This window comes from Macrobrachium nipponense, chromosome 5 (assembly GCF_015104395.2).
Source record: "Macrobrachium nipponense isolate FS-2020 chromosome 5, ASM1510439v2, whole genome shotgun sequence".
NCBI lineage: Eukaryota > Metazoa > Arthropoda > Malacostraca > Decapoda > Palaemonidae > Macrobrachium > Macrobrachium nipponense.
In genome coordinates this window covers 110,702,970-110,847,148 of record NC_061107.1, presented here as the reverse complement: position 1 = coordinate 110,847,148, position 144,179 = coordinate 110,702,970, and the positions used below count along the sequence as shown (strand labels likewise).

At 40.6% G+C, this 144,179-nt stretch overlaps 1 protein-coding gene across 1 annotated transcript; it reads right to left on the bottom strand.

Annotated features, from left to right (window-relative positions):
* Positions 1–36,277: 36,277 nt before the first annotated feature.
* LOC135215592 (uncharacterized) lies at positions 36,278–142,294 on the bottom strand. Its single transcript, XM_064250469.1, has 2 exons — positions 142,116–142,294; positions 36,278–37,347 (listed from the first exon to the last, which is right to left on the bottom strand). The coding sequence occupies exons 1-2, from the start codon at positions 142,267–142,269 to the stop codon at positions 36,752–36,754; spliced, it is 750 nt and encodes a 249-aa protein (XP_064106539.1). The 5' UTR covers positions 142,270–142,294; the 3' UTR covers positions 36,278–36,751.
* Positions 142,295–144,179: the final 1,885 nt, after the last annotated feature.

Here is a 144,179-nt window from a genome sequence, read left to right as displayed (position 1 = left end):
ATCGGGATCGGTGTTGCGCTCCTTCATAAGGTGTATTGTCATATAAGTGGATCAGCACCCATTGACAAAGTCCTTTCAGGCTCTGCCGAGTAAGTGGATAAGACCCCTTCGGCAGACCCACAAGAACTCTTGGCCATAGATCACATATCTCGCTAAAGTTTCTTGAGGTGATGCAGACTACTGGGCAAACACCCACGAAGTCTACCACCTATCAGGTAGGAACCAAGGTTTTATTTATACCTACAACATATGTTGTTTACCTGTCTATTCCATATAGTAGCTGTCTCTTACCCTCCACCGAAGGGTGCCAATCAGCTATGTATATATCTGACAGGTAAGTTGATTGTATGAAAATGATATTGTTATGATACAATAAAGTTTCATACATACTTACCTGGCAGATATATACATAGCTAAGACTCCGTCGTCCCCGACAGAAATTCAAATTTCGCGGCACACGCTGCAGGTAGGTCAGGTGATCTACCGTCCTGCCCTGGGTGGCAGGATTAGGAACCATTCCTGTTTTCTATCATATTTTTTCTCTTCCACCTGTCTCCTTGCGGGGAGGCTGGGTGGGCCCTAATCGTATATATCTGCCAGGTAAGTATGTATGAAACTTTATTGTATCATAACAATATCATTTTTACGCTATCATATATCGCATTATTTATATATGATAATGATAATTTTTTTCATTTCTGATGGTTGCATACTACACTTCAGGCAATGACAAAAAAAGGAGCCAAAAATGAACTCTTAATCTTGAAAACTAAGTGCGCTGTGATTTTCTGAAAAAAATATTTTTTCCGCTTCCGCGCTCACTCTGAAACGTCTCCGGCACACGGGAGACATTTTTTTTTTTACCGCTTCGGCGTTTAAGGGTTAACCATGTATATAAGATAAAAACAAAGGAAGCTCGTTTAGTGAAAAGCTTTTATGGGGGAATCCCTCAAGTTAACCATAGTTGTAGCACAAAATTTAAAACTAGAGTTCGTCATCTACCTGAACACAAATTGCCGTTGTACTTAACGAATAAAAATGAGACGCAATAGAGTAAAGTGTCAAACGTTCTGGAATTGTTACACCATGACGTTAGAAAGTTGTGCTCAAGGGCAACGTCACCCACCGCAGGCATTCACTTCCCAGCAAAAGGTAAGATGGATCGTCTTCTCTTCTCCACACAGCCAGAGTCGTTACTTTGTTTCTTAATTAACATGCTGTAGTGTAAGTTTATCGCGGGGTCTCCCATGCATATCCAGTAGTCTCCAACGCATCCTATGAATAATGAAGCCTAATTAGAGTCTGTATTAACAACCATAAAGTGAGCAATCCAATTATGTGGGTTTTGTGTAAAATTTCTTGATAATTTTTATCTCTTGGTCTGCCTCACGGACATAGAATTGCAACAGCCACGTGCCACTTTAATTCATTTGAATGTTCCCTGCGACCTTCTGCGTATAATCAACTTGTGCATAATATATGGGGAAATGTTTTGAATGTAATCATAGATTATTTTTGTAATAAAAGCGTGTAAAATTGTGAACCTTGCTTCCTCAATCCCTCCACCAGGTTGTAGAGTCTAGCCCTTCAGACCTGTTATCGCCCAGAGCATCGGGCTAGAACCTAAGTAAATAAAGGGTGAATAATTCACGACAGCAGCTTTTGTAACTGCCCTCCACATTATCAAAGGATGTTTTTTCATGTTCGTTCTCGTCCACCGCTGTTCCGAAAAATGCATTTACAAAGACTTCGCAAGGTTATATTTTATTAATTGGGGAGCTAATTATAATTCATTCTGTTACTGAAACTTCAGCTTTTTATATAAGTTTTCATGCGTTTATGTTTAAAATGTGTATGAAAAATGTACTAAAGGCATTTTTTTTGTACATAAATATGATACAGTGGCAGTACGCACAGTACGCATGTCCATTTGAATTCTTTGTAACAACCCTTAACATTATGAAGAGAATAGGTTGTTCAGTCACTCCTGGACAATAAAATTTTATATATCAATGAACCACATTTTTAAAACTAATTATATTTACAATTGTTGCATAAATTGATTTTAAAAGACAAAACTTGCATATACATTTGATTCTGCAACACTGCAATTTTTGTTTTTTCCCATGGGATAGAAGTATAAAATATAACCGTGCAACTCGGTCGATTTTTTGCTTTGTTTCACGAGCAAAAAATTGAGGTACAACTGTACGAGCTGGAGATGCCGCTGCTACGTAGGTGGCATAGTGACAAAAATTAAGATAAGCAAAGAAGAAAGGGAAATACCGTATATACTCGCGTATCATGCGACTTTTGAAACCCTAATTTTGGAGCTAATTTTAAGGGGGTCGCATCTCACATGAGATACAAAATTCGAGTTTGTAATATGATAAAATATAAACATAATAGATATGCATCTTTTCCATGGATACTTTAAAGTTTTGGTTTACCTCACTGCATCCAATACTATTTGTTTGTATTATAAAATGGAATCATAGCAATCACTTTTGTTTGTTTTGGATATCAGCTGAGGGCGATTGCGAACTAAGTTTGTTTTGCTGTGTTGAACTCAAATCAGAGCGACTTTCTTGCTTCTAGTTAGCGCAAACGAATCTCAAGATACTCTTATTTATATGAGACATGGTTATTTAACGTTATACAAAGTGTTTTCAAGTGGAAATATCACGTTAAAACGCATCGTTTGTGAACGAAATTGTAATTTTTTCGTTAGTAGATGGCGTTGAAGGCATGTTTATTGCGTAAACAAAAATCAACATTCCGTTCTATATTTTCACTTTATCACATCAGAATACTTACGTATTTATCTTTTATTGGAGTGAAAACAGTAAAATGTGTTCTTTCATCCCCAATAGTTTTGATTAATTAAAACACGTTTCTCTCAAATTTTGTTAAAGGTCAAGTTTGATGGTACTACGTATACCGAAGTTTGCGAAAGTTTCATCCACGTTGCCGATGAACAATAATAATCTTTAGCGTATCAACATTCTTTCCTCAACTTCAGCTAAAACTTACAGATTAAATTTAGCAGTATATGCCCTTGTGATCTTTTATCCATATCAAAACTTCAGGTCTTGAAAGAACATTTTACTGTTGTTTTCACGCCGATAAAAGATAAGTAACGTAACGGTAACGTTCGTACTACGATGAAATGAAGTAAAATAACGAACGGAATCACGTATTATCTTTACACAATAAACATGCCCATAACGCAATCTGTTAACGAAAAAAAAATACTTTAGTTCACTAGACGTATTAAATTCATATTTCGACTTAAAAACACGTCATATAATGACAAATTACCTTGTCTCATATAAGTAGAGTATCTAGATATTTTACGCTAACTAGAAGAAAGGCAATTCGCTCCGAATTTAGGTAAATACGGAGAAATAAACTCGTATTCGCCATCAGCTGATTTCCAAACAAAACACTGACCGCTTTGTTAGTAATTTATATAATAATATGAGAATACATACAATATTATTGGATAATGTAATGTATAACTTTTTAAAATAATCAGAAAAGATGCACATTCATTGTGTACTCATTTCGTAAATATACGTAGCCGTCAGCAGCCTGACATCATATTCAATTAGGTATGCCGATGTCGTTCCGACTGATTCCTGTTTAGTGTCCATTTTTTTTTTTTTACTGATATGTCAGAGTCAGAATGCATTGAAACTCCAAAATTGGCTTTTATTAATAAATTACTAAATTATATCGTATATGTAGTATACTGAAGGCTAGGCTACTGTATTCGTATACGCAATATATGTACCACGATATCATCATCGGTATAGGCGAGGCTAACTTGTTAAATAATATTCAATTTCTCTTTGTACTGAATGACCATAAGCCAATGTGCATTGAACATGAGAATAAGCTGAAATTAATAATTAGTATGCCATATATGTTTAAAGCATGCTGTGTAGTGTAGGCTAGGCTACCCTATTTATAAATATGGTACTGATTACCCTAGTGTAGGCCACGCTAATATAATATTCTTACACGTGCCGACCTACGTCCAAATCGATTTATGACTGGTTGTTCGTAACCAATTCCAATTGCGGTAGTAAGTCGACTACTACCTGTAATGTAAAAATATCTATCAGTCCTATTCTCATTAACGTCATTTGTAACATAATTATGACAATTTTTTACTATCGAACGATGGTTGAAATGCAAGCAAAACTGTTGTTTTTATCGGATTGGTTGTTCATGGCAAATCAGCTGTTTCTTGCTGTATGCGTTTTCCAAACAAGTATATCATTACTACAGATACTTTTTTGCATTCTCTATTACCTTTTTAAACTCAACTAGAAGACAGGATAGATTAAGAGATGGGGGAAAAGGGGTTAGCCTAACTAAAACATGGAATAGGTAGAGGAAAAAGGGTTAGCCTATTGTTAAATTTTGTTCTCGTAGATTTAACTCGCTTGATACGTGAATACGTGATAAAATAATTTTTTTAGGGTGAAAATTTGGGGGTCGCATGATATGCGAGATCGCGTGTTATGCGAGTATATTACGGTATACATCTTTTCTATAAATCTTTTAAAAAGTCATACATTATTTCACTGTATCCAATAATAATGCATGTATTCTCATATTACTGTTATTATATCATAAAATACCACTAACATAGCGGTCAATGTTTTGGTTTGGAAATCAGCTGATGGCTAATTCGAGTTCGTTTCGCATTATTTAGCACGATTCTCTGCAAAATTTCTTGCTTCTAGTAGGCATATCTAGATACCTGACTTATATGAGAAGGGGATTTTTCCTTATACGTGGTTTAAGGTGGAAATATGACTTGAATGTCTCGTGATTGTGAACTAAGTTTTTTTGTTTTGTTTTGTTAACAGATTACGTTGGCAGCATGTTTATTGAGTAAAAACAATTACGAGATTCCGTTCGCACTTTTCCGTTATATCACTGTATTACGAACAGTAGTTTTGATTAAAATGATTTTATCAACGGTTGTGTTTGATGGCATACAGTTCCTGGAGTTTTTTTTACCCTTGTTGCCGATGCACGATAATGGTCATTAGCAGCTTGAACAACTTTTCTCAGCTTCAGCTACAACTAGGTTTAAATTTAACAGTATATTTCCCTATTCATCTTTGATCTATAGCAAATAAAGTTATTACATCAAGATATCTCAGTCCTATTCTACATACCGTCACTTATAACAACTACGGTAATTGTTTACTTCAGTACGATGGTTGAAATACAAGCCAAAGGATGTTGTTGTTATCCAATTCGGTTGTACTTAGATAAAAAGTAGTTTCTTGTTCTATTGTTTATGGGTGTACATGTTTATGCAACGAGTGTAATGTTAAAACCAAACTTTCATCATTCTCTTTTGCTGTTTTTGAACTTATTTAACTAGAGGATGGGTTAAAGTTAGGCTATTTGTAATTCGATCTCTAGTAAAATCGGATTATCGTAAGACTAATTATCATAACTTGACAATTATAGCTACCTGTACATTGTATAAAACCTTATTATATCTTTACTTACTTTAGACACCCAAAGGATTAAAGGTAGGCTTTTTTCACTTGACAGTATTTATAATACTATAATGTACTGTACAGTACGTGCTACTGTACAGTAAATTCTATAGTACTATACTGCATAAATATAATTTTACTTATTGTGGGATTACAGCTTTGTTTGACTGGTTTAGGGCGCTGTTAACTGGTCTAGTACTCTGAAAGATGGTGTGGGGCGGCAGTAGACTTTAAAATCGCTTAGCATCGAAAATCGTTCAGCGTTGGTGTCCAGGAAAGGAACTCCTGCCTCTAACTGAGTGCCGCCTGTACGTGGTTTGGGCCGAGATCATGTGCAGGTTTTGTCACAAGGTCGAGTTCTAGACCCCTCTGTTTCAGGATCTTCGTAGTTAGGGACTAGTACACTCCAATCAGTGGGGGGCATGATGCCCGGCTTCCTAAGGATGCCTCTCCAGTGCTGTTGGGGAAGGATGAGGATTCTTCAAAGCTGCCTTCTTGGCGTCATTGGTCTCCTTTTCTGGAACCAGAGGAGGGAGAGAGCAGGAGTTTCTGTCTTCTTTCTCAGAGGTTGTTGATCTCATTCGTGAGTTCAATAATCTTGGGAATACATCGCAGACTCAATCTTCTATGATCCCTATGGGTATAGAGGCATTGCTAGGTCCAAGACAAGATACGAAGGCTTCGTTTGAGCTTCCCTTGTTGGGTCATGCTCAGTCTATCTTGCAGCATGTTAATGCCTTGGTTTCAGACTGAGATGGCTCTCTGCGATCCAATAGGTCCTGAAGTTCCTTCCCCCCCCTCTCATGCAGTGTATGAAGTATTATTTCACCAGTGTGGTTCAGCTGATGTCCCTCTGCAGAAAGTTCTTCTGTCAGAAAAGAGAAGGAAAGTCTTTGTTGATGGTTGGACGATCAGAATCTCACTGTGGGAGTCCCTCTACATTCACCCCCTCCAGACTTTCTCCTGTTTTTGGATGCCTCCATCAATGGAAGATCTCCTTGCCTAAGGTGTTGCTCATACGCGAACAAACCTTCAGTCTTAACAATAGGATCATTTCTAGCGCCAAGCTGGATCCGGTAAAAAAGCATATGAAAGCAAGGAATCTTGTGATATCTGGCAATGCATGCGTAGCTCGGGTTGGGAGTGGTCAAGGACCACGCCGCTACGCCAGTCTTCCTTTTGACCGCCTGGGCGAGAGTTGTGTTAACCTCTATTGGCTTTTTCCTGGTTCATTGCCCGTTTCGTTTCTTTTAGTGTGTGTGTGTGTGTGTTTGCCTGGTATTATGGCTTCTTCTGTTCCTTCTTGGCATTAGCCTATGTGCCCCGGAGTTCTTGGTTTTCCGTGTTATCATTTTTTGGCTTCGGCAGCGACCGACCCTCACATCACATGCAGTAGGTGTCGTTCTAATTTTCGTACTATTATGAATCCTTGCACGGAATGCCGGGCATGGCCTAAGGAGCAGTGGAGGTCGTTTTATGGCAAGAGAGAACATCGGAGGGTTCTGACTCTTCCTACTTGGGAAGGTTTTGCGTCTATTCCCGATGTTTTGTCTCCCGCAGTAGTCAACCCTTCCTTTTCTTCCATTGATGCATCGATGGAAGTATTGGGAGGCTGCCAGGGTAATGTTTGTAATGTAGCCCTTCTTCCTCAGGAGTTTATTTGGTTTCCGAGAAGGGTGAGGCTTTTTCATCAATCTCTTCTCTTCCAGAGTAGAAGGCGTCCAAAATGGCGGCGATTTGGAAGACGCTTGGGCTAGGGGGTACCCCGTCATTGGAGGGGTTGCTAGCACATTTTGTGGAGGCTCGCACCCCCTCTTCCCGGTCTGGCCAGGCCATCCCCGCTCCTCCCGCCCTCATCTTCGTGGGTAGCAGCAGTTGGCCATCTTGTATTGCTCCGCCTGTGTCTGTCGCAGCTTCAAGTCTGAGTGACAGCGTCAGCCCTGTTGATGACGTCACGGGGTCCATCTTTGTGTATTCCTCCGCCAGTGGTCTCTTTCCCCCTCGCACCGAGGGGAAGCCGTGACATCACCGCCGCTTGTGACGTCACCCTCATTGATGACGTCTCTCCCAGTTGTCTCCTCTGATCCGCCTTGCTCAGCCATGATGTTATCACTGCCGCCCAGTTCGCTACATCTCCCTTCCTTGTCTTCGGAGCCTTCTCTGGCACATCAGTCTGAGGTCATATGCCAGGCAGTGCTTCAGAGGTTGGACTCTGTATTGGATGTGAAGTTGGCTGCCTTATCAGTTGGGAGGACTGGTAGGAAACGTGTTGCTTCGTCCCTGCCTCCCAAGAAGAGTGTGCATAAGAAGCTAGTGCTGTCTTCCTCTTCCTCTTCCCCCTCTACGCCTCGTCGGCGTATCAAGCATTGGGAGGCTAGGGACTTTGCCCTTCCTTCACCTTCGAGGGAGGAACAACGCGGACATACTCCTGAGAGTGCTGTTGTTTCGGGCAGTGTTAGTGGTTTGTGTTCTGCAAGAGATGCTTCGTCCTCTGCCTCAAATCTCGAGCGTGTGACCCCCCCTCCCGCCTATCCATGCACATCGCGAGCGTGTTACAACCTCCCCTGCCCATGCTCCTTCTTCTCCAAGGCCTATTCGTCGCCGTAAAGATCTCAAGGCTCCTGTCAAGAGGTCGAAGGTAGTGAGCACAGAGTTGGTGAAGCTGGAGTGTTTGCCTGCCTCTCTCACTGGTGCTTCTAAAAGTTCGACTCTAACGGATTCTCCTTCGATCTCGAGTGTTCGGGTTTCCCCCCATCTCATGTAAGTACATCCACCACGCCCGTGACCATTCATGGACATGTGGAGTCATTTGTTGAGGTAAGTGATGTTCCTAGTGTTAAAGTGGGTTCGTCTCGGAGGCCGACGCTTGGACCCAGCCCAGACAGTTTAGTAGGGGTTGCAGACTGTTTGGCTACTAACCCTTCCGTTAATTTTGGTGGAGAAGACACCTTAGAAGAGCCTACACACCCTTCTCGTCGTCGGTCTCCATTGCCAGAGCAGGAAGAGGGAGACACGCAAGAGTTTCTGCCTTCCTTTTCTGAAGTTGTTGATCTTATTCATGGGTTTAACAATTTGGAAAGTAGGACTCAGGCTCGGTCGTCTTACACTCCTTCTTGCTTGGAAGCCTTGATGGGAGCTACTCAGGACCCCAAATCATCTCTGCAGCTTCCTTTGTTGGGGGCATGTTCAGTCGGTCTTGCAGATGGTTAACGCCTCTATTTCGGACCGGGATGGGTTGCTTCGCTCTAGGGGCTCTACCAAACTACTACTCCCGCCTCTCACGAGACATAGGAAGTACTATGCTACAAGCTCTGCTATCTTAACCCAGACGTCATTCGCCTGAAGCCGGGTTTGACTTTGGAACAGGTGGGGTCAGTGGCTCCGTCCTTGTCTCCGCAAGATGCGTCAGTATTGGAATCTACAGCAGACGGTTTCTTGGCTGGACCTCTGGTCTGTGGTTATTGCCAAGATAGCTTCTGACAGGTCCTCGGAAGGGCTGGCGAGTGCATCCTCACTTGCCAGCCTGTTGCAGTCCGTGGGCAAGGAGTTTCCATTTGGCTCACCTCAGTGCTAATTTATGGGCTAATCTTTTTCTGATTAGGAGGGACGCAGCTTTGTCTAGGATGGAAAGATCGCTCGACACTGAGTCCTTGCTGGCACTGAGGAACGGAGATGTTTTGGAGTCCCAATTTTGGTTTCCTCAGACAGATCTTGAAAATGCAATAGACCGGTGCCGGGTGTCGGGCTGACACCAAAGACCGACTGGTGCACCAGGCCGTGTCTAAGTCGGAGTTTCGTCCTCGGAGACGTCCGGCTCCTGCTCCTCCCCCTGTCCAGCAGCAGTCGAGAATCGTTGCCTGGTAGGCCATCGAGGACCTCGAGTTCAGCAGGGCCTTCCTGTTCGACACAGCTCAAGTCAGAAGATCAACGTCCCTTTCACTCTCGTTTCTTTAAGCCAAGAAGTGGCCCAAGAGGCAGAGGTAAAGGGGACCGTCGGTAGGTTAAGCGTCTCTCCCTCTCCTGCGCCACGGGTGGGGGGGGGGGGGGGGTGCCTGGCTGGCCATTGGGCCAAGTGGCAGAGTTATGGGGCAAAGTGGGTGGTAGATGTCCTTCAGGTGGGATACCTACTACCATTCGACATCTCTCCTCCTCTGTCGGACAAGCCGCAGCTCAGGAAGGCATATCCTCCAGATTCTCTGAAGTTCTTGGCTCTTCGGGAGGAAGTGCAGAAAATGCTGGACAAGGATGCAATAGAGGAAGTAGTGCGTCTGTCCCCGCAGTTTTACAGTCACATCTTGGTGCCCAAGGCGTCGGGAGGATGGAGGCCTGTGATCGACTTATCCACCTAGGATCACTTCGTCAGGAAGACACAGTTCAAGATGGAGACCCCGCACTCAGTGTTGGCAGCCGTGAGGGAAGGCGACTTCATCCTGTCAATAGACTTAAGGGATGCAGGACAGGGATCGTCTGCTTCGGTTCTGTCTGGACCTGGGCATATTAGACAACCAGGAAAAGTCAAACCTCATACCCATCGGATCACAGATTGGAGAAGTTGCGGGCAGTAGCGCGCAGCTTCCTGTCAAAGTCACATCAGTCAGCTCATCAGTGGCAGGTTCTTCTGGGAGTGTTATTTTCCCTGGAGAAGCTGGTCCCTCATGGGCATCTTCATCTTTGGTCTCTGCAATGGAGACTGGGAGAATTCCGATCTCCGGCGGGGGACTCTCCCCTGTTTATGGTTCCTATGTCTCTGGAAGCGAGAGAAGACCTTCGTTAATGGTTGGATGACCAGAATCTGTTGAAGGGTGTCCCTCTGCATTCTCTCCTACTGGACTTCCTTCTATTTTCGGACGCCTCCCTCACAGGTTGAGGTGCTCATTTAGGTGGCCTCATCGCTTCAGGCGTTTGGAGTTTGGAGGATAAGCAGCAACATATCAATGTCTTGGAGTCGAAGGCGGCTTTCCTGGGTCTAAAGGAGTTTCCAGGGAAGGTAGAGGGTCATTCTGTTGTTCTCATGTTGGACAACACCACGGTGGTAGCCTATGAAAACAAACAGGGAGGCCTGGTTTCACATCAACTTCACGCCTTGACCGTAGAGCTTCACCAGTGGGCGGTAAGCAATTCGGTAGAGCTCTCAGCCGGGTATATCCCAGGGAAACGGAATGTGGTCGCAGACAAACTCAGTCACCGGGATCAGATCCTAGGCACAGAGTGGTCCCTTCATCAAGTGGTGGCAGACAAGCTTTTCCAGATTTTGGGGAGACCCATGCTGGACCTTTTTGCGACTCACTTCAACAGGAAGCTGGACATATTCTGTTGAGTGGTTCCAGATCCTTTAGCATTGGCAGAGGATGCATTCCAACATCCCTGGGACAACCTGGAGTCAGGTTCTGAACAGGCTTGAGTTCACAGGGTCTCAGGATCTCTTTGGTAGCCCCTCTGTGGCCTCAGGCGGAATGACTGCTGTCGTTGTTGTCAGAGGTTCCGAGGGAGATTCCCCCTTGGTAACATCTTCTGTGTCAGCCCCATGCGGAAAGGTTCCACCAGTCAGTAGAATCCGTCTCTTCACGGTTGGAGGCTATCAAGTATCTCCTATGAGCAAGAGGCTTTTCTCAGAGAACAGCTGGGCACATGTCCAGCATTCTTAGAAAGTCGACCTCTGCAGTTTCCCAAGGCAAACGGGCGATCTACTGTGATTGGTGTCGTAAACGGGGTTTTTCTCCACTCGTGACCTCTATTCAGTGAATAGCAGAATTTTTAAGCTTCCTCAGAGACAAGAAACGTTTGTCCGTTTCTGCTATTAGAGGCTACAGGGCGGCACTGAGTTTGGTGTTACCCCTTAAGGGTATCGACATCTCTTCCTGGGAACTTTCCCTGCTAGTTAAGGGGTTTGAGCAGTCGAGTTCTCCTAGAGAGCTCAAGCCTCCAACGTGGGATGTTTCCTTGGTTCTTAAGAGCTTCACTAAGAGTCCATATGAGCCCTTGCGTCGCTCATCTGACAGAAACCTAATGCTCAAGACGGTTTTTCTTTGGCATCTTCCAAGAAGGTAGGAGAGCTCCACGGTTTGAGCTATGAGGTGAAGCACACCAGGGGTTGGGGTCAATATCCTTTGTTGTGCCCTGTCTGGGCCCTGTGTTGCTATCTTAAAAGGACTCGGCACCTTAGACCAGGCTGCTGTAGACTTTTTGTTAGAACAAGCCATACAAAGAAACAGGTGTCTAAGAATACTCTCTCTCTTTGGATATGGGGAAGCCATCAGACAGGCATACTTGACTCTTGATGATTCCACCACCACATCTGTGCAGGCTAGAGTGCATGACGTTAGAGGTACAGATTTTCTCCTACTTACGACGGGGTTAGGATCCGAAAAACCCATCAAAATTTAAGAAAATCGTATCTCGAATATTGCCTAGCCTACACTAAGTTAATCAGTACCATATAGGCTATATACATATATGGAGGATTAGCCTACACTACACAGTATACCTATACATATATGGTATAGTAATTATTAATATCAGCTAATTCAGGTGGTTCAATGCAGATTGACTTATGATAATTAAGTATAAACAGAAATTTAATAATAAGAACAAGAATCAGACTAGTGTAAAGGGTACTCACCAAGATTCGGTCTGTTGTCAGCATACATGATCGGTGTCAAGCTGTTCATAGCTATGTATAATTAAAGATCGGAAGAGGAGGAGGATGATAAATTAGCAGGATCATCAATTCGCTCCTCTTTAGATAGAATTTCTTCTTCTGTTAGTTCAGGCGTTTCGAGGAAACAACTGTTCCAAGATGTACAGGATCGAGTCTCATGTGAGGGGGTAGGGCGGGGGGAAGGTGAAGGCACTGGAGTCGTTCTCTTGAAGAAATAATCCATTGTAGGTTGCACAGTGCGTTTTTTTCCCTCTTCATAAATTAATCGGTAACATGCAACATTGTCTTGATGAGCTCTCTGAACTTTGGCAAACCGTTCCTCGTCCCCATCCACCTCACTTAAAAGTTTCAGTCCTTGATCAAATAAAGCAAAGGCATCTGCCAGTTTTTTATTCGTAAATGTTCGCTCCGGCTCTTCTTTTATTTCTTCCTCCTCTTCTGCTTTTTATTCTCTTCTGCAAGTGCAATTAAATCCTCTGCCGTTAGCTCTACATCTTGCACATCTATAAGTTCTTGGATATCTTCCTCATCAATTTCTAAATCTAAACTTTTCCCAAGTATCAAGATCTTTTTATTTATTTCCACTTCTTCTTCATTCTGATCAAAACCTTTAAACGAGTTCATATACACTTTTAGCAGATTTTTCCAGACCCCATTCATACACTCTTTCTTTCCCTCCTTCCACGCCCTTCCAATGTTCATAGTGGAGTTAAGAACACTAAATTCTTTCCAGAAAGTTCTGAGATCTTTCTCCTCATTATCCGTAGCCTGAACAGCCTGCGCAAACGTGTTCCTAAGATAATACGCCTTGGACGTAGCCACAGCACCCTGATCCATGGGTTGTATGAGAGAAGTTGTGTTTGGTGGCAGAAACACAACTTTTACATTCTCGTTAATATCTCCGATGTGGTGAGGGTGGCCAGGAGCATTGTCGAGAATCAGAAGAATTTTGAAGGGGATGTTATTTTTCCTACAATAATCTTTCACTTCCGGAATGAAGCAATGAACGAACCAGACTTCGAACAGCTTTGTAGTCATCCACGCTTTTTTATTATGACAGTAATGCACAGGAAGTGTATGCTTGTCTGTCTTTTTTAATGCCCTCAGATTTTCTGAGTGATAATCATAAAGGGCTTAAGTTTATACCCAACCACATTTTCCCCAAGCAGAAGAGTCAATCGATCCTTTTATGCCTTAAGCCCGGGTATCGCTGTTGCTTCTTTGTGGATGCAAGACCGTTGTGGCATACGCTTCCAATAAAGCCCGGGTTCGTCAATATTAAAGATTTGCTCTGGCAAGTACCCTTCATTGATGACGATCTCGTGTAAAGCATCCTGTAAACTTAGCCGCTCCATCGGCATCAGCGCTTGCTGCTTCACCGCTAATTTTCACACTGTAAAAATTATGGCGGTTCTTGAAACGAAGAAACCATCCAGCACTTGCTGCAAAACTTTTGTTGTGGTTATCATCATACTTCTTCAGTTCTTCAAAAAGCATGCATGCCTTTGTCTGAATGGTCAAGAGGGTGAGTGGCATACGCTTTTGTATTTGGTCCTCCATCCATTTCTTCCAAAGGCCCTATCCTCTTCTTTGATATAACCGTCGTATGAACAGAAGCAGATGCCTTTACAGGATCCTTTACACATTTCTTGTCCTTTAGGATGGTGGATACCGTCGATTGCAATAAATGTTTGTCACATGCGATAACCATGACTGCCTTTCCACTTGCAAGCTGGTTAATTATCTTCAATTTCTGCTCTAAAGATGGATTGCCTCTTCTTTTTGGCACTACCAGCAGGAGACCTATTTGGTTGTTTAGCAGGCATAGTTTTTTGTTTTAGTTTACTTAAAAAACATTCACAAAAAGCACAAACAAACACTGACCTAATCTTACTTGGTTCAGAGCGAGAGCAAGAGAGGTCGGTTCGTTAGCTGCCGCTGTACCTATGCCAGCCTCTCGCTCTCGGGCCAACATATCATACAACGTAGTACGCTGCTGCCTGCACTCATTGTGCGAAAAATTTAAAAATACGTATTTTCAACTTTTTTTTTTTTTTTTTTTTTTTTTTTTTAGTATTAATTGCTAACCCCATCATAACATCGGATTATCGTAAGACGAATTATCATAACTCGAACACTACCTGTATCGGTCTCTCTCTGGCTTTCAAAAATAACTTGGTTGTACATAGCGTGCTGAGCGCTGGTACTTGGTTACGCCAGTCCACGTTCACCTCCTTCTATCTTACGGATGTTGCCCACAGATCTACGGACACATTTTCCCTGGGTCCTGTGGTGGCTGCCCAATAGGTTGTGTAACTCATAGTTGCCCTTAACAGAGCACCTTTGTATCTTACCTAAGATGATTGCGTGGATGAGAGAATGAGTGAGTTGGCTGGTCTCCTTTCTCTTGTACCTTTCCTTCTTCCTTCGGGCAGTTTAAGGAATAGACACATCATTTGCTGTACTGGTCTGATACAGGTGAGTAAGGTAGTCATACTGGTAGTGTGGTCGTGCAATATACAAATATCTTACCCACTATTTGGTAGCATATGCTCCACTCCTTAGCAAGGAGGAGTTGGGAGTAATACAAACCCTGGTGTCTTGGTTTGTTATTGGACAGTCAAGTTTCTCTTTGGTTCCCTATACAATGGTTATCCCATGTATAATTGTACGTCACTCAGGTTCTGAATGGTTAGATATCAATTTATCTAGCTTCTCAACGGGCTTCAGTCCCTCTCTAAGAACCATTTCTTTTGAGAGCTGGACTGGTGGGTAGGCCCCCAGCAGTCTAGGATATCTTATACCTCCCTTCAAGTATGAGTCTATCCTATTGTTAAGACCAAAGGTTTGTTTGTGTATGAACAAATGACAAATTTTCTATGACAATTTGTATTTTTCATAGCTACAAACCTGAGGTCTTAACATTATACTGCCTGCCTCTAGCCACCCCTCTGTTTGTTAAGTCATCCTGAGTTGGGAAAGATTGGCGTAGTGGCCTGGTTCTTGACCACTCCTCACTCGAGCTAGGCGCTAGAAATGATCCTATTGTTAAGGCCTCAGGTTTGCAGCTTGCAACAATGGATTCTACATCCCTTCACACTTGTATATACACTTCCAAGCATCATTAACATTCCTTACCCTCCCCATTCTCATCTCGCTGCTCGTCTACAAACCCAACTAGAAACAGGTCCAAGCAATGACTGGCTAACCTTTGGTTTGTCATGAGGATTGCTGGTTTCATTTGAGTGCTCTTCTCCTACTGTCTATCTGAGTCATAAAGCCACTTCTGCTCCCTAACTGATGTAGGCAGGGTTGTAAACTCCTCAAACATCTGCTGAAGAAGTAGCTACCCCCTCCCCCTACAATAGAGGGCGATAACCTTATTATATTCAGTACATATACAGGCAGTCCCCAGTTAACTGCCATTAACCGAAACTCTGCAATTTATGGCACCAATAACTGGTTAATGGTGCCTCTGTTAGGTATGTTATGATGCCATAACTATTATCAGCACCTTAGGGCGCTGATAACCGAAACTCAGCCGGCTGTGATGCCATAAATTGCTGATTTTATGGTGCTAGACAAGCGCCATAAAATCAGATCACCATTAACTGAGTCTGCTGAGAACAAGGGACTGCCTCTATACTATACAAATGTTAACTGCAGACACATTAAGAAAAGTGATAATACTGTATTTTCAACTCAAAAGTTTTCAAAATTTAATTTGTACACTAACCTGATTCACGAGATTTCGTCATGATTTGTTATAGGGTTGGTTTGGAGACAAAGACTAAAAATTGGGAAGTGTTCGGGGTAGGCTAGCATAGGGTAAAATTGGTGTACAGTACTTTATTCCATTATATATTATCATTTTACCATGCTAAAAAAAAAATGACAAATTTTCTAAGACAATTTGTATTTTTCATAGCTACAAACATGAGGTCTTAACAATAGGATAATTTCTAGCGCCTAGCTGGATCCGGTTAAAAAGCAAATGAAAGCAAGGAATCTTGTGATATCTGGCAACACATGCATAGATCGGGTGAAGAGTGGTCAAATGCCGATCATCTATGCCAGTCTTTCCCAACTCAGGATGACTGAACAAAAAGAGGGGTGGCTAGAGGTGGGCAGTATAGCATTAAGACCTCAGGTTTGTAGCTATGAAAAATATAAATTGTCTTAGAAAATTTGTCATTTTTTCATACGCGAACAAACCCTCGGTCTTAACAATAGGATAGACTCATACGTGGAGGGAGGTATAAAACATCCTAGACCGGCTGGGGGCCTACCTGCCAGTCCAGCTCTCAAAAGAATAGTTCTTGGAGAGGGACTGAAGCCCGTTGAGAAGCTAGATACACTAATATCTAACCACTCAGAATCTGAGTGACGTACAGTGATATAGGAACCAAAAAGAAACTTGACTGTCCAATAACAAACCAAGGCACTAGGGTTTGTAGTACTCCCGACTCCTCCTTGCCCAGGAGCAGAGCCTATGCTACTAAATAGTGGGTAAGATATTGTATATTGCACGACCACACTACCAGTATGACAACCTCACTCACCTGTATCAGACCAGCCCAGCAAATGATGTGTCAATTCCTTAAACCGCCCGAAGGAAGAAGGAAAGGTACAAGAGAAAGAAGGAGACCAGCCAACTCACTCATTCTCTCATCCACACAATCATCTTAGGTAAGATATAAAGGTGCCCTGTTAAGGACAACTATGAGTTACACAACCTGTTGGGCAGCTACCACAGGACCCAGGGAAAATGTGTCCGTAGATCTGTGGGCAACATCCGTAAGATAGAAGGAGGTGAACGTGGACTGGCGTAACCAAGTACCAGCGCTCAGCACCACTCTATGTACATACAGCCAAGTTCTTTTTGAAAGCCAGAGAGGGACCAATACCCCTAACGTCATGAGCTCTAGCCTGCACAGATGTGGTGATGGAATCATCAAGAGTCAAGTATGCCTGTCTGATGGCTTCCTGTATCCAAAAAGAGATAGTATTCTTGGACACCTCTTTCTTTGCACGGCCTGTACTAACAGAAAGTCTGCAGCAGCCTGGTCTAAGGTGCAGTCTTTTTAAGATAGCAACGCAGGACCCGGACAGGGCACAACAAAAGCTCTTGAGCATCACCATCCACAAAGTCAGTCAGTGATGGAATGGAAAACGAAGTGAACCTGTCATCATGCACCAAGGGATTTTGGGTCTTGGCCACAAATTCCAGGACAAACTCGAAGAACACTGACTTCCAACCCCTGGTGAGCTTCACCTCATAACTCAGACAGTGGAGCTCTCCTACCCTTTTGGAAAATGCCAAAGCCAAAAGGAAAACTGTCTTGAGCATCAGGTTCCTGTCAGATGAGCGATGCAAGGGCTCATATGGACTCTTAGTTAAGCTCTTAAGCACCAAGGAAACATCCCACGTTGGAGGCTTGAGCTCTCTAGGAGAACTCTACTGCTCAAACCCCTTAACTAGCAGGGAAAGTTCCCAGGAAGAGATGTCAATACCCTTCAGGCGTAACACCAAACTCAGTGCTGCTCTGTAGCCTCTAATAGCAGACACGGATAAAAGTTTCTCGTCTCTGAGGAAGGTTAAAAAGTCTGCTATTCGCTGAATAGAGGTCACGAGTGGAGAAAAACCCTGTTTGCGACACCAATCACAGTAGATTGCCCATTTGCCTTGGTAAACTGTGGAGGTTGACTTCCTAAGACTGCTGGACATGTGCCCAGCTGATTATGAGAAAAGCCTCTCTCTCGGAGGAGATAGTTGATAGCCTCCAACCGTGAAGAGACAGGGATTCTACTGACTGGTGGAACCTTTCTGCATGGGGTTGACACAGGAGATGCCGCCAAGGGGGAATCTTCCTCGGAATCTCCGACAACAACGACATCAGATCTGGAAACCATTCTGCCTGAGGCCACAGAGCTGCTACCAAAGTCATTCTGAGACCCTGTGAACTCATCAGCCTGTTCAGAACCTGATGGATCAAAAAAAACGGAGGGAAGGCAAACACCTCCAAGTTGTCCCTAGGATGTTGGAATGCGTCTTCTGCCAATGCTAAGGGATCTGGGACCACTGAACAGAACACCTCCAGCTTCCTGTTGTAGCATGTTGCGAAAAGGTCCAGCATGGGTCTCCCCCAAATCTGGAAAAGCTTGTCTGCCACCACTTATGAAGGGACCACTCTGTGCCTAGGATCTAATTCCGGCGACTGAGTTTGTCTGCGACCACGTTCCGTTTCTCTGGGATATACCTGGCTGAGAGCTCTACCGAATTGCTGATTGCCCACTGGTGAAGCTCGACGGTCAAGGCATGAAGTTGCTGAGAAACCAGGCCTCCCTGTTTGTTCACGTAGGCTACCACCGTGGTGTTGTCCGACATGAGAACAACAGAGTGACCCTCTATCATCCCCCGAAACTCCTTCAGACCCAGGAAAGCCGCCTTCAACTCCAAGACGTTGATATGCTGCTGCTTGTCTCCCAAACTCCAAACGCCTGAAGAGATGAGGCCGTCTAAGTGCGCGCCCCAACCTGCTAGGGAGGCGTCCGAGAACAGAAAGAAAACGCGCCCCAACCTGCAAGGGAGGCGTCCGAGAACAGAAAGAAGTCCAGAGGGAGAGAACGCAGAGGGACGTCCTTCAATAAATTCTGGTCGTCCAACCACCAACAAAATTCTTCTCTCACTTCCAAAGACAGTGGGACCATAAACAGGGGAGAGTCCCCCGCTGAAGACCAGAATTCCCCCAGTCTCCATTTCAGAGAACGAAGATGAAGACGCCCATGAGGGAGCAGCTTCTTCAGGGAAGATAGCACTCCCAGAAGAACCTGCCACTGATGAGCCGACTGATGCGACTTTGACAGGAAGTTGCGAGCCACAGCCCGCAACTTCTCCAATCTCTGATCTGACGGGAAAACTCTTGCCACTGTCGTATTGATGACCATGCCCAGGTAGAGAATCCTTTGATTGGGTACGAGGTTTGACTTTTCCTGGTTGATTAATATGCCCAGGTCCAGACAGAACCGAAGACGACGATCCCTGTCTTGCAGCAGCTTCTCCTTTGAAACTGCCAAGAACAACCAATCGTCGAGGTACCTCAGCAAACGGATCCCCTGAACATGGGCCCAACTTGACACGAGAGAGAAGACCCTTGTGAACACTTGAGGCGCTGTTGTCAGCCCGAAGCACAAGACTTTGAACTCGAAGATCTTGTCCGCCAGAGAGAAGCGAAAGAACTTCCTGGATGTGGGATAAACAGGGATTTGGAAGTATGCGTCCTTCAAGTCTATCGACAGCATGAAGTTGCCTTCCCTCACGGCTGCCAACACCGAGCGCGGGGTCTCCATCTTGAACCATGTCTTCCTGATGAAGCGATTCAAGGTGGATAAGTCGATCACAGGCCTCCATCTTCCCGACGTCTTGGGCACCAAGAAGATGTGACTGTAAAACCCCAGGGACGGACGCACTACTTCCTCTATCGCATCCTTGTCCAGCATTTTCTGCACTTCCTCCTGAAGAGCCAAGAACTTCAGAGAATCTGGGGGATACGTCTTCCTGAGCTGCGGCTTGTCCGACAGAGGAGGAGAGAAGTCGAATGGCAACAGGTATCCCACCCGAAGGACATCTACCACCCACTTCTCCGCCCCGTAACTCTTCCACTTGGCCCAATAGCCAGCCAGGTATGCCCCCACCCGTGGCGCAAGAGAGGGAGAGGCACCCAACCTACCGACGGCCACCTTGACCTCTGCCCCTGGGGCCTCTTCTTGGTTTAAAGGAACGAGAGCGAAAGGGGCGTTGATCTTGAGGCTTGGGCTGTTTCAAATGGGAAGGCCCTGCCAAATTCGAGGTCCTTGATGGCCTACCAGGCGACGATCTCCTCGACTGCTGCTGGACAGGGGGAGGAGGAGGGGCCGGACGTCTCCGAGGGCAGGACTCTGATTGGTGCACCAGTCGGTCCTTGGTGTCAGCCCGGCATCGGTCTATCGCATTTTTTAGTTCTCTCCGTGGAAACAAGAATTGTGACTCCAACAGATAACCATTCCTCAAGGTCAGCAAAGACTTGGTGTCGAGCGACCTCACCATCCTAGACAAAGCTGCGTCCCTCCTAACCAGAAGGTTAGCCCATAAATTGGCACTGAGGTGAGCCAAATAAGAAAATGCCTTGCCCCCGGACTGCAAGACTGGGAAGCGAAGTGGCACTCACCAACCCTTCAGGGGACCTGTCAGAAACTATCTTGGTAATCACCACAGACCCTCTAGAGGTCCAGCCAAGAAACTGTCTGCAACATGGAGGCCGCTGTAGATTCCAAAGCTAAGGCGTCTTGCGGAGACAAGGATGGAGCCACTGACCTCACCTGTTCCAAAGTCAAACCTGGCTTCAGGCAAATGACGTCTGGGTTAAGATGGCGTGACAACAAAAGTGCAGACCTCATAGCATAGTACTTCTTATGTCTTGTGAGAGGTGGGGGTAGTAGTTTGGTAGAGCCTCTAGAGCGAAGTGAACCATCCTGGTCAGAAACAGAGGCGTTAACCGTCTGCAAGACTGACTGAACGTGCCCCCCGACAACAGCAACTGAAGAGATGATTTGGGGTCCTGAGTAGCTCCCCCCAAGGCTTGCAAGCAAGGAGTGTAAGACGACCGAGCCTGAGTCCTACTTTCCAAATTGTTGAACCCACAAATGAGATCAACAACTTCCGAAAAGGAAGACAGAAACTCCTGCGTGTCCCCCTCCTCCTACTCTGGCACCGGTGACCGATGACGAGAAGGATGTGTAGGCTCTTCTAACGCTCCTTCTTCACCCAATTCACAGAAGGGTTAGCAGCCAAACAGTCTGAAACCCCTACTAACCTACCTGGGCTGGGTCCAAGCGTCAGCCTCCAAGATGGACCCACTGTAACACTAGGCACATCACTTACCTAAACAGGTGACTCCAGACGTCCATGAACGGACATGGGCGTGGCAGCCGTATGTACGTGAGATGGGGGGAAACTCGAGCACTCGAGATTGACGGAGAATCCCTTATAGTCGAAGTCTTGGGAGCACCAGTTAGAGAGGCAGGCAAACACTCTGGCTGCACCACCTCCGTGCTCACTACCTTCGACCTCTTGACAGGTGCCTTCAGATCTTTACGGCGACGAATAGGCCTTGGAGAAGAAGGAGCACTAACATCACATGCATGGGCAGGGGAGGTTGCAACACGCTTGCGATGTGCAAGGATGGTAGGGGGGGTGGGGTGGTTACACGTGCAAGATTCGGCGGCGAAGCAACCCCTGCAGAACACAAATCACTAACACTGCCTGAAACCACAGCACTCTCGGGAACACGTCATCATTGTTCCTCCCTCGAAGGGGAAGGAAGGGCAAAGTCCTTAGCCTTCCAATGCTTAATACGCCAACGAGGCATAGAGGGGGAAGAGGGAGAGGAAGACAGCACTAGCTTCTTATGCGCACTCTTCTTGGAAGGTGGGGACGAAGCAACGCGTTTCCTACCAGTCCTCCCAACCGATAAGGCAGCCAACTTCACATCCAATACAGAGTCCAGCCTCTGAAGCACTGCCTGGCCTATGACTTCAGACTGATGTGCCATAGAAGGCTCCGAAGACAAGAAAGGGAGATGTTGCGACCTGGCCGTCAGTGATGATGTTGCGGCTAAGTGAGGCGGATCGGAGGAGGCGACTGGGAGATACGTCATCAATGAGAGTGACGTCACAAGAGGTGGTGACGTTACGGCTTCCCCTCTGTGCGAAGGGGAAAGAGACGCCACTGGCGGAGGAACACACAAAGATGGACCCCGTGATGCCATCAACGGGGCTGATGCCGCAGCGTCACCCGATAAAAAGCGACGGCTGACACTGGCGGAGCAATACAAGATGGCCAACTGCTCCCACCCGTGGAGACGAGGCCAGGGGGAGGGGGGATGGCCTGGCTGGACTGGGAATGTGCTAGCAACCCCCCCAAGGATGGGGTACCCCCTAGCCCAAGCATCTTCCAAATTGCCGCCATTTGGACGCCTCAGATTCTGGAAGAGAAGAGAATGATGAAAAAACCTCACCCTTCTCGGGAACCGAAAAAGCTCCCGAGGAAGAGGGGGCTATATTACAAAAAATACCCTGGCGACCTCCCGATACTTCCATCGACGAATCGATGGAAGAAAAGGAAGGAGATGCAAGGACAACGCTACTATGGGGGTTGACTACTGCGGAAGACGAAACATCGGGAATAGGAGCAAAGCCCTCCCAAGTAGGAAGAGTGGAGACTCCGATGTTCCCTCTTACTATAAAACTTCCTCCACTGCTCCTTAGGCCATGCCCGGCATTCCGTACAAGGATTCGTAATCGTACAAAAATTCGAACGACACCTACTGCATGTGATGTGATGGTCTGTCTCTGACGAAAGCAAAAAACGAGAACACGGGAACCCAGGAACTCCGGGGCACATACGCTGACGCCAAGAAGGAGCAGAAGAAGCCATAATACCAGGTAAAAACACACACACTAAGGGAAACGAAATGGGCAATGAACCAGGAAAAGGCCAAGAGAGGAAAAAACACAACTCTCGCCAAGGCAGTTAAGAAAAGACTGGCGTTGATGATCGGCCTTTGACCACTCTTCACCCGATCTATGCACGCATATCCAGATATCACGAGATTCCTTGCTTTCATCTGCTTTTTACCCGGATTCAGCTAGGCGCTAGAAATTATCCTATTGTGAAGACCGGAGGTTTGTTCGCGTATGAGCAATTGTGTTATATCAGTTTACAATAATCATATAAAGTTTTAGTTCCTCAAACACTGATTTATATGAGCCTGATTTATAAAAGCAAGAGCCCGAGACCTATTACTGTACTTGAAAATGACATTTTTATAAACACAGTTTTACTTAGTATGCTTATCCAGTAATTACATAGCAATTAGTTTCAGTTATTCACAGCAATTTAGATTCAAATTTCGTGGTAGCAACACCGATATTTTGTAAACGATACCAGCCTCACCCCCTAGCAAAAGGGTTAGGAACGACACAGGAAACTAGCTCATTCCATTTATGCTTATGTGCATCAACAAGGAGGGAGGGAGGGAGGGCTCTGATCATGTAATTACTGGGTAAGTATAATTAAAACTATTTTATTATAAAAATGACAAATTTTTAATCAATTTGTATTTTTCTTAGCTAACAAACCTGAGGTCTTAACAATAAGATAAATCTTCTAGTGCCAGCTGGAAACCAGTTAAAAACAATAAAAAATTGTAAATGCAAGGATTCTGTGGCATTTGGCATCCGATGCATAGCTGAGGTGGAAGCATCAGTTTTTTTTCCAACCCAGGATGAAAAGTAAGGGGGGGGGGGGGGGGGGGGGGGGACTAGAAGTGGGCAGTCAACATTAAAACCTCAGGTTTGTTAGCTATGAAAAATACAAGTTGATTAAAAATTTGTCATTTCTTCATATGGGGAACAAACCTTCGGTCTTAACACTAGGATAGACTCATACTTGGAGGGAGGTATGAGAATCCTGAATCAACTGGGGGTTCTGCACACCCGACCATTCTTCTTGGAAATAAGATTGCTTAAGAAGACCTAAGCCTTTGAGATGTTAGATATTTGGATATCTAACACTTGGTCCACTGGTTTAAATACAATGAAACATGACCAGATTCATTGCATTTATGGAAGTCCAAAAGAATTATATCTGTTCAGGCAGCAAACCACAAGAAATGGGTTTGCCACCACTCCTCACTTCCCTTGCTGGGGAGAGGAGTTTAGCTACTGAGAAGCATATTTGCATGTTGCATCGAACATGAAAAGTGCTGTAACAGTATGGATGCAACACTCTCCTGCATCAACCCAGTTCCAGCGTATGATGTGTATATTTTTCAAACCACCTGCAGGAATGAAAAAAAGAGAAAAGGGAAAGAAGAGAGGCCAGTCAACTCCCTTATTCTCCACTCCACACAATTATTTTAGGCATGATAAAAACTGTCCTACCAGGGGCACTGGATGAATCACACTTGTTGGACAGCCAAAACTGGACCCTAGGAAAATGTGTCCAAGGACCAGTGGGCAACGTTCTTCATACAGAAGAAAGTGAAAGTGGTTTGAGGTAGTCATGAACCAACATCACAACCTATGAACAGATAAATATTTTAAGATGCCAAAGAGGAACATATTCCTCTGGTGTTATGCACTTCTGCATGCACCCAATCGGTGGGAGAACCTGACGATAAGTCTGCTTGTCTAAGCACCTCGCATAGACAACGGAAAGGGTGAACAAGGACAACTCTTTCTTAACCTGGCCTATGTTAACTTGAAGTCTACGATGATTATATATCTTAATTTAGTATGTTATTTTATTTTTAGTTTTTGTATTGGTGAAATGTGGTCAATTTAGTAAGTTACTTTATTTTTATTTTTACTTTTTGTATTGGTGAAATGTGGTCGATGTTCAATGTATGGGAAAACATGTTTGATTTTAGAAGACAAAATGGCAACAGCGTGTGGTGGAAGGTAAACAATAACAAAGCACACAGTAGAGGACACATTGAGCTGGAGTATACTGGGACTGGAGAACGTGAACAGGTGGATAGATTGCACATTTGAGTCACAAAGGAAAGATTAGGCTAGGAAAATACAGTGGTACCTCGACATACGAAAGGCTCAACTTACGAAAAATTTTAGTTAAGAAAGCATATATGAAGATTTTTTTGGCTTTACTTACGAAAATAGTTCAGGATACAAAAGGTTGTTGCTGTAAAGTCCCAAGATTCGCCCGGACCACCGACGACAATTTTAAAACTCGCGCACCGCCAACTGAGTAGACTCGTCACCATCCTCCCACTCTCCCATTGGTTCCTGATGCTAGTCACCGCCATAAGATCCTGCTCTCCTAATGGTCAGCATCTCTCCCATCGTGCATCTACGTAGAAGCGTTCTTCTTTGGCCACTCGGTAACACCATTGTTATCAAACGCGCCGAATTTGTTCGTTCTATACCATTTCGTTTATTAACGTAAATTCATTAGTGATTTCGTTGTAGTACTACTTTATCGTGTTGTGTGAGAACTTTAGTACATATGTATACTACATAACTTAATTATGTACAGTATATACATAGTCATGGGTCCCAAGAAAGTTGAAGTTCACGGAAAGAAGAGGATGCTTTCTTTGGAGACAAAAATGGAGATTATCAAGAAGTATGAAGCTGGCATGCGGTTGAGTGCGATCGCTATGGAATATGGCTGAAATCCGTCGACGATAGGCACCATCCTTAAGCAGAAGGAAGCCATCAAAGGAGCTATACTTTCCAAGGGCGTGACTATTTTGTCTAGGAAGAGGAGCCACGTGCATGACGAGATGGAAAGGCTGCTCCTTGTCTGGATAAAAGACAAAGAAATCGCTGGTGATACGATAACCGAGACGGCAATCTGCCACAAGGCCAGCGCTATTTTCGGCAATTTGATTGTCCAAGCCGAAGACGACAGACGAGAAGGGACATCGACGCCAGCCCCAGACTTCAAGGCTTCTCATGGGTGGTTTGAAAAATTCCTGAAACGGACTGGCATCCGTTTGGTGGTGCGGCCTGGGGAGGCAGCCAGCTAGGACACGAAAGCGGCCGAAGCCTTTATTAAGACATTCGACGAGATGATGATCAAGGAAGGCTACAGTTCTCAGCAAGTCTTCAACTGTGATGAGACTGGCCTTTTTTGGAAAAAATGCATCGTCAGACGTACATCACGGAGGAAGAGAAGAAGCTACCCGGGCATAAGCCTATGAAAGACAGGCTTACGCTCACACTTTGTTCGAATGCCAGTGGGGATTGCAAGGTGGAGCCCCTACTTGTGTATCATTCGAGACTCCTCAATCCTTCAAGGCCCACAAAGTGCTAAAGGAGAAGCTTCCAGTGATGTGGAGGGCTAATGCGAAAGCCTGGGTAACGAGACTTTTGTTCACCGAGTGGGTAAATCTGTGTTTCGGCCTGACAGTGAAGAAATTCTTGGAAGAGAAGCGCCTCCCTCTGAAATGTCTGCTGTTGTTGGACAATGCCCCTGCTCACCCTCCTGGCCTCGAGGAAGATATCCTAGTGGAGTATTCTTTTATCAACGTTCTTTATCTTCCGCCTAACACCACCCCTTTCCTCCAGCCCAAGGACCAGCAAGTGATATCGAACTTCAAGAAGCTGTATACGAAACATCTTTTTAAGGGATGTTTCGACATCACCGATAACACAAACCTCACCTTGCGTGAATTTTGGAAGGAGCATTTCTATGTTGTCATATGCATCCGACTCATCGATCACGCTTGGCAGGAGGTTTCGAGGCGAACCTTGAATTCTTTGTGGAGGAAACTCTGGCCTGATGCCGTATCCGCCCGACTCTTCGAGGGATTCGACGTGGGCGAAGCTGGTGCAGATTCAGAAACAGTTAACGACGATCCTGAAACTTTTGCAACCAGATCTTGACGAGATCGTTGCACTCGGCAAGTCCATGGGGCTGGTCGTCGACAAGGACGACATCAATGACCTTCTTGAGGAGCACCAAGAGGAGCTTACTATGGATGACCTGAAGGAGTTGGAGGCCATGCAACATAACATCGTTCAAGAAGAGTTCTCTAGCTGCGGCGAGGAGGAGGAGTACGACCCTATGACAACGGCGGAAATTAAGGATGCTCTAGCTGCTCTTCATAAGGTGCAATCATTTGTAGAAAAGACACCCCGAAAAGGCTTACACAGGTATTATGCTTGCGCAGTTCGATGACGTTTGCCTGAGTCATTTCAGGAACATTGTGAAAAGTAGGCAGAAGCAATCGTCCTTGGATAGTTATTTTTTAAAGAGGCCTTTAGTAGGAGTAAACAAAAAGGAAGATCCAATTGATGCTACAAAAAAGCACAGAAAGTTGAAAGTAGTGAAGAAATTGAAATTTTGTATCAAAAAAAGAAAAAAAATGCAAAGTATAAAAAAGTAAAAAAAAAGTAAATAAAAAAGAAAAAAATTTAATTTTAAGTTTTTTGTAAAGTTAAGTGTTACGGTTTTATTAATGTGTTTCGTAAAGTTTAGTCTATGTTTCCTGACATTTTTAATGTGTTTCGTAAAGTTAAGTGTACGTACTACGTAACAAATTTCCTGCCGTTTGTCCTCCTCTGTCGCCACTTTCGGAGATAGCCTCACTCGAAAGGTAAGGTTCCACATTTTACTACATACATATGTATGTACGTACAGTATTTTTTGTATACCATGTACACTAATACACTTTATTTACAGGTACTATGTAGTACATATTAGCACTAGTATGTATTAAGTTAGGTACTAAATGGTCCAAATTGTTGTATTTAATTGTTTATTGGTCAATTTAGCTTTATTATAAAATTTACTGGGGTGTTTTTGTAGGGCTTGGAACGAATTAGGCATTTTACATGTAAAATGTGGTTCAAGATACGAAAAGCTCAGGTTACGAAGGCCGCCTCGAAACGGATTAATTTCGTATGTCGAGGTACCATTGTATTCAAACTGGTAGCAGCAGCATGGTCGATTAAAGATGGTCAGATCAGATAGTGAGCAAAGGGAGACAAGATGGAGAAGAGATTGTTCGAGACTTAGTGGGATACAAGATGAGTTTAAAGGATGGAGAGGACAAGTCAAAGATATGCTAGTGGTGTGTGGAGAAGAAGTAAAATATCCTGTGATAGAGATAAGAATGAACTTAAAAGGGTAAGCCCTAGAAGTAGCGGAAAGGATAGATAGATAGAGATGAACTTACAGGTACAGAGGGTTAAAAGACAATCCTATCCAAATTAGATGAAGATTATCTAAAAGACATGCTAATGGAGAATAACAGTAAAATGAAAAACTTTTTTAAAATAGGAAGAGAATCTAGTGAAAACCTTTTTTAAAATAGGAAGAGAATCTAGTGAAAACCTGGGACTTTTTAATTAGGTACAAAAAGGCAAAATCAGTGTAACAGAGCAATAGCAAAACACCTGCTTGAAGGAGAAGCTAAGTGTTTTCATGTATTGGAACTAGCAAATCTCACAAGAAATAAAAAAACAAATGGTATTAGCAGCTTGTGGTCAAGGAAACTTAGAATATAAAACAGTCACAAATAATGAAAAGATTATTTGAGGGATTAGGGGATAAAGAGGAAAATGGGAATGGTGGGGGTCAGAAGGCGATGTGAATTCTGGGAGAGAGGGGGAAAACCAGAGATATTGGGGAAAATAGAACCAAAGTAGAGGGGCAAGAAATCCTATAAACAAAGAAGGGAGAGTAATATTATGGGCATTGGGCTAGGGATTATCCACAGAATTTTCACAATAGGAAGAAAATAGAAACAAAACAGGAAGAAGAAAATGAGCAGAAAACAGAAACTGGGCTAGAAGAAGCAGAAGTTTATGTAGGAGAAGTTAGTAAAATAGAAGAGAATCTTGGGAAGTGGTTGATGCAATTTTAGACAAAACGTGTAAATCGACAGTTTGCAGGGAATTGTGACTAGTACTCATTGTCATGGGTTTGAGTTACAAAGAGTTGAGGAGAATGGAAGATACCTGGACAGTCTAATAAAGTATTTAATTTTGGTGAGTCATCTTATAGGGCAAAAGGAGCAATGGAAATACCAGTGATACTGAAAAACAAGAAGTTTTATTTGAAGACAACTTCTGCAGGGTGACATATCGTGGCTGATAGGTAAGAAAACCTTGAGCAAAATGGGTATGACCATAAATTTGTAAGAAAATTGTTATAATAGAAGTATTAGGGGAAATGAAGGTAAAGTTAAGAGAAGACAAACAGGGTCATTTAAGATTACCAATAAGGAGGAGGAAGGTAGAAGTAGAATTACTGGAGGGTTGGAAGGTAAAGATTGTGAGGGAAATCAAAGGCAAAATGGTGAAAATACATCTACAGTTTGGTCACAGAATTGGAGGTAAAATATGGAAGCTAACAGAGGACACACAATGGAGTGATGGTTTGATAGAGAGAGAAAAGGAGGAAATAAAAAAGTTACTAACGGACTTTATTCCACATGATAAATAACACATATAAGAGTAAATACACACGGAATAGATACCACGGTATGGGAGACCGAAGTAGCTAACCGAACATGAGGTGAGCCGGCAAGGCGAGCCATGCGCCAGACCAGGAGACTATTATCAGACCTAAAAAACGGTAAAAAGAGTTCCTGGCTGACAAAAAACTAGTGTAAAACCTTACGGGGTACTTAACTTAGCTGCGGCGATAGCTGCTAGTTCCATGGTTAAGAATAATCCCAAGAAAGCACACAAAAAACACAGAGCGTGCGTTCAGAAGTTTGCTAACGTAAAGGATGACCACCAGGAGCGCTGCGGTCGGCGTCGTAGGTAGAGCAGTAGTAGTTGATGGCGCCGGCCGTGTATCAGCTCTCTCATAGGGGGATTTCGACGTGGAAAAGTTCTAAATGGCAAGAGGTTCGTGGTAGTGGTCTTACTCGCCCCAGCTACATACCAACACCCTCTTTTTATTTAGGGTGAGCGAGTCAGTTATTCTGACATTCCCCTATTTTTATTTTTTCTCTGGTAATGTTAGTATTATTTACCTAGAAATAATGAACTTAAGGGATTATTTCACAAAGCGACACGAACTGAGCCCAGAAATGCCATAAGAATGCAGTTTACATAGTTTGACGATGTTCCGGCTTACGACGATTTTCGGCTTACGATGCGTCTCAAGAATGGAACCCCCGTCGTAACCCGGGGACCGCCTGTACCAGCTCCAAACCAGCAGACACTTGTAATAAAGATCCAGTAGCACCTCATCCAGCATTTACAAGCATGCCCTCAGTGGGAGATGATTTAAATACTCCTGTACACAGCTGTATTCCTCCATGATGAATTAAGTTGAGCATTTTATGGCTAATTGGCTTCGCAGAAGTGTACACCTCACACCCATAACTTAACTTTGAAAAGACCAAGGCTTTATATAATCTCAACATCTGAGTTCGGTCTGCACCCCACAAAGTGTGAGACAGGACTTTCAGAAAATTCATTGCTTTCAAGCATTTTGCCTTATATTTCAGATGTGGAATCCAGGTCAGCTTGCTATCAAAAATCAAACCAAGAAACCTTTTTCACCAACCCATGGAATTCTCTGCCTATGAATGAATAGATCTGAATCAGGGTGGATTCCCCTTATACGACAAAAGTGCATAGTTACTGTTTTACTGGCAGAAAATCTAAAACCATTAACCTCAGCCCATTTTACTATATTATCAATGCAGAGCTGAAGGCGGCGTTCAGCCACTGCCATCCTTGATGCTGCAAAGGAAATCGACAAGTCGTCAACAAAAAGGGTATATGTTATATCTGGGGAAATTATCTTAGAAACCCCATTGATCACCAAGACGAACAAGGTTACACTTTAAACACTTCCTTGTGGTACTCCTTCTTGATTGAATACATCTGACATTCTTGCTCCGACCTGAACCTGAAATAACCTGTTTTTTAAAAAAAGCCATAACCCTCAAAATGCCATATCTCCATGATTTATCATATGCCTTCTATAGATCAAAGAAAACAGTGATGTGATGCTGCTTGTCGGCAAAAGCTTCACATATTAAAGATTCCATCAGAACCAATACATCAGTTGTGGAGTGCATACTTTGAAAACCATACTGAGCAGGTGACAGATATTTACCTCTTTCCAAGTACCACATCAAGTGTGTTTTCACCAATTTTTCCATGATCTTTCAAGCGTGTTTTCGCCATTTTTTCCATGATCTTACACAAACATGATTGTAATGCAATAGGATGATAATTTTCTGTCTTGAATGGATCTTTTCCAGGTTTCATGTATGGCATTAATTTTAACATCTCCCAAAGCTTGGGGAATATGTTCTAGGTAAATTCTGTTAATAAGGCTTAATATGAAAAGTCTGGTATTTTCAGGGGTATGCTTAATCATTGAATGTGTTATATCATCCAGTCCAGGAGCCGATTCACTACATTTACTCAAGGCCGATACAAATTCTCTCATAGTAAAAGGAGCATTGTATTGCTCATGTCTTATTGTATTAAAATCAATATTGACTTGTTCCATTAGCTACCTTTGAGCTGAATAAGGGCTATCATAATTTTTCTTTGCAACGTTAGCAAAATGATTAGCAAACTCATTTGCCACTAACTGGGGGTCTGCTACCTTGTAACCATTGATCTTGACAACTGGAGGTTGAAAAGGAGTGAACTTGCCTGCTATTTTTCTAACTCTCTTCCAACTAGAGTCAGAGGAGTTTTCGAATTTAGTGAAGATATGAATATCGTCCAAGATTCTTTTCGTGCTTTTTTTTATTTCAATGCGAAAATGAGCTCTCACTTTTCGAAATTCAACATGATAATACTCACATTTTCGTCTGCGGTATCTGGTGAAAGCAGATCTCATAGTTCTATGAGTTTCCTGACATTTACGAGTCCACCAGGGAACTGGTCAGTGGATAAATATACCTGAAGTCCTAGGTATAGATTGAAGACCAGCCGAGAACATTATTATATTCAAAAATTCAAGAGTGTCATCTACACAGAGAAAGTCATCAGCAGAGTCATCTATTGAGCTGTGCTCCTGGAATGTTGACCAATCAGCTTTACCAATGTTCCATTTAGGTAGCCTTGAAGATGGAGGACTTGATGCTACACTTACCACTATTGGAAAATGGTCACTGGTAAATCTATCATTTATAGCTCTCCAATTAAAGTCAATAAGACACTCATCACTACATATAGATAAATCAATTGCTAATAACGTGCCTGTTTGAACATGAAAATGCGTAGACTCCCCAGAGTTGAGGATCCCCACATTTTCATTTTCTATGATGGAACCTAAGTACCTTCCTCTTTGATTGGTGACGATATCACCCCAAAGAGGACTTCTGCTATTCATATCTCCCAAAAAAACCAAAAGGTTGTGGTAACTGTTGAATAAGAGATATAAATTCATTGATGGGGAAGACTTCATTACGTGGTAGATAAAGAAAGCATACTGTATATTTTCTTTGCTAATAGATCTGCACACCTATCACTTGGAATGCTGATTGGATACTGATAGGATTTTGTAGGGTGTCATTTCGAACATACAAAGCGACACCGTCATGGCTTCCAATATTCAAATTATAGATGGAGTAATAGGATGTATGCTCTCGTGGGCTGGGCCACATATCATTACCAATCATGGTCTCCTGCAGAGCTATACAAACCGGAGACACTTCTGATATGAGCAGCCTTAACTCTTCCCATTTAGCTCTTAATCCCTGACAGTTCCACTGGAGGAAATTAATGAATTTTACTTTCCTTTAGAGGCTGTTAGATTGGAGCCTCCTTTTTTCTGGAAGGAGACCGATTATTTGACACAAGTGGCAGGCTTGCCTTGTAGTTTCTGTCTACAGGACCCTAACATACGTTTGAATTCTTGACAATGAAAACATCTCCTCGGTCTTGGGATATATTGTTTAACCTTGAAACGTAACCAGGATGCTTTCACTATACTAGGCAATCGGGTGGAATTGAATGTAACAATTAAATTGGGAAGTGAGACATGGACTCCACTTATCTTCTTCTTTATTCTTTCAATTCTTATTATACCTTGACCTTTTAATTCTTCTACGACCTTTTCTTCAGAGTATGTCATAAGCTGGGGTGCATATATCATTCCCTTGGAGTAATTCCAAAAAGCATGTACTGCACACTCTACTTTCACTCCTCCAAGGTGATATAATGTTTTTAGTTTGTCACTTTCTTTTGCTGAGGCAGATTCCACTGTCATCTTTCCTCGCCCCTCAGAAGAAATCTTAGGCTCTCGGTCACAACACTTGACAATATCTCTATATACATTAAAAAATGTCACAACTAGAGTCTTCCAAATTAAAAGTCAAATATTTATCATAAGTGTTTTCAAATATTCCGGGTCCTATTTCAGATACTATATTTTTGCCAAATTTCTCTTTACTCAGTACTGGAGCATAAGGTTTCAGCGTAATTACACTGGAAGGTTTGATTGATATTTCCAGAGGAAGGTTGTCAGTGGAGGTTCCTGCAGTCATCAACTGTGCCGATTCACTACCATCAAAGGGCCCAGGGGTACTTGAATCTTTATTTGTATCTCTCATAAAGATATAAGTAAAGGGAAAAAAATAAACCTGAAAACCTTAAAAAGATATCATCAGCCTTTCATGCATTTTATTCCTCCACTAATGGCACAAGTGAGAACCAACTCCCAAATGTCCAAGTCCCTACCCTACCCCACAGGGGATGGCTCAACATGATTAGAGTGGCCCAAGTGTAAGCCAAACCCACTTGATAGGACTGAGAGTATTACCAGAATACAATCATCCCCACTCTAATCACATTATAAGCAAACCGGACAGAATGCCGAGAGTCCTATCCGCAAAACTAGACCCCCCTGGAATCCGTAGTCCAGCCCTGCAAAATAGTTCTGCCTGATATCACTCAGGTCCGAACATTATCGGGCACTTGATGGTCCTGCCACGGTTCCCACTATTTAGCTTCAGATATAAACCCCAGTCCCAGCTATGATATCTTTTCTGTTTAACAGGTCCAGTAATTTTCAGCAAAGGTGGAAAGTTCCACAAAAATTAATCCAAATATTTAGAAATATAGGATGTTTGGGACTCTTGGGTTTGAAGTCGGGAACAAATTCCTAGGGTTCAAGAGCCCCCCACACCATGTCAAGGTGGTCCCAACAGCACTTCCACGGGCAGGAACGGAGACAGCAGGCACAGCAACAGCTACCGGAAGGCGGTCAAATGGGGAGCTCTTCGGGCACTCGAAGTTGGGAGGCGGGACGAGGACAGCAAACCCAGGCGGCGGAGGAACCATCTTCTTCCGCGGCATGTACGACAGTGGGGCTTCTACTGCGGCCGAAGGGGTTACCGTTGTAACGTTTATACACCAGGTGCGGCGGTTTGGCATACTCGGTGTAGAGACAGTGGTGGTCGTCATGGTCACCACCCCGTGAGTAACTGGGGCCACACCCAAGTGTTGGATCAGCCCCTGGATACTCGGAGTGCCCGGAAGACTCAGCGATCGTCACACCTGCTGAAGATCTCCACCCGCGGAGGCAGACGCACCTGGGGAAGCAACAGTCGGGTTAATAGGGGGGGTTCCTGTTTGCTCAGAGGGGGAAAGATTCCACCTTGAACAGACAGAAGGCCCCAAGTACAACTCCAGGTCGGGGTGTCACGCTCCTTCCTCTTGCTCGACAAGTTGAGCGAAGAGGCGGAGCGGGACACATTCCCCAAAGGGGTGTTGAAGGAGAGCTTTCCGACAACACCTTGTCGACTTTAAGTGGTTCCTCCTCTTCTCATACAACTCCCACTGCTCCTCTGACCATGAGACACAATAATCACGGGGTAAGGCCCAAGAGCATTCATGCCCTCTGCAGCGAGTATGCAGCGAGTACACAAAGGATGAGGGTCCATAGCATCGCTGGACCGGAATGCCCCACACTTGCAGCCTCCCATTCCAGGGCACACTCTCCAGTTGGATGGGGGCGAGGGGGCTTCTCCACTTCATGGGACTGCATGGTCTCCAGCGATGCAATTCCACAGTTGCACACATACTTTGTATTTCACAAAGAAAAAGGCAGAAGTAAGCAGCTTAAAGTTGTTCATCATCGAAATCTCACAACAGAGGCGGGCAGAAAGGTGAGCACACGTCTTCACCCGACGGCGGTCGAAAGCAAAGTGATATGTTTACCTCCAGTCGGGTGGGACTCCCGACCATTGGACAAGCAGTTACTGCCAAAACTACCTTGTTAGTAAATCTTACGACCGGTCCAGCTGGCTTGATTTCTGTGGGAACTTGGCGCCAATAGAAACTCAGGCACTATAGCAGCTCGGTCCCAACTAGGCATTCAGTTACCTATATGATAAATGCATGACCTAATCTTCAGTCAAACAGCTGATTAAAGATAAGATCAGCCAGAATAGTTTGACAACAGGTGAGGTAATAGCTTTGGCGCCAGACGTACTATGTCTTCGGTCTAGCTGCATATTCGCTATCTGTATCAATCCAAGCTCAGCGTAGGCACTGCTAAAGTAACATATTTGTTCCCTTTGATCTCTGATAAGAACAGGCCTCTGTGGTGGACCCTTGTACGTTTTCAATGAAAATTGCTTCTTATAATTACGTAATTCTATTCTTGCTTCTACTAGGATATCGTCTAGACCTTCCTCTGAAAGCCAATTATAACTAAAATTCTCTCCTGCTACTTTATACCGTTGTACTTAAACAATTCTGGAGAGGAAAATGATAAGCATTTAAATTTACTACAATTTTGCTGCAGTAACAAACATGGTATTAAGCGAAGGTGGTGAAAAAACTGAAGCCCGACTCTCGGCAAAGAGTAGTTAAATAATTAACTGCAATTTTGCTGTAAATGTGAACTACTGATGTACTATTCCAGTAGAGAACAACAAAACAATGAAAATCAAATCCCAAAACTTTCAGCCGAAGCTATTCGCTGTAGTAACAAACGGTATTAAGCGAATGTGGTGAAAAAACTCAAGTTCGACTCTTGGCAAAGAGTAGTTAAATCATTAGCTACAATTTCACTGTAAATGTGAACTACTGATGTACTATTCCAGCAAAGACCAACAAAACAAGGAAAAAATAAATCCCGGAACTTTCAGTCAAAGTTATTTGACTTTCGATTTGGATACTGAAGTCCAGTAAGTAACTGGTGAAAAATGAACAACTGCTGCTGACACCAGATGCTATCACCAGGAGTTGCAGAAACAGAATGAGCTAGTCTGCTGTGTCGTTCCTAATCCTCTAGTTAGGGGGCGAGACTGGTGTCCCGTATATAATGTCAGTGTTGCTACCACAAAATTGGAATCTAAACTGCTGCAAATAAGTGAAACTAATAGGTATGTAATTATTGGGTAAGTTACTTAATTAAAATCACAATGAACTTTGCCAAGAAAAGCGCTATCTTCTGATGATTCAAGCCAACGACAATTTAGATAAATTTCAAGATTACGATGTGGATTGCAAATTCATCTCTATGTAATGAGGTAAGGCATACTAAATACTAGGAATGAGAATATTTTCTTCAAACCAAAAAGGTTTTCAACCTTTTATTGAGAGTACTTTTCTATTACAAGAGTGAATTAACATTTTGATAAAGCACAAAATAAGAAACTTCCAGTAAAGGAAAACAAGCAAGATGCCAAATTCCAGTGAACCAAGCATTTGTTTCTTGACAGTTGAACCAAGCATTTGTTTCCTGACAGAAACCAACCATCTTCCAGGCTAAGTAAAATGTTGTACTATTTCCTCAGTAAAATGTTGTACTATTTCCTCAGTAAAATGTTGTACTATTTCCTCAGTAACTAAATCTAACCTTCCCTGCAGCAAAGATTTTAATATGCATCTTTCACATAGAACCTAAATAATTGTTAGGAATCAAAATAAATTCTGTAACAGTTAACTAAAATCTCCATATTAAGCAACTTTTCTAAAATTCAAATAAAATTAGGGACATGAAGAGTGCAAAAGAGACTAAGATATGTAGCCTATCCCTGACACAGAACGTAAATCACTCAGGAGACTTAGCTTCGTCTGAGTATCCTGCTATCATTTCTAGAGCAGTTACAGCTTTACCCACTTCTTGGTAAGAGCTGCTTTCTACAAGGGTACTGTTGCCTTCTAAATCTAGTGAAGAGATTTCAACTGAAATATCCATTAATGTAGGGTTCATGGATTCCTTAGCATTAAAAGATTCCTCAAATTCTCTTTCAGGTTGACTTTCCACAACCAATTCATTAGTTACTTCTTTGCCTTCCTGCTGTTCACTTACTGCCCTAATCTGCAATTCATTGCCTGCAAAACATACATCCTTTACAATTTCTCCACACAGAGATACATTTCTCTCACTACTCTGAAGGTCAACAGTACCAGTTAAAGAACTTTCCCCACCATCCATGATTTCCTGAAATATCTTTTCAACTTCTTGACAATTTGTATTTTCTATATTACTATCATGAAGCAATATATCTTTATCTACACAAACTGATTCTTGTTTCTGTAGAGTAGTCAGAAGAAGATCTTGGCTTTGATAAGCTATGGCTAACTGATGTCTCATAAAAGGGTCATGAAGGGTTGCAAGTCCTGCTAATGTTGTTGCAGCTTCAACTGAAATAAAAGAAACAAAACTGATTTTTTTATTAGAAAGAAAACAATAAAAAATTACATGAGAAAGGTACGTATATGTCAACCATAATCTGATATACAATATTCATTATGGTGTCCAGACCACTAATTTTAAAGGGATAATACTTCCTGTATTAGTGTAAAAGTGATTATTAAAAAAAAAAATCCTAAATAACGTGAGAGATATGTTGGTATTGTATCTTTTAATACATTCTAACTATTTCACTCTCCTCAACACTACATTAGCCCTTTGAGAGTCCATGACATCAACTAATGCCAGAAAAATTCCATCCAGTTAGATCATTCTGATGTGATGTAGAATTGGGATGACATCTAGAGGGCATCTCCCACAAGGATGGAACTGTTCAACCCCATTCTAACAATGCAGAAGTTATTCAGTATCTTTATTTTCAACAAGATGGAGAAAAAGGCTGAGAAAATGCTGTTATATAAACACACCGGTTTTAGGAAAGGAGGACAATGCACATATCGCACATTTGGGTTATGGAATAAGCAGTCCCTGGTTAACGAAAGGAGTTCTGTTCCTGGCCAAGTGCTGATAACTGAAAATCTTTGTTAACCAGATCACAATAATTATGGTAATACAGTAGTACCTCGAGATACAAAATTAATCATTTTCGTATCGTGAGGTTTTCGTATCTTGGACCACATTTTACATGTAAAATGGCTAATCCGTTCCAAGCCCTCCAAAAACACCCCAGTAAATTTCATAATAAAGCTAAATTGACCTATAAACAATGAAATACTACAACAATTTGGACCATTCAATACCTAAATTAATAAAAAATGCAAAATATAACCTGTAAATAAAGTGTATATTAGTGTTCATGGTAACAAGAAATATACTGTACGTAAAATGTGGAAGCTTACCTTTTGAGTGAGGCTACGTACATACGTAACTATCCAAGGAAGATTGCTTCTGCCTACTTTTCACAATGTTCCTGTGTGAGCCTTTTCGGGGGGTGTCTTCTACAAATGATTGCACTTCATGAAAAGCGGCTTTAATTTCTGCCGTTTTTTTTCTTTTGTACATATGTACGTACGTACACTTTAAAAAATATACGTACACAATGTTCCTGTGTGAGCCTTTTCGGGGGGTGTCTTCTACAAATGATTGCACTTTATGAAAAGCGGCTTTAATTTCTGCCGTTTTTTTTTATTTTTTTTATTTTTAACTTTTTTTTTTTTTTTTTTTTTTTTTTTTTTTTTTTTTTTTTTACAGAATTTCAACTTTCTGTTTTTTATCACTTGGTTCTTTTTTTGCACTTCATGACTCTGTTGGCCCTGGTGTCCATCAAAACCCTGTTCAACCAAATGCTCTCTCTGCAACTGATTGGGGTACTGAATGTTCGGCTGCTGACCTTCAACATAAACTGAAGTGCCTTGATTATAGGTACTGGTATGCATGTTGTAAATGATTGGTCTACACCCTCTGTTCAGCAGGGAGTGGATATTCTACCAACCTTGCAAAGTTTCCAGTTATCCCATGAGAGAGATCTTGGTCACTTTTTTTTAAAATAACGTACACATTGACGATCCCGAAAACGAATACCACGTGCGTACTATAACAATGCTGGTACCGAGTGGCCGAAGCACGCCACCACATGTACGAAGTAGATGCACGATGGGAGGGACGCTGGCCAATAGGAGAGAAGGATTTCATGGCCGCGACTAGCATCAGGAACCAATGGGAGAGCAGGAGGATGGTGGCGAGTCTACTAGTACTAAGATGGCGGCACGCGGCGCGATTTTCAAAATTGTTATCCGGGCGAATCTCGGACTTTCAGAAACCTTTCGTATCTTGAAAACTTTTTGTATGTAGAGCTGTTAAATTTTTTGTATTGGCTTTCGCATCTCGAGTTTTTTGTAAGTTGAGCCTTTCGTATCTCGAGGTACCTCTGTAAATGGCATTCATGATGTCATAGGTGCTGACTGGCACCAATAAACAGCTTAGTGATCGTGATTTACAGCCTACCTGCGCCGAAAATCGCTTACCAACATCTCCCAAAGACTTAACGGAAGTATGGTAGAGACTTCCTGTCCCAAGTTTCTCTCAAATACAGCTGAACTGGCCGGCCACATTCTGAGCCTTGCTAACCTGAAACATTTTTCCAGGGATGCCATGTCCCAACAGACAGCCATTGTCTTGCTGGAAACTTCCTTTAGGGCTGAAATTTTCCTAGAGGCGATAAGAAATTGTCTACAGTATTCATTTCTCTAATGGAAAAACCTGTAAACTGTGAGGTACATAGAGAATGGACTGAATTGGAATCAGGGCAGACTTTTGAAAACTGATCATGATGCTCAGCGACTGAGCCAGGTAAACCAACAGATCCTTGGTCCTCAGAATTCTGTTGAAAGAGTTGGCCAACATTAACTAGTAGTCTATTACTACATATTATTATTAAAATGGCAATTTTTAACAGTAAATTGTATTTTTTCCTAATTATACAAACCTGAGGTTCTTTGCATTAGGAATTATTTTCGGCAAAGCTGGAAAATGGCCACTAAACTTTTGGACAAGTAACTACCGTCCAGTAGGCAGGATAAGCATTCCAGCTTGCTTTTGATCCAGATTTCAGATTGAGGGGTGGCATAAGGTGGGCCTAATGTGTGTAGGACCTCAAGTTTGTATGGTTAGAAAAAAATACAATTTACTTTTAAAAATTATCATTTGTTCCTATAAATATACAAACCCTCAGTCTTTTAGATTAGGAAGACTCACTGATTGGAGGGAGGAATCTGTGAATCTCTTTGAACTCACTGGAATTCATCACACCTGGGCTGCTACTCCTGGCTGAAAGAGCTAAGAGGAGTACCTTGCCTCTGACATATTGATAGGAGTATGTATAGGATCTGTGAGATCAAATGTCAAACTTCAAGACCTTTTTGAATTAGGTAGTGAGGAGTCGTAACTCATATGAAAAAAGGTTAGGAAGAATCTTAATAGTCAGAGGCAGTAAGCCAAAGTCGAAAAGGGTTTGTCTTAAGGCTATTTCCTCCTTCCTCCCCTTGCTAGTGGAAGGAGAGGGATTGCTTCCATTATTTTAAAAGCAAATAGAATGGGTGCTAGATGTGCGAGACTTACTGCATCAGATACCAGTTCCAGCAAGTGTAGGAACGAGTCCTATTCTATGCCTGAAGGAACAGAAGTAGGGGGGATGTGGAAAGAGGAGGAGGAGAGGCCAGTCACTCTCATAATGTTTCTCATTATCAAGTCCAGAGACTCGACAGATAATTCTTCTCTTAAGCACCAGCACTAGCATTCTTTTCTATGTCCTTCTTTCTGCCTTCTTCCTGATTGCAAAAATCGAAAGAGACATGTATGTGCACTCTCCCAGAAGAGAAAGAAGAAGGCTGGCTATTTCACAATTGTCCTTCGAAGCCTGGGACATTTTAGGCATTGCCAGAGGACATGGAAGATGCCTTGGCACATTCCTTGACTACCATGGTATCCACCACTCTCTAAGACAGAGGCAAAACCGAATAAAAGTCCATGCCTAAGGGTCAAAACCACTTCAGGACTTACAGAACTGGAGATCCAAATTAGGATATCCTTTTTCTTAGCACCAGAATTGCCACAGGTTGTTGACCGGTGCTGGGTAGTGAGGAAATATCATAAGGGACTGCCTGAAGGAAAACCATACTGGTGTCCTCCAAGACTGTTTTCTCTTATTGCAAGAGGGGGATAACTTTGTGGCAATGAGAAATAGCGTGAGACCCGAGACCAGGCAGCAGAGACAGGAAAATCTGCAGTCCGCAAAGGACCCCTCTGAGGTAAAAAAGAATTGCTCATATCGCAGCAGCAGAGGGGACGCTTGATTGGGCATCTCAAAACTGTTCAATGAACTCATCTATTAGTTGAGTTGAGTTGAATATATAATTTAGGCCAAAGGCCAAGAACTGAGACGTATGAGGTCATTCAGCACTGAAATGGAAATTGACAGTAAAAGGTTTGAAAGGTGTAACAGGAGGAAAACCTCACAGTTGCACTATGAATCAAGTGTTAGGAGAGGGTGGAAAGTAAGATGAAAAAAGAGAATATGAAAGGAGGTACAGTAAAAGGAACAAAAGTGGTTGCAGCTAGGGGCCAAAGGCATGCTGCAAAGAACCTTAAGTAATGCCTAAAGTGCACCGTATGAGGTCCACTGATGGCACTAACCCCCTACGGACCATCTAATAGAGAACGCCCTCACAAGCAAGGAATGCAGCAGCCCTACAAAAAAACCTTGTCTCTCCTGGAAGAGCAAGGGCCTTGAGCAGTGAAGGTTATTCATAGGGGAAGCCGCAGACCTATTCCCGAGATCGATGTGCTGACAAATCGGCACAAAGATCTCTGCAAAATGAAAATCAAGGGTATTAGTTTAACAAAGAAAAACCCTTTAGTTTTTCCAAGGTGTGAAACTCCCGATTTTTTCTCCTTCAAGGGAGATTCGACAGGACCAAGTGAAAACTTTCCTCAACTACTCAAGTGTATGACGAGAAGATCCGAGGATCAATCTTGAGATACCAACCCTTGGAATTCTCTCTATCTGCCTTGCACCTCTTGGAACAACCAAGAGGGTCATGAGAACAGGTAAGGAGAAAGGGTACTCTTACCTGTCCATCTAGAAGAACCAGCTGGAGGAGCAAGGCAAAGAGTCTATTGCCTTCCCTCCTTCTTTGCATTACCATTTCTACATAACTGGCAAAGCTCCTTCCTTGGGAATTTCTGCCTCCTCCCAGAGGTTGTGAACCAGATGGTTGATTTCTGATGAAGAAAAGAATGTCTTGGCAACCAAAAACGCTGCTTGCCTATTCAAGTCCACAAGGCCAGAGACTCTTCTCTGGCCTTGTGGACTTGAATAGGCAAGCAGCGTTTTTGGTTGCCAAGACATTCTTTTCTTCATCAGAAATCAACCATCTGGTTCACAACCTCTTAAAGGTCTTGGAAATATTCAGTTTTATGGACTGGTCAGTCACAGCGTTGGCGGGGAAGTTAGAGGACTGCTCTTTGCATTCTGAGAACCTTCAGGAGGACTGGTTAGGAGATCTTTCCTACTCTTATAAGATTATTAGAGATAGTGCAGATGAAATTGCTGCCTTGTTCACCATAGGAGTGTTAAAGAATTGCAAGTTTTGGTGCTCCTTTACCACAAAAGGGGTGACAACAACCCAGAAGTCTACACTAATGTTCTCCCCACTTGATAAGTTGCACCTACTTCCTCAAGGTGCAACGCACAATATCCTCTTGGTGCTCAAAAAGAAGTCCACTACAGATTTGCTTGCGGAATCCACTAAGCACCCTAAGTCCTCAACGGCAGTAGCCAAGCCTGCCAAGTCCATTTCACCACTTCAGAGGCAATCTTTTCATGGGGAAAAGTCTCACCCGTTTACCTGACCTCACGCAAACCTTCCTCGCACGCTCGTAGGTGCCAGGCAGCACCAGTTTTTGGGAGGAGTGGAAGATCAGGGGTGCAGAAACCTTGGTGATTCAAGTTTTGCGTCAGGGCTATGCTATTTCTTTCAGGGAAAGACCTCCCCTTTCCAAGGTCCCCATCATATTACAGCATACTCCATTGGCTTGGAGATGTTTTCGGTGCTCAAGGAAAAAGTGAAATCCTTGATTCTCAAACATACAGTGGAAGAAATCACTGACACATCAGAGGGGTTCTACAACAGGCTTTTTGTAGCTCCCAAGGCATCAGGGGGCTGGAGGCCCATTTTAGATGTCAGACTTGAACCGTTTGGTTCTGAAAACGAAGTTCAAGATGGAGATGCAGAGTTCCATACTTGCCGCACTTCATCAGGGGAATTGGATGGTATCCCTCGACATGCAGGATGCCTACGCCCATGTCCCAATCCATCAGGACTCCAGAAAGTAAAGTACCTCCTTTTTGTTAATCAGAACAAGATCTTTCAGTTTCAAGCACTGAGGTTCGGCCTGTCGACAGCAAATCAGATTTTCACCAGGATCCTAAATCGCCTGGGACAGTGGTTGCATTTGATGGGGAACAATGCATATCTGTATCTGGACAACTGGTTTATTCATGCCTCTTCAGAGAGCCAGAGTGCAAAGGCCCTAAGAGGACTCTGCCTGACACAGAAGTTGGGCATTTTAATGAATATGTTAAAATCGCAAATTATTACTTCTCAGAAGTTCTCTATTTGGGAATGACACTGGACACTCAAGACTTTTCGGGCATTTCTGTCCCCAAAAAGAGTGGAGTCGTGCCTTCACAGTCTGTTTTGCTCAGCTCTACAGTGGATGAGTCTGCTGGGCACCCTCTTATCGGTGGAGAAGTTCGTGAGACTGGGAAGACTACACTCGAGGACTTAGCAGTTCTTCCTAGAGGTGAACTGGTGCAGGAAATCACAACCCGACTCAATAGTTTTCATGATCATGAAAGAGATAAAAGAGCAATCTCTCTTGGTGGAATTCAAGAGAAAGACTTCTGGAAGGTGTCTCATCTTCCAGTGAACCCCAGCCTACAGTTTTATTCAGATGTGTCAGACATAGGTTGGGGAGCTCTTCTTCAGGATCACAAAGTGTCAGGAGTATGGACAGTCTCAAAGATCCCTACAACACTATGTAAAGGAACTTCTGGCAGTATTCCTGGGCCTTCATGAGTTTGTGCACCTAGTCGAAGGTCAAGTGGTGGCCATTCATTTGGGCAACTCAACAGCCTTGTATTACATTTGAAAGCAGGAAGGGACTTGCTTGGTCATGCTGTTCATAACTGCATGGGATCTTCTTCTATGGGCAGAACAACATCATATAAGCCTTGTTCCATGCTTTGTTCAGGGGAAGATGAACGTGTTGGCAGAGACACACAGCAGAGGACAAAGTTCTTCTGTCACAGCAGATGTTGAACCCGACAGTATGCCTGGATCTTTGGAAGGTTTGGGGAAAACAGTCCATCAATTTGTTCACAACATCCATGAGCAAACGTCTTCAGTTGTTTTGCCCCAGTTCCAGATCCTCTAGCCTGGTCAGTAGACGTATGTTGCTGGACTGGTCGGGACTAGATGTTTACACCTTTCCTCCCTTCTGGGAGGTCATCAGCAAGGTAAAGTTACAACAAAATATTCACCTGATATTAATAGTTCCATTTTGGCCAAGAAAAGAATGGTTCCTGGACCTTCTTCATATGCTGATAGATTTTCTGAGGCACCTTCCACAAAAGTCGCTTCTCTGACGATCTCACTTCCATCGGTTCCACCAAGGGTTGTCCACTCTAGTTCTGACAGGCTTCAGACCATCAGGAGCCTCATCAGAGCAAAAGATTTTTCACAAGAAGTTGCAGAAGTGATTGGTGGATGCAGATGGGCTTCTTTTAGTGAGCTTTACCAAACAAAGTGGAACGTCTTCAGAAGATGGTGCAGACGGGCTAACGTTTCTTCTTCTGAGACCACGGAGTCAGATTGCTGACTTCAGGATCAATGGAGGGAGCAACTGCCTGTGGGCAAGCCCCACCAGTCTCCCTTGGACCTCCAGTATGTCTTCTCCTTGAGGTGGGAGGGCAGGACAGTAACCTTTGTCTAGGAGAACTGGAGGGACAGACAGCCACACCCTCAGATTCCACTGCACTAGCACATCACTTCCCTTTTCTCCATGAACGATTTCATGGAGGAACCTAACTCCATCATGGTACTAGCCAAATACTCTTAACTTCCTCTCGAACCTTGATTTGAGGCTGGCAATGGTATCAGAAATCACAACATGGGAAGCTGGCAAAGGGTTAGAAAGTGTAGAGGTCGGAGAACTAATAATAGGGGAGATTTCCAGGGATAGAAGAAGCAGGAGTAAAGGTCTTTGCCAATACAGGGGAGGAAAAAGGAGCTACACTAGCCTTATATCAGCGCTAAGGGCTGCCTTCCTCTTCCTATCTTGAATCACTTTCTTATTATGTGAAATGCACAGTTTCCACTTCTCCTCATCTCAATGCTGACATACAGAGCATTTTTATTCCCTTGAACACTCCTGACCCCTACATTTAGTACATCTAGAATGAGGACCTTATACTTCCTTTACCAACCTAGTTTTGCATCCATCTGCACAACATCTAACTCCAGATGTACTTGGATCAGACATATTCAAGCAAAAAAAAAAAGGTAGCAAACTAAAAAAAACAAAAAAAAGGTAAGCTAATTTGAAAAATCAATCACAACGAAATTGTACGTCACCAATATCAAAAAACGCCAAAAAACCAACCAAATGATGATGAAGAAGGTCCACAGAGCTACCCTGGAGCCAGCAGAAATCTAATTGAGGGGTGCAATGTCGTCATACCTGTTTACTGGAAGTGGTTGGTAACTGGTTACCTACAACAGTGATGGCAGTGCCATCACAAAAAGTTTCAATTTTAGTCTACTGTGGTAGGGATCCTAGAGCTGAATAATTGCTTGGTAAGACCCTGAATAAAACTCCAGGATAACAGCAGCACTCTAACATGATTCACAGCATAGGAACTGTACACACACTCAAGGGCCATACATATATTCAAACAATAAAAGAATGATCCTACCAGGAAAATTGAGATTAACAACAGTCAGCAAGAGTTCACGAAAAAGTCTCTTCATCAGAAGATGGTGAAAAGCAAAGTGGAATGTTTACATCTGGGCAGGTGGGTCTCCCCACCTACTGGACAGTAGTTACTGCCGAACCACCTTGTTCAAGAGCTGTAACGGGTGTGTTCCAGCTTCACCATTGTAAAGGACCGAGTGTTTGTATATTCTAAAGGAACAAACCACCCTAACCCACCAAAAACTGGCAGGTACTCCAGGTACACTGTACCCCCAAGTTTCCCTTAGACTCAACACCTTACGCCAAAGGGAAGGGGATAGTTGAGGGATAGAAAGCCCCCCTATGATTCCTCTCCTAAACCCATGCCAGCCACGGATAAAGTCCTAATGTACTACAATTTTCCAAAATAGTTTCTACGATCTCAACTAGTGTGAAGCAAAGACTGACTTGCATATCCAAAAGGTTGAGTGCAGAATAGCCGAGAGAGACATATTACGTCTAAACGCATAAGAGGTAGTGTTACGGCCTCTGAGAGAGGTCCGCTTCAGGTTCGATATGAAATAAATAAAAAAAAATATTTCAACACCAACAGTTGAAACTGGGGATACGAATATAGAAAGAAACACTAACGCAACAAAGGTTTATTTACAAGCTTACTAACATAGGTAAATGCAGAATGGTATCTCCTATTTACATAAAAAGATAGAATCTTACACTGCATGAACTGGGGGAACAGTGAGGCAATTCAAATACTTGCTAGTCAATTTGGCAATTCGACGCGCTGGCTTCATAAATGTAGAGCGGCAATTGCAGTAGTCCTCGTGACTCCGTATTGCAGAAACTAGTCTACTTGAAAGGCAGGAACTCCCCAAAACCTGTAGCAGGACCTTTTCTTCTCTGAGGTCTGCTCGACGTCGAGAAAACACGGCCGTCCACGCCTGAAGACTACCAGACCAATATCCATCCAACTCTCGAACAACTCCTTTTTTTTTTTTTATTTGATTGATACTTCGTCGGTTCCTTCGTCTCTAGTCTCTCTCTGACGATCACTGCTGCTGATCTCTCACTGATAATCTGATCTCGGGCTCTTACTAACTGGTGATCTCTCTCTTTTACAATCTCTTCCTCTTACGATCACTGTTTGCTCCTACTTCCTCTGTCGTATTTATATGGCATCCTGAGGGCGGAGCCTACGGCGAGCGTCACAGGTTCCCGAGTTTGCTAGAATTTCTTAGATGAATCTAGACGAGGTATTGCATCAGAAATCGCGGCGTTTCTCACGTCCTGACGAGATCCACAACACTCCTGCTGATTCTAGAACCATCATGATAACAGGCACCTCCAACACATTGCGCAAACGCCTCCTTGCTGCCGAACTTCTCGAAAATGCATTCTCCTTTCCTTTATCTTTCTTTGCTAGGAAGCAATTACCATCACACAACCACCCAAAAGAGAAAAAAAAATGAAATCAACTGATTTATTTATTTTTTTCTAAAGAGGAACAAGAATTAAACAGCAGGGAAACAATTCTGCATAAAGCTTTAATCCAGTCAAACGCACATTCTCCACTCACACACTCACTCGTGCGATAACAGAAAACGGTTATTAGGCTACGCATTCTGAGAAATCTCTAGAGAGGCTATCAGCTAATACATTATCCTTTCCCTTTATATGAACTATCTTCAGGTTATATATAGTCTTGTAATTCTAAACTCCAACGCATTAGACGTTTATTCTTGTTCCTAAACCTCTCCAAATAAACTAACGGATTATGATCAGTATACACAGTTAAAACAGAACCGCTACGTGCGTAAATCTCAAAGTGTTGCAAGGCTGTAACTAAACCAAACATAGGAAGAGAGAGAGAAAGAGCATATGCATGAGTTGGAAATTGCTCGGTTAAGGGAAAGTACTCGTAACAGTCGGTCAGGCGAGAACGAAAACGAAGCTGATACGTTAGGTATGAGTGCAGTGCTAAAATTAGTACCAAAGTTCGATGAGGAAGATGTTACAAAATATTTCATGTGTTTTGAGAAGTTAATGGAAAGAGTAGGTTCTCCTAAAGAAACGTGGACTTTATATTTGCAGTCAGTTTTGAGTGGTAGGGCACTTACTGTGTATAGTTGCATGTCTAAGGAGGAATGTGATAATTACGATATCGTGAAAGAAACTGTTCTTAGCGCATATAGGTTAGTACCGGAGGCATACCGTAAGAAATTTAGAAACTTGAGAAAGGATGAAAATATTACGTATGTAGAATACGGTAAAAAGTTAGATAGGCTGTTTTTTGATAGGTTAACTTCTGCTAAAGTTGAGGATTTTGACAGTTTGAAGAATTTAGTGTTGTTAGAAAACTTCAAAGATAACGTATCCCCTGAGATTAAGCTTTATATAGAGGATAGGCGAGAAGTATCTTTTAAAGGAGCAACTAGGCTAGCTGATGAATATAGTCTAACTCATAATTTGAGTGTTAGTAAGAAACGAAATGATCCTTCGTCTGGTAGAATACAAAGCAGTAAAGGTTTCAGTCCTAGTAATAGCAATGCGAGTAGAAGTGACTATTCCTGTTATACATGTGGAAAACCTGGTCATACGTCTAAGGTTTGTAAGAGTAAGATGGCATCTAGTGGCTCAGAATTAACTTGTTTCCGATGTAATGGGAAAGGGCATTTAGCGAGAAATTGTGCAGTAGAATGGAAGGACGGTAAGAAACCAGTATCTCTAGTTAACCTTTCGTCAAGTAGGAATGATGTGATGAGAGAAACTAGGAAAGTTTTTGGTGAATTTCTGTCAGAAGGCGTAGTTTCCTCTCTTGGAGGAGTAAATTCGAGAGAAGTAGTCTTGCTTCGAGACACAGGCGCTGCTGTCTCACTGATTAGAAGTGAGTGTGTGCCGAACAGGGCAGAAATCAATATGGAAGAGAAAGTCATGTTAGGTGGATTTCCTAACACTTGTGTTCTTTGTCCTTTGTTGAAGTTGAATTTAGAAAGTCAGGTAGTGTCAGGAGAGGTGAAACTTGCAGTTGTGGAGAGTTTGCCCGTCGAAGGCGTTGACATTATTGTCGGTAATGACTTAGCTTTATCCAAAAATGTGAATCCTGTTGTGAGGAATATTTCAGTGCTTGAAATGGTAGTAACTAGGTCGGGTTTAGATACAGACGTAGACTACGGTCATAATTTGTTCGTGGATTCGAACGTGAGTAAGTTCGTGGATTCGAACGAGTGTGATAGAGGTAGCGAGGTTGATCTTGGCATGAGTGTGGCTGAGAGACCTAACTCTATTGTTGACAGTGATAGCCAAAGGGAAGGCGTAGCTGTCGAGAGTAACGTTGTAAATGTACCTGTATCTAGTCCTAGTTACGGTGATGAATTAGGCTGTAACATTTTGGATAAGGATGAGTCAGTCAAGTTGCAGAAAGAGGATGAGACACTAACCCGAATTTTTTAATGTGAGCTGGATGATGATCTCGATGATGTGAGTAAGGAAACTTTTTGTTTAAAGGACGAAGTTTTGTGTTGTTATGTTCGACCAAAGTCAGGTAATAAAGGGGAAATTACCGAACAATTAGTAGTTCCTAGGAAGCTTCGTGAACTAGTTTTGAAGTTAGCACATGATGAGCAAGGACATTTAGGAGTAAATAAAATTTTCAAGCGTATTAGTAGGGCGTACTTTTGGCCTAAGATGAAAAATGATGTATGTTTTAAGAGGTATGCTTTAAGCTGGCCTGAATATCAAATTGCCAGGAAACCGATTCATGTAATTCCCAGAGTTCCGTTGTGTAATATTCCTTCAGTAGGCGAATCTTTTGAGAATATATTTATAAATATGTTCGGAACTTTGCCTAGAAGTAAGGGTAGAGATGATTACATAACTAATCTTGAGTATTATAAAAACAATCTAAGAGATGTTTGGCAGTTAGCGGAGGAGAACAGAAGCGCTTGGCACTTAGCAAAAGAAAACGCGAAAGGAAGTCAAGATGAAATTAAAGGAAAGCATGATCTTAGAGCAAAAGAGAGAAGTTTGTGTGTAAGAGATAAAGTTTTAGTACTATTCTCGAGACTTAAGTTCGAAGGTCCTTTTTCAGTGTTAGAAGAGAGGGGAAAGATACATCATAGAATTAATGTGGGTAAGAGTAGAACAAAGGCAATAAATGTAAATTTGCTTCAGAATTATAAACAACACCCCGTGCCGTGGCCTCCGCCCGTGTAACAGCGTTACTGAGTGAGATTAGTTTTGAGAAAAACACATGAGGTGTTTTAGTATTTATAAGTTTTAATCAGAGTTCTGAAAACGGAAATAGTAAGAGAGAAGGATAATGTTATAGCAGATAGCCTATCTAGTTTTTCAGAATGAGTAGCCTAATGACTGTTTTCTGTTTTGGCACGAGTGGTTGAGTAGATGAAAAAGTATTAAAGCTTTATGCAGAATTGTTTCCCCGCTGTTTAATTCTTGCTTCTCTTTAGAAAAAAATAAAATCGGTTGATTTCATTTTTTTTCTCTCGTGTGATGGTAATTGCTTCCTAGCAAAGAAAGATAAAGGAAGGAAGAATGCATTTTCGAGAAGTTTGGCAGCAAGGAGGCGTTAGCGCATTGTGTTGGAGGTGCCTGTTATCATGATGGTTCTAGAATTGGCAGGAGTGTTGTGGAACTCGTCGGGACGTGAGAAACGCCGCGATTTCTGATGCAATACCTAGTCTAGATTCATCTAGGAAATTCTGGAAATCTCGCGAGTCTGTGACGCTCACCGTAGGCTTCGCCCCCAGAGTGCCGTATAAATACGACGGTCGTAGCAGCAGCAGAGATATCGTAAAAGAGAGACTCCAGTTAGTCACAGAGAGATGTCCTCAGTAAGAGCCACAGATCAGATTATCAGTGAGAGATCAGCAGCAGCAGAGATTATCTGTGAGAGACTAGAGATGAAGGAACCGAAGAAGGATCAGAAGAAAAGTTGCTCGAGAGTTGGTTGGATACTGGTCTAGTCGTCTTCAGGAGTGCACGACCGTGACATCTCGACGTCGAGCAGACTTCAGAGAAGAAAAGGTCCTGCCAGAGGTTTTGGGGAGTTCCTACCTTACAAGTAGACAAGTTTCTGCAATACGGAGTCAAGAGGACGTCTGCAATCACCGTTTTCCTTTTGAGAAGCCATCGCTTCGAATTGCCAAATTGACTAGCAAGTATTTGAATTGCCTCACTGTTCCCCCAGTTCATGCAGTGTAAGATTCTATCTTTTTATGTAAATAGGAGACACCATTCTGCATTTACGTATGTTAGTAAGCTTGTAAATAAACCTTTGTTGTGTTAGTGTTTCTTTCTATATTCATCTCCCCAGTTTCAACTGTTGGATTAGATTAGATTAGATTATAAAATTTTTGGCACATAGCCAAGCGCCGGAGCCGAGGGGCCATTCAGCGCATATATATCTTTAAGAATAAAAGTCACTGTCGTACAAACAAACATACACACAACCGATTAACATACAAATCATTCATTCATAAAAACCAAACAAGAAGCCAAGCGCCGGAGCCGAGGGGCCATTCAGCGCATATATATCTTTAAGAATAAAAGTCACTGTCGTACAAACAAACATACACACAACCGATTAACATACAAATCATTCATTCATAAAAACCAAACAAGAAGCCTAAAACAATTAAGAGAAAAATTAAAATTCATAAAAAAAGACAATATTTTTTTAAAAATGTCATAATTTGCTCTGCCTGAGCACCTTCACCTAAAATATCGCCAAGAGACTTATTTGCCAGCAAACAAGTCTTACGTTTGTTTCAAAATGAGGGCACTCCACCAAAATATGCACCACAGTCAAATCCACATGACAAGTGGAACAGCGAGGAACCTGCCTATCTGCTCCACTCATCATTAGATACCCGTGAGTATATTTAGTGTGGCCAATACGTAATCTAGCTAAAACTATCTCAGACCTTCTATCCATCCGGCTATGAGGCCAAGGATGAACAGAAGGCCTAATCGACTTTAACTTAAGATTATTATCTAAAGTAGACCAGTGGGCCTGCCACTGGTCTCTACAATAAAATCGAATGGTACTTTTAAAATCGGAAACAGGGACGCCCATGTTGGAAATGTGCCTAAGCCTAGTTGCAGCCTTAGCAGCAGCGTCGGCTCGCTCATTCCCAACAATTCCAACATGGGACGGAGCCCAACAAAACCTAACAGAAAATCCTCTTCTATTAATTAAAAGATAAAACCAATCTTGTACTTCTTGCACTAAAGGGTGGCAAGAGACTAGGCTTTTGAGAGAAGATAAAACACTCAAAGAGTCAGTAAAAATGGTAAAAACCTTGTTAGTACAAGAACTATAAAAAACATATTTAAGAGCAGTCAAAACTGCCAGCAGTTCAGCTGTAAAAACAGAGGAATTAGATGGAAGCTTCTTTTTAATTATATTATCACTAGTCACTACAGAGCAACCAACACCATCAGAACCACTTGAGCCATCAGTATATATATGATGAGAATCACCATGTTCAGAAGCATGATCCAAGAAACTTGCCCTCAACTGATCACCAGAACTGTTTCTCCTGCTTTCCCTAATTGGGCAGATTTCTATGTGTGGCCTATTCCAAGGAGGAAACTTTGAGGGCGAAATTTCAGCTACTGCAGGGGGTAGTAATCCCACCTCCCTGGCAGAGCTGGCTAGTCGAACTTCAAGCGGCTTTGGCAGTCTAGGTCTATTTGGGGCTCTATCAGATGGTTCTCTAACGTACTTATAGTTGGGGTTCAGCTTTGACGTAAGTACTCTTGATATGACTCTCAAGCCCAATTCCTCCCTACGGATACATAATGGGGGGAAAACCTGACTCAACATATAGGCTTTCTACTGGTGAAGTTCTATAGGCTCCCGTACAAATACGTAAAGCCATATTATGGACAACATCTAATTTCTGCAGTGTTGCCTTGCACGCACAACCATAAACTTGGCAACCATAATCAATTGCTTAGGCATAAAACCTGATACATCCTCAAGAGGGTGATTCGATCTGCCCCCCAATTAAAAGTAGACACGACGTTAAGAATATTAAAACGAAGCTTCACGTTACATACAACTTCATTAACATGTTGAGTAAAAGTTAATTTTTTATCAAATGTAACACCTAGATACTTAATGCTATCTTCATAAGGTAAAATCGAATCATTTAAAAAGTGTAGGGATCTCTTCCATTCTTCTTAATCGACAAAATCTTATAGCTTTGGTTTTTTCTGCTGAAAATTTGAACCCTTTAGCACTGGCCCATGATGTTGAAGCATTAATAGCAGTCTGAATCATTTGACAAGCTTCGACAGCTGTAGACTTACTACAGATTATTGCATAATCATCAGCAAAGGCCAGACCATGCACCCCGACAGGAACTTGTTCTAGTAGGCCGTTGACAGCTACATTAAAGAGTGTTGGACTAAGGACGCTTCCCTGAGGTAACCCTTCTTCTTGAGGGTAGGCAGAAGAAATGTAAGAGCCCACTCTTACTTTCAGGTAACGTTCTGTCAAAAAATCTTTAAGACAATAGAACAAATTACCCACAACACCCCACTCAACAAGTTGCATAAGGATACCCCCTCGCCAGGTAGTGTCGTAGGCTTTTTCTAGGTCAAAGAACACTGCAACAGTCTGGTTTTGCACAGCAAAAGCATTCTGTATCTCCCGAGTAAGGAACATCAAAGGGTCAGAAGTACTTCTATTTTTCCTAAAGCCAAACTGCCGATTAGATAAAAGATTCTTTGAATCCAAATACCACACAAGTCGAGCATTGACCATCCTCTCATAAATCTTGCTAACACAACTGGTTAGAGCAATAGGCCTATAGTTCTTGGGAAGGAAGGAATCTTTAAAAGGTTTTAAAACCGGTACAATAATCGATATCTTCCATGACTCTGGTGAAGTTCCTGAAAGCCAAAAACTGTTTAAAATGTCTAAAAGAAATTGTTTTGTACTTCTAGGCAAATTAAAAATCATTGAGTAGAGTATATCATCTTCACCAGGAGATGTTGGGGAAGATAACGAGATTGCATGATCTAACTCTTTCATGGTGAAAGGAAGATTATACGACTCTGAATTTAAACTAACAGCAGGAACAACTGTGGTACCGTCCCTAATATTCCTGAATGCAGGAGAGTAATGTAGGGCACTAGATATATTGGAGAAATGCCTACCAAAGGTTTCTGCAACTTCTCCAGAATCAGATATGAGGAAGCCATCAATTTTCAATATAGGCAAGGGAGGTGGAGAAAATTTCCCTTGCAGCTTTCGGATTCTGTTCCAGACTAATGACATCGGCGAATCATATTTTAATTCACTTATATATCTGATAAACGATTCCCTCTTTGCTTGCTTAAATGTTTTCTTTTGCTTAGCAAGAGCTCTTTTATAGATAATTTTATTTACCAAGCAAGGGTATCTACGATATCTCTTGTAGTAAGTTCTTGTTATCTTTCGGCTCAATGCGCATGCATCACTCCACCAAGGTACTAAAGGACGCCGAGGTTTACCAGAAGTTCGAGGAATAGACAGCATGGCACCACACAACAATATACTGATTAAATACTCATAAGCGGATGTTGGGCTCTGAAAATCATTTATCTCTTGATCAATTTCGTAGATTTTTTGAATAATCCCCAGTCAGCCTCCCCTACCTTCCATTTTGGTAAACATGGAGATGGAATATTTTTCATAAACTTTAAGTGAATGGGCCAATGATCACTGCCATGATCATTCTGGTCTACTACCCACTGGTAATCTAACCTCAAAGACGAAGAGCAGATAGTGAGGTCAATAGCTGAATCAGTATTATGAAAAACATCATGTCTTGTAGGGGAACCATCATTCATTAAAGTGATGTCATTCAAGTCAAGCAGCTGTTCTATTATTAAACCCCACCGGTCGCAGTTTGGCTCTCCCCAGAGGGTGTGCTTGGCATTAAAATCCCCCATCAGAATGAAGGGTTTAGGAAGCTGGTCTATCAGTGTCTGTAGGTCGTTTAATTCTAGCTGGCGGGGATTACCCTGAGCATCCTGTAATCTATTTTCTAATGATGGATCAAGGTAGAGAGAGCAAATTGTGATCCATTTATAATTAAAAATTTGGACTGCACAAGCCTGCAACACAGTGTTCAATTGAACAACCCTGTGATTAACAGACTTGCGGACTATGATGCCTGTGCCTCCCTGAGCACGTACACCTATCAGGGGTGAAGACCTGTGAAATGAATAATTAAAACCCACATTGGGTGTGTGCTCTCCCAACTTTGTCTCTTGTAGACACATCGCAGATAAATCATGTTCCCTAAACAGAACCCGAACTTGCTCTCTATTTGATATAAAGCCACGGATGTTCCACTGCATGAGAGCCATTATTTAGAGGAAGGGATCTTAAAATTCTCTACTAATTTAGGAATCTGTGTCCTGGTGAGAGAGATCTTATCAGCTTTACCAATACTACTAGATCTAGATCTAGGTGTTACAGATCTTTTTGATGAAGGGCCTTCACTTGCCCTTTCAGTTTTGCTTTTGTTTTTCCTTTGATATCTGAATGACCGTGAATGAGGCGAAGAGGGAGAAAGGGCCCTCTTCTGACGAATAAGGAGGGCCTCGATCTCCTCACCGTCATCTCCACGGTGCACTGTAACGTCAGGATCAGGTGAGGGCTCAATGTCAGGCAATGTCCCTGACACAGAGAAGTCGTCATCATCCTGAGATCTGGTTTGAACCCTAGAATCAACAGGGTCCCCTGGCTTAACCAGAGTCTCTGACACATGGGAAACCCCACCAGGAGGGGCACGGGAAGCCCCACCTGGGGGGCCACGCGAGGCCCCACCAGGGGGGCCATGGGAGGCCCCACCAGGTGGGGCACGGGAAGCCCCAACAGAGGGGGCACGGGGTGTCCCACCAGAGGGGGTGTGGAAAACCCCACCAGTGGGGCACCGGGGAGCCCCACCAGAAGGGGCACTAGAAGAACCAGTACTCAATTGTTGTGCCTTCAAGGCATCCGAATAGGATTTCCTGCCCAACAGCTTTTTGGCCTGTCCCACACTGATATGTTCAGCAATAGATTTTAGTAATGCCTCTTGTTCTTTTTGAATTCACTACATTTCTTATCACGGGCTCGATGTTCACCCTTACAGTTTATGCACATTACCGGTCCAGAACATTCCTCGTGCTCAGGCTGGCCACACGATTCACAGAGTTTATTTCTGGTACAAACATTAGAGGAGTGTCCAAAACCAAAACATTTAAAGCACTGGAGCACTCTCGGTCTATAAGGACGAACTTTCAAGATTTCACTGTCAAGAATAATTTCAGATGGCAGGAAAGAATTTATAAATGTTAAAATAAGCATCGATGAGCGGGGCACTTTAAAAACCTTCCAAACCACGTCTGGACACATATCCAAAATTTCCTCCTCATCCATTTCATGTAAATCTTCATTAAAGATAACACCCTTCGCGTAACTAAAATTATAGTGAGGTTTTACCTCTTTTACCATACCCTCAGGATCAAGCTTCAAATTTAGTAGCATTACCGACTGAACATTGGTCTTGGTATGAACTAAAAAACTATTACGCCCAAAGCGAGTTACTTCTGGGCTCCCAACATTGCCGATCTTCTGGCTTACCAACCTTTTCACCTTGAAGAGGTTGCCTCTCTCACCATGCGTTGAGATAATTAACCACTTAGCTGGGTCTGGAGATCTGGAGATTTTACTTATTCTATTAGGATCTTTTATTTCATTTGGTGGTTTATAAATGTCAAGATTTCTAGGGACCTCTTCTGCCTCTACAAGTCCAACACTCATAGAATCTGACCTAAATTCTCTAAAGGCTCTGTGAGCTTCCGATTCAGAGATGAAAACTATCCAGAATTCAAAAAAACCATAATTATTGCCAAGTTTATTTCTTAATTCTTTGATGTTCCCAAATTTACAAAATTCATTATATATCGCGTCATAATTCCAGTCTAAAGGGACTGGTTTCACGTGCAGAATGTTTGTAACAAGGAGCTCATTTGAAAAAGGCTCCAAAGTTACAATGGAGGAATTACCAGGTTTGTCCTTGTCCTTATTCTTGCCTAAGTCGTCAACCAAAGATCTAAGTAATGTCGCCATAAGACGAAGGATTTATGATTCGTCCAGGTAGCCCCCCACCATGGAGCCACATTTAGAGGACAGTGTTATCCCATACAGGGCTGCCCTAGGGGTACCACCCAGATATACACCCCACCCTCAGTGCTTAAGGCGTCATGATGTCCGTCGAGATCAGACCCAGCACTAAGAGCAGGGTTTGACATATAAACTTTCCCCTCGCTCGACCACGTTAGGTACTCGAGTTCTACGGGTGAGGTGGCATGCCAACCATCCTCACCCTCCACCAAATCCAATGAGTAAGTCCAAATCATGTCCAAAACCAATCCAAAAGTCATCAACATAAAATCTGTATCTTATAGGGGGAGGAAGCAGAAGGATGAAAAGTTTTCGTAAAAGAAAAAGAGCTGACTTATTTAGTTGGATCAACAGCTGGGCACCAAGGCCCATCAGAAAAGAGTTCCCACCAGGCTGGCACAAAGGCCAGCGAGAAAGTAGTTCCCACCAGGCATCAGGGCCCAGCTGCTGAACCCTAAGCCCCCCATCCTCGGCAAGGCTTCAGCATCTGGGGGGTTCAACTGTTGGAGTTGAAATTTTTTTTTTTTATTTATTTATTTCATATCGAACCTGAAGCGGACCTCTCTCAGAGGCCGTAACAGGCATCCCCAGTCAGGCCAAGCGGTTTTTCCCTCGCTTATGCCCGACTCCCCAACCCTCCCTGCGTTCAAACCAAACAACCCTCGGAGGGTGGCTCTCCATGCTCCCTTCTCAGAGGGATGCTTTAGATTGAAGGTTGCGGTACTTGGAGAATCGAAGACTTCGAGTTTTACCCCGAGAACCTGCAACCTCCTTTCATGGGCTACGTCCGCCTATGATGAGAGAGGACAAGATCCCTAAAGAGACCATCATCCTCCCCCGGGAGCAGGCTCAGCAAGCTTGGCTGAGGAGCTTAGCAGAGTGGGAGTGTGAGAACACTCACCTCACCACTTTTAGGAGCCCCTTCACCATCTTCACCACGGTGGAAGGTACGCCTCTTCCACTTATGCTGAAAGTGGTGGATTATTATTATAAAGTTAAGATTTACCAGCCCAATGAGTCTAACCAGACTCTTACAATGCTGGCCCGAAATCATTCGGGAGGAAATTATTTAAAAAATACGCTCATAAAATGTTATCTCTAAAACATGGAATGGTATGGAATGAAGTTAATGAATTATAATAAATTAATGATAAATGAGGGGATTGTTAAGCGATATATGAGGTTGGAATTAAAAATATGAATTGAACTTATAAAAGACTGAAATAGATAAAAATGACAAAAGTCATCTATTTAAAACAGTATATGTTAAATCTTATTAATCAAATAAGTCTTTTTTAAAAATATTAATACTCTATATAAAGAAAAATGATCTGATTCTGATAGTATTTCTGATAATGATTTATTGCCTAAATATAAATTTCTTTCTCTATTAAAAATTAGGCATTCACATAAAATATGATACTGTTAAAATTGTATTGCACACTTTGCAATGAGGGATGTTCCCTTGTGGAGTTATCATTAAATACTCGTGAGTTAGTCTTGTGTGGCCTATTCGTAATCTTGTTAATATTACTTCAGCTCTGTTTTTCATTTTGTACTGATGTATTCCACAAGTCTACTTTCTGTTTGATGCACTTTAAATTTATTGGTGTCTGCTTCACTATCCCACAGATTTTGCAGTTTTGTTTTTATGCACTGCTTCACCGAGTTTATATAATCTGTAGCAGGCAATTTATTGTCAAAAATTGGTGAATTTATCCCAGACTTGGCTTTTTCATCTGCTTTTTCATTACCTTGGATTCCAACATGGGCAGGAATCCAGCATATTTCAATGTTAACCCCACGTGAATATAATTTATTGATGATTTGTTTAATTTCCTTTTACTAAAGGGTTCTTATGTGAATAACTCTTGAGGGATTCAATTGCGCTTCTTGAGTCAGAATATATTACAAATTTAGTATTCAGTTTATTATTTGACAATTTTATTTGATTGATTGCCAATATAATTGCTGTTAACTCGGCAGTAAAGACAGTTGCTTCAATTGGCAATGAATTCTGACTTATTTTGCATGATGACACTGCAGCACAACCAACTCCTGCAGAAGATTTGGATCCATCAGTGTATATTGCTTTATGTGGGCCTTTACTTCGAATGTGTTCTAATGTATACTGTTTATAGCGATCTGAAGTATAATCTTGCTTTTTTGACAGATGATAAAGGTTAGAACATACTTTGATTTTCTTCATCATCCATGGAGGTGGAGAATTTGAGGGTGGGAGTATATTTACTCTAACACCAATAGATTCCAATAACCTATTAGCTCTTATTGGAAAAGGTGGTTCGTGATTACTAATAAATATATCTCGCATGGCAAATAGTTTTTTTGTGGGGGAATCAGTGGACGTTATCTTTAAAGCACTTCTCATTGTTACAAGGTCGCGATGTAAGGATAATGGGAGTTCGCCACTTTCACAACATACTGAAGTGTTTGGAGAAGATTTAAAGGCTCCACTACAAAGTCTCAAGCCTCGAGTGTGGATAGAGTCTAAGGACTTCAAGGTACTTTGTGATGCTGACCCGTAAATTGGACTTCCATAATCTATTTTGGATAAAACTAGTGCTTTATATATCATAAGCAATGTTTGTCTCTTAGCTCCCCAAGTAGTAGGAGACAATTTTCTTATCAAATTTAAGGTACTATTACATTTATTTTTTACAAAGGCTATGTGTGCTTTCCAGTTAAGATGAGTGTCAAACACCAAGCCTAAAAATTTTACAGTATTACTAAACTGAATGAGGCTATCACCTAATTTAAGATCTATGTCTTGATTCTGTTTCCATCTACTATTTTTGTAGAACATAATTGCTTGGGTTTTCTCTATAGAGAGCTTAAAGCCTACTGACAAAGTCCAGTTGTGGATGTTTTGATAGCTTTATTAAGAATTCTTTGTAGATGACGAAGACTGCTTGAGGAATAATATATAGCAAAGTCATCTACATACAAGCTATTTTGTACTCCCTGTGGTAACTGCTTTACGATGTTATTAATAGCTAGAGCTAAAAGTGTTCCACTCAAAACACTCCCTTGAGGGACTCCACAATCTAAATTGAAGGAGTCAGAATATACATTATTTATTCGTGTTTGAAAAGTTCTTTCATGGATAAAATTCTCGATAAAAATTGGTAAGTGCCCTCTAAAACCATTTTCGTGTAAGGACTTTAAAATTGAGTATCTCCAGGTCGTATCATATGCTTTTTGGATATTAAAGAATATGGCAACTGTAATTTGCTTACGTTCAAACCCTCTCCGTATATAATTTTCTAGATGGGAAATTGAATCTAAAGTAGATCTTTCAGATTGTGAGCCAAATTGAGTTGAAGACATGGTCTTATTCTTACGTAGGCACCAATTTAGTCTATAATTTACCATTTTTTCTAGCAATTTGCACAAGCAACTTGTCAGGGATATTGGTCTATAGTTATTTGGATTGCTTGGATCTTTCCCTGGTTTGACAACTGGTATGATTATAGCATGTTTCCATGCTTTTGGGAACAGGTGATTTACCCATAAATGATTATAAAGCTTCAATAAGTATGTTTTTGCTAACAGAGCCAGGTTTTTTATCATCTCAAAATTTACGTTGTCTTGGCCTGGAGCAGAAGAGTTACAGTTAGATAAAGCATATTCAAATTCCTCTTCTGTAAAAATCTGGTTATAATATATATCCTATAATGTTTCAAAATTCAATGGGACAGCTTCTTCACGGGCTTTAATGGTTCGAAAGTGATCATCTATATTGATTATACTACTTATTGTTTGGATGTTACGCCCTAAAATATTCGAAATTGCGGTACTATCATGTACTGGTTGGCCATTATGTATTAGTGCATGTCTCTGAGATCTAATATGAGATCCATTAATTTTCCTAAATTTTTCCCAGACTTTACTTATTGAGGTTGTATCAGATATGCTAAATACATATTTTTGCCATGATATCATTTTTCCTCTAATGGCTTCCCTTCTGAATCTTGCCGAGATCCGATTGTAATGAGGTTTTAGTAGACTGATTTCTATAGTAATGTCTACAAGTTTCTTGGCAGTGCTCTCAAAATTTAGAGGTCTTTTATTTATGGCATTAAATCTATTATGCAGGGTTTCTAATCTTCTACCTATAATATGTTTTTCTTGTATCAGGTGGGATAATGTGTCAGACCACCAGGGTACTGAGTGTTTCTTGGGATTAGTAGTTGACTTAGGAATAGATTCGTCAGCAGCTGTAATTACAAAGTTTGTGAAGAAATCTACTGTCTCATCATGACCTTGTACTGCTGTAAATGGATGGATCTGGGTGGTTTTAAATTTATACTGGTCCCAGTCTGCCTTATCTACATTATATTGTGGGACAGTTGGTGTTGGGGTATGTCCCGAACAGGATATTAAAATTGGAAAATGATCACTGGTATATGGATCATCTAAAGCATTCCAATCAAATCTGTCCACTATATTAGGTGAGCGAATACTTAAGTCTATGGATGAAAAACTTCAATGGGATTTTGAAAAGTAAGTGCTAATATCTCCATCATTTAAAATGCAAAGATTATGATTGTCAATCATATGCTCAATTTTGTTACCATGTGAATCTGTTTCATTACAAAAGGAATCCCATAATGGGCTGTGGGCATTAAAATCTCCAACCATTAAAAAATCATCACCTATATTCGGTAATACTTGAGGTAGATTTTGTAAATCATAATTACATGAAGGTTGGTTGTAAATATTATAAAAATTAAAAGTAGAGTTGTTAATATGAAGTTTAATTCCAGATAGTTGGAATTCAGAACTATTAGTCAATATATTTTTGTAAGTAATTCGGTTATTGACGTAAATTGCTGTTCCTAATGTATTTATATCAGGAACTGAATGTGATGCTAATGTATAATTGCCTATTCTCGAGACATTTTCATTTGTATGTAACAAGCATATTGCTATTGGTTCATATTGTTTTAATAATCTTTGAATTTCTCCTATTTGTAATCTGTTTTTAAACCATTTACGTTCCACTGAATAATATAAGCGTTGAATGTTATTGTGGGGGAAGGCCTCTGTCAAGCAGAACATTACTTCCTCTTACTTTTGTGGTTGCATACTCATGCAAAGCTGCAGGTTTCTTAATATTTGACTTCAAGTCTCTTTGTAATTGCTCCTTGGGACTTTTGTTTTTGTTTTATTTTTTCCAATAAATGTTCTATGCCTCTAGCACTCGATGAGCGAGTTTTAATAAGATGGTCTACACACATGCAATCTTCGGAGTGTTTTTCTAGATTTTCCTGTTGGTTTATAGTTTTGAATTTGATAAAATTATTAATCATATTAGTGAGGCTGCTTGTTGATGGAAGTTTCATTGTATTCAACTGAACAATGAAACATTCATTACATCCACATAATTTATCATGAGTGGATAAGGCATTTCTATTTTGAGTGATTGGGAGTGTCTTGTTTGTTTTACTGAGACTGGGAGAGGAGTCTATTTCAACAGAAGCAGCTTGTTGATGAATACTGCTACTTGGTTGGGGTTGAGGATGAGTTAAGGATTTTCCTCTTTGTCCTATTATGGGTGATGGAGTTAAATGGACAATGTTGTTATTTTCCGAGAAATCGTTAGTTTGTGAGGTGGTTAATGTTTCAGCTTCTACTTCAATACTATCTATATTACTTTTTAGAGGGTGGGAGTCCTCTTTGTCGTCAAGTTTTTTTTATTTCGGAGGGGTCCCATTTCCAGGGTCTCGCCTTTTTCCCCTTGCTCTCTGATCTGGTGGGAAATCATCAGCAATGTCTGCATTGGAAGGTGCTGTCTCTATACATGAAGTATTGGCATCATGATCATCTAAGGATGATAGAGCAGCATACTTGTTTTTTTATTGTGGTTTCAGGTGTTAGATTCCTATTTTCTAAACAAGCTTCAGATATTTGGGGAACCTTATTTTTTAATATAATTTTATATGATGGATTTCTGCTTGGGTCAAGTATCCCTCTAACTTAACTCAAGCTTAGCCTCTCTTGCTGCCATTCCAGTTCTACTCATCAGAAGCTTTAATTCTGTATTGTACATATAGAATGGGCATTCTTTTGACTTTGCATGGTGAGCAAGTCCACAGTTAGCACATTTAATATTTGGGCAATTCCACTCAGTTCTATGGTCTTCTGAACCACACACTGCACACATTTCTTTATTTTGGCATTTCTTGAATGTGTGACCAAATTTACAACATTTTTTACATGGCAGTGGTTTCAGTACGTGAGGGCGTACTTCTCTGTTTTGACCAAGTATTTTAATCTTTGCTGGAAAATTTTGGCCTGTGAATTTGATTTTAGCTATTTTGATGGAGACTTCTTGGTTTTTTTTACTTGGAATTTGATATAACTCCAGATCGTGAATATTGTCATATCTTAATTTTAGGGATTCTAATATAATATTCTTTTCTGGTAATTCTTCCTCATTTCCAATTTGGGGTAGTACAACTGTACCTTGGATATAGTTGAGCATGTCATGGCTTTTTACAGTCACATTTATCCCTTGAATTTCTTTAATGTTCTGAAATGTTTCTGACTGAGCTTTTGTTGTGGCTTCAATCTGCCATTCATTAAATTTCAGTGCTCTGAAACTCATTTCTCTAGTTTGGGTATAAGCTTAATAATTTGTTCTCTAAAACATAGGAGGAAATTTTCCTCTCTGTTTTGAGAACAAGAAATCTGGACCAATTATCTGTCCCAAAAATATGGTCAAAATGAACTAATGTTTTGAGTCGGGTTTGTACATTTTTCTTTTTTTATTTCTTGTTAATGGCTCATATGGTGCCATCGTTGTTATGTTGGGCTTATTTTCTTGATCAAATCCGGTAGCCAAGTCTAATTCCGTGCTGGGGTCATCAACATTAGGGCCTAATAATGCATACATGTATACGAGAGTGGTGTTTTCAGCCAGGTAGTCCTCCACCCACCATGGAGCCCAACAAGGGAGGGGTGTGGAATGTCACATTAATGGGCCACCCCTAGAGGTTACTTCCTGGTTATACACCTGATCCCCAGCACTTAAGGCGTCGTCAGTCCGTCGAGATCCGACCCAGTACTAGGGACCAAGCTTGACAAAAGACTTTCCCCTCGCTCGAACACGTCAGGTACTTGAATTTTACGGGTGGAGTGGCATGCCGTCCAACTCCACCCTCCATCAGGTTAAAAGAGCAGTCAATTCAATAGTCCAATACCATGCCAAGGTCGTCAACGAAAGAAGAAGAAGGGAGGGAAAATTTATAAGGAGGAGGAGTAAAGGAGTTAAAGGTCCCAATGTTCAGTTGGATCCACAGCAGAGAGTGTAGGCGTAAAAGGGCATACTCTCTCTGTAGTAGATCCCTAAGCCCCCACCTCGTCAAGGAGTTGGGATCAGGGGGTGAAAGTGGTGGAAGCTACCTACCAGGCGGCTCTTAAAGACGAACCTATGCCCCAGCTCCGGGAGACGGAACCGACCTCTCTCCTCATACCTGGCTCGCAGAACTACTTCGAGGGTGCCGCCCCTTCCTTTACTGTAGGGAAGCTTAAGCCGGACTGCGCTACCACCTTGTTCAGCGAGTGGCTGCCCAGGCTATCGGACTTAACTCATCCAGACCGAGTATGACGTCTGAACTAGACTGAGCAGGTCCCTCAACTCCTTGACAATGGCGGAGATGACGGCTCTTGTTTACGAACAAGAGCCGTTGTTTAAGGTCTTGGCAAAGTCGCTGCTGCATACAATGCAGTGCGACTTCTATGACTTCGTCATAGCAAGGAAGAACTGTAGGAAGCACGTCCTGGCGGAGGCCACAATCCGTCATGAGCTAAACAAGCTCATCTCCTCTTCAATATGGGGCACAGACCTCTTCCCCATTCCAGTGGTGAACGAGGTTATATATGAAGCCTCTAAGGTAAATCAGAGCTTGAGGGTCCGGTGGGGTCTCGTTGCAAAACGAAAACCCGAGTCCACCGGAACCAACTCCAGGCAAAAGAAGAAGCCTAGGAAGTTTAAGTTCTTCCAGGCTCCTCAACAGGCTCTGGTACAGGTACCTCAAGTACCACAACAGGCGGTGTCAAAAGCACAACCGCAACAGCAGTATGTGCTTCTGACCCAACCTCCGCAACACCCCCAGCCATCAACCTCCTACGCTGTCTCACCGGCCTATAACTCGGCTTTTGAGGCTCAGGCCTTTCAGCCAGGGGCAGCCAGGCTAGAGGTGCCTTCCGCCAAAGAGGAGCCGGAAGGGCCGCCAACAGGGGCAGAGGTTTCCGGGGTGCACGCGGAGGCCGCCCATCAGCAAGCCAACAGTGAGAGTCCCAAGGTAGGAGGGAGGCTGTACCTCTTCCGTCAAAGGTGGGGGTTCAGCCCTTGGGCTCAGAGCATTGTATCCAAAGGTCAGGGATGGAGTTGGCTTCAAAGTCCTCCTCCATCCAACAGCTTCTATCAAAAACCAACAGCGGAATCAATAGAGTACACCCAAGATCTTCTTCTCAAGGGTGTAGTATCAAGGATCAAGAATTTAAGGTTTCAAGGACGCTTGTTCAGCGTGCCAAAGAAAGGCTCAGAAAAGCGGAGAATTATCCTAGACTTGTCCCATCTAAACTCATTCATTCTTTGCTACAAGTTCAGGATGCTGACCGTTTCGCAGGTACGGACCTTGCTTCCCCGTGGGGCCGTCACAACCTCTATAGATCTTACAGATGCCTACTATCATGTTCCAATAGCAAGACACTTCCGCCCCTTTCTAGGATTCAAATTAGGAAGGGTAGCTTACTCCTTCAAAGTGATGCCATTCGGGCTCAACATTGCGCCCAGAATCTTCACAAAGTTGGCGGAAGTGGTCGTCCAAAATTAAGGAAGAAAGGAATAATGTTAGTGGCCTATCTGGACGATTGGCTCATATGGGCAAGCAGCCCCGAGGAGTGCCAAAAGGCGGCAGTCAAAGTAATCGAATTCCTGGAACACTTAGGGTTCCAAATAAACAAGACAAAGTCCAGGCTAACACCGGAATCACGTTTCCAATGGTTAGGCCGCCATTGAAAAGGAAAGAAATAGCCAAGTCAACAAGGCAGTTTCTCAGTCATGCCCAGACCTCCCGGAGGAGCCAAGAAAGAATCTTAGGCTCTCTCCAGTTCGCTTCAGTCACGGACACCCTTCTGAAAGCCAGACTGAAGGATATAAACCGGGTCTGGCGTTCAAAAGCAAACCGCAGATCCCAGGACAAACTAGCCTCCATCCCGGCGATTCTACGAAAACGTCTCCGTCCATGGACAAAGGTCAAAAACTTGGCAAGAGCTGTACCTCTCCAATTTTCCCCGCCTTCCTTGGTGATCCACACAGATGCCTCACTAAGCGGCTGAGGCGGATACTCACAGTACAAAAAGGTCCAGGGAACCTGGTCCTTACCATTCCGCCAGCTACATATCAATGTTGTGGAAGCCATGGCAGTATTTCACACACTCAAGAGGCTCCGGCCTCCCAAGAAAATACATGTCAAGCTAGTTCTAGACAGTGCAGTAGTAGTCCACTGTATAAACAGGAGCGGATCCAAGTCAAGTCACTTGAACCATGTGCTGATAGCCATATTTTCCTTGGCAGACAGAAACAAATGGCACCTGTCAGCCACCCACCTAGCCGGGGTAAGGAACGTAGTAGCAGATGCTCCATCACGCTCCGCCCCGCTGGAGTCGGAGTGGACCTTAGACAAGGAGTCATTCAAATGGATCTGTCACAAGGTTCCGGGGCTTCAGGTAGACTTCTTCGCCACGGAGTCAAATCACCAACTCCCTTGCTCTAACCTGGACCCTCTGGCCTATGCCACGGACGCTTTGGCTCTGGACTGGAACAAATGGAGGATTTATCCGTTTCCTCCAGTGAATCTTCTTCTGAAGGTACTAGACAAGCTCAGGACGTTCAAAGGACGAGTTGCCTTAATAGCCCCCAACTGGCCCAAAAGCAACTGGTTCCCTCTACTTCTGGAATTGGGGCTCCGGCCTCACCAGATTCCCAATCCCAAACTAACCCAGTTAGTACAAACGAGGACTGTGTCCGCTTCCTCAAGAATTCAGAAAGCCCTAACTTTATGGATTTTATGAAGCTTGCGGCACAAAAAGATGCTAACATCAATCCTCAAAATATCAAATTCTTAGAATCTGATAAGAGGGAATCCACATTACGTCAATATGATTCAGCCGTTAAAAAACTGGCTTTGTTCCTCAAAGGTGCAAATGTACAAACTATGACCACTAATTTGGCCATAACTTTTTTCAGGACATTGTTCGAGAAAGGTCTAGCAACAAGCACAATAACTACCACCAAATCAGCTCTTAAAAAGATCTTTCAATTTGGTTTTAATATAGACCTGATGGATTCCTATTTTTCCTCTATCCCAAAGGCTTGTGCTAGGCTTAGACCTTCTGAGAGACCTAAGTCAGTCTCATGGTTTTTAAATGATGTCCTTAAGTTAGCCTCGCAAATTGATAATGAATCCTGTGAATACTTAGCTCTTTTCAGGAAAACATTATTCCTAATAAGTTTGGCCTCAGGAGCTAGAATTTCAGAACTGTCGGCTCTTTCTAGAGACCCAGGCCTTATCGAATTCCTCCCCTCAGGAGAACTACTCCTTTCCCCAGATCATCATTTTTTGGCCAAGAACGAAGATCCACAAAATGTGGGCCCCTTGGAAAATCATACCACTTCCACAGGACCAGTCTTTATGTCCAGTCAACTCCTTAAAAGCCTACCTGAGCAGGACTACCCTGATATCCTCAGGCCCATTATTTATTAGGGAGAAAGGTGGTACACTTTCCTTAAAAGGAATTAGGCAACAAATTTTGTATTTCATAAAACAAGCCAACCTGCACTCTTTTCCAAGAGCTCGTGATGTTAGGGCAGTTGCCACTTCAATCAATTACTTTCAACATATGAACTTTGACGATCTTAAGAAATACACAGGCTGGAAGTCTCCGACAGTATTTAAACGCCACTATTTGAAGTCTTTAGAGGCCCTTAAATTCTCTGCAGTGGCAGCGGGAAACACAGTTTCCCCTGACACTGCTTGATATAATTCCTAAACCTTTTCTCTATAGCTCTTTCTCTTCTGCCTGCCTCACTAGCACCCTTACTTAGCTCGGTCGTCTCTGTATATCTAACCTTGGATGTAGTTGTACATATGGATATTGTTACCTTGTCTTTGGGCTTAGTTCCCTTATCTGTTTTGTATACCCTTACCATATATGTTACTATGGTTTTGTATTCTTAATACTAAGGTTTATTAAGACGCATTAATTTTGTAAATAGTTTTATTACTCTATTGTAATCTTAATTCTATATTATAGCAACTAACCTTACTTGTGTTCTAATTTACCTCCTTTTCAGTATTATGATATGTTTTGTATAACTTTCGAAGCTTGATGGGGCCAATTCTCTGGCACTATTCCATGGAGCGACACTGGCTGAGCCCAGAAAAGGGATTTTGACGGAAGAAAAATCTATTTCTGGGCAATGACCCGTGTCGCCCGGTGAAATCCCACCCTCTTTCACATTCCTCACCCTGTCTGGCCCAAGCTTGGGTACTATCTTCAGGAATGACGCCAGAGACGCTCACTGTCGTAGTAGCGGGCAGCGGGGCTTTGGTTTGGCTCCTCTGTAGACGGGGGATTTTGGCGGAGAAGGAAGCTAATTGGCAATAGCCCTCTGGTAGTGATTCCCACTCGCTCTTTTACTATACCGACACCTTTATTAAAAGGTGAGCGAGCCAGTTATTCTGGCACTATTGTTTCTCTTTTTTCTCTGGTATGTATAGCAATAATATGCTATAGAAATGAGGATCAAGGATGCATTTCACTGGGCGACACGGGTCATTGCCCAGAAATAGATTTTTCCTCCGTCAAAATCCCTTCATACATACACTTCCAGCCCGAACAGAGGGCGAGAGTTACTACTATGACATGTATCTCGTGTGGCGAGAGAGAGAGAGAGAGAGAGAGAGAGAGAGAGAGAGAGAGAGAGAGAGAGAGTTATACTTACTTAAAAGAGTGAAATGGTTAGATTATTGCATTTCTTTAAAATACTATCACATATGAATTTTGAAATTGGTTATATTATTATTATTATTATTATTATTATTATTATTATTATTATTATGCAAAAATATTAATAAACATACACATGTAACATACAAATTCCTCATCTGAGAGAGAGAGAGAGAGACAGCAGTGAGAGAGAGAGAGAGAGAGAGAGAGAGAGAGAGAGAGAGAGAGAGAGAGAGAGTCTAGATGATCTTGAGTGGGCAACACACTCACCCTCCTGTCACATTACTTGATATATTTGACAGTTGTTGGACCCCAGTCATTTCAGCTTGGCTACCTGTAGTTCAAAGACAAGAAGCGGGGTAAAATGGATTTTCTTTCATTCTTACATAATTTTTTTTTTTATTTATAAACTAAAATCTTGCTAATGCACTTTAGTATTTTCATTAATGAATTGATATAATTGCTGTTTACATTACTGTTAATATTTGAAAATTAGTATATCATTTATTTATCATACAAAAAACATACATCTCTGTAAGAGAAAGCGAGAGAAATGGAAAGATTATCATAGTATTTCTGTAAAATACTTTCACATATGATTTTTGTAATTACAGTTATTATTATTATTATTATCATCTGAAAATATTAATAAATATATTATACATACATGTACCATAAAAATCTCTCATCTTAGTAAAGAGAGAGAGAGAGAGAGAGAGAGAGAGAGAGAGAGAGAGAAACACACTCCTCCTCCTGTCACATTACTTGATATATCTGACAGCTGTTGGACCTCAGCTTGGACCTAGAGTTGGAAAGAAAGATGCATGAAGACTGGGATTTCCTTCATTCTTACATAATTTTTTAAATTTAAAAGCTAAAATCTTACTAATCCACTGTAGTATTTTCTTTAATGAATTGATTGCTCTTTACATTAATATTAATATTTGAAAATTAGTAAATCACTTATTCATAATACAAAAACATTACATCTCTGTAAGAGAGAGAGAGAAAATTATTATTGCTATGTGATATCATTTAATCTTATTAAACTTACTAATACAGTATTGATCAATATTAATATTTTAAAATTAGTAAATTACTTTTGTATCATAAAATTGCATTAAGGTATGAAAATAACATCAAAATGAAAATAACATCAAAATACACTAATTAGTATATTTATTGTCGGAAAACCCCGCGAATAGGCGAATTCCCCGCAAATAATGGGTAGATACTGTGAGCCCAGGTGCTGCCTTGAATGGGTGCATGTTAGGTGGGGTGGGGTCCTCCGACCACCCCTCATCGCTCTCGGACGACCGGCCCTCACCTTGGCTGGCGCGACGCTCCGACCTTTTATGTGCCCGTGTGCGCGCACGTGCTCAGGCACAGTTTCACACTCAAACCCCCCCATCTCCCTCACTTAGGCCCTCGCTTTCTGTGTCGTCATCAACAACAAAACTTGACAACAACAACTCCTCCTCCTCCTCCTCCTCCTCCTCAGATCCCCCCTCATACGCACTAAAACCACTGAACTACAACTCACTTTTAGCCTGTGACCCTCGTACGGACATTGGGGGCAAATATTCATCATCACTAACATCGAGAGTGATGTCCTCGTCACTAGATGACCAACCGCCATCAAAATGAGGACTTGCGACATGCTCCCGATCAAGCTCTAACAAGTAGTCGTCTATGTCTTTTGGTTCGAGGCCTCCCAAATGCCTACGAATTTCCATAAGGACACCCAGATGCTTCCTAGGGGTTGTAAAAGGCACACGAGGCACACGATGTGGTGCTTAAACACTTTCGGCCACACGAGGCCGCACGGAACGGCGTTGAGGAGCGTGGTCATCTTGGGTGCTTGGCCCCCCACCAGCATCCAAGTCCAAAATACGTCTCACACGATCCCTCCCGAGAGGTAAAACGCACCTTTAGCGCTCCATTCAACATTCAGACATCTCTACGTATGTCTTGTACCACCACAAATACTCAAACTCTCACAAAAGTTCAGCAAAACACGATTGCGGCAAAAGATCACTCTCGGACGACACGTCGCTGATGCTTGCTGGTGCGAGAAGAAAGAATTTCGCGCATGCACACCTGGGTAACGCTTGTAAACAAAACAACAGCTTGATCCGTGAGCTCCCAGCATCCCTCAAGGTGCGTGATTCAAAAGTTTTCACCTCGTAGGCCTATAACTATTTTTCCGCAAATTAAAAAAAAAAAACTATTTTGCGTCGACGTATCATACGTCGGTTAGGTACCCAACAGACAATTTTCGTCGATATTTAATATGTCCAATCGGCATTTAAGGGTTAAGGGGGCCGGCCGGAACTCTTTTATATGGGGGTATAGGGCAAAAAATGCAAAGTCCTGAAAAAATTAATGAAGCTTCATATGACAATGCAGAATATGTATACGAAACATTTCGTCAAAATTCCTCTTACTTTCGTAGTTACAGGGTAATTAGTAAACGAGCTAAATAAGCCAAAAACATTGATCCGTACAAGAAAATGCAATACTTCTTCTGTTATCATAAAATTTTGATAATTATTGTCAAAGAAATTGTGAGCAATGGCATCTGTAGAGATTCCATGAGTCGCTGAAGGAAGTCACTTAGTCAGCTACCAACCACGATTCAGTGCGAGCACAAACCCAAAGTAGTCAATACATTCAAGTTGCACCTCTGACATTCCCTTGCTTTTACCTATGTTTATCTTTGTTTCGGCAAGAATTTCATCATGCCAATGAGGCAAAGACTAGCAAAACATCTCGCTAACACACAGACAAAGAAAATTTGCTCTAATATGATTACAGAATATCATAATATACGCGATATTAGCGTAGTTAGTGAAGAGAGAGAGAGGGAGGGTTGCGTAGTAAGTAACGGCCCCGTCTTCCCTGACGCACACATCACATTGTGCCTCAGGCTACGATCTCTCAGCAAAGGGATCTTCATTTATGATAAATAAGATAGTTTTGGTTTATTAATACCCAAAAAGGAATATGAAATTCATAATAATCATGATTTATAAACATTGTCTTTGTAAAAAAGAGAGTATACCTTAAAGTTTCACCTCTGACATTCTCTTGCATTTACATTTGTTTATCTTTGTTTCAGTAAGAATTTCATTTTGCCAAAGAGGAAAATACAAGGAAAACATCTTGCTAGCATACAGAAGAAGAAAATTCGCTGTAATAAGCCGAGTTAGTGAAGGAGAAAGAGAGAGTTGCATAGGAAGGAGTGCCCTTTCTTGCCTGACGCAGTGCCCCAGGCTACGATGTATGAGCAAAGGGATCATCATTTAAGATTAAATTATAATAAATAACATAGTTTTGGTTTATTAATAGACAAAAAAGAAATATACATTAATAATCATCATTATTTATTAACCCTCTTACGCCGATTGGACGTATTAAACGTCGAGTCAAAATGTCTCCCGTATGCCGATTGGACGTATCATACGTCGGCTCAAAAAAGTTTTTTTAAAAATTCGCGGAAAAATACTTATAGGCCTACCAGCCGAAAACTTTTGTATCACGCGCCTTGGGGGATGCTGGGAGTTCACGGATCAAGGCGTTGTTTTGTTTACAATCGCTACGCAGGCGCGCAAGCGCGAATTTCTTTCTTATCGCACTAAAAAGTATCAGTGACACATCTCGGAAATTATTTCGTCACTTTGACATAATTATTGCACCATTTTAAATTATCCTTTACATGAAGTATTATATATGAAAATGTGCGCAATTTCATGCACAATACAACTAAAAAATACTCATGATTGTAGCTTTTATCAATTTTGAAATATTTTCATATAAATAACGATAAGTGCAAAAATTTCAACCTTCGGTCAACTTTGACTCTACAGAAATGGTCGAGAAACGCAATTGTAAGCTAAAATTCTTATATTATAGTAATATTCAATCATTTGCCTTCATTTTGCAACAAATTGGACGTCTCTAGCACAATATTTCGATTTATGGTGAATTTATGAAAAAACTTTTTCCTTACGTTCGTGCGATAACTCTTCCGATAAATTTTTTCGTGCGATTGTCCTAATGTTTGCACCCTTTTAAATTTGCCGTTACATAAAGTTTTATATATGGAAATGTGCGCAATTTCATGCACAATACAACAAAAAACAACCCATGGTTGTAGCTTTTATCAGTTTTGAAATATTTTCATATAAATAACGTTAAGTGCAAAAATTTCAACTTTCGGTCAACTTTGACTCTACCGAAATGGTCGAAAAACGCAATTGTAAGCTAAAACTCTTATATTCTAGTAATATTCAATCATTTACCTTCATTTTTGCAACGACTTGGAAGTCTCTAGCACAATATTTCGATTTATGGTGAATTTATGAAGAAAAAAAAAAATTACGTTCGCGCGGTAACTCTTCCGAAAAAATCAGAATTTTTTTGTGCGATTGTCGAAATGTTTGCACCATTTAAAATTAGCTGTTACATAAAGTTTTATATATGAAAATGTGCGCAATTTCATGTAGAATACAACTAAAAATGATTGAAGGTTGTAGCTTTTCTCTTTTTTCGAAATATTTGCATATAAATCACGATAAATAGAAAAAAACCACGTTCGGTCAAATTTGACTCTACCGAAATAGTTGAAAAACGCAATTGTAAGCTAAAACTCTTACGGCCTAGTAATATTCCCTCATTTTTCTTCATTTTGAAACAAATTTGAAGTCTCTAAAACAATATTGTGATTTATGGTGAATTTTTGAAAAATATATTTACCTTCACTCCGCGCGCCGATTCGCGGCCGCAAGTCTCCGAAATACGTACATGGCATTATCCTAATATTAGCTCCTTTTCATATTAGCCTTTTTATAGAGTTTCATATATCAAAATGTGCGCAAATTCATGAAGAATACAATAAAAAATAATTGAAGGTTGTAGCTTTTTCCATCTTCGAAATATGTGCATATGAAAAAATATATATATTAAAATTTCGACATTCGGTCAAATTTAACTCGTCCGAAATGGTTGAAATCTGCAATTCTAATCTAAAACTCTTACAGTATCGTAATATTCAATCATTTGTCTTAATTTTGAAACAAATTGGAAGTCTCTAGAACAATATTGTGATTTACGGTGAATTTTTGAAAAAAATATTTTTTTGCGTCCGCGCGTTACGAATTCGTACATCATTTTGTGATAATATTTTTCCGGTGTTGCTTTTATTGTTTTACAATGTATTATATATCAAAATGATCGCAATTTAGTGTACAATACAACGCAAATAAAAGTAACTGGTTAGCTTTGACCGTTTTCTGCACAGCGTGATTTGAATACAATTATGTATGAATTTTTTTTTTTTTCGCTACCATATATCGCATTATTTACATATGATAATGATATTATTTTTCATTTCTGATGGTTGCATTCTAAACTTCAGGCAATGACAAAAAAAGGAGCCAAAAATGAACTCTTAATCTTCAAAAGTACGCGCGCTGTAATTTTTTGAAAAAATTATTTTTTCCACTTCCGCGCTCACTCCAAACCGGGCCCGGCATACGGGAGACGTTTTGATTTTTAGGGCTCCGGCGTAAGAGGGTTAACATTGTCGTTATAAAAATACCAAGAAAAACTTTGAACGCCCGTATCTCAAAGCTATACTTATTGACCTTCAAAATCTATCTTCTCACTTAGTTTTAAAGCTATAACATTGTAATTTGGTATATAACTCAGAAAGACATTATAGAACAATCAAATCAAGCCCTTTTTTCCAGTTTTTTTTGCCTTTTTTTATAATTTTTTTTCCTGATTTATGGGGTATAGTTTTTTATCATAATGAAAAATTTGTGACTAGCAAAAAAATGACTTTTAGAAAAAAAAACTCCTCATTTGACTGGAGGTCTACATCAGGTCTATATATGGTAGTAATCCCAGGTCTTAATATTAAATATCAAGGGAAGAGATAAAATTTGAAAAATGGTTATTTTCGGGATAAATCACCCTGGCGTCACAAAACGGAAGGTCAGAGGCAAAAATCATATGCAGTTTGGAGATGTCCCAAGTCACCTTATTAAGTGGTGTAAATATCAAAAGTCCTGTCCTTAAAAAATGGCGTTAGCCAGCCGGCCCCCTTAATATGTACTGTACTGGTAAGTTTAATCAGATTTAATATCACATAATAAAAAATAATTCCTCTCTCTCTCTCTCTCTTACATAGATGCATGTTTTTTGTTTATAAATATATGATTTACTAATTTTCAAACATTAATATTAACGTAAACAGCAATATCAATTCAATCATGAAAATATTATATGAATTAGTAAGATTTTAGTTTATAAATTAAAAATTCATATAAGAATGAAAGAAATCCCAGTCTTTATGCATCTTTCTTTTTAACTCCAGGTACTATGCTGTCAAATATATCAAGTAATGTGATGGGAGAATTTTTATGGTACATGTTTAAGATTTTCAAATAATAATAATAATAATAATAATAATAATAATAATAATAATAATAATAATAATACCAAGATCCCTGAAAAGGAATCTAGAAAAACTAGAGGCTGAAGTAGCTCCAGGACTCATGCAGAAGAGTGTGATCCTAGAAACGGCACACATAGTAAGAAAAGTGATGGACTCCTAAGGAGGCAGGATGCAACCCGGAACCCCACACTATAAATACCACCCAGTCGAATTGGAGGACTGTGATAGAGCAAAAAAAAAAAAAAAAAAAAAAAAAAAAAAAAAAATAATAATACTCTAGTCAAAACTCAACGCCGGAAATATGATAAAAGCCATAAACACATGGGCAGTGCCAGTAATCAAATACAGCGCAGGAATAATGGAATGGACGAAGGCAGAACTTCGCAGCATAGATCAGAAAACCAGGAAACATATGACAATACACAAAGCACTACACCCAAGAGCAAACACAAAAGGAAGGAGGGAGAGGACTACTAAGTATAGAGGACTGCGTCAACATTGAGAACAGAGCACTGGGGCAAATCTGAAAACCAGTGAAGACGAGTGGCTCAAGAGTGCATGGGAAGGATTAATAAAAGTAGACGAAGACCCAGAAATATACAGAGACAGGAGAATGACAAACAGAACAGAGGACTGGCATAACAAACCAATGCACGGACAATACATAAGACAGACTAAAGAACTAGCCAGCGATGACACATGGCAATGGCTACAGAGGGGAGAGCTCAAGAAGGAAACTGAAGGAATGATAACAGCGGCACAAGATCAGGCCCTAAGAACCAGATATGTTTAAAGAACGATAGACGGAAATAACATCTCTTCCATATGTAGGAAGTGCAATACGAAAAATGAAACCATAAACCACATAGCAAGCAAATGCCCAGCACTTGCACAGAACCAGTACAAAAAGAGGCATGATTCAGTGGCAAAAGCCCTCCACTGGAGCCTGTGCAAGAAACATCAGCTACCTTGCAGTAATAAGTGGTAAGAACACCAACCTGAGGGAGTGATAGAAAACGATCAGGCAAAGATCCTCTGGGACTATGGTATCAGAACGGATAGGGTGATATGTGCAAATAGATCAGACGTGACGTTGATTGACAAAGTCAAGAAGAAAGTATCACTCATTGATGTCGCAATACCACGGGACACCAGAGTTGAAGAGAAAGAAAGGGAAAAAATGGATAAGTATTGAAACCTGAAAATAGAAATAAGAAGGGTATGGGATATGCCAGTGGAAATTGTACCCATAATCATAGGAACATTAGGCACGATCCCAAGATCCCTGGAAAAACTAGAGGCTGAAGTAGCTCCAGGACTCACGCAGAAGAGTGTGATCCTAGAAACGGCGCACATAGTAAGAAGAGTGATGGACTCCTAAGGAGGCAGGATGCAACCCGGAAACCCACCCTATAAATACCACCCAGTCGAATTGGAGGACTGTGATAAAGCAAAAAAAAAAAAAATAAATAAAAATAAAAATAAATAAATAATAATAATAATAATAATAATAATAATAATAATAATAATAATAAAATAAGACAAGGTGAAACTGAAGTCAACACTCAATGCGGGAAACATGATAAAAGCCATAAACACATGGGCAGTACCAGTAATCAGATACAGTGCAGGAGTAGTAGTGGAATGGACGAAGGCAGAACTCCACAGCATAGACCAGAAATCTAGGAAACATATGACAATACACAAAGCTCTACACCCAAGAGCAAATACGGACAGACTATACTTAAGACGAAAGGAAGGAGGGAGAGGACTACTAAGCATACAAGATTGCATCAACATCGTGAGCAGAGCACTGGGGCAATATCTGAAAACCAGTGAAGACGAGTGGCTCATGAGTGCATGGGAAGAAGGCCTGATAAAAGTAGACGAAGACCCAGAAACATACAGAGACAGGAGAATGACAAACAGAACAGAGGAATGGCACAACAAACCAATGCACAGACTATACATGAGAGACACTAAAGAACTGGCCAGCAATGAAACATGGCAATGGCTACAGAGGGGAGAACTCAAGTAGGGAATAGAAGGAATGCTAAACCACATAGCAAGTGAATGTCCAGCACTTGCACAGAACCACTACAAAACGAGGCATGATTCAGAGGCAAAAGCCGTCCACTGGAGGCTGTGTAAGAAACACCTGCTAACTTGCAGTAATAAGTGGTAGAGCACCAACCTGAAGGAGTGATAGAAAATGATCAGGCAAAGATCCTCTGGAACTATGGTATCAGAACAGGTAGGGGGATATGTGCAAATAGGCCACATGTGACGTCGATTGAAAAAATTAAGAAGAAAATATCACTCATTGATGTCGCAATACCATGGAACACCAGAGTTGAAGAGAAAGAAAGGGAAAAAATGGATAAGTATCAAGACCTGAAAATAGAAATAAAAAAGATATGGGATATGCCAATAGAAATTGTACCCATAATCATAGGAACACTAGGACGATCCCAAGATCCCTGAAAAGGAATCTGGAAAAACTAGAGGCTGAAGTAGCTCCAGGACTCATGCAGAAGAGTGTGCTCCCAGCAACCTGGAACCACACACTATAAATACTACCCAGTGGAATTGGAGGACTGTGAGACTCCCCTCCCCCCAAAAAATAATAATATAACTGTAATTTTTAAAAAAATGTAATAGTATTTCAAATAAATACAATAATCTTTCCCAGTATTTCAAAGAAATACAATAATCCTTCCATTTCACTCTTTTCAATAAAGACCTCTCTCTCTCTCTCTCTCTCTCTCTCTCTCTCTCTCGTCTCTCCTCTCTCCACTCTCTCTCTCTCTCTCTCCTCTCTCCTCACACACACACAGATATATGTGTTTTGTATGATGAATAAATTATTTACTAATTTTCAGATATTAATATTAATGAAAACAACAATAATGTCAACTAATTAAAGAAAATAATAGTGAATTATTAAGATTTTAGTCTTTAAATTAAAAAATTGTGCAAGAATGAAGGAAATCCCAGTCTTCCTGCATCTTTCTCTCAACTCCAAGTACTAAGCTGTCAAATATGTCAAGTAATGTGACAGGAGGGGGAGCGAGTGTGTAGTGTTGTTTTGTGTTGCCGCCAACTAAACGTTCATGTAATTTCACTCTCTTTTACTGAGATGAGAGAATTTTTTATGGATTGTAGGCCAGATGCAAATTGTCCTCTTGAAGAACCTGGGTAAGCAAACACATCTTGAGTATCCACTGCATGTCCAAGGAAAAAGGTGTTCCAAGGACCTGTAGGAAAAGACCCAAGGAAGAAAGACATAAATGTGGTCCCCATGAGACCACATCTATCTTCCAGTCCAACATACTCTTCGGAATGCTATGAAAGTACCAAACCACTGGTACTGTGAGCTCTCTGAGAGAGAGTACAGGTGGTAGACATCTGCAGATTAGTTTCTTACAATCTCATAGCACTCAGAGGAAGACATGTCCTTAGACACTTCTGCATTGGCAAGTCAGCAGTGAAGAAAGGTTATTGACATCTAGTAAACTTTGTCGATCCTCCACAGGTACATCAACACACCAATAGGACAAAGTAATGATTGATCTGGATCAACAAATACAAAGTCCAAACTGCAGATCATGAAGAGCTTAAACTCGTCAACAGATGCCAAATGATTGAGCATTCAAGATGGAGTCACGACATAATACCCACCTTTAAAGGGTGATGTTGAAAATGAACCACACAAAATGTCTATCTTCTTCGCCAATGCCAAAGTGAGAAGAGATGCAGTCTGAAAAAAAAAAAACTCTGATGCTTCTCGCAAAGGTGTGTTCAGGCTAAACAAGAGTCAAATGCCTTCTCAAGACCTGGGTCCCTGTGATGGCAAGACGGAGAAGTTTCTCATCAGTAGTTGAATCTCAAATAAGAAACAATACTACTTTAGTGAATGACTAGGGCAAATATGGACCTACATCTTTCACAGTTGAATGGAGAGAAATTAATTCTCATGATTCTGATAATAAAAAATGTCCCGTCAATGACACCAGCAAGTGAAGATAGCTATAATCCCTGGCATGTTACAGGGGACTGAAAGTTCTTCAGCTACTATTTCATTAATGCTCAGTGAGAAAATCTTGGCTTCAATGAATGCTGGAAGTCTTTTAGTTGTGAAAACACAGGGATTGCACTGCCTGAAGAACTGCTTGTGGGTTGGTTTAGGGAGGAACTCTTCTTTTTACCTTGGAAGCAAGAGCTACCCAGGTGGGGGACAGGCGAAGTCTTCCATCATTCATTTTCAATTTGGGGTGAACATAGAATAGTTGAACACCTTACGATTAGAAAATTGTATACAGAAGACTACAGACTTCTATTATACCAAGGGGTAAACAGAAAACTGACATTGAGTCTAATGAGACATATCTCTTTCCGATGATTCTCAAAATGGTTTGTGCAGAGCACGAGACAGAAATATAAACAAGAATCCAATGGTGCCCAGAGACTGTGGGTCTGTGATGGCCATACAGAGAAGTTCATATTAGTATTTATCTTCAATAGAGGAGAAACAATACCTAGACGCACAAGGTCTCCATGAGAAAGCAATACCCTGCTCTTCACTCGACTCCATAGTCTGAGTTGCCTGGTAGCACATTCTGCATGGAATGCTATGGGCTTACAGAGCTATCGAGTGATTTTGTTTTTGTTTGTTTGTATATGAGGGCCTCAGAACCAGAGAGTCGTATATGCCACTTTTTAAAAAATGAGTAAATTGGCCTCAAAGTTTATCATTCATTACTCTGGTTCTAAGAAAGATATCGATTTAAACTTAGTTTCATATGAAAGCTATACTCTTTATAAGTTTTTTGTGAAAATTTGAAAAAAATTGTTGGGTGCGCTTGCGCGCTAGCATTCAAAATGTCTGCCAAACTCCCATTTTTTTTTAATATTTGAGTCATAACAAGCACTTAAACCATAATTGAATGTGTTAAACGATAATAAAGTGTTATCATATTGTTGTAATAATGATGATGATATTAATAAGAGTAATAGTAATAATACTGGTAATAATAATGATAATAATACTATTAATAATAATATTGATAAGTAATAATAGTGTGCTGAAAAGACGATACATTTTTGTGATAAGAAACCGAGAATTGCTAATGATAATAATGATAATAATAATAGTAATAATAATAACAATGGGAATAATAATAATAATAATAATGATAATGATGATAATAATAGTAATAATAATAATGATGATAGTACAATAATATTAGTACTAATAATGACACTGATGATGATAACCTTTCATCATCATAATACATCGATACTTATAATCAATCACAAGAAAATACTATAATAGAATAGTAATACTATTGTCATAATAATAATGGAATAAGAATAATAATAATAATAATAATAATAATATAATAATAAGAATAATGAATAATAATAATAGATAGTAATACTATTGTCATATATAATAATGATAATAATAATAATAATAAATAATTAATAATAATAATAATAAATAATGATAATAATAATAATGATAGAAATAATAATATTATGATGGTTGTAATAATGATGTTGACGATGATAACCTTGAATCACCATGATGTTTAACCATCAATAATACACAATAATATTATCATAATAATTTTTTTTTACTACTTCTACTACTACTACTAGGGCCCCCATCCTTTAATAGAAGCTGCAATGTGAAGGGGACTTAACTCGATCAGATTGCAGTCTATTAGCTCCAAACATCGCTACCAGCTGTGACCCTCATCCACTACTACTACTACTACTAGTACTACGACTATTATTACTGCCAGAGGAAGACATAATGTACTCAAATAAAGAGTAATTTAGACAAAATAACAGCACAACACAACGGATAATCGTAATCTCCCGCTATGATCACTGAAGTGAGATGTAAACATTGGCGGGAGATTGTAAGCTGCGCGGTGATTGGTCGATGCTTACACGCGCCTTATGGGGAAAAACGCTCATTGGCCTAGAATTCGCTACCCGCAAAGTGACGCGCGCTCTCATTGGCTTAATCAGCGCTAGTGATATGCGTCTATCTGGTCCTCATGAACCGTCCGAGCGGCTGCCAGCACCGCTCGAAGTCATGTTCTTTCCTGTAGCTAAAATCGATAATTCCGACTGTCCCAGTAGGAATTTCGACCGTATGTAAATGGTGGAATGGCCTAGAAATGCCTCAAATACACAGAGAAAAGGTTGCCAAATCTACCAGTATGCATAACTCCAAATCCATGGAAGTGGCATATACGACTTTCTGGTTCTGGGGCCCTCATATGGTGTTTTTACATTGCATGGAACCAGTGGTTATTCAGCAACAGGACCAACGGCTTTACATGACTTCCGAACCACGTCGAGAGTAAACTTCTATCACCAGAAATACACTTCTCTCACTCCTCAATGGAATGGCTGAGAATCGAACCTGCGACCACCGAGGTGGAACGCTAATACCATACCAACCACGCCACCGGGGCGCTTGCTATCGAGTGCACTACAGTTACACTCGAGCACCTTGTATAAACCGAACCAGGAGGGATTGACTGACTGATTGATTGTGTCTATTAAACGTGGAGTCACAACATCTAGGTTATTGACACCAAAAAAAATTTAAATAGAAAAAATTAAATTTAAAATAAATTTCATACAAAAATATCTATCTATATCTATATATATTATATATATATATATATATATATATATATATATATATATATATGTTGTTCATATATATAAGTTCTTACATAGACAATCTATGTATAATTTAAATTTGGTTGAGAAGGCACTCCTCCTCCATAAAGATATATAACTGCTCTATATTACAATCCTCTCCAAGAATTGTAGCTAGAATAAAATTACCTACTCTGTCACGACCCCAAGACAGGAACCTATGTCTCAAATTCCCGAATCTGGGACATTCAATCAGCAAATGTTTCACAGTCAAGGGCACATTACAGTTCTCGCAAAACGGAGGATTTTCACAGGACATCAAGAACCCATGAGTAAGTCTTGTATGTCCAATCCTCACTCTGCACAACATCGTTTCCTGTCTCCTTGGCATATATGGATATTACCAAGGAGACACTGATGATGTGATACTGTGCATTTTTTTATTAGTTAAAATATCCTCCCACTGGGACTGCCATCATTTTTTAATTCTCTGACCTGCAAGAGGATATAAATCCTGATATGGTAGAAGGCATCTTGTGGGTTCTGGGGAGCTAACTGCTGACTTTGCAAGTTAGTCAGCTTTTTCATTCCCAGCCACCCCAACATGGGAAGGCACCCATCAGAACTTATTTCTTTCCCTCTTCTTTTCAGTAAAAGCAGCCATTCCAATATATCTAAAATCAGAGGGTTTAAAACGTTAAAAGATTCCAGCGACTGAAGAACACTTCTTGAGTCACAATATATAATAAAATTATTTTCATTCCGAATAAAAACTTCCTTTAAAGCCTTTAAAACTGCTCATAATTCTGCTGTAAAAATTGATGCAACAGGTGATAACCTGCCACTCCTCTCTAAATCAGGGAAGGCTACTCAAAAGCCGATGCAAGCATCTGCTTTTGAGCCATCCGTGAAAACTGCAGTGGAGTTATCATGTTGCAAGGAGTGTTCTATAAATATTGACCGCATGGCCTCACTGGACAATTCTGTCATGGTAAAATTAAAGTATCTACAGAATTTTACCTCTGGAAAGTTCCAGGGGGGGGGGGGGGGGGGAGACTAACTGAATAATTTGATGGTAAAATCTCAATCCTTGGCATATAAGATTTATGGACAATAAAATTCACTTAAAAAGCGAATATATGAGGTTGCTTGGGGTGATTTTCATAAAACATCCAATGCCTTTCCTTTCTCATACAAATGCTGGTTAAAGACTTAGGTAGCCCTGGAATCTATACCAGCTCCGAATCAGCATACGCTTGTAATGAAGATCCAATGGCACCTCATCAGCATCTACACGCATGCTCTCGGTGGGAGATGATTTAAATGCTCCTATACACAACCATATTCCTCCAAGATGAATGAGTTGAGAATTTAAAGGCTATTTGCCTTTGCAGAAGTGTACACCTCACACCCATAAATTAATTTTGAAAAGACCAAGGCTTTATACAATCTCAACATCTGAGTTTGGTCTGCACCCCACGAAGTGTGAGACAGGACTTTCAGCAAATTCATTGCTTTCAAGCATTTTGCCTTAATATATTTCAGATGTGGAACCCAGGTCAGCTTGCTATCAAAAATCAAACCAAGAAACCTTGTTTCACCAACACATAGAATTTTCTGCTGTGACGTATATTGTTAAATTTGTACATATTGCTGAACCATTTAATTATTGTCTTGTTTAGTTAACTGTATAACTACCATATGAATACGGAATCACTTGTTATATTCTGCGTTGTTTGTCTCCTTCGGGCCTTTTCCCTGGCTTTAAGTGAGTCTCACTCTGGTCTCTTGCTGGGAGGGTCGAAGGAGCTGCCTATTTATTTTTGAGTATTTTCTGTATATTTTTCATAATATTTTGAATAAGGTTTATTTTCTTTATTTATGGGTGTAATTTATAGCATTGTTATTTTTACTTACCTTTTGTGTTAATATAATAATTATTTCGTTAATAAATTTTCATTTATACTTTCTTAGTATTGTGTTACAAGCTTACAGAACCCATCCGTGTCTTATTCTTAAATATTCAGTGATGGACCTAATTAAGTATGTAACATAATTTGGGGGCCTGTCCGGGAGACATTCTTCCTTTTTATGAGCAATTTGTCATTGCTGTTTGTTCTCATTCAAAATATTGTACGTTGTGAGCCATCTGAATACCTGTTATTTTTTATATTTTATTTTATGAAGTGTTGCGCGCCTGCTTTCGAAATATAGTGTTGGTGTATGTTATAGTGCAGTGCCTGTTGACTCGTTTATTCCCAGTATTGTTCGCTTGTTTCTCCTCTCCCCACCGAGACTCGCCCCGAGAGCAAAACTCGTAAGCTCTTTAATCTGTTATAAACTTCAATTATCACAGCTGAGAATTCGTGAAGTTACTCCTATTGACTCTAAGCCCGTTTTATTTGTATTGCATGTGGGGTACAGTATAAACCTTTTTCTCTTTGCCTGACGCAGGAAATGCTTACGCTGTCAATTTTAGTCGCTTAGAGTAATAACTATTTTTTGGACCAGGCAAGGTTATTCCTTCTCCACTCTATTTGACTAGAATCGGGACATTTCCCCGTACACTTAGCCTTTTAAAACCGTATTGTTATTTTTTTTCATTCATTTGAAATACTGTGAACTTTTATGAAGTGAACAAATTGCTTATAGACGTAATTGTGAGTTACCTTGCGTTCATTTGTGATACAGGAATTCAGATAGTTTACGTAAGGAAGTTTTCATTGTTTCAATTTCACAATGGCTAGTTTTGATGTGGATAAATTTGCTGGTAATCTTTCTGCTGAACTCTCCACAGTTCAATATGCAAAGAAGAAGGATCTATTGGAGTTAGGTTTACGTTTGCGACTACCAGTTAGAAGTAACATGAAAAAGTCTGAAATTCGAAATTTAATTCTTGAACATTACTTAAAGGCTAAAGAGGTAGGAGCTGAAGCTAGACTCTGGATAGTTGAAGACAAGGATACTTTGACTAACGAACAAAGACTCGAGTTTGAGCGAATTGCGGTAGAGCGCGAGAAGGAAGAGAAAAACTAAGAAAGAATAAAACTAGAGTTTGAAATTGAAAAAGAAAGGATTAGATTAGAAGCAGAAAGAGAGAAAGAGAGACTTGCATTTCAGGCTGAATTAGCTGTAAAAGTAGAAAGGGAGACTATTGAATTGCAATTGACAGCAGAAAGGGAAAAATTTGAACTTTCCCGGCTCGATAAACGGCAAGAAATTGATTTGCTAGAATCTCAAAAGAAGTTTGACTTATCCAAGAATATGAAATTAGTACCAGACTTCACTGATTATGACCCTGAAGACTATTTTAGGGCTTTTGAAGAAACTGCTTCTCATTTGAACTGGCCGAAAGAACAATGGATTTTGCTACTTAGGCCTAAACTTTCCGGTAAAGCGGCTCAACTTTGTCGACATATCAAAGAGACAAATGATTATGAAGATATAAAAAAGGCTGTCATAGACGCTTTTTCATTTTCTGTGGAGGGTTATCGGCAAGTTTTTCGCAATAAAGTTAAAACTAGTACTCAGACATACCTAGAGTTTGCTTCAGAAAAATTAAGAGATTTTAGAAAGTGGTTGAAAGCTTCAGCTATAACTACCTTTGAACAGTTAGAAAATCTAATAGTGTTTGAGGAATTTGTTAGAAAGCTTCCTTCACATATAATGTTGTACCTTTGTGACAGACAAGAAAAGGACTTGTTAAAGGCAGCTTCTTTAGCAGACACCTACTCCCTTGTACATAAAACTAGCAAGAGATTAGATCATATTGTAAAACAAGTTCCAGGTAATACTCTGGGTGTTAGCACTGAGGAATTTAGGGAGTCACTGCTTTGCAAATATTGTAAGAAACCAGGTCATTCTATTAAAAACTGTAAAGCACCAAATTGTAAGGTTTCGGAGTTATATAGGAATTTTAAGGATAGGAGTTTTAAAAGTAATCCACTCCATAAGGATAAACCGTCTTTGCATGTGGTAACACATGAAGCTGTGGATTTGTTTGAAGGTTTCAAAATAGATGGTATTGGATCTTTAACATCCGATGGTGCTGAGCATTAAGATAAAGATGTTACGTGACACAGGGGCATCACAAAGTTTGATTTTAAGGAAAGCAATCCCAGATATCAATAAGGCTTTAAATGGTGACTTTGTGCTCTTGAGGGATTTAACTCGAACTTTTCGTGCCCCCCTTGCAGACATTTTTATTGATTGTCCTTTGAAAAAAGGTAGAGTGTCGGTAGGTGTGGTAGATAACGATTTTCCTGTGGAAGGAGTATCCTTCTTGTTGGGCAATGATCTGGCAGGTAATTTAGTTGTTCCAAATTTGGTGGTAACTGATCATCCTAGTGAGGGAAATGATTTTAGTAATGATGTAGCTTGTGTACTCGATCACAGAAATCAAAAGACCTAGAATGCTCTGAAGAAGTAGAAAATGCAGTGGAAAATATTATGAGCAAAGCTGAGCTTATCAAAGATACCCTAGGTAATTTTCAGTCAGGCAGTCTCTGAAAGTGAAATTGATATATCACCTAGTTTTTATTTTGAATCTGGTGTGCTCATGAGATTTTATCGCCCTGCTAAGGTATCTAAGCTTGACACTTGGGGTGAAAAGCACCAGATCGTTTTACCATCCTCTGTAAGAAAACTTGTTTTGGAGGTTGCTCATGATGGGAATGGTGGACACTTAGGGATTCACAAGACTTATCACAAGATTCTTAACCATTTCTATTGGCCTAACATGAAAAAGGATATAGCAGACTTTATCCGTACTTGCCACATTTGTCAGATTTCAGGAAAGCCTAACCAAAGTATACCCAAATATCCTCTTCAACCTATTGTAGTTCCAGATGATCCTTTTCATAAGGTAATTATAGATTGTGTAGGACCTCTGCCAAAAACTAAAAAGGGTCACCAATATTTGCTCACCATTATGTGTCCTACTACACGTTATCCCATACCAATTCCCTTGCGTAATATTTTGGCTAAAACTATAGCTAATGCTTTGCTTATAGTTTTCACCACCTATGGAATCCCCAGAGAGTTACAGTGCGACCGTGGTTCTAACTTTACAAGTGACTTATTCAGTAAAGTTCTGAAGGAACTGGAAATTAAACAAATATCATCCTCAGCCTACCACCCGGAGTCCCAAGGTGTCTTAGAACGCTGGGATCAGACTTTTAAAAGTATGTTAAAAAATTACTGTCGCGAGAATAATGCACAATGGGATGAAGGGGTGGATTTTCTATTATTTGCCATAAGAGAAGCCCCACAAGTGTCTCTCGGATTTTCCCCTTTTGAAATGTTATTTGGAAGGTTGGTTAGAGGACCTCTTAGTGTAATTAAAGATGAGTAGTTGAGTGCACCCTCTTCCAGTCAAATTCAGTCTGTTAAACAATATATGTCAAATCTACAGAAAATTCTTTGTGATGTTAGGAAATTGGCTAAAGAAAATCTCGAAGCTCGACAGTTTAAAATGAAAACTAATTTTGATAGATCTAGTAAAGTTAGAAAATTACTCCCAGGCGATTTGGTTTTGGATTATTTTCCTGTTCATAGTTCTCCCCTAAAGTCAAAGTTCTTTGGACCATATAAGGTACTGAAAAATGTCAACAATAATACATATGTAATTGAGACTCCTGACCGTAGAAAATCCACTCAAATAGTTCATCTAAATCTTTTAAAAAAATATCACTGTAGGGAACCTGGACCTTGTTCTAGAGACTTGGTTGTTAATATGATTAATATAGATTCTGCATCAGAGAATACCTCTGCAACTGCGAACTCAATTGATGACCTCATACCTTCTTGGAGTCCAGAATCCAATTCAGAAGTTTTACAAAACCTGGAAGTGAAGTTGTCCCATTTACCTAGTGAACATTCTCAAAGGCTACAGACTCTTATTAATAATGTTTCTTTTTGTGACTTTCCCAGGAAAAGTACTGTGCTTCTGCATGATACTGAACTTGTCCCAGGTACAATGCCCATTCATCAACCTCCATATCGTCTGAGTCCTGATCGAAAAGCACAGATGAAGAGGGAAGTGGAATATTCACTCAAACATGGCCTAGCAGTTCCAAGTAAATCTCCATGGGCTTCACCTTGTCTTCTAGTACCAAAGGAGGATGGTAACTTAAGGTTTTGCACGGATTGCCGCAAGCTGAATATGGTAACTATTAAAGATTCATATCCATTACCAAGAATAGATGACATCATAGATTCCGTTGGACAAGCCAGGTACATGACTAAAGTGGACCTTTTAAAAGGGTATTATCAGGTAGGCCTAACAGAAAGAGCTAAAGTCGTTTCAGCCTTCATAACTCCATTTGGCCTTTTTCAATATGAAGTAATGGCTTTTGGTCTTACCAATGCTCCGTCCACGTTTCAGAGGCTTATTAATGATACCATTAGAGATCTTGATGGTGTCTTTTGTTATTTGGATGACATCCTCGTAATCAGTGAAACTTTTGAGGAACATATCCGTAGACTAGAATTGTTATTCCAAAGACTTGAGGAAGCTAATTTAACAATTACCCTAAAGAAGACTGAATTTTGCCATACTACTATTTCCTACCTAGGCCATATTGTAGGTAGTGGGCATGTTCGTCCTAAGACTGCTAACATTGATGCTGTTATTATTATTATAAAAGTAGTTTAACCAAACCACTGAGATGATTTTCAGCTCTCCTAGGGCTGGCCCGAAGGATTAGATAAAATGCCAGGTCTAGCTCTTAGGCCAGAGCTGGGACCAAGTTGGTCATTCAGGATAAATAAATAAATTGCACCATGGCAAATGCTTTCATACTAGAACACACACACAATAAATACTTTTACTCATGTTCCCTTACATACATACATACTAAAACGGTATATTAAAATTCAGAATTAGTTTTAACTTTTTGAATGTTTTAAAATTCACTAAAAACACCAATGTTATATTTTATCAATTAAATTGCAGTTCCTCAAAAAAGTCAAAATCGGAACTACCGAAAATGTAGAAGATTCTGACAAAATTTCTTTTATTGTCTTATTTCCAAAAGTTGACAGTCTCTGCTGGTCATACTTTGGACACTCGCACAAGACATGTCTGACTGTTACCAACTCCTTGCACTCCGAACACTCTGGAGCAGAGTCGTGTGGGCTGCTCATTAAGTGTCCATGTGTCAGACGGGTATGGCCTATACGGAGACGTGTCAGAATTACTTGTTCATGTCTCTCTCTCTGATATGATGAACTCCATTTTCCAACATCAGGTTTTATTTGCTTTAATTTGTTATTTTCTGACTCTTCATTCCAAATATGTTGCCATTTCCTTAAAATACCCATCTTTATGTATGTTACATAATCACTCATTGGGAGATTCACACTTGATCTTGTCATTTGAATTGCTTCTTTGGCTGCTTTGTCAGCCTCTTCATTTCCTTTGATCCCTACATGGGCAGGGATCCAACATATTTCTACTTTTTTTCCCAATAATATCTAATTTATGAAGTGATAATTTTAATTTGTTTGTACTATATTATTTTTGGTTTGGTAACTTCTGGATGGCTTCTATGGCACATTCTCGAGTCACTAAAAATCACAAAATTATTGAGTGATGTTTCTTTAATTATTTTTATGCCGAGGCTATTGCGCAAAGTTCTGCTGTGAATATTGAAGCTGTAATTAGGAAGAGAGAATTGTGATGATTTGGTCCTGGGACACTGCAGCATATCCCACTCCATGTTTCCGAGTTTAGATCCATCTGTGAATATTGCATAATGTGGACCTTTTCGGTTCATATGTTATATGGTATGTTGTCTATGGTGTGATGGCGTATATAAGTATTTTTTTGATAAATATTTTAATTGTGTGCAAGTTTTCATTTTATTCATTGCCCAAGGCGGAGGTAATTTTACTACTGGAGGAATTTGTATATTCTCATTTAGTGACTCAAACAGTCTTCTAGCTCTAATTGGAAGAGGGGGTGGATGATTGTTTATAAAAATATCTCTGAGTTCAAATAATTTTTTTGTTGGAGAATCGCTTGCCTAATTCTCAGAGCCTTTTTTCTTCATTATAACAAGCCCCCCCCCCCCTCTCCCCCTATGATAGAGAGAGGTAGTTCACCACATTCAACCTGTAAGGAAGAGGTCGGTGATGATTTTACAAAGGCTCCTGAACATATTCTAAGGCCATCATTATGAACTGGGTCCAACGTTTTCAGTGCTGCGTCTGACGCCGAGCCATATACTTCGCTACCGTAATCAATTATAGATAGGACTGTTGCTTTGTACAGTAATGTAAGGTTTGTCTATCGGCTCCCAATTAGTGTTTGATAATTTTCTAATTAGATTTAATGCTTTTTTACATTTTGATTTCAAGTATGTTATGTGTGGTTTCCAGTTTAAGTGAGTATCAAAACACTAAACCTAAAAATTTTGCAGTTTGTCTAATTGGTATACTATGATTTCTGATTTTTAAAATCTATTACTTCATCATTCATCCATCTTTTATCTTTATAAAATATAACTAATGCTTGAGTCTTATGTATGGATAACTTAAATCCTACAGATGAGGTCCATTCATTTATTTTTATAATACGTTTTATTAATGATGCGTTCTGCATGTTTAATACGAGAGGCTGAATAATATATGGCAAAATCATCCATGTAAGGTTGCTTTTAATTCAGTGGGTAGATTTTTATAATATCATTAATTGCCAGGGTAAACAGTGTGCCACTAAGGACACTTCCCTGTGGAACACCATTTTCAAGTGGAAATGTTCTCGATAATACATCATCGATCTCACTTGAAAGCTACGATTTGTTAAAAAGTTTTGGATGAACCTAGGTAAATGTCCACGAATGTTGTTATTTTGTAAAGTTTCTAATATAGGGGTACCTCCAGGTAGTATCATAAGCCTTTTCGATGTCAAAAAAGACTGCTACAGTTATTTGCTTTCGCTCAAATCCTCTTCGTATATGGTCTTGTCGAGGTTAGAGAGAGAATCTAACGTAGATCTGTTGCACTGTGACCCAAATTGAGTGGGAGTCAAGATTTTATTTTCTCGAATGTGCCATGTTAATCGAGCATTTACCATTTTTTCTAGTAACTTGCCAAGCAACTTGTTAGAGAAATTGGTCTGTAGTTATTTGCATCACTTGGATCTTTTCCAGGTTTGGGGATAGGAATTATTATAGCTTTACGCCATTCATCAGGAAATAAATTTCTAAGCCATAAATGATTATAAAATTGTAACAAGTATGTCTTCGCCAGAGGTGCTAAGTGGCAGATCATCTCAAAACAAATATTGTCACCTCCAGGAGCAGATTTATTGCTGTTAGTGAGAGCATATTCAAACTCTTCCATATTAAATTTTCTATTATAATATATGTCTTCTATTGTTTCGAAATTTATTGTTATTAGTTCTATATTATTTTTCTTTATGCGGAAGTGATCATCTAAATTTCTGTCACTACTTACATTCGCTAAGTTCTTTCCTATTATATTACTCATTTCTTTTGGATCGAGCATTCTTTTTCCGTCTTTCAATATGGCATGTCTGGGTGGTTTCACATGGGTACCATTTATTTTCCTGAATTTTTCCCATATTTTTTTTATGGGAGTATTATTAGAGAGATCTGATACATATTTTCCTCCATGAAATTATTCTTCCTTGAATTACTTCCTTTCAAAATCTTTGCAGATATTTGTTGTTATATAGGTTTTAATGCCTCAATTTCTAGTAACAATATAGTCATTTTTTGTAAAGTACTTTCTAATATTGGTAATGTTTTATTTATTTTACTGAACTTTCTATTCAAATTATCCAATCGTCTCCCTATTGAGTGTTTTATATTTATTAATTCTGTTAGCTTTTCGGACCACCATGGAACTTTGTGTTTTGTTGGATGGGGTTTTGAGTTTGGTATTGCTTTATCAGCAGCATTTTTGATGAAATGAAAAAGAAACTTATTAGTTTCATTATGGTCTTTTAGATATTCAAATGGTGGTATACTTCTGGTATGCATTTCATATTGCTCCCAGTCTGCTTTATAAATATTATAGTGAGGAACATGTTTTGCTGGGTTATTTTGTAAAAAGGAAATTAATATTGGGAAATGATCACTGGTGTACAAGTCATCAATTGTGTTCCAATCTAATCTGTCAACTATACTTGTTGAACATAGAGTTAAGTCTACAGAGGAAAATGTACATGTGTTTTTGAATAATATGTGCTAACTTCATCATCATTTATACAACATATGTCATTTGAATCTATAAGTTCTTCTACTTTACTTCCTGCTCTATTTGAGTTTGAACAGTTTACAGTCCCATATTGGGTTATTGTGAGCATTAAAATCCCCTACTATTAACATAGGTTCTTTGGCATTTTTAAGTAATTCTCCAAGTTTATCAATATTGTAATTTTTTATTTGGTTGGTTGTATAAATTGAAATTATAAATGATAATAATTATATTTTTTAATTCCGAATTTTAATACCTGATATGGTTTGGAGGTCAGCTATGTTTTACAGGTACTTTGTCATAACATACTTTGTTATTGTACATTATATTTGGCTGTACCTAAATTTCCTTCTTCTACCTGTGATGTTGATATTAAGGTATATTTACCTATTGTTGGAATTGTATTATTGACATGTTGTAGACATAATATCATTGGTTCATATTCCTTTAATAACCTTTGTACTTCTCCCAGGTGTAATCTGGTCTGTAGACCATTTACGTTCCATTGTATAATATAACTATTGAAAATATTATGTTATATCGGTCGTGTTTGTTTTCTTTTTTTGTATTATCATCAACTGAATTTTTTCTAAAAGTTTTATTTACCACATTCAGTTGTTTATCTTATAATAAAATATTTTAAGTGCTCAATGCACATACATCCTTTTTCATGGGTGTTTAAATCGGTGGCCTCTTTCTTTCTATATTTCATAAAATTTCTTATAATATTTGTTAAGCAATCTTTTGTTATATTTTTGTTATCATTGCACAATGCAATGAAGCAATCATTGCAGCCACCATGTGTTGTCATGTATATATACTGCTTTATTTGTTCTTATTGTACGATTATTGGTGATGGAGTAATCTCATCACCCTTGACATAGTCACCATCATCCATGGTATGGTTCTCCTCCACTTCTTTGGTTTTTTGGATCTCTGCATCCATAGGTTTTATTATTATTTTAGGAGATAAAGGTATGTCCACATTTTGTTTTTGTTCTTTCTTCATATCTTTGGTTTTTGGTTTGACCGATGTTTCTCTGATTATAGTTGGTTTCTTTGTTTTTGGTGGTGTTCTCTCTAAAGGTCTTTTTTTTTCTTTAATTTTCGGTACATCACAACTTCCTACTTCCACCTCTGTGATAGTATTTTCTTGTGCTTCTATATGCATTAACACCTCAAATGAATTTGATAGAATATTATCTAATTCATTTGCACTTGTTTCCTGATTTTTTACTATCTTAGTTTTTTCCTGCATATTACAGACTTCTTCTTGAGACCTACTTTGTTGCATCTTGTAACTTCTATCTGTATGTTTTTTTGTTTCATTACTGGTTCCCGTTATAGAAGAATATGTACGTTTCTTAGCAGGATCTTGAATTCCTCTCACTTTTAATTCTAATTTAGCCTCTGCTATAGGCATGCCTGTCCTTTCTTTAATATTTTTAGTTCAGTGTTGTATATGTAATTGCATACATTCTTTGGATCTTGCATGATGATTCTGCTCACAGTTTACACACTTAGGTTCACCGCACTTCCATTTGGTGGTGTGTTCTGTAGATCCACAGTAAGCGCACACCGGTTCATTCCTACAATTTCTCTTTGTGTGTCCATACTTACTGCAATTTTGACACTGCAGTGGCTTTGGAATATAGGGTCTTAATTCTCTGTTGTTGTTGTTGTTTTTGATTTAGCTGACCTTGTGTCAGCACGGGCTCTTGCTCACAGAGCAGCCCGTAAGCTTAATTCTCTATTTTGGCCTAGAATTTTTTTTTTTTTTTTGAGGTAGATCTGAACCCTCAAATTTTTATTTTTGCTATTTTTAGTATTTGTTTATTACCTCTTTTGCTTATCGCATCATAAACCTCGCAATCCTCTACCTTGGGGTATCTCTTTTTGAGAGAGTCTTAACAGCATTTTCATTAAGTTTATTGCTCGTCGTGATTGTCAGGAAGTACGATGGTACCCTGGATACTGTTCATATTATCATGTTTTTTTTACTTTGACAATAATGTTATCTATTGTTTTTAAAGACAAATAATCTTCAGACTGACTTTTTGTTGTAGCTTCTATAAGCCAAGTCTTTTCTTTTATTTTTCTGAACGACATTTCTGCCGTTGGATGGCTATTTAATAAGCAATTTTTCCCATTTCAAAGCTGAAATATTTTGTTCTGCTTCCATAGTAAGAAACCTGACCAACTTCCACTCCCAAAGAGGGAGTCAAAGTGAGTCAAAGTTGGGTCATGTCGGTACTTAGGTTTCTTTGGTCTGGTATATGGTATTAAAGTTTTAATACCAACCTGGTCTTTGTGACTTGAGCTTTCTTCAGAGTGGTCCAAATCCGTTCCAGAAGTCGTGAGGGGGTTTGTTAAGTTTTCCATATAAATTAAGATTTTAAATTTCGTCCAGGATGAGGTCCCTCTCACCAAGGAGGCCCAACTGGGGGAGGAGCAATACTGTTACACCATGGTAACTGCCCTGGGACACTCACCTGGATATACGCCATACCCACAGTTGCCTTAAGGGTCGTCAGTCCCATGAGATCGGACCCAGCACTGCAGGCATGGCTTGACATAAAAATTTCTCCTCGCTCAACCACGTCAGGTACTTTAGTTTTACGGGTGAAGTGGCATGCCGTCCAACTCCACCCTCCATCAAGTTAAAAGAGCAGTCAATTCAATAGTCCAAAATCATGCCAAGGTCGTCAACAACAGAAGAAGAAGGGAAGAGGGAAAATTTATAAGAGGAGGATTATTATTATTATTATAAGAATAGTTTAACCAGACCACTGAGCTGATTTTCAGCTCTCATAGGGCTGGCCCGAAGGATTTGATAAAATGCCAGGTCTAGGCCAAAGGCCAGAAACTGGGACCAAATAGGTCATATAGTATAATACTTAATAAATTAAAATTAGGTAAAAAAAATGCACAGAGGCATATGCTTTCCATACTAGAATACAACACAGGAATTAAATACATTTACTCACATTTCCTACATACTAAAAATTTTATTAAAATTAACAATAGTCCAGAAACTAAAACAAATTTTGATCTAAAATTCATTCATTGCTCTGAGGTTTTTGTATATATACTTATTTTTATACTTTTATCAATTAAATCAGTGTTTCTTAGAAACGTCATTATCGGAATGACTGAAAATGGTGAAAGATTCTGACAAAATATCTTTTAATGCTTTACTTCCAAAAGTTGACAGTCTCTGCTGGTCATACTTTGGACAATGACACAATATATGTCCGACAGTTATCAATTCCTTGCACTCTGAGCACTCTGGAGCAGGGTCAGAGTCGAGGGCTGCTCATTAAGTGCCCATGTGTTAGACGAGTGTGGCCTATACGTAAAACGTGTCAGGATTACTTGTGTGTGTCTTCTCTCTGATATATGGAGCTCCATTTCGTAATGTCAGTTTTATTTGTTTTAATTATTACTTTCAGGTTCTTCGTTCCATATATTTTGCCATTTATTTACAATTCTTGTTTTTAAATAAGCTACAGTGGTCACTAACAGGGATTTTTACATCTGTTCTCATCATGTGGACTGCCTCCTTGGCTGCTTTATCAGCTTCTTCGTTTCCTTTTATTCCGACATGGGCAGGGATCCAACATATTTCAATATTTTTTCCCTTTTTATATAAATTATAGAGTAAAAACTTTATCTGTTCTTTGATTTCCTTATGGCCAATGTTATTGCACATAACTCTGCTGTAAATACTGAAGCATTATGGGAAGCGAGAACTGGCATGTTTTACCTGGGACACTGCAGCATATCCCACTCCGTATTCTGACTTGGATCCATCTGTATATATTGCATAATGTGGACCTTTTTGGTTTATGTGCTCTATTGTATGTTGTTTCTGATGTTCTGGGTATAGGAATACTTTTTTGATAGAAATTTTAATTTGTGCAAATGTTTATTTTATTCATATCCAAGGAGGAGGTAGTTTTACTATGGAGGTAGTTGGATATTTATATTCAGTGACTCAAACAATCTTCTTGATCTAATTGGAAAAGGTGGTGAATGATTGTTAATAAATACATCCCTTAGTTCAAATAATTTTTTGGTTTGGTGAATCACTTGACTGAATTCTTAGGGCACTTTTGTCATGTTACTAACTCTCTATGGAGAGAGAGAGGTAGTTCACCACATTCTACCTGTAAAGAAGAGGTTGGTGATGATTTAAAAGCTCCTGTACATATTCTAAGTCCTTCATTATGAACTGGGTCCAACATTTTCAGTACTGCGTTTGAAGCCGAGCCGTATATTTCACTTCCGTAGTCAATGATAGACAACACTGTTGCTTTATATAGTAATGTAGGGTTTGTCGATCAGCTCCCCAATTAGTGTTTGATAATTTTCTAATTAGATTCAATGCTTTTTACATTTTTGACTTCAACATATGTTATGTGGGCTTTCCAGTTCAAGGTGGAGTATCAAATACTAAACCTAAAAATTTTGCCAGTACTGGCCTAATTTGTAGACTTTGATTTCTGATTTTTCAAATCTTATTTCTTCACCTTTCTTACCATCTTTTATCTTTATAAAATAGTTACTGCTTTGGAGTTTTACTTATGGGACAATCTAAATCCCCTTTAAAAACCCCCCTCCCCCCTCCTTTTCCCCCCCATCAGATGAGGTCCATTCATCTATTTTATTATAGATTTGTTAATGATGCGCTCTGCATGTTTAATGCGAGATGCTGAGTAGAGATGGCAAAATCATCCATATAAAGGTTGCTTTTAATTCCGGTGGGCAGATTTGTATTAATTTCATTAATTGCTAAGGTAAATAGTGTGCCACTAAGGACACTCCCTTGTGGAACACCATTTTTCTAGGGAATGTTCTGGACAAAGCATCATCAATTTTCACCTGAAAACTTCGATTTGTTAGAAAACTTTGGATAAACATGGGTAAATGTCCACGAACGTTGTTGTTTTGTAATGCTTTTAAAATAGGATACCTCCATGTAGTGTCATAAGCCTTTTCTATGTCAAAAAAGACTGCCACAGTTATCTGTTTTCGTTCAAATCCTCTGCGTATATGGTCTTCTAGGATAGAGAGAGAATCCAATGTGGACCTGTTACTCTGTGACCCAAACTGAGTGGAGTTAAAATTTGTTTTCTCGAATGTGCCATGTTAGTCGAGCATTTACCATCTTTTCAAGTAATTTGCATAAGCAACTTGTTAGAGATATTGGTCTGTAATTATTAATATTGCTAGGATCCTTCCAGGTTTGGGAATAGGAATTATTATAGCTTTACGCCATGCATCAGGAAATAAATTTCCAAGCCATAAATGATTATAAAATTGTAATAAGTATGACTTTGCCAGCGGAGCTAAGTGGTCGATCCATCTCAAAGCAAATATTGTCACCTCCAGGAGCAGATTTATGCTGTTCGAGAGAGCATATTCCAACTCTTCCATATTAAATTTTCTATTATAATATATATCTTCTTGTGTTTCAAAATTTATTGTTATTAGTTCTTCATTATTTTTTCTTTGTGCGGAAGTGCTCATCTAAATTTTTATCGCTACTTACATTAGCTAAGTTTTCTCCTATTATATTACTTATTTCTTTTGGATCAAGTATCTTTTTCCATCTTTCAATATGGCATGTCTAGGTGGTTTAACTGGGTACCATTTATTTTTCTGAATTTTTCCCATATTTTTTGTATGGGAGTATTATTAGAGAGATCTGATACATATTTCCTCCATGAAATTATTCTTCCTTGAATTACTTCCCTTTTAAATTTTGCAGATATTTTGTTGTATACAGGCTTTAATGTATCGATTTCTAATAATAATATAGTCATTTTTTGTAAAGTTCCTTCTAATATTGGCAATGTTTTATTTATTTTATTGAACGTTCTATTTAAATTATCTAACCGTCTCCCTATTGAGTGTTTTTATATAATTAATTCTGTTAGTTTATCAGACCACCAAGGGACTTTGTGCTTTGTTGGATGGGCTTTGACTTGGTATTGCTTGATCAGCAGCCTTTTTAATGAAATCAACGAGAATTTTGTTAGTTTCATTATGGTCTTCTAATATTCAAAATGGTTGGATATTTCTCGTGTGCATTTCATATTTCTCCCAATCTGCTTTATTAATGTTGTAGTGAGGAACATGTTTTGCCAGGGGTATTATGTAATAAGGATATTAATATTGGGAAATGATCACTGGTGTGCAAGTCATCAACTATATTCCAATCTATTCTTTCAACTATATTTGGTTGTACAAAGAGTAAGGTCTACTGAAGAAAATGTTCCATGTGTTTTTGAAAAAATGTACTAATTTCGTCATCATTTATACAGCACATGTCGTTTGACTCCATGAACTCTTCAATTTTACTCCCTGCTCTATTTGAGATTGTACAGTTACAGTCCCATATCGGTTGTGAGCATTAAAATCCCCTACTATCAATGTAGGTTCTCTGGCATTGTCAAACAAATCCTTAATGTTTTTCTATGTCGTAATTTTTGTTAGGTTGGTTGTATATGTTATAAATTACATAGTTATAGTTTTTTATTCGTATTTTGATGCTTGATATTTGCAAGTCAGCAAAGTTACAGGTACCCTCGTAAGTCGTATACTTTGTTATGTACATATATAGCAGTACCTAAATTTCCTTCTTCTTCTCTCTAGATGTAGATACTAAGGTATATTTACCAATTGTTGATACTGTTTTATTAACATGTTGTAAACATAATATCATTGGTTCGTATTCTTTCAGTAAGCGTTGTAATTCTCCCAAATGTAATCTGGTCTGAAGACCATTATGTTCCATTGTATTATATAATTATTGAAAATATTATGTTAAGTGTGTTCAAGCATTATTTTCTTGTTGTGGTTTATCTATTTGCAATTTTTCTAAAATTTTTATTTACGACATTTATTTGTTTTTCCTTATACGACATTAGATGTCCCAATGCACATACAGCCTTTTTTGTGAGTCTCTAGACTAGTGGTTTCTTTACTTCTATATTTTATAAAATTTCGTATAGTAATTGTTAAACTGTCTTTTGTTATGTTTCTGTCTTTGTTGCATAATTCGATGAAACATTCATTACATCCACATGTGTTTTTATGTGTCCTCCTTTTTTCATTTACTCTTAGTGCACCAATTACCGGTGATGGGGTAATCTCTCTTCTCCCTTCACATATCATTTTTGTCTATGGGTTCTCCTCTATAATTTCTATATTGTTCTGGGTATTTCCATCCATTTCTTTTATTATTACTTTAGGAGACAAAGGTATGTTTCTTATTTTCTGGTCTGTGTACTTTTTTTTGGATCCTTGGTCTTTGCTTTAACAGATACCTCTCTAATAATTGTTGGCTTTTTGGTTTTGCGTGGAGTTCTCTCTAAAGGCCTTTTTTTTATCTTTAGCTTCCAGCTCATAACTATCTTGTGATGTTTCAGTGATACATGTATCATTTTCTTGAGTTTCCATTTCCCTTAATATCTCAAATGAATTTGAACATATATCTGCACAGTTTCTTGTTTCTTGCTATATTAGTTCTTGTAAAGTTATTTTCCCTTTTTTCTTCTGATTTATCTACTGGGGGTTTGTTACTTGCTTCCATTTTCGTTTCATTCCTTGCCTTTAGCGCAATGCAGTTAGAGAACCATTTGCATTCCTAGCGGGATCATGCATCCCATCTCAACTCTTAACTCTAGTTTGGCTTCTCTAATTGGCATTCCTGATCTCTCCTGAAGTAATTTTAATTCTGTGTTGTATATATAATATACACTCCTTAGATCTAGCATGGTGATTTTGGCCACAGTTCACAACATTTTGGTTCACCACACTTTCCACTGTGTGGTGTGTTCGTCGGATCCACAATACGCACATATAGATTTATTTCTGCAATTTTTCCCTGTATGTCCATATTTACTACAGTTTTGGCACTGTAGTGGCTTTGGAACATAAGGCCTCAGTTCTCTGTTTGGCCCATGATTTTAATTTTGAAAGGTAGTTCTTGGCCTTCAATTTTATTTTTGCTATTCTCAATGTATTTCCTTATTTTGTCTACTGGTTAAACTATATATTCGCAATCCTTGCACGTTGTTGTACCTTTTGTTTTTTTAAGGGAATCCAGCAAAATATTTTTTTCAATTGGTTCCGCACTTGTTTTAGGAAGTACTACAGTACCCTGTACTGTTCATACTGTCATGTTTTCTTATGTTTTTTACCTTTATATTATCAATGTTTTCTTTATAGTTAAATAGTTTCAGATTGGTTTTTTGTAGTGGTTTCTATTAACCACACCTGGTCTTTTATTTGTCTAAATGACATTTCTGAGGTTGGGTGCCTACTTAACAAATAATTTTCCAATCGTAATGCAGATATTTTTCTATCAGTTTCCAAGGTCAAGAACCTTGACCAACTTCCACTCCCAAAAAGGGAGTCGAAGTGAGTCAAGGTTGGTCAGTTCTAAATTTGCTTTTTCTTTTTTCTTTGCGGCTTGTATGGTATTAGAGTTTTAATACCAGCCTGTTCTTATTACCTGGGTTTTCCTTAGAATAGTCCATTGCCATGCCGAGAAGTCGTAGGGTTTTGTTTTGGTTTCCATATATATAAAGTTTAAATATTTCGTCCAGGATGAGATCCCTCTCACCAAGGAGGCCCAACTGAGGGAGGAGCAATACTGTTACGCTGTGGTAACTGCCCTGGGACACTCCACCTGGATATACGCCATACACACAGTGCCTTAAGGGTCGTCAGTCCTATGAGATCGGACCCAGCACTGTGGGCATGGCTTGACATAAAAATTTCCCCTCGCTCGACCACGTCAGGTACTCTAGTTTTACGGGTGGAGTGGTCATGCCGTCAACTCCCCCCCTCCCCCCCCCATCAGGTTAAAAGAGCAGTCAATTCAATATTCCAAAACCATGCCAGGGTCGTCAACGAAAGAAGAAGAGGGAAAGGGGAAAATTTATAAGGAGGAGGATAAAGGAGTGAAAGGTCCCAATGTTCAGTTGGATCCACAGCAGAGAGTATAGGCGTAAAGGGGCATACTCTCTCTGCAGTGGATCCCTAAGCCCCCCACCTCGTCAAGGAGTTGGGATCAGAGGGGAGGAGGAGGAGTAAAGGAGTTAAAGGTCCCAATGTTCAGTTGGATCCAAAGCAGAGAGCATAGGCGTAAAGGGGCATACTCTCTCTGCAGTGGGTCCCTAAGCCCCCCACCTCGTCAAGGAGTTGGGATCAGGGGGAACATTGATGCTGTACTTGAGTATCCTGGCCCCACTTCTCAAAAATCACTACGGCATTTTTTGGGTATGACATCATTCTATAGGAAGTTTTGCAAGAACTTTGCATCTGTAGCATCACCCTTAACTAGCCTAACTAGCTCTAAGGTCAAGTTCATATGGACTCAAGAATGTCAAGAAGCATTTAATCAACTCAAATTATTACTCTGTAACAACCCTGTCCTATGTACACCTGATTTTAATAAACCTTTTTGTCTCCAAGTAGATGTGTGTGATACAGGGGCTGGTGGAGTGTTGCTGCAAAAATCAGTGGGAGATGGTTTTCTGCATCCAGTGTGCTACACGTCCACCAAGTTCCTGTCCCATCAAATGTCTTATAGCACTATTGAAAAGGAGGCACTGAGTTTAGTGCTCGCACTGCAGAAGTTTGAGTGCTATCTCCAGGGAGCTTCTGAGATAGTAACCTACACTGATCACAATCCGTTGACTTTCCTGGAGAAGATGAAGTCACACAACCAGAGACTACTCCCTTGGGCTCTGTATCTACAGAAGTTCCCCTTGAAAATTCTCCACCTTAAAGGAAGTGACAATGTTATCGCGGATGCTCTGTCAAGAGCCGGAACCAAAGTACCTTGAACTCCTCACTCGTCCGAGCCACTTTGTTGGGCTCGGCCTTTTGGGGGGAGGTGTGACGTATATTGTTAAATTTGTACATATTGCTGAACCATTTAATTATTGTCTTGTTTAGTTAACTGTATAACTACCATATGAATACGGAATCACTTATTATATTCTGCGTTGTTTGTCTCCTTCGGACCTTTTCCCTGGCTTTAAGTGAGTCTCACTCTGGTCTCTTGCTGGGAGGAGGGTCGAAGGAGCTGCCTATTTATTTTTGAGTATTTTCTGTATATTTTTCATAATATTTTGAATGAGGTTTATTTTCTTTATTTATGGGTGTAATTTATAGCATTGTTATTTTTACTTACCTTTTGTGTTAATATAATAATTATTTTGTTAATAAATTTTCATTTATCCTTTCTTAGTAATTGTGTTACAAGCTTACAGAACCCATCCGTGTCTTATTCTTAAATATTCAGTGATGAACCTAATTAAGTATGTAACACTGCCTATAAATGAATAGATCTGGATCAGGGTGGATTCCCTTTATACGACAAAAGTGCATAGTTACTGTTTTACTGGCAGAAAATCTAAAACCAATAACCTCAGCCCACTTTACTATATTATTCATGCAGAGCTGAAGGTGCCGTTCAGCCACGGCCATCCTTGATGGTGCAAAGGAAATCGACAGGTCATCAACAAAAAGGGTATATGTTAAATCTGGGGGAATTATTTTAGAAACCCCATTGATTACCAAGGCAAACAAGGTTACACTTATAACACTTCCTTGTGGTACTCCTCCTCCTTGACTGAATACATCTGACATTGTTGCTCCAACCTGAACCTGAAATAATCTATTTGTTTTAAAAAGCCTTAATAAAGAGGGGCAAATAGCCTCTCAGGTTACATTCATAAAGGACCCTCAAAATGCCATATCTACATGTTGTATCATAAGCCTTCTCTAGATCAAAGAACACAGTGACGTGATGCTGCTTGTCGGCAAAAGCTTCACATATTGAAGATTCCATTCGTACCAATACATCAGTTGTGGAGTGCATACTTCGAAAACCTGGTCATACGTCTAAAGTGTGTAAGATTAAAGTGGCTCAGAATTAACTTGTTTCCGATTTAATGGAAAGGGCATTTAGCAAGAAATTGTGTAGTAGAAAGGAAGGACCGTAAGAAACCAGTGTCTCTAGTTTACCTTTCGTCAAGTAGGAATGATGTGGTGAGAGAAACAAGGAAAATTTTTGGTGAATTTCTCAAAAGGTGTAGTTTCCTCTCTTGGAGGAGTAGATTCGAGAGAAGTGGTCTTGCTTCGAGACACAGGAGCTGCTGTCTCACTGATTAGGAGTGTGTGTGCCAGACAGGGCGGAAATCAATATGGAAGAAAAAGTCATGTTAGGTGAATTTCCTAACACTTGTGTTTTGTCCTTTGTTGAAGTTGAATTTAGAAAGTCAGGTAGTTTCAGGATTAGTGAAACTAGCAGTTGTTGACAGTTTGCCCGTTGATGGCGTTGATATTATTGTCGGTAATGACTTAGCTTTATCCAAGAATGTGAATCCTGTCGTGAGGGAGATTCCAGTGCCTGAAATGGTAGTTATTATTATTATAAAAGTAGTTTTACCAGACCACTGAGCTGATTTTCAGCTCTCCTAGGGCTGGCCCGAAGGATTAGATAAAATGCCAGGTCTAGCTCTTAGGCCAGAACTGGGACCAAATTGGTCATTCAGGATAAATAAAAAAAATGCACAAAGGCAAACGCTTTCATACTAGAACACACACACAATAAATACATTTACTCATGTTCCCTTACATACATACTAAAACGGTATATTAAAATTCGGAATGAAGTTTTAAATTTTTGAAATTTTGTTTTAAAATTCACTAAAAAAAACTTATATTTTATCAATTAAATTGCAGTTCCTCAGAAAAAGTCAAATTGGAACTACTGAAAATGTAAAAGATTCTGTCAAAATTTCTTTTATTGTTTTATTTTCCAAAAGTTGACAGTCTCTGCTGGTCATACTTTGGACACTCGCACAAGACATGTCTGACTGTTACCAACTCCTTGCACTCTGAACACTCTGGAGCAGGGTCGCGTGGGTTGCTCATCAAGTGCCCGTGTGTCAGACGAGTGTGGCCTATACGGAGGCGTGTCAGGATTACTTGAGCATGTCTCTCTCTTTGATATGCTGAACTCCATTTGTTAACATCCTGTTTTATTTGTTTTAATTTATTATTTTCAGGCTCTTCAGCCCATACGTTTTGCCATTTATTTACAATTATTGTTTTTATATATCTTATATAATCACTGGTGGGGATGTTTACATTTGCTTTTATCATTTGGACTGCTTCTTTAGCTGCTTTATCAGCCTCTTCATTTCCTCTTATCCCCACGTGAGCAGGATCCAACATATTTCAATATTTTTTGCCATTTTTATATAATTTGTGGAGTTCAAATTGAATTTGCTGTACAATATTATTTTTTGGATTGTAATTCTGAAGAGCTTCTAGGCACTTCTCGAGTCACTAAAAAATCACAAAATTATTAATTGAAGATTTGCTTTATAATTTTGATAGCTACTTTAATTGCACACAACTCAGCTGTGGAAGACTGAGGGCATAGATTGGGTAAAGAAAAATTGATATGATTTTTGTTACTGCGAATATTAGCTGCATATCCTACGCCATGTTGCGATTTGGACCCGCCCGTCGGTAATATATTGCATAATGTGAACTTTTTTGTCTTATATGTTCTATGGTGGTTTTTGTTTATGGTGTTCTGGGGTAATTATACGGAACCTTTTTGTAACAAATATTTCAAGTGAGTGCAAGTCTTTACTTTAATCATAGTCCAATGGGGTGGTAACTTTACTATTGGAGGTACTTGTATATTTATATTTAATGACTCTAACAGTCTATTAGCTCTAATTGGGAAAGGTGGTGAATGACTGTTTATAAAGATATCCCTTAACTCAAATAGACTTTTAGTTGGTGAATCACTTGCCTTGATTCTTAATGCACTTTTCAAGGTTATGAATTCTCTATGGAGGGATAGTGGCAGTTTTGCCACATCACTTGTACAGAGGAGACTGGTGAGGATCTAAATGCTCCTGTGCATATTCTTAGGCCTTCGTTGTGAATTGGGTTTAATATTTTCAGTGCTGCTTCTGAAGCTGACCCATATATTTCACTTCCATAATCAATAATTGATAGCACTGTTGCTTTATAAAGTATAGTAAGAGTATGTCTATCAGCTCCCCAATTTGTGTGAGAGTTTTTTTTAATTAGGTTTAATGCTCTTTTGCATTTCGATTTTATGTAAGTTATATGGGCTTTCCAGTTGAGGTGTGCATCAAATATCAAACCTAAAAATTTTGCAGTTTGGCTAATTGGTATATTATGGTTTCTCATTTTTAATTCTGCTTCTTCACCTTTTTTCCAAATTTTACTTTTATAAAAAATGACCGCTTGGGTTTTTCTATGGAAAAATCTAAATCCTACTGATGAGGCCCACTCATCTATTTTTATTATAGTTTTATTAATCATTCTTTCTGCATGTTTTATGCGTGATGCTGTGTAATATATTGCAAAATCATCCATATACAAATTACTCTTAATTCCAACCGGTAGCATGTTACTGATGTTGTTAATTGCCAATGTGAACAAAGTACCACTAAGGACGTTACCTTGTGGTACTCCATTTTCAAGTGGAAATATTTTGGAAAAAACATTATCTATTCTCACCTGAAAAGTGCGGTCAGTCATAAAGTTTTTTTAATAAATTTAGGAAGATGGCCGCGGATGTTATTATTATGTAAAGATTTTAATATTGCATACCTCCATGTAGTGTCGTATGCCTTTTGAATGTCAAAAAAGACAGCTATTGTAATTTGTTTTCTTTCAAATCCTCTACGTATATGGTCTTCCAAACTACACAGAGAATCTAATGTAGACCTATTACGTTGTGAACCAAATTGTGTAGGACTTAAAATTTTATTTTCACGAATGTGCCATGTAAGTCGTGTATTTACCATTTTCTCCAATAACTTGCATATACAACTTGTTAATGAGATAGGTCTATAATTATTCACATTACTAGCATCTTTTCCTGGTTTTGGGTATAGGAATTATTATTGCATTTCGCCATTTGTCTGGAAACAAGTTCTGGAGCCATAAATGATTGTAAAATTTTAATAAGTATGATTTTGCCAAAGGTGCTAGGTGGCAAATCATCTCAAACGCAAACATCATCTCCTCCAGGGGCAGATTTATTACTGTTCAAGAGAGCATATTCTAACTCTTCCATATTGAACATTTTTTATTAAATATATATCTTCCTTTGTCTCAAAATTAAGTATAATAGACTCTGCTTTGTTTTTTACTTTTTAAAATGTTTGGTCTAGATTTTCGTCACTACTTATTTTGGCAAAACTACTTGCCCCAAGTATGTTTACTTATTTCGAAGGGATCTAAAATTTTTATTTCCATTATCTAATATAGCTTGTCTGGGTGGTCTAATGTTTGTTCCGTTTATTTTTCTGAATTTTTCCCATACTTTTTGAATGGATGTTTCGCTTGTTATTTCCGACACATAGGACCTCCAAGATATTATACCTTTTATTACTTCTTTTCTAAATTTGGCTGATATTTTATTATATATGGTTTTAATACATCTATTTCTAATAGTAAAATTGTCATTTTTAATATATTTTCTTCTGTGAATGGTTTTTGATTTTATTAACTTTATTGAATCTCTGTTAGAGTATCTAACCTTCTTGCTAGAGAGTGTTTTTCTCGTACTAATTCAGTTAGATCATCTGACCACCAGGGGACTTTAAGTTTTTTATTATGGGGTTTTGAATGAGGAATAGCTTTGTCTGCTGCCTTTTTAATGAAGGACACAATGAAATCGTTCGTCTCATTGTGATTTCTCAAATAATCATAGGGCGGTATTTTATCTGTATGAAAGTAAAAAATGTCCCAATCTGCCTTTTGCATGTTGTAATGTGGAGAATATGGTTTTGGTTCATTATTTAATAAGGATATTATTATGGAAACATGGTCACTTGAGTAGGAGTCATCACATATATTCCAATCTAGTCTGTCAACTATATTTGTTGAACAAAGGGTGACATCTACTGTGGAAAATGTTCCATGGGTTTCTGGAATAATATGTATTTACTTCGCTGTCATTCAGACAACAAGAGATTAGCGTTCATTAAGTTTTCTATTTTTGCTCCATCTTTATCTGGAGTACTGTTGTTATAGTCCCATATTGAGTTAATTGGCCGCATTGAAAATCTCCTACAATTAAATATTGGATTCTTAAACTCTTTTATTATTTTCTGTAATTTGTTTAAATCATACTTTTTATTAGGCTGATTGTATAAGTTAATTATATCAAACACATTATTTTCTATTTTTCACTGTTATTGCTGAAATTTGCAATTCAGTGTAATCTATATCTAATTTGTCGTATATAATTTTATTATGGACATATATTGCTGTTCCTAAATTATTTTCATTTCCTGTGATGTTGTAGCTAATAGATATTTACCTATTTTTGGAACACGTTTTTCCTATGTGTTGTATACATATAATCATTGGTTCATGTTCGCTAATAAGTCGTTGGACTTCCCCTAAGTGCATTCTCGTTAATAATCCATTTATATTCCATTGAATTATATAACGATTGAATGGTGTAATATAAGTGGTCAAATTACCCTAGATTATTAAAGCTGATATTTTCTTAAAATTTTTTATAAGTTAATTTGTATTTTTGTAGGTCTTGATTCATTTTTTGTTGTAGTTTGAATCTTACTTTCGTTAACTGTTACTTTTTTACTATCTAGATTTGATTTTTCCATTTTGATTTTTTTTAGAATATTATCTACAACACTGATGTGTTTCTCTTTGTAATATTCTAAGTGTTCAATACACATACAACCTTCTTCATGAGATTTGATGTTTGTTTTTTCCTTACTCCTATTCCTCATGAAATTTCTTATGGTGTTTTGGTTAGGCTGTCTTTAGTTATAGTCTTATTTTTGTGGCACATTGCTATAAAGCATTTACTGCAGCCCGCATGTATCTTCATGTTTCTCAGTTTGTTGTTTTTCCTTGTTTTTTCCTGTGGCGCCTATAATTGGTGATGGTTGAATTTCTTCGTTTTCACTGTAGTGACCTGTATTTTGGTTTTCCATTTCATCTGAATTTTGTGATTCGGTTCCTAGAGGTACTATTGTTACTATGGGAGACAGTGGAATATTAGTGTTTTGTTTCTGAACTTTAGCTTTCGGCGAGATTGGTGGATTATTTATCTTTTTACAGACTTGTTTGGTGGAATTAGGTGGGGTCTTATCCAGTTGCCTCTTTCGAGTAGTATTATCTGTTTTTTTCACATTCTTGTGATTTTAATTCTTCTTTGTTTTCCTCTATGTCATTATCTATTTCAATTTCCGATAATGAGCTAAATCGATTTTCCACAGTCGTAATATTATGTATGTTTGAAGAGTTCTTTTCATCTTGCATTTTTTGTGGTGGTATTTCTTTATTTCTATTATTATCTGTCTCAGTTCTGGTATTGCTTGACTTTGAGGTGTCTGCATACCTAAATTTCTTAGCTGGGTCATTTAATCCTCTCACTTTCAGTTCTAACTTTGCTTCTCTTATCGTCATTCCAGTTCGTTCTTGTAGTAATTAAGTTCTGTATTGTAGATATAGAACGCACACAATTTAGATCTGGCATGATGTTCTCATCCACAATTTACGCATTTGGGTTGGCCACAGTCCAGCGTGTTTTATGGTCCTGCGAGCTGCAAAAGGCACATCTATAAATATTCCTGCACTTAATTGCTGTATGACCATATTTGCAACAGTTCTTGCATTGCATAGGTTTAGGAACATAAGGTCTTAGTTTCCCTATTTAATCCTAGCATTTTAATTTTAAGGGTAAGGTTTGGCCACTGAACTTTATCTTGGCTATTTTGATAGTTTGACTTTTGTCTTTCCTGCTTGGGACCTCATATACTTCGCAGTCTTCAACATTATTGTACCTTTTCTTTAATGAATCTAAAAGTATTAATCTATCTAATGTTTCATCCTCAAGATTTGGTACTACTACTGTGCCTTGTACACTGTTCATTGTATCATGCCTTGTAACCTTTATATTTATGTTATCTATATTTTTTATACATTGATAGTTTTCCGATTGGTTTTTGGTTGTTGTTTCAACCAACCATTCCCTTTTTTTAATTTGTCTTATGCTCATCTCTTGCGATGGGCATCGATTCAATAGGTAATTTTCTAATTTTAATAAAGATATATCTTTGTCAGCTTCTAAGTTCAAAAACCTTGACCAGTTTGACTCCCCAAAGAGAGAATCAAAGTGAATCAAGGTTGGGTCCTGGCGATATCTATTTCTTTTGGGTTTATTGTATGGTAATAATGTCTTAATACCACTCTGATTTTCATTATTTGAGTTATCCTGAGAACAGTCCATTGCCATGCCATATGTCGTTGTGAGGTTAATTTTTTTCTCCATATATAGTATTCAAAAAAATTCATCCAGGATGAGGTCCCTCTCACCAAGGAGGCCCAACCAGGGGAGGGGCAATGCCGTTACACACACTGGTAACTGCCCTGGGTCCCTCACCTGGATATACAGTGCCTTAAGGGTCGTCAGTCCCATGAGATCGGACCCAGCACTGTGGGCATGGCTTGACTTAAAAATTTCCCCTCGCTCAACCACGTCAGGTACTCTAGTTTTACGGGTGGAGAGGCATGCCATCCAACTCCACCCTCCATCAAGTTAAAAGAGCTGTCAATTCAATAGTCCAAAACCATGCCAGGGTCGTCAACGAAAGAAGAAGAAGGGAAAGGGGAAAATTTATAAGGAGGAGGAGTAAAGGAGTTAAAGGTCCCAATGTTCAGTTGGATCCACAGCAGAGAGAGTAGGCGTAAAGGGGCATACTCTCTCTGCAGTGGATCCCTAAGCCCCCCACCTCGTCAAGGAGTTGGGATCAGGGGGTGAAATGGTAGTAACTAGGTCAGGTCTAGATACAGACATAGACTACGGTCATAATTTATTCGTGGATTCGAACAAGAGTGAGTTCGTGGATTCGAACGAGTGTGATAGTGGCAAAGTTGATCTTGGCATGAGTGTGGCTGAGAGACCTGACTCTGTCGGTGACAGTGATAGCCAAACAGAAGGTGTAGCTGTCGAGAGTAACGTAGTCGATGTAGTGGAATCAAGTACTAGTTACGGTGATGAATTAGGCACTAACCTTTTGAATAAGGATGATTGATTGATTGATTGTGAGTTATCTGGCGTCACAACTACCAGGGTCACCGACGCCGAATACTAAATGTGATCTTTTAACTTTTATAATATATTATACAACATTCAAAATAACTTTATCTTTATGAGATATATAAATTTTATTTAAAAAAATAAATTAAATTTCTGATAAAAAATATAAAAATAATATTCCGATAAAAAGGAATTGTGATTGATCACATAACAGTAAAACTATTAAAAAGAAAAAAAATGTATATACTAAGACAGCACAGCTGTCAGATATATTTGAGAAGACCAGCTTCTTTGATAAAAGAGATAACGTTATTAACACACATGCTTTCTCCCAACAGTTTTGGCATGCTATAGTTACCACCTGCTTCACTACTATAAGCTAAAAAACGATTCCTAAGTTCCACCAGACTGGGACACTCAACCAGCAAATGCCTAACAGTCAGTGGAACTAAGCAATCATCACAGAATGGCTCATTCTCCCCATCCATTAGATAGCCGTGAGTTAAACGTGTATGGCCAATACGTAATCTACACAATACAACCTCCCACTTCCCTTGGTATTAGGTCATATTTCCAAGGGCGTGTCTGTCTAGTAATTTCTTTCATTTTGTTGGGGCCTACTCTGTCCCACTGAAGTGCCCATAAATACTGGACAGATTTCCATATATCAAAGAATGTATCACGATATGGAACAGGGCATTTTCTCGGTACTAAAGTTTGCGCTGCTGATTTGGCTAGCTTGTCTGCCTCTTCGTTTCCCGATACGTTCACATGGGCAGGAACCCAACAAAATGAAAACAATGCTGCCTCTATTTTGGTGCAAGAAGATCCACTGCAAGATCTTCAACACCAAGGGATGATCAGTATTAAGACTTCCAGGGACCTGTAAGGGACTTTTGGAGTCACAAAATATTGTGTAGCTACACACTGGGAGTGTTACAATATGTTCCAGTGCTACTAGGATGCCATACAATTCAGCTGTAAAGTTTGAGGCAATAGAAGGAAGTGCACCTCTTCGGTTAAAAGATTGGCTATAAACTCCATATCCAACGCCGGCATTGGACTTGGAGCCATCAGTAAATATAAAACATGTATCTATATGCTCTGATACATGATCTAAAAATATTGCCCTTATTTCCTCATCAGATTTATTTCTCTTTGCTCCATTGAAGTACCTGCAGAATTTCACATCCGGTAACCTCCAGACAGGAGTACTGGGATACACAAAGGGAATAATGGGATATTTGTTAATATTTGTATCCTCTAAAATTTGTTTTATTCTATAGCTAAAAGGAATGGATACCTTGGATGACCTTTCATAAAAAACCATTAAAAATATTTCTATTTGCCACAGCAAATGCCTGAGATTTGGGGAGTCTTTGCGCTCTAAACCAGTACCGTAAGTAATGATGACTGGCGATAGAGTTCAAGAGGGCATCTCTCCTGCATCAACTAGCAAACTAGATATTGGTGACGAACGGAAGCTCCTGTGGCTATAACGAATAGCTGAATGATGTACTGAATCTAAAAGTTTTAAGTTAGATGAGGAAGCTGAAGAATATATTTCACAACCGTATGACAGCTTTGACAAGATCAAAGATTTATGAAGCCTTAGTAAAAGATTTCTATCAGCTCCCCAACTGGTGTGAGAAAGCACCTTCAAAATGTGTAGAGCTTCTAGGCTCTTTGCTTTTATATGTTTGATATGGGGGACCCAAGTCAATCTACTGTCAAAAACTAGGCCTAAGAAGTGTGCTTGTTCTACACATGGGATTCTACGGCCATACAAATAGAGGTCTGGATCAGGATGCACTCCCCTGATCCGACAGAAGTGGACTTGCTTACAGAGATTTTAAAACCCTGTTTCTCAGCCCAACTTACTATTTTATTTATTGTTAATTGTAGCTTTCTTTCTGCTACAGTCATCCGGGTGGCAGCATAGGATATCGACAAATCATCCACAAACAGTGTCTTTAAAACCTCTCTTGGAATGACAGCTGCAACACTGTTTATGGCTAGGGCAAAAAGTGTTACACTGAGAACACTGCCCTGGGGAACACCTTCTTCTTGACACCTTTTCTCTGATAAAGTACTGCCAACTTTAACTTTAAAATACCTACGATGTAAAAAGGATTTCACAAATAAAGGTAATTTACCTCGTAGACCACTATTATGTATAGTCTTCAGAATCCCATGTCTCCAAGCAGTGTCATATGCCTTTTCTATATCAAAAAACACTGTCACATGATGTTGCTTGGAGGCAAAGGCTTCACAGACAGAGGTTTCAAGTTGCAGTAAGATGTCCAGGGTAGAGTGCATTTTTCGAAAACCACACTGAGAAGGTGTTAGAATATTGTTGTGCTCTAGATACCACATCAGTCTTACATTTACCATTTTTTCCATCAATTTACACAAACAGCAAGTTAAAGCAATGGGGCGGTAACTTGCTGCACACAGGGGATCTTTTCCAGGCTTAAGGAACGGTAACATGGTGGCTAATTCCCATATGGTAGGGTAGCTGCTTTCATCCCATATTCTATTGATAATACTTATTATAAAAAGTTTTGTGTTCTTCGAAATGTGTTTAAACATTTCATAAGGAATCTCATCTGGACCAGGGGCAGTGTTCTTGCTCCTAGATAAAGGAGAGTCAAACTCCCTTTCAGAAAAAGGCATATTATATGATTCAGCTTCTTATTTGCTGAAAAGTCAAGTACCTGTTGTTTCTTCCATCATTCTGAAATTATGTCCTGGGGAACTATCTGATTTCTCAGAGACTCGAGCGAAGTGTTCTGAAAATGTATTACTAACTTCTGTGGCATCAGTGACATGAGTATTATTCACTTTAAGTACTGGAGGAGGATTGGGTGTAAATTTACCCTGAATTTTTCTTATTTTCTTCCAAATGCTACAGACTGGTGTTCTGCTGTTAATAGAGGATACATATTCGGCCCATGCTTGTCTTCTGGCAGCTTTCATAGCTTTTCGAAATCGTGCCCTACTGTTTGTAAATTATGACATTGTCCAAGGTGCGATGTCATACGGCACCTGGTCAATGATGACCTTGTAGCTCGGTGTAACAGCCTTAGGTCTTCTGAGCACCACGGTACTGGCCGTCTCCTGAATAGTCCCTTAGTTCGAGGAATTGAGTGTAGACCTGCAGTATGCAATGTTCCATTGAGTAGATCAATGGCATCATCTACACTTGGGAGATCTTTTGCATCCCCCTCCAACTCACTCAAGTCTTTGAATTTTCTCCAATTTGCTTTCTCTAAGCACCATCGTGGCGATCTCGGGATAGGTGGACCATCATTGGTGTCGATCACAATTGGAGAATGGTCACTGGTATGCCAGTCATCACTTGTTCTCCAACTAAAATCAACACTGCAGTTGGAGCTACATATTGAAAGGTCGATGCAGGAGACGGTACCTGTCTGAATGTGGTAATGGGTAGGTTCTCCAGTATTAAGTAGACCTATATCTTCATTTTCTATTAATGATGCCATCATATTCCCTTTTTGGTTTGATATTACATCTCCCCACAATGGATGTCTACTATTGAAGTCACCAAGTAGAAGGAATGGCTCTGGTAGTTGCTGCATCAAGTGTATTAAGTTCTCTTGGGAGACATGGCTATTGGGTGGAATGTAAAGGGAACATATAGTATATTGCCTCCTTAAATTAATTCGTACAGCCACAGCTTGAAGTGGAGTATTTAGTTTTACTTTGTAGTGTGGAGCATCTCGACGGATGTAGATGAGGGATCCACCATGATTTCCCACCTCTAAATCAAATTTAGTTCTATAGTGAACATATTCCCTAGGACAAGGGGTATATTCACCTAGCATGGTCTCCTGCAAGCATATCCCTACAGGAGAGTGCTCATAGATTAAAAGCTTCACTTCCTCATACTTCGCTCGCAGTCCCTGACAGTTCCACTGAATAATGGAAGTGAATTTATTCACGTTTAGGACCAACATTGTGGTTCCTTTTTACAAGACTGGGAGAGTTCTTTTTTCTACTAGGGGGAGGCATTTTGATGGAAGGTTTTGTTGGCTTCTTGGGAGGAGTTATCGCCTTCGTAGAGCCAACATCTTTTCCTTCAGTGTTTTTGATACTGAAGGGTTTTTTAGTTTCTTCGCTCTCCATCTCTATCGAGATGGAGAGAGCAGAGGTGTTCTCTAAAGAGACCACCTCAAGTGTCTTTGTATTGCTGGCAGTAGCCAGCTCTGCCTCTGATGAGGCAGAAGTACCAGCGAGGACTGGCACCGGGGGACCAGCATCTGCTGGTTTGTCCTCCAAAGAGGAGTTGGCACCAACAGAAGCTGGCACCAGACCAGCAACCACTGGCCTTGCCTCCAAAGAGGCAGATGGTGGAGGGTGTATCTCAACTGGCACTTCAATTTTCTTCAATTCCACACTAGGGTCTTTCTTGTTGGTTCTAGCGAACCTTGTCTTTATATTCTCATCATCAGTTGACTCAGATGATTCAGTTAGCTGTCTTTTTAATGATTCTTTATTTGATTTTCCTTTTGTGCTCTTAACTTGGGTGTTTTTATTTGTCTCTTTCTTTTGGCTTTTTAATTTTGCTACTACAGTAGCAAAACTTAGACCGGGTCTTACAGTCTTTGCTTTGGCTCTCTCTCGTGCTTCCTTAAATGTTGTTCTTTCAATCACTCTAATTGCTTGAATTTCCTTTTCAAGTAAATATATATCACACTGCTGAGATGACGAGGCATGTCCCTCACCACAGTGAACACATTTCGGTTCCCTGGTGCACATACCATGCTCATCTTCTCCACAGTTGACACAGACTGCAGGATTTTCTTGCAATTTGGATCGACACGATTGTAGGGTGTGTCCAAAATGCTGGCAATGGAAACACCTTCTGGGTCTCGGGATGTACTGCTTTACCTTAAACCTATACCAGGCTGCAAAGACACATTCCGGAAGTCTTAAGGTTTCAAAAGTTAATATTAAGGTAGGCTGAGGTATTCTGTTATTATCAACCTTCTTCGTCATCCTGTCCACCTTTATTATACCCTGGTCTTTTAATTCTGTTAAAAGTCTCTCCTCAGAGAAAGCCATCAACTGACGGGCATAAATCAAGCCCTTGCTGGAGTTAAGGCTGGAGTGGGGAGTACACTCAACCGTAACTCCCGCAAGGTCCGACAATCCCATCAACTTGATACTTTCCTCTGGGGAGGTGCTTTCTACCAGGAGCATGTTTCCATTCTGCGGTGTTATTTTTGACTGTCTTCCACAACATTTAACGATTTCCCTATGCACTTGAAAAATGTCTATATTTTCACCTTCTAGCTTTAAATTAAGGTATTTATTAAAGGAATTGGGTACAAAGACCCCAGGAGCTATTTCATAATTTTTATTTTTCTTCCTGGCATATGGTTCCAGTGTGACAATACTGGAGCCAGATGCTTTTTGTTGAGATTTCTTGGAGGTATATCTACTCGCATTGCTTTGGGTCGTCATCTGTGTCCGTCTGTCATTCAGTCCAGGGGTACTACCCTGATCATAGGGACCGACCATGATTGATTGAAGTTTGGGTTCCGTGCACAAGTCCTTTGACAAAAGCATAGGGTCGTCAGCCGAAATAGGGGGGGTTGCCATATAACGTGAAAAATATAGTTCATCCAGATATTCCCCATACCCACCATGGAGTCACACTTAGAGGACAGGTTATCCCTTTAATTAGGGTCGTCCTAGGGGTAATTACCGGATATACACCCTATCTCCAGTGCTAAGGCGTCATGATGTCCGTCGAGATCAGACCCGGCACTGAAGATAGGGTTTGACAATAAACTTTCCCCTCGCTCGATCACGTCAGGTACTAGAGTTCTACGGGTGAGGTAGCATGCCGTCCATCCTCACCCTCCTTCAAATCCCAAGATTTAGCCTAAACCATGTCCAAAACCAAGCCAATAGTCATCATCATAGAACCCATACCTTATAAGAGGGAGGAAGGCAGAAAGATGAAATGTTTTTAGTAGAAAGAAAAGTTCTGACTAATTTAGTTGGATCAGCAGCTGGGCCCCAAGGACCAGTGAGAAACTAACCCCACCAGGCATCATGCCCCAGCTGCTGGTCCCTAAGCCCCCTACCCACGTCAAGGGGTCAGCATCTAGGGGGTGAATAAGGATGAGCTAGTCAAGTTTCAGAGAGAGGATGAAACACTAACCCGAATTTTTGAATGTGAGTTGGATGATGATCTCGATGATGTGTGTAAGGAAACATGACATTTTTATTATAAGATAAATTTTTAAATATACTTACCTGGCAGTTATATACATAGCTATATTCTCTGACATCGTGATGTCACGACAGATTTTCAAAACTCGGGGCAATCGCCGACAGTTGGTCAGATGATCGTTACCTGTACGCCCTCTAGATAGTTACCTGGAAACCTCAGATTTTCTCTGTCGCCCGAGCCGGCAACATTACTTGTGCAGAATCTTGAAAGGCGGGAAGGCGTACAGATCCAGCCCTTTCCAGTCCATGAGGAATGCATCCACTGCTATGGCTTGGGGGTCTGGAACCGGAGAGCAGAACGTCTGCATTCTTTTCGTCTTGCTTGTCGCAAACAAGTCTATGGAGGGTTGACCCATAACCCCCATAGACTTTTGCATACCTCCATCTTGAGAGTCCCCTCCGTCGGAAGGACTTGGTTCTTTCGACTTAACAGGTCCGCTCTCACATTCAGCTCTCCATGCACAAATCTTGTTCGTAGAACATTTCTGTCTTTTGCCCATAACAAGAGATTCCTGGCTGTTTCGTTCAGGGAAAAGGAGTGGGTGCCTCCTTGCTTTTTGACATATGCTAGAGCAGTCATGTTGTCATCGTCTGGTAAAGTACAAAACAGTACAGGTTTCAGTTCTAGTAATAGCAATGCGAGTAAAAGTGACTATTCCTGTTATACATGCGGAAAACCTGGTCATACGTCTAAAGTGTGTAAGATTAAAGTGGTATTTAGTGGCTCAGCATTAACTTGTTTCCGATGTAATGGGAAAGAGCATTTAGCAAGAAATTGTGTAGTAGAAAGGAAGGACCGTAAGAAACCAGTGTCTCTAGTTTACCTTTCGTCAAGTAAGAATGATGTGATGAGAGAAACTAGGAAAATTTTTGGTGAATTTCTCAGAAGGTGTAGTTTCCTCTCTTGGAGGAGTAGATTCGAGAGAAGTGGTCTTGCTTCGAGACACAGGAGCTGCTGTCTCACTGATTAGGAGTGTGTGTGCCAGACAGGGCGGAAATCAATATGGAAGAAAAAGTCATGTTAGGTGGATTTCCTAACACTTGTGTTTTGTCCTTTGTTGAAGTTGAATTTAGAAAGTCAGGTAGTTTCAGGATTTGTGAAACTAGCAGTTGTTGACAGTTTGCCCGTTGATGGCGTTGACATTATTGTCGGTAATGACTCAGCTTTATCCAAGAATGTGAATCCTGTCGTGAGGGAGATTCCAGTGCCTGAAATGGTAGTAACTAGGTCAGGTTTAGATACAGACATAGACTACGGTCATAATTTGTTCGTGGATTCGAACAAGAGTGAGTTCGTGGATTCGAACGAGTGTGATAGAGGTGGCAAAGTTGATCTTGGCATGAGTGTGGCTGAGAGACCTGACTCTGTCGGTGACAGTGATAGCCAAACAGAAGGTGTAGCTGTCGAGAGTAACGTAGTCGATGTAGTGGAATCAAGTACTAGTTACGGTGATGAATTAGGCACTAACCTTTTGAATAAGGATGAGCTAGTCAAGTTTCAGAGAGAGGATGAAACACTAACCCGAATTTTTTAATGTGAGTTGGATGATGATCTCGATGATGTGTGTAAGGAAACATGACATTTTTATTATAGGATAAATTTTTAAATATACTTACCTGGCAGTTATATACATAGCTATATTCTCTGACATCATGACGTCACAACAGATTTTCAAAACTCGCGGCAATTGCCGACAGTTGGTCAGATGATCGTTACCTGAGGGCGGCAACATTACTTGTGCAGAATCTTGAAAGGCGGGAAGGTGTACAGATCCAGCCCTTTCCAGTCCATGAGGAATGCATCCACTGCTATGGCTTGGGGATCTGGAACCGGAGAGCAGAACGTCTGCATTCTTTTCGTCTTGCTTGTCGCAAACAAGTCTATGGAGGGTTGACCCATAGCCCCCATAGACTTTTGCATACCTCCATCTTGAGAGTCCCCTCCGTCGGAAGGACTTGGTTCTTTCGACTTAACAGGTCCGCTCTCACATTCAGCTCTCCATGCACAAATCTTGTTCGTAGAACATTTCTGTCTTTTGCCCATAACAAGAAATTCCTGGCTGTTTCGTTCAGGGAAAAGGAGTGGGTGCCTCCTTGCTTTTTGACATATGCTAGAGCAGTCATGTTGTCCATGCTCAACTCCACTACCTTGTCCGACACCCACTCTTCGAATGCTTGCAGAGCTAGAAAGGCTGCCATCAGCTCTTTTTTGTTGATGTGCCACGATTTCTCGGACTCGTTCCATAGCCCCGAAATCTCTCTGTTCCCTAGTGTCGGCCCCCAGCCTAGGTCGGAAGCGTCTGAGAATAATACTAGCTGTGGGTTCACGTGTTGAAGTGAGACTCCCTCTCCCAGCCTCGCTGGATTCAGCCACCACTTCAAGTCGTTTTCCACCTTTGCTGAAATCGGGAAGGTGTCTGAAAGTTGCTGTTCCTTCCTCTTCCAATTCCTGTTGAGGTAAAATTGCAGAGGTCTGACGTGTAGTCTTCCCAGGGAGACGAACTGCTCGATCAAGGAAATGGTCCCCAGCAGACTCATCCATTCCCTCGCCGAACATTGTTGTCTCCCCAGGAATTCCTGCACCCGAACCAGGCATCGGTCTTGTCTCTCCTGGGAGGGAGAAGCCCGAAAATCCCAAGTTCATCAGAACTCCCAAATAGATGATCGATTGAGAAGGTTCCAGATGAGACTTCTTCATGTTTACCACTAATCCTAACTCCTCCACTAGGTTTACGGTTATTTCCAGGTCCTCCAGACACTGCTTCCTGGATCTGGCTCTGAGAAGCCAATCGTCTAGATAAAGCGAGATTCGGATTCCCCCTTCGTGCAGCCACTTGGCTACATTCGCCATAATTGCTGCAAAGACTTGAGGTGCTGTGCTGAGCCCGAAGCACAGCGCCCTGAATTGGAATACCTTTCCTTTGAACATGAACCTGAGGTATTTCCGAGAGCTCGGGTGGATGGGGACGTGAAAGTAAGCATCCTGTAGGTCTAATGAGACCATCCAATCTCCTGGTCTTAACGCCGACAGCACTGATTGCATTGTCTCCATCGTGAATTTCATCTTTACGACGAAGGCGTTCAGGGCACTGACATCCAGGACGGGTCTCCATCCTCCCGAGCTCTTGGGTACTAAGAACAGACGATTGTAGAACCCCGGGTTCTCTTGCGGTGATACAGGTTCTATCGCCTTCTTTAAGAGCATAAGCTCTACTTGCTCCTTCAACGCGAGCTTCTTGCTGACATCTTTGTAACTCGCCGTCAAGTTGAGGGGATCCAATACGTACTGTGGGAGGTTTGGTGGAAAACGGGATCTTGTAGCCCTCCTCTTGGAAGGAGGCTTGCTGCCTCTTCTGGAGGACTTCCTAGCAATTCCTGACGTCCCTCGGGACTGTTTGCCACGAAACGACTGTTGAGGCTGTTTCTCCTCTTTCCCTCTCTTGGCCGCAAACGAGGAAGGCAAAACTCCGCTGGCTGCCTTAGAGATCAGGTCTTGTGTGGTCTTCTGTGTAAGAGAGGTGGCAATATCCCTTATAATATCTTGAGGGAATAGGAATTTAGAAAAAGGGGCAAACAAAAGCTCTGCACTTTGCACTTGCGTGACCCCTTTTGCCGTAAAGGAGCAGAGGAGGGACCTTTTCTTCACAATACCCGCCGTGAAAATAGCTGCTACTTCATTTGTCCCATCTCGTAACGCCTTATCCATACAAGACATAACGCTTAAGAGACCTGCCACGTCCGGGGAGTCCTTCGCTTCCACTTTCTTGGCGAGGGCGCTCAAAGATCAGTCAAGAAAGTTCAGGACCTCAAAAACCCTGAACACGCCCTTCAGCAAATGATCTGACTCTTGCATTGTCCACTGAATCTTCGCCGAAGACATGGCATGTCTACGATTGGCATCGACGATACTGGAGAAATCTGCCTGAGAGGAGGCAGGTACTCCCAGGAACAGGACTTCTCCAGTCTCATACCAAACACTATACTTCGACGCCAATCTTGCAGGGGGAAAACTGAATGCAGTTTTACCTTGCTCCTTTTTATCCTTCATCCCCTCGTCCATCTTCCCGAGAGCTTTCTTTGCGGAAATGGAAAGGACCATCTTCGTAAAGAAGACTTAATCTGAGTTCTCCCACAAAGGAACTGGGACAGGGGAGAACGAGGGGCTGCGGGCTTAAAGTCTGCTTCGAAAAGTTCTTGAAAAAGAAGCATAAGGTTCTTATAGTCTGGAGGGGGAGCTTGTTCTTTCGTTTCCTCCTCAGAAACTACTTCTAACATTTCCGATGGTTTATCCTTGTCTTGCTCCATGTCGGACGATGTAGCAGTCGCAATAGTTGGGGTGTTGCTAGTACCAATGCGTTCCTTAGAACTACCGTCAATTGGAACGTCACGCTTACAAGCGTCTGCGTCACGTTCATTTCTTGCACACACACACTGGCGTCATGCTCGGGAGCGTGACGCGTGTGTACGTCATGCTTGTGCGCTTTGTGAGCGTCACGCTTGTCCGCACACTTCTTGCTGCTGCTGCTCAGCGAAGTCTCCATATGTCCCGGAGCGTCATGCTGACGCTTCGGTTCTTGCAGCCTTCCCATCAGCGCTGACACCTGCTGCTGCATTCCTTGCAGCATATCCTTGGTAGAGGACGAAGATGTCGCGTCCGATTCGTCCGCACGATCTCTAACCGGCGGAGCAAAATCAGCTAAGGATTCCTGAGGACGCTTAGCAGGAAACTCGTTTGGCGATTCCTCCCAAGCAGAAGGCGGATGAGCATGCAGCGATGGAGCTGCTAAGCTGTAATCTAAGCTATCAATCTTGGGAGCGTGAGCAGCAGGAGAGGCGGGAGTCCTTACTACCTTGCTCTGCTTAGCTGGGGAAGCTTCCGATGATGAAAACCTCTCCGGAGAACTCCAGTGACTGCAGCCCGGGAGTTGCTCATCAGACGCGACCGCATCACCTTGAGGTAACTTCCTCTTGAGAGGACGAGAAGATGTGGAGCTCCGCCAACCTCGACGAGGGGAGACGTCGTCGGATACGAACCAAAAACACTTGACACGCCTTTTCTATGGCTGTCTGAAGCAACCTGGGAGGCGTCAACAGGTTTGCTCGAGGGCACGCCCGACCGGATACCAGAGCCTCTCACCTCCCTTCGACTTTCGACTTTACGTCTCCCATGGGTCCGGGAGTTTGTAAGAGGTCTAGGTCTAGGAGCGCGACAGGACCGATCAGACGCACCCTCCACTACACTGACACTAACGCTTGTTTTGTCACTGACACTGACTTTTGTACCAGCACTCAAAGCACTTACAATTGTCCAGGTACGATTGCCTTACTCAGTTAGAGAGGCAATTTGCTGCCCCATTTTCTCAAGTACAGCTTGAATACCTGTAATACCCAAGTCTTTCGGCCCCATCTCGATGACAGGTTCGGGAACTGCTACCTCTACTAAGGGACATTCAGAAGGAACAGGCGAAGGAACTATGGGGTTGTCTACTTCCTGACTAACAGATGAACGGGAAAGGGAACTCTTGGTTCTTCTAACCCTATCTCTTTCAAGTTTACGGACATACCTGTCCAACTCCTTCCATTCTTTATCATTAAAAATCATGCACTCCTCACATCTATCCTCAATCGTGCAAATATGACCTCTACAATCCACAAAAAGTGTGTGGGGATCAAGAGAAGCTTTTGGAAGTATAACTCTGCACCCCCCCTTACTGCAGACTCGATAAACAACTCCAGAGTCCGACACTGTTAATTGAGTAATCCAAAACAAGATCCTAATTCAATCCAAGTCAATAACAGCGAAAGCCAAAACAATACGTACTTCACCAAAAGATGAAAAACTCTAGCGAGCAGCGAAAATCCTATCGAAGAGCCAACAACGGTAATGTTGCCGGCTCGGGCGACAGAGAAAATCTGAGGTTTCCAGGTAACTATCTAGAGGGCGTACAGGTAACGATCACCTGACCAACTGTCGGCGATTGCCGCGAGTTTTGAAAATCTGTCGTGACGTCATGACTTCAGAGAATATAGCTATGTATATAACTGCCAGGTCAGTTACATATTTAAAATTTTTGTTTAAAGGACGAAGTTTTGTGTCGTTATGTTCCTCCTAAGTCCGGTAGTAAAGTGGAAATCACAGAACAATTAGTAGTTTCTAGGAAGCTTTGTGAATTAGTTTTGAAGTTAGCACATGATGAGCAAGGACATTTGGGAGTAAATAAAACTTTCAGGTGTATTAGTAGGGCGTACTTTTGGCCTAAAATGAGGAGTGACGAAAAGAGGTATGTTTTGAGCGGTCATGAATGCCAAATTGCCGGGAAACAGAATCAAGTAATTCCCAGAGCTTCCTTGTGTACTATTCCTTCAGTAGGCAAATCTTTTGAGAATGTAGTTATCGATAAGGTCGGACCGTTGCCTAGAAGTAAGGGAGGGAATATATATCTGTTGACAATCATTGATAGACTAACCCACTATCCAGAGGCGATACCCGTAAGAAGCTGTAATGCAAGGACCGTAGTTAAACGATTGTTAGGTTATTTTTCTAAGTTTGGTCTGCCTCGTACTATACAGAGTGATAATGGTAGTAATTTTGCATCCAAGTATTTCAAGGATAGGATGACAGAGTTAGGCATTAAACTCGTAACTTTCACACCTTATCATCCCGAATCACAAGGCATTGTGGAGCAGTTTGATCAAAATTTAAACAGTTGTTTACGGAAATTATGTAAGAACTTCGAACACGACTGGGAAGAAAAGTTACCCTTTGTTCTGTTAGCTTTAAGGTTGGCACCGAATGACACTACAGGATTTAGTCCTTTCAAGCTGGTTTTTGGTCACACTGCTAAAGGTCCTTTGAAAATGCTAAAATGTAATTTAATGCTTGAAAAAGGTAGTGAGGACTACATAACCAATCTAGAGTATTATAAAAACAATTTAGGAGATGCTTGGCAACTAGCGGAGGAGAACGAAAGTGCTTGGCAATTAGTGAAAGAGAACGAGTGAAAGTCAAGGGGAGACTAAACAGAAACATAATCTTAGAGCGAAAGAGAGACATCTCTGTGTAGGAGATAAAGTTTTAGTATTAGTCCAGAAAGAAGGTCCCTCTTTATCTTATAAGTTTGAAGGTTCTTTTTCAGTGTTAGAGAAGAGGGGAAATATACATAATGTAATTGATAAGAGTAAGAGTAGAGCAAAGTGGATGCATGTAAACTTACTTCAGAATTATAAAGAACGCCCCGTGCCATGGCCTCCGCCTGTGTAATGGTGTCTCAGAGAGGAGTTAGTTTTGAGAAAAATTCAGAATTACTTAAGAATTTTGAAGTTTTTGATCAGAGTTCAGAAAAGGAAAAATTAAGAGGAAAGGATATTGTTATAGCTGATAGCCTCTCTTAGAGATTTTTCAGAATGAGTAGCCTAATGACCGTTTTCTGTTTTGGCACGAGTGGGTGAGTGAATGAAGTGTGCGTCTTAACTGGATTAAAGCTTTATGCAGAATTGTTCCCCTGCTGTTTAGTTCTCGTTTCTCTTTAGAAAAATAAATAAAATCAGTTGATTTCATTTTTTTTCTTTTTTGGGGGGGTCGTGTCATGGTAATCGCTCTATAGCAAGGAAATGATATTGTTATGATACAATAAAGTTTCATACATACTTACCTGGCAGATATATACTTAGGGACGACGGAGTCTTAGCTAAGTATATATCTGACAGGTAAGTTGATTGTATGAAATTATATATTAAGGAAATGAAAATGCATTTTCTCCAAGTAGGTCTGCAGCAAAGAGGCATTCGTGCATGTGTTGGAGGCGCCTGTTCTCATGATTGTTCTAGAATCGTCAGGTGTGATATGGAACTCAACAGGCACCAACATGTCGTGAGGAATGCTGCATATTATGATGCAACATTCCTTCTAAAGATTTCTTGTCGTCTCGGGAGTCTGTGACGTTCATGCTTCACCCCCCGTAGGCCCCGCCCCCAGGTCACCATATATATACTAATGACGAAGTAGGAGAGATCAGAGCCAAGATCATCAGTTAGAGATCAGCAGCAAAGATCATCAGTTAGAGACCAGCAGAGAGAGATAAGAGAAGAAGGAACAGACAAAGGATAAGAGAGAAAGAAGGCGCTCGAGAGTTTGATCGGAATCTGGTCAAGTCGTCGTCCAGGAGTGGATGACCGAGGTATTTCAACGTTGAACAAGCCTTCAGAGAAGAAACGTCCTACAAGAGGTTTCGAGGAGTTCCTCCCCTTCGAGTGGACATTGTTTTCTGCCATGCGGAGTCAAGAAGACGTCCTAAGATATAGTTCTACTTTGTGAAGCCGTCGTTTCGAGGATTGATTTCCGTCAGCTGCAACACAAGTCAGCAAGTATTTTCATTACCTCACTGTTTCCCCAGTTCATGCAGTGTAAGATTTTACTTTTGTTGTGTAAATAGGAGAAACCATTCTGCATTTATCTTTGTTAGTAAGCTTGTAAATAAACCTTTGTTCTGTTTGTGTATCTTTCTATATTCGTATCCCCAGTTTCAACTGTTGGTGTTGAATTCTTTTTGTTTATTATATATCGAACATGGAGCAGACCTCTCGGGGTCCGTGACAACCAGGTACACCCGGCACAGCCTTCAGAGGCAGGAGTACCAGAAATCACTGGCTCTGCTTCCATAGAAGCAAGAGTGCCAGAAATTGCTGGCAATGCCTCCAAAGAGGCAGGAGTGCCAGAATCAACTGGCACTGCCTTTAAAGAAGCAGGAGTGCCAGAAATCACTGGCGCAGCATCCAAAAAGGCATGAGTACAGGTCGTCACTGGTTTTTTATTTACATTATCCTTGGTTGGTAACATTTATAGTTCTTCTTCGGTTGGCAGCAACGCTGGAAAAAAGATATTCATGGTCTAATGTACTGATTCAACACTCTCTCTTTTGCCTCTCTAAATGTGATACGTTCAGTTACCCTTAATGTTCGAATTTCTTTTTCCATGATGTATAGATCACAATTAAGTGAAGATGATGGATGATTGACTCCACAATATACAAATCTGGCTTGTTTATTACATATGCCATGCTCTGGTTCACTGCATCTGACACAAGTGGCAGGCTTGCCTTGTAGTTTCTGTCTACAAGACCCTAACATATGTCCGAATTCTTGACAATGAAAACATCTCCTCGGTCTTGGGATATATTGTTTAACTTTGAAACGTAACCAGGCTGCTTTCACTATACCAGGCAATCGGGTGGAATTGAATGTAACAATTAAATTGGGAAGTGGGACAAGGACTCCATTTACCATCTTCTTCATTCTTTCAATTCTTATTACACCTTGATCTTTTAATTCTTCTAAGAGCTTTTCTTCAGAGTATGTCATAAGCTGGGGTGCATATATCATTCCCTTGGAGTAATTCAAGAAAGCATGTACTGCACACTCTACTTTCACTCCTCCAAGGTGATATAATGTTTTTAGTTTGTCACTTTCTTTTGCTGAGGCAGATTCCACTGTCAGCTTTCCTTGCCCCTCAGAAGAAATCTTAGGCTCTCGGTCACAACACTTGACAATATCTCTATATATACATTAAAATATCACTAGAGTCTTCCAAATTAAAAGTCAAATATTTATCATAAGAGTTTTCAAATATTCCGGGTCCTATTTCAGATACTACTATATTTTTACTAAATTTCCCTTTACTCAGTACTGGAGCATAGGGTTTCAGTGTAATTACACTGGAAGGTTTGATTGATTTTTCCAGAGAAAGGTTGTCAGTGGAGGTTCCTGCATTCATCAACTGTGCCGATTCACTACCATCAAAGGGCCCAGGGGTACTTGAATCTTTATTTGTATTTATCATAAAGATTAAAGTAAAGGGAAAAAAATAGACCTGAAAACCTTAAAAAGATATCAGCCTTTCATGCAGTTTATTCTTCCACTAATGGCACAAGTGAGAACTGACTTCCAAATGTCCACGTCCCTACCCTACCCCACAGGGGATGGCCCAACATGATTAGAGTGGCCCAAGTGTAAGCCAAACCCACTTGATAGGACTGAGAGTGTTACAAGAATACAATCATCCCCAACCTAATCACATTATAGGCAAACCGGACAGAATGCCGAGAGTCCTATCCGCAAAACTAAACCCCCTGGAATCCGTGGTCCAGCCCTGCAAAATAGTTCTGCCTGATATCACTCAGGTCCGAACATTATCGGGTAGTTGATGGTCCTGCCACGGTTCCCACTATTTAGCTTCAGATATACACCCCAGTCCCAGCTATGATATCTTTTCTGTTTAACAGGTCCAGTAAGTTTCAGCAAAGGTGGAAAGTTCCACAAAAATTAATCCAAATATTTAGAAATATAGGATGTTTGGGACTCTTGGGTTTGAACTCGGGAACAAATTCCTAGGATTCAAGAGTCTCTCACCATGTCAAGGTGGTCCCAATACGAGGGGGGACCAGGAGGGAAAAGAAACCCTCTTGTTCAGTCATAATGATGCTCTTGTGGTGTTGTTGGTAAACAATACCAGTGGATGTCTCGAAATTAAACCCATAAAGGCCTGAAAGGCTGCACTAAGTTTTGGGATAATTATGAGGAGGCACTAATCATCTTGGTCATACAACTGAAGAAAAAGTCCCATGGGAGTGCGCTTATTACTCAATCTGTGCATCTGATGACGGACACATGTTTTGAGGAGAATATATAATACAGTGGTACCTCGGTTTTTGTACATAATCCGTTCCAGAACTCCAACGATATCCGAAACGTACGAAAACCAAAGCAATATTCCCATGAGGAATAATTTAAATAGTATTAATGCATTCCCAACCCCCGAAAATATTAAGAAAACATACATTTTAGATTGTGTCTGTAGACACGTATGGCCCCAGCGAGCAGCAAATCTTATATGTCATCTTCACATCCCGCAGGTATTGTGAAATGAACACAAAGTTGCTTCGCTAAAACGTGGCCTCAGGGTGATACTGAGTGCCATGCTCTGTTGAAATGCTTCCGAGGCCGCGCCCTCACCTCGTGAACATTCAGTTAAAAGATTTCAAATCTTTGTCCAAACATGACGATTGATTGATTGATTGTGTATTATATCTGGCGTCACAACATCTGGGTAATTGACACCGAAATAAATTAAATATAAAAAAACTAAATTTTTGATAAATTTCATATAAAAATCTATAAATATATTATATAAAAATTTTGTTCATATATAAAAGTTCTTACATAGACAATTTATGTATAATTTAAATTTGGTTAAGGAGGCCAGCCTCCCTCATAAAAATATATAACTTCTCTATATTACAATCCTTTCCAAGAATTGTAGCTAGGATAAAATTACCTACTCTGTCACGACCCCAAGACATGAAACTATGTCTCAAATTCCCAAGTCTGGGACATTCAACCAGCAAATGTCTCACAGTCAAGGGCACAGTACAGTTCTCGCAAAACGGAGGATTTTCACGAGACATCAAGAACCCATGGGTGAGTCTTGTATGTCCAATCCTCAATCTGCACAACATCGTTTCTTGTCTCCTTGGCATATATGGATATGACCAAGGAGACACTGAAGACGTGATACTACGCATTTTTTGATTGTTTAAAATATCCTCCCACTGGGACTGCCAACATTTTTTAATTCTCTGACCTACTAGAGGATACAAATCCCGATATGGTAGTAGGCATCTTGTGGGTTCTGGGGAGCTGACCGCAGACTTTGCAAGTTGGTCAGCTTTCTCATTCCCAGCCACCCCAACATGAGAAGGCACCCAACAGAACTTTATTTCTTTTCCTCTTCTTTTTAGTAAAAGCAGCCATTCCAATATATCTAAAATCAGAGGGTTTAAAGGGTTAAAAGATTCCAGTGACTGAAGAACACTTCTTGAGTCACAATATATAATAAAATTACTTTCATTCCGAATTAAAACTTCCTTTAAAGCCTTTAAAATTCCATATAACTCTGCTGTAAAAATTGATGCAACAGATGATAACCTGCCACTCCTCTCTACATCAGGGAAGACTACACCAAAGCCGACGCCAGCATCTGACTTTGAGCCATCCGTGAAAACTGCAGTAGAGTCGTCATGTTGCAAGGAATGTTCTAAAAATATTGATCGCGTGGCCTCACTGGACAATTCTGTTTTGGTAAAATTGAAATATCTGCAGAATTTTACCTCTGGGAAGTTCCAGGGGGGACTAACTGAATATTTTGCTGGTAAAATCTCGACCCTTGGCATGTTTAATTCACGAACAATGGTATTGACTCTAAAAGCGAATGGATGAGGTTGCTTGGGGTGATTTTCATAAAACTGCCAATGCCTTTCATTTCTCATACAAATGCTGGTTAAAGACTTAGGTAGCCTCTGGAATCTATACCAGCTCCGAACCAGCAGACACTTGTAATGAAGATCCAGTGGCACCTCATCAGCATCTACAAGCATGCCCTCGGTGGGAGATGATTTAAATGCTCCAGTACACAACCGTATTCCTCCATGATGAATTGAGTTGAGCATTTTAAGGCTATTTGGCTTTGCAGAAGTGTACACCTCACATCCATAACTTAATTTTGAAAGACCAAGGCTTTATATAATCTCAACATCTGAGTTCGGTCTGCACCCCACGAAGTGTGAGACACGACTTTCAGCAAATTCATTGCTTTTAAGCATTTTGCCTTAATATATTTCAGATGTGGAATCCAGGTCAGCTTGCTATCAAAAATCAAGCCAAGAAACCTTGTTTCACCAACACATGGAATTCTCTGCCTATGAATGAATAGATCTGGATCAGGGTGGATTCCCCTTATACGACAAAAGTGCATAGTTACAGTTTTACTGGCGGAAAATCTAAAACCATTAACCTCAGCCCACTTTATTATATTATCAATGCAGAGCTGAAGGCGGCGTTCAGCCACTGCCATCCTTGATGCTGCAAAGGAAATCGATAGGTCATCAACAAAAAGGGTATATGTTATATCTGGGGGAATTATTTTAGAAACCCCATTGATTACCAAGGCAAACAAGGTTACACTTAAAACACTTCCTTGTGGTACTCCTTCTTCCTGATTGAATACATCTGACATTATTGCTCCAACCTGAACCTGAAATATCCTATTTTTTAAAAAAGCCTTAATAAAAATGGGCAAAATACCAATACATCAGTTGTGGAGTGCATACTCCGAAAACCACACTGAGCAGGCGACAGATATTTACCTCTTTCCAAGTACCACATCAATCGTGTGTTCACCATTTTTCCATGATCTTACACAAACAAGAAGTTAATGCGATAGGACGATAATTTTCTGTCTTGAATGGATCTTTTCCAGGTTTCACAAATGGCAGTAATTTCAACTTATTCTCCCAAAGCTTGGGGAAGATATGTTCTCTGTAAATTCTGTTAATTAGGCTTAATATGAAAAGTCTGGTATTTTCAGGGGTATGCTTAATCATTGAATATGTTATATCGTCCAGTCCAGGAGCTGATTCATTACATTTATTCAAGGCTGATTCAAATTCTCTAATAGTAAAAGGAGCATTGTATTGCTCATGTCTTAAGGTATTAAAATCAATTTCGACCTGTTCTATTATCCGTCTTTGAGCTGAATAGGGTCTATCATCATTTTTCTTTGCAACATTAGCAAAATGATTAGCAAACTCATTTGCCACTAACTGGGGGTCTGCTACCTCACAACCATTCACCTTGATAACGGGAGGTTGACAAGGAGTAAACTTGCCTGCTATTTTTCTAACTCTCTTCCAAACTAGAGTCAGAGGAGTTTTCGAATTTAGTGAAGATATGAATACCGTCCAAGATTCTTTTCGTGCTTTTTTGATTTCCATGCGAAAATGAGCTCTCGCTTTTCGAAATTCTACACGATAATACTCACATTTTCGTCTGCGGTATCTGGTGAAGGCAGATCTCATATTTCTATGAGTTTCCTGGCATTTACGTGTCCACCAGGGAACTGGTCGGCGGGGACAAATTTGCCCGAAGTCCTAGGTATAGATTGAAGACCAGCTGAGAACATCATTGTATTCAAAAAGTCAAGAGCGTCATCTACAAAGGGAAAGTCATCAGCAGAGTCATCTATTGAGCTGTGCTCCTGGAATGTTGACCAATCAGCTTTACCAATGTTCCATTTGGGTAGCCTTGAAGATGGAGGACTTGATGCTACACTCACCACTATCGGAAAATGGTCACTGGTAAATCTATCATTTATAGTTCTCCAATTAAAGTCAATAATACAGTCATCACTACATATAGATAAATCAATTGCTGATAACGTGCCTGTTTGAACATGAAAATGCGTAGACTCCCCAGAGTTGAGGATCCCAACATTTTCATCTTCTATGATGGAACCTAAACACCTTCCTCTTTGATTGGTGATGATGTCACCCCAAAGAGGATTTCTGCTATTCATATCTCCCAAAATAACAAAAGGGCGTGGTAACTGTTGAATAAGAGATTTAAATTCATTGATGGGGAAGGCTTCATTAGGTGGTAGATAAAGAGAGCATATTGTATATTTTCTTTGCAAGTGGATCTGCACACCTATCACTTGCAATGCTGATTGGATACTGATAGGATTTTGTGGGGTGTCATTTCGAACATACAAAGCGACACCACCATGGCTTCCAATATTCAAATTATAAGTGGAGTGATAGGATGTATACTCTCGTGGGCTGGGGCACATATTACCAATCATTGTCTCCTGCAGAGCTATACAAACAGGAGACACTTCTGATATGAGCAGCCTTAATTCTTCCCATTTAGCTCTTAATCCCTGACAGTTCCACTGTAGAAAATGAATGAATTTACTTCCCTTTAGAGGCTGTTAAATTAGAGCCTCTTTTAAGAGCTTTCAGCTTACTGACTTGCTCCTTATTTCTGGAAGGAGACCGATTATTTATGGCTGCCTTCCTTTTCAGAGGGTTATCGGTCTCAGGAACACCAGACAAAGCTGATGCTGCCTGAGGAGGGTGCATTCTCCAAAGGATCAGAAGCACCATTTAAAGCTGGTACAGCCTCCAGTGAGGTGGAAGTGCCAGGTACACCTGGCACAGCCTCCAGAGAGGCAGGAGTCCCAGAAATCATTGGTTCTGCTTCCATAGAAGCAGAAGTGCCAGAAACCACTGGCACTGCCTCCAAAGAGGCGGGAGTGCCAGAATCAACTGGCACTGCCTCCGAAGAGGCAGGGGCGCCAGGAATTACTGGCACTGCCTCAGAAGAGGCAGGGGCGCCAGGAATTACTGGCGCGGCCTCCAAAGAGGCAGGAGCGCCAGGAGTCACTGGCGCAGCCTCCGAAGAGGCATGAGCGCCAGCAATCACTGGCGCTGCCTCCAAAGAGGCACGAGTACAGGTCGTAACTGGTGTTTTATTAACATTAGTTTTGGTGACATTGATATTTCTTCTTCGGTTGGCAGCAACACTGGAAAAAGATATTCCTGGTCTAATGTACTGACTCAACACTCTCTCTTTTGCCTCTCCAAATGTGATACGTTCGGTCACCCTTAATGTCTGAATTTCTTTTTCCATGATGTATACATCGCAATTAAGTGAAGATGATGGATGATTTTCTCCACAATGCACACATCTGGCCTCCTTATTACATATGCCATGCTCTGGCTCACTGCATTTAACACAAGTAGCAGGCTTGCCTTGTAATTTCTGTCTGCATGACCCCAACATGTGTCCAAATTCTTGACAATAAAAACATCTCCTCGGTCTTGGGATATACTGTTTAACCTTAAAACGTAACCAGGCTGCTTTCACTATACTAGGCAATCGGGTGGAATTGAAAGTAACAATTAAATTGGGAAGTGGGACTAGGACTCCATTTATCTTCTTCTTCATTCTTTCAATTCTTATTACCCCTTGATCCCTTAATTCCTCTACGAGCCTTTCCTCAGAGTAAGTCACAAGCTGGGGTGCATATATCATGCCCTTGGAGTAATTCCAAAAAGCATGTACTGCACACTCTACTTTAACTCCTCCAAGGTGAGATAATGTTTTTAGCTGTTCACTCTCTTTTGCCGAGGCAGATTCCACTGTCAGCTTTCCTCGCCCCTCAGAAGAAATCTTAGGCTCTCGCCACAGCACCTGACAATATCTTTATATACATTAAAAATGTCACAATCAGAGTCTTCAAATTAAAAGTCAAATATTTATCATAAGAGTTTTCAAACATTCCGGGTCCTATTTCTGTAACTATATTTTTACTAAATTTCCCCTTACTCCGTACTGGAGCATAGGGTTTCAGTGTGATTACACTGGAAGGTTTTTTGGAGTTTTCCAGAGGATGGTTGCCAGTGGAGGTTCCTGCAGTCATCAACTGTGCCGATTCATTACCATCAAAGGGTCCAGGGGTACTTGATTCTTTATTTGTATTATTCATAAAGATCAAAGTATTGGTAAAAAAAAAAAAAAAAAAAAGATAAATAAACCTGAAAACCTTAAAAAGACATCATCAGCCTTTCATGAAGTTTATTCTTCCCCTAATGGCACAAGTGAGAACTGACTCCCAAATGTCCGCGTCCCTACCCTACCCCACAGGGGATGGCACAACATGATTAGAGTGGCCCAAGTGTAAGCCAAACCCGCTTGATAGGACTGAGAGTATTACCAGAATACAATCATCCCCACCCTAATCACATTATGGGCAAACCGGACAGAATGCCGAGAGTCCTATCCGCAAAACTAGACCCCCCTGGAATCCGTGGTCCAGCCCTGCAAAATAGTTCCGCCTGATATCACTCAGGTCCGAACATTATCGAGCAGTTGATGGTCCTGCCACAGTTCCCACTATTTAGCTTCAGATATAAAACCCAGTCCCAGCTATGATATCTTTTCTGTTTACCAGGTCCAGTAAATTTTATCAAAGGTGGAAATTTCCACAATTAATCCAAAGGGGAAAAAAAAATTACATGAAGGAGAAGGATGTAGTAAGAATGAAAATATTGCAGAAAGAAGGAAAAGTTCTGACTAATTTAGTTGGATCAGCAGCTGAGCCCCAAGGACAAGTGAAAAAAGGAACCCACCAGGCATCACGGCACAGCTGCTGATCCCTAAGCCCCCTACCCACGCCAAGGGGTCAGCATCTAGGGGGCCAAACATGACGAATGAGCTTCTTTAAAAGAACTCATCAACAATAACGCCAGGGTGTTCTTCGACCTGGGCAAGTCTGGTCTTTTTACGAAACACCGCAGATTGTCCGAAGGACCTCCACTTTCTTTAGTTTTAACTAGATAAAACTTGAGGGCCCTGACAGGTCACAGGACTCTCTCTGTTTCTTGCCTAATAATCCATAGCACCCCTTGATTTCCAAGCTTCTGGGCCAAGGATTAAACAGGTTTTCATTCTTTGTAAAAACAAAAGGCTTAGAGAACACACCGCATTATGTCCTCTAAAGCCAAAACCTCTGATGATGTATTAAACCTCACTAACCCTCTTTGTCTTATCTAGTGGGGTTAGAATTTCGGTCACATGCAAAAAGTTACACAGGAAATATTCTACAATTTCGAGATTTCCACAGACCTCATAGATCGTAAAGGGCTTTGTTGTTTGACAGATCCAAATATCTGAGCGTAAAGGCCGCCAACAACCTACTTCCGTATTCTACAATAGTTGAGACTGCTAGAACATCCCATTCTTCCGACGGAAAGGGAAGATGGTAATGTAATTCACAAAGGTCGAGGTGGAGGAAAAACCATTCTTCTTGCCCTATCTCCAGAAACGGCCCATTCCGATTGGTACACTGCAAGATAGGCAGAACTGCTTTATCTTGGTAATGACACTAGCCATTAGTCTTGAAAAACCTCTTATTCTGGTCACTTTCTTGACAGTCTGAACGCAGTCAGACTCAGAGCCGAACGGTTTAGAGATACCTCTCGAAGTGAGGCTATTAGAGTAGCCCACGACTTTTGACATACTTCTAAGGAAAGAATACTCAGACGTCAGTAGTTGCTGCTGTCGATAGAGAAGCTTTGCACGGACGTCCTTCAATCGTGCAGCTAACCTCTGGAGGATCGATACGTTCTGTGCCTGTGGCCATCAATGGCTCTCTTTTCTTGAGATGTGAGAGCTGTGGAATTGTCAGAGTCGATCTGAACCACTCGGCCAAAACTCATTCTTCGAGGAACTGGAGAGTCAACCAAATTGCTTCCAATTCTTTTAGATTATGTGGCAGGACCTCTGTACCTCTGTCAGGATGCCTGGCACCATCTCGCTATCACCTGAGGTGATCATTGAACTACTGAGAGATGTTCAGAATCATTACTCGATCTTTGATGTTACTTCAGTTTTCCGGAAGTACAAAACTGTAGAGGTCTGAATTGCAGTCCATTCAGGGAAAAGAAGCTTCTTCAGCGAGGAAATGGTCCCCAGCAGATTCATCCATTACCTCTCTTAAGTATGCTTCCTTCCCTAAGAAGGCTGCGCTCTTCATAATTAGGAGAGCATTATTATAATGCTATGCTGCGGTAAACTCGTACAGAATTCTGTTACAGTGCAGTAAACAGCACCAAAAAGCCTAATAGATATCTCTGTTAAAAATTGTTTCGCAAACGAAGGCAATGTTTATTCAATGCATGTTAGAATCTCCCTCAATCCTAGGCAAAGTCCGTGATTGTAGGGCAGAGATACGGTTCGTCAATCAATCCCGCGGGAGAGAGAGACTTAACCGACCGCGCATAACAGCAAGCTAGCTGATACTGAGTTGGTGTACAGTTACAGCAGCTTACGTTCACCTTCTCACAGTATTATGCCTGAGTTGCCAGCTACTCCATGTTACGAAGGAATAGATTTTTCATTATTTGAACAGCACGAAACTCAAAAGTTGGCATATTTAAGCGAGACAGAATCGGCTAAATACAGAAGCTGATTTTGTGTTGTCATAAAACTACGCTTAAATAACCAAAAGCTAAATTGGAAACTCCTGGAAGGTTGCAGGGAGTACCGATTAAATATACTGCGTCATCTACGACGACAGCAGCTATCAATGGTCGTCTCGCACTACTCTGCCTGAGTTACCAGCTACTCTATTCTACAAAGGAATAGGTCTGTTACTATTATCGATTAGGAGAGAATTCTCAAGCAGGCATATTTAAGCGAAACCGAATACTCTAGATGCAGAAGCTGAGTTGGTGTTGTTGTAAACAATACCTTTTAGTGTTGTCCTTACACCGGAAACTCCTGGAAGTTTGCAGGAGGGACCGATTAAGTACACTTAGAATACGAGTCCTTTCGGTTACTATCCGTATCGGTAATTACGATGTGCGTATATGACTTGATACATACAGTAGTAATATAATGCAATAAGTATTGTAATCACTTGGACAGCTAATTCTCTACTACATTCGTTCTTCTGCAAGGAAGAGAGAGAGTGAAAATATACTGTATTCATTCTTCCCAAAACGGAACGGAATTAAATTAAAATTATTCGAGGAATCTTCTCAAGTGAAAACCGAGGACCGAAAATGACAGTCCAAACTTCTTATGTTATTGTACCTAAACTTCATTCTATTTCGTGGAAGAGACTCTGACTAATGAATGAGAGCTCTTCCGATGGTAGTCCATTTCATCAGGAGTTCGCGCAACTTTTGTTGACGAAAGGAGAGACCTCCTTGGAGCGTCGACCAGACTGGAAAAGTCACCTTATTCCGATGTGAGAATTCTTACACAGATATGTTTACTTGTATCCCACCCAATGCCTGCCTTGCCGAATAGTCTTGACAGAGGCTGGGCAAAAGAAGTCTTTCTTTGTGCTTTTCTCGACTCCATCCAATCTTGAACCTTTTTTAAAAGCTATTTTCGTTGAAAGAGACTTCTTCATTTTAACAATTATCATATTGTTAAGATACAATAAAGTTTGTTCATACTTACCCGGCAGATAAATATATATATAGCTGTATTTCAGAGAAACACAGCTATACATACATCCGCCAGGCAAGTCTTATGAACAAACCAGGAATCTTGTCGGTTTTCGATAACGAAAACTGAGAAGGAGGATAGCGAGGAGCCACAGGTTGCAATTTGTCTCCAACTGAAGCTCGAAGCAAACGAACCAATACCTGATAATCAGACGAAGCTGACGTAGAAGGTGGTCCTCGTCAGTTTCTTCTGACATCCTACTAAGTCGTCCTTCTTCTATATGAGCGGCAGAGGGGACTCCCGAAGACGGTGATATAAGTCCTTTCGATTCAATCCTTGATGAAGATTGCTGTTGTGACGTAATAGGTGCTTTCTGAATATTAGTCACTAAAAATTCCGATATAAGTAGTACCTCGAGATACGAAAGGCTCAACTTACGAAAAATCCAAGTTACGAAAGCCAATGCGAAAAATTTTACTGCTCTACATACGAAAAGTTTTCAAGATATGAAAGGTTGTTGCTGTAAAGTCCCGAGATTCGCCCGGACCACCGAGAACAGTTTTAAAACTCCCGCGCCGCCAACTGAGTAAACTCGCCACCATCCTCCCGCTCTCCCATTGGTTCCTGATGCTAGTCACCCCATAAGGTCCTGCTCTCCTATTGGTTAGCATCTACCCCTTGTGCTTTAAGTATTCTATTGGTAAAAGGTTGCTGTAAATTGAAAAACTTATTCATGCAATACATTTAATAAAGAAAACATTAGGTAAAGATAGAATAAAGAATAGAAATGAATGGTTATTATACTGTTTGGTAGTTTTCAGTGTTGGAGGAGAGTAATGAAAATTTATGGCTTACTGTGTAAAAGTGATTGCTTGGCGATCGTTCGATACTCGTAAGTGCTGAATGTAAACAGACGTTTGGAAGCTTTGTTTGTTATTATAGTTAATGGTTACTTAATAATTATTTGAAATGAGTACATGCAATACATTTAATAAAAAAAATTGTGAATTAGATATCATAAAATATAAAATAAATCAGACTGCCAACAAATACGTATTTTTTAGAATTCTTCTTCTGTTTTATTATTACGTTACGTATACGCATGTTTCATCATAGCTGTCAGTAACTCGGTATCTTCATTAGGTAAAGATAGAATAAAGAATAGAAATGAATGGTTATTATACAGTTTGGTGGTTTCATTAGTTGAAGAGAGATACTATTGACAATTTATGGCTTACTGTGTGCTAGGAAAAATGATTGCTTGGCGCTCGTTCGATACTCTAAGACGGGTAAGAGCTGGATGTAAACAATCGATCGGAAGGTTTGTTTTTTGTTTGTTTGTGTATTATAGTTAATGATTAATTAATAATTATTTTAAATTAGTACATACTGATTATTTATACATTTTATTGGCATATTCTAAGCTTTTAGCTATTAGGTTTAGATGTCAGAATCATAGACTAGGATACAGTAGCAACCGCTAACATAGGCTAGGCTTATTGCTAAGGGACATATGTTAAAGTCCTAATATATGCAGTAAAAATGGGGTTGAACATTACATGCAGTTGAATATTACTCAAGTATGTACAGTATTTTGCCTTTTTGGAGTCATATTTCTTCCGTCGTAACCCTAGAACATGTGTTTTAGGCCTGGAAATATAATTTACTGGGGTGTTTTTGGAGGGCTTGGAACGGATTAGCCATTTTACATGTAAAATGTGTTCCAAGTTACGAAAAACTCATAATACGAAGGCCGTCTCGGAACGGATTAATTTCGTATCTCGAGGTACCACTGTAGAGGTAATAATTTCTCGATGGGAGTCTCTACGAAAGTCAGATTGTCGACGAGCTTCCAGACAAATATCACGTTGTGATCCTGATGAATGTCCACAAAGCGTCCATTCGAGCGTCACGCTCAACGTCCATCCGAGCGTCACGCTCAGCGTTCAGCCGAGCGTCACGCTTGACATCCAGCTGAGAGCCACGCTTGACATCCAGCTGAGCGCCACGCTTCTTGGTGTCTAAATAAGCGTCCAGCTTAGCATCTATAGAAACGTCACGCTTGTAAACACCATGCTCCCTCAGGGTCGAACTAGGAGCGTCGAGTATCTCAGCTTGCAACACACCTTGGTTTGCAACAAAAATAACGTCAGTTTACGGATAAAGAGAGACCCTATAATAAGAGAGGGGAACCCCTTGAATAGTAGGAAGAGCTTTCTTCCTATCGATATAAGAATCTTAAGGAGGAAGTTTCTCATGTTTTTTACATAACGGCAGGTGAGACGCACTAATCTAGAAGGCGTAGCAACCGGTGAGAGAGAAGAGCGATCCGCAGTTGCGGGAGAACGCTTAGATCTTTTAATGGCAATATATCATCTTTTCTTCTAGGACGCGGTTCTGCCTGTCTCCCAGTCGGCAACGAAGCAAGTCGATGTTGCATCAAACGGATGACCCTCTTTTCTAGAATGTTCCTTTTCAGGTGAAAAGCTGATCCTATGAGGAGAGGAGAGGAGCGAGAGAAAGCCCTATTCCTTCTCACCTGTCCCTTCACAGCTCTATTCTTGGAGCGACAGGGGGGTTCAAAGACGTCATCGTCTGATGACGTCCTGGTTCTCTTTTGAGGCGTCCATGCAGCAAAACTCTCAGGTGACGACCGCAAAGCAGCAAAAGAGAAAGGACGTGAAGCGTCCTCTTCCCTGAGATCAAAGACACAGGCCTCCCGTGCGACATCTTGCGTCTTTGATCTTTTTTTTGGCGGAGAGTAGTCACGTATAAAGGCGAAGCCCGTAAAGCAGAAGGAGCGCAAAGAGGCTCTGTGTGCTCCTCTAAGAAACTACTGACGATGGCCACCTGTGCGACATCTAACGTCTTTGTTCTTTTCAGAGGACATGAGCGTCTTCTCATGCTCCCAACTACCGTTCGTGAGGACGCCTACAAAGGCGAAGCCCGTAAAGCAGAAGGAGCGCAAAAAGGCTCTGCGTGCTCCTCTAAGAAACTACTGACGATGGCCGTCTGTGCGACATCTAACGTCTTTGTTCTTTACAGAGGACATGAGCGTCTTCTCATGCTCCAACTACCGTTCGGGGAGGACACCTACAAAGGCGAAGCCAGTAAAGCAGAAGGAGCGCAAAGAGGCTCTGCGTGCTCCTCTAAGAAACTACTGACGATGGCCGTCTGTGCGACATCTAACATCTTTGTTCTCTTCAGAGGACGTGAGCGTCTTCTCATGCTCCAACTACTGTTCAGGGAGGACGCCTCTAAGACGAAAATCCCTCACGGAGGGAACGCGCACGAACACACTCTTTTGCAGCCTGTGGCTCGTACTGGTTCTGCTAAAGGGACGCCAGATCAATGTGGAGACCCCATAAACCTCCTTCGGCTTTCGACATGCCCTCTCCCTGGTCCTGGGAGTCCGACAGAGGTCCAGGCCTAGAGGTATTATAGGGCTGATCTGACGCTCCCTCTTGACGAGAGAGAGGACGTGAAGCGTCCTCTTCTCTAAAGCTTCTTTTTAGAGGGCGCGAGTCCTTCCCAGAGCTCAAACCCCTGTGCAGGGAGGACGCCTTGAAGGACGAGAAGCAATCTTTCATGATCCGTTCTCGTGCACTATTTTTTGGCAGCCTGGGGATCGTCTACAGGTTCTGCCGAAGGGACGCCAGATCGGTGGGGGTTCCCCGTAACCCTCCTGCGGCTTTCGACATGTCCGTCTTCCTGGGCTTGGAAGTTCGACAGAGGTCCAGGCCTAGAGGCATTATAGGGCCGATCTGATGCCCCCTCCACAACACTGGGGGCACTACCCTTCACAACACTGATTGGAGAGCGAGCACTTTAGATTCCAAATTACGAATGGAATCCACAATAACAGAAAAGGGCATTCTTTCGTAGACATAGCCTAATGGCTCGTAGGCCAAACTACAGGGTTAGGCAAAACAAAGTCAACAGAAAGGTTAGTAGGTTCATTACCCTGACTTCTGTTTACTAATGCAGTTTCTTGAGGAAGACCCTGTGATTCAATCCCGCTCTAATTTGCGTACGTACGAATCATCTGTCTTCCCTTCGGAATCAAACTCTCACACGTCTTACATCAATCTTTCAATAAAGAAAAAATGTTCTCAACCCCCGTGCATACCAAATGAGGATTTACCGACACTTTCGGTAGCCTCACCTTACTTGTGCAGACAACACAGTCTGAAACTAGCCGAACTAGATTCAGACAAGTTAAACAAAGGTTAATTGAATTACGATAGCGTATGCCTAGCCACACGTCCAAGTCAATCATTCAAAAGATAATTAGGATACTTAAGCGGCAATGGAGAATCAAAATCCTGGTCGGAGGTAATGAAAACAGGTGTTTTCATTACGAGCGACAGAAAAAATCTGAATAGAAAATGGGAATGGTTCCTGACTCCCGCCTCCCAGCGGCGGGAATGGGTACTAACCACCTGGCCGACCACTGCGTGTGCCGGGAGTTTTGAAATTTCTGTCGGACTTCGGAGAAATACAGCTATATATATATCTGCCGGGTAAGTTTCATGAACAAAATGAAAAATATAAATGAACAATGAAATTAATAATGAACTTTTAACATCATTCTTACCTTTATGGAAGACTTGTTAACATATGGAAGAAGTAGAGGAGAGAGGGAGGAAGAGAGGTTACCGTTTAGAAGGGGAATGCCCTCCAGAAGGATTTCAGGTATCATGAACCTATTTTGGGTTACTTCTCTACCTTTTTCAGTGGCACTGTCTGAGGCTACTTCCCAACACGAAGGGGAAAGGTGGCCAAAAAGGCTATCACAAAAGTGGGTTTGTATATTGATTATCAATACCAAACAGTATATTCAAAAGATATTAAAAAAATAAAAGAAAGATCCTACCGGGAACTCATGACAGCTAGTTGCGGGAGCTCACAAACGTCTTCATCAGAAGACGGCCAAAACCAAATTGGGAATGCTTACATCTGGGCAGCCGCCTACCGGACAGTAGTTACTGCCTAACCACCTTGTTCGAGCATATTAATGTCCGTGTTCCATCTTTGCCATATGTAATTCCTATTGTAAAGGCCCAAGGGTTTGCATATTGTGTAGGAACAATTGTAACTTGTAGTGATGATAACATAAGAGAACTATAAACTGTGGTGATGCTATTCTAGAAACCTAAAAACTGTAGTGATAATGATGTTATTCCAGAGACCTATAACTTGCTGTGATGATGGCACATTCTAGAAAACTCAAATTTGGGATGATTATGTTATTCCATTAAACTAGAATACTGATGATGATTTTATTGCAAAAAAACTAATAGGATGATGACGAAAACATTTTATATTTTAACCATACCTCTCATTTTTGAAAGCTTTTTTTGCAAAATCTTGAGATCTTTCTTGCAATTCATTATTTCCTGTAACACAGACTTTGTAACTTCACCAAATTTGGCAGCTCCAGTAACATCTAGATTTGTTGCAAATCCAGTTTCAGTTTTCCTGGATTCCATCTGAAATAAAAATTACTTTAGATATTCAACACTGCTTCAGTATCATGACTTATCCATCGTGTATTTAACAACACCTTACAGTTGCATACAGTTTTGAAAAAAGGTTCAAGAATGAAAAAATAACAATCCTCCATCTGAGGAATGGGTCAGACATACCTATAAACCATTACTTAAGTTTTGAGCTTCCATCATGGTTTGACCATTCATCTAAGAAAATCAATGACACAAAATTCCCAAGTCTGATAATGAACTTAGGTTCATCTTCCTGAACGCAAGACTAATCAGCAAGCAAATAAGGAGAAACCGAGTTGTCCATTATGAGAGGTGGAAATGGGAGAGGACTAACAAAAAAGGACTCTTGAGCAGAGTAGTAGCTTAATCTAAAGGTGCACGCACGCACGCACACACACACACACTAGGAATGGTATAAGAATAGCATGACTGGCTATTAAGGCATGTAACATATCTGTCCGTAAGTATATTATACAATTTCATTTTATTATAAAAATCACAAATTTGTGGTAATTTTTACTTTTCCTAGCTATAATTGCCTCAAACTACTTTAATAAGAGAATCCTGGATGTCAATCCGGTACCAATCAGAAAAATCCAGTTACCCCTTCCACACCTAGCCAGGTACATGCCCAGAGGGTCAAGGCTACGCAACCGTGACCTTCGACCTCAGTGCTTTCCACTCCACTTGGTTCCTGCCCTAAGGTGCTCGGGGACAATAGGGAGGGCCTGAAACCTAAGTAGATCGAAATAAGTATAGCTAGGAAAAATGATATTGTTATAATACAATAAAGTTTCATACATACTTACCTGGCAGATATATACATAGCTAAGACTCCGTCGTCCCCAACAGAAATTCAAATTTCGCGGCACACGCTGCAGGTAGGTCAGGTGATCTACCGTCCTGCCCTGGGTGGCAGGATTAGGAACAATTCCCGTTTTCTATTCATATTTTCTCTCTTCCACCTGTCTCCTGCGGGGAGGCTGGGTGGGCCATTAATTGTATATATCTGCCAGGTAAGTATGTATGAAACTTTATTGTATTATTACAATATCATTTTCATACAATCAACTTACCTGTCAGATATATACATAGCTGATTGACACCCTTTGGTGGAGGGTAAGAGACAGCTAACATGGAATAGACAGGTAAACAACATATGTTGTAGGTATAAATAAACCTTGGTTCCTATCTGATAGGTGGTAGACTTCGTGACTGTTGCCCGGTAGTCTGCATCACCTCAAGACTTTAGCGAGATATGTGATCTATGGCTAAGAGTTCTTGTGGGTCTGCCGATGGGGTATGAACCGCTTTCTCGGCAGAGCCTGAAAGGACTTTGTCAATGGGTACTGGACCACTTCTATGACAATACACCTTATGAAGACACCTTATGAAGGAGCGTAACACCGATCCCGATCACCTGACCCTAACACGAGGGTTCGCGCTCAAATTGAAAAGAGTTAACCCCACACTCCTTTCAAAAACCCCAATAATTTCACTAAGTTAAATAACTTTAACTCAAAGTTAAGGATCAGTGTCGGCTCCTTATCCCAGTAACGTATCCGCAGAAACGTATAAACCAAACGAGAAGGATCTCTCGTAGGTTAACTTGACATCCTTTGTGTAATGAGAAGTCAACACAGAGTTGCCTCTACCGTACAACACAGCTAATATGTCTTATATGACATATTGTTATGTAAAGAACAAGAATTTGCAAAAGCGCGCACTTCCTGCGCTTTTAATTCTCAGCTGTTTGAAGGAATCAAGTCACTTATGAAGTGCTTAGGAGATCTCCATGTTTCAAAGAAGACCAGAGCTTTCTTGAAATGGATCTCTCCCGTCTGAAGCCTGAAGCCTGGCAGGAACCTCCACCTGGCTGGTGCTTCGCTCTTGGTTAG

Coding starts and splice junctions, on each gene's coding strand:
- LOC135215592 (XM_064250469.1), bottom strand. CDS start 142,269: ATGGAATCCAGGAAAACTGAAACTGGATTTGCAACAAATCTAGATGTT. Junction 37,348..142,115: donor AAAGCTTTCAAAAATGAGAG/GTATGGTTAAAA, acceptor CTTTTATTTCAG/TTGAAGCTGCAACAACATTA.